Raw genomic sequence first — 143110 nt, forward strand, 5'->3', positions numbered from 1 at the left:
TTACACAGCTGTTTGGTGGTAGATGGAGTCTTTAATTACGGGCAATGCCATGGGATTAATGTTTCTAATTTCAGCTGCTGGGTGGGGTTTCACTAGACTCAAGAACCATGTTTTTTCACTGGTGCTTCAGGTTGAAAGCATTGCTGCTTCATGTGTTGTATTTATAGGTATGGCTGCTATATACATTTGCTTTCAAATGCCATCTTTAGAAAGTTGTGTCACAGGTGCTGATACTCTGCTCTCCCCACCTGTTTATCCCACAGCAGGTGTGTCTGTCTGTCTGCAATGCTCTCCAGTTTACAGTTTCCCCTGAAGGATCCTGCCTCTGAATAAGCACCTGGTGCCTTAGAAACTTTTAGACCACTGAAGTTGGCTAGTGTGACTCCCTTCAGTGAGCACATTGGGATCAGATCTGACTGTATCTGTGATGTGCTCCACTTTCCAAGTGCTGTGTGGATGAGTTTGGAGAAACCAGGGGAATGTTTCAAAATAGTTTTGGCCTTAATGTAAAGGAAAGCATTAGTTTCTTTGCAAGGGTTAATCACTCTCCACTGCTACCCAAGAAGATATTACACATGATTTGCATCCTCAGGAAAGGATTATGATCTCTCAAACACCTGTTATCAAAACCTTACCTGACTTTTTATGTAAGAACAGGACATTAGGTTACCCCTTCTCTCTGACCATGAGGACAATGTTGGCCCCACAATGCTAACCCTTCATCCTTGCCAGTCATAGCCCCTGTAGCATCATTTGAGCCACTACAGAAGCATTGCAAGCACTTGATTACAGAACAGGCAGTCCTGTTTCACCAAGGGCTGAGATAATAAAGCTGTGCATAGGGAAACTAAGGGGTCAGGGCTTACTGAGCCAGGAAGGACAACCATAATCATCTAGTCTGAAACCAGGCCAAAAGTGTGTCTTCAGAGCTATCTGTCTTTGTTTAAAAGGTTTGCAAGTGATGGTGGTTTCACTAGTTCCCCTGAAAAGCTGTTTCTGTCTTTCATTACTTTGTTGCTGGGAAATTTCCCCTTATTTCAAGGCTGAATTTTTCTGACTTCAACTTTTATTCATTGGGTCTTTGTCAGCCAGATTGGAAAGCTCCTCATGTATGTCTTCCCCAAGAGCAATTACCTATGCAGTGTGATGAAGGTAAGTCTACACTTTCTCTTCAGTGAGCTGAATATGCTGAGCTTCCTACCCATCATGTCAGAAGGCATGGGCTTTTTTTTAAAGCAGAGAATTCATTTGTGATACTCACTTGAACTCTGTCCAATGTCTTCAAATCCTCTTAAAATGCAGACACTAGGACAGCATTCAGTAATGGTCTTGGCAGGGCTGCCAAATGATGCTGAAATCCTTCATTATTTCTGCTTCATATTATTCTCCCCCACCCATATTCAAGAATCTCATTAGTCCTTTTTGCAACAGCATTGCCCAGACAGCTTACATTGAGGCGATTATCTAAAATGACCCCTAAATCCTTTTCTGAGCTCTGTTTTTCAAAGTAAAGCATTCTATCATGTAAATATAAGCAACTTCCATTCTTGGATCTCAAACATTTGATCTTATCAAAATGCATTTTTGCAGGTTACAGCTGTTTACCCTGATGGCTCACTTACCCATCTATCAGTTAGTTACTACTCCACACAGTTTTATGCCACCTGAAGATGAGACTATAGCATGGAGAAGCAAAACCAAAGAGTCAGTAAAAAAAAAAGTCTCTGGTTTTAAAATGTCCCCATTCAGTGGTATCTACCTATGAACTTTATCTACATATGTATTTTAAGAGCTGCCAGTAGCCTAATATTCAGTTCATAGAATATGTTATGTGGTAATTCCATAAAAGGTCTGATTAGCTGTATTTCACTTATCCTTACAAGTATCCTGGAGAAATTCAAGTTTTCATTAGGAACACATGAGTCTTTGCATTTTATCCTGGAAAAAATATCATGATCTAAATTCCTTCAAATCTAGTGAAGTCAAATAAATTCCAAATTACTTCTTCTCAAAGTAAGTTGGCAAAACCCAAATTCACTTGGCAAAACCAGGTCCAACCACTAATTAAAAATAATTATTCCTAATTGGTAGTACAAGAATGTGATTCTAGGAGGGTCTTTTCTGGCTTAAATAATTCAATGATGCTAAGTTGCCTAGCCCCAGGTTTTGAAACTGTGCTGAAAACAGGCTGCAGTGAAGTGGCTCAATGTGCTGACAAAGGACATGAAACAAAAATTCCCCCTCTTTTCAGATCTATAGTCTGTTTAAGGTGCTTTTCCTTACTTTCTGTGTGGATTCCACTTTTGCTGAGATCTTGTGTACCAAACTCAGGCTTGGGGACCATCCTCCAGGGGCTGATGTGTCACGTGGCGATGCCAACAATCTCAATACAGAGATTCTTTGTAGATAAAGGACTAACAGTGAATCAGCCCACTGTCTTGTTTCTGTTAAGATTTTTGTTTGCTATCTATTTCAAGAAAGCTGAACCTTCCTAGTAGAGGAAAGGCTTCAGAGTTCTCTGGGAAATGCAGTATTTAATCCATGCCTCAGAGGCACCATCCCATGTGATACCCAGGACATGCTGCCACTCAATGAGCTGCTGAGACAGAAGCACAACTGCAGGGTGTAGATCAGCTTTAAAGTTTGAACTGGCTCTGGTTCAGTAGTGAAAGAGCTGACAAATATTGCCACCACAGCAGTGTGTTTGCCTTCCTTCTGTTAGTTTGATGGCATTTTCCCTGCCCCATCTGTAGTTAATAGCATCCTTAACCTACTGCTTCTACAGCTGATTTCAGCACAATGGTTTCTCATCCAATGTGATATTCTTTGCTTGCAAACTGATTGTCTTTGAATTATGGGTCAGCTTATTGATAGAGAAATCAAGAATGTTGCTGTAGCACCTCATGGTGTAGTTCAGTGGAAGAAATATTGGGACAGTGGACACGAATCAATGAACACCATGAAAAAATCTGTTTTCTCACTGTTCACCAAGAAGATTAAAAGAGTGGCTTCTCCAGCAATTCAAGCCTCCAACTGTCACCTGTCAAAGTACAGTTTGTTTTCACTGTCAGGCTCTAAAGCACATTGAAACTTAGCACTCTTGCTGTAGCTCTTGCAAGCTTGCTCTCTGTTTCCACTTACATAATATTCTTTGCTGGTTTTTATAACATAGAATCATAGAATGGCTTGATTTGGTTTGGAAAGGATCTTAAAGACTACCTAGTTCCAGCCCCTCTGCCTTAAGCAATCACACCTTTAACTAGACCAGGTTATTCAGAACCCCATCCAACTTGGCCTATATGTAAGTGAATTGCTGCTGCCTCCATTAAAAAAAAAAAGATATATGTTTGTAGGATACAAATTTTTGTCTTCCTGGTGGCATATTTTTGTACTACAGTAATTAGAATTATTTTTCAAGCTTGACTTTTGACAGAATTGTAAAAAAGTATTAGGCCTTGATTTATAGCTACACAATTATTTTTCTAAATCTCAAGAACAAATTGTTGGTAAAGAAAACATATTTTCAATCATTAGAGACCTACTGAACCAGGTATTCTCTTCTGAAACATAGTTCTAAACAATGTTTAATTAGTTTACATTAATTTGAGACCTGGGTTAATTAAAATTAGTTTCCTTTAAAACAGGTAATTGAATTTGCATCTGAAATACATTAAATTGGCATTTAGTCAAAAATGCCAAATCTGCAAATGTCAAAATGCCAAAAGTGCAAAATCTTAATTGTCTTGGCCATTTCTGTGGGTCAGAGTCTCAAGGGAGGTATCAGCTCTCTGCAGCTCCCTATGCTTCACCTCTCTGGCACTGCTTGGGATATTATTCCTAACCAGTGAGCCCTGTGCTTGTAAGTCCAAGGGTCTCACAGTGTTAAAAACAAAAAATTCTTAAATCTCGCCTGTACAATTTCAATTGTATTAAATCACTCAGCCTTGCATCTCATTGAGAAGCATTTTTGTGCTTCTCAGTGCTGTTACTGCATCCTTTTGTCTTTTAATGATATACACAAAAGATTACTTTACATTAGTAAGCTTCCAAACAACACCTAATATAGATGTGTAGGCATACGTGTTCACCATTTGAAAACTCTTATTATTTTACATCATAATAATGCACTAGGCCCACCCTCCTTTTTTCTCTGCAGAGAGTGGAATGCCTGTTTTCATAACAAAGTCTTGTGAGTAGTTACAGTGTTAGCCTGGCCAGGGTAGCTCATACAGACCATTGACTGTAATCCTCTGATGAACAATCTCAAATGTGAGTACGTATAAAAAGGCAGATGGTACCAAGTATTTTTGCAGTTTAACTCAAACATGCAAACTCTCAGTATCATGGGCTGGGGTGTGAGCCTCTACTTTGTCATCCTTGCAGGTGGAACAAGAACAGAAATTTAAGTGAGACATAACAAGGAAGGATGAGTACTTGTGACTAACACTTGCCATTCATCATGCTATAAGGATCTTATATTTCACTTTTTGCCTTTGTATCCCACCCTGTTGAACCAAACCAATCACTAGCACTTGAGTCCATGTTTGAGATTTTGGCAGTCCTTTTTTTCTCTGTGATGACAAAACCAGCTCACTGACCTGTTTTACAGTAATGCAGTTCCAAGAGGCATGATGAAAGACTGGGAACAGTGTAGATTCCTCCCCTGACCCTATTGCTGAATTGTGTAATGCTCCCATCAGCTGTACTGCAGGTGCTGGGAAAAACACATCACAATGTGTGTGAGGCACATGAGGAATGTGTGCTGCAGAAAAGCCTGACTCCCTTTTATTGAACTCTAGGGTGTTTGTAAGTGCGGGCAGTGCAGGAAAGCTGAGTCAGCCAGATCTGGATTTGCAGCGTTATTGAGGACACAGTAACTTCATTTGGAGTTGTGGGCGTTTAATAACCTTGAAAATAGAACTGCATGAAGTGCTATTTGAGGTGTGAGGCTTTTATGTCTGCTGAAAGAAAACCTGAAGAAATTACACTTTGTATCTAGAGATAAGGAGGAAAAATTGCCTTCTGTTTTTTCTTTGCAAGTCTGTTTTTCATCAGTGTGTCAGAATGCTCACCCTGAGCAGAATTAGTTTGCCTGTGAGAGGGATGGGAGGGTGTTTAAGTGATATTGGATATAATGCTGCAGATCACTGGGCATTAAGAGGGGTTGGATACTGAATCTAATAATTGAAGCCAGAGGAGAGGCCCACCTTCCACTTCTATTTGTGGTTGTGTTCAAAATCTCCGCCACAAAGGGTTGCAGTAGCTAATGTGACATAACCTAAGGTGTCATTTAATTATTTTTAACAGTGGGCACACAGTTGTTGTAGTCATTCTCATTGTTAGTGACAGGACAGGTATTAATCACTGCTGTTCATATTGGCTGTACTGGCTTAAGCTGAGTCTCTATTTTTTTGTTCTTATGTCATTTTCTTTAGGGAATAGGTGACATACTACGTGTACAGGAGTGTCTTGCATCCCCTGTATAACCCCCTGGCCTGTACTTTGGTTGGGGTAATGTAAATCCTGTTTCTGGCCATCTGTGACTCTCCAGAGTGCAAAAACATGATGGGATTTTGTATGCTTCAGCCTAAACTCCTCAAGATAACACCTTGTTGTGACAGGTGTCATCAGAATGGTAAGAGATATCCATTGGCAAGACCTGGACAACCCCCAATGCCATGGGGCGCTGGGCCAGCACATTGTGGTGAGGGCTGACTGTGCTAAGGGTAAACTGTGTAAATTAACTGGAAGTATGTGTTGGGCTTCTTGATGCACAGCAGTTTACTTTCAGACATTTTCCTGAAGCACAGCACACTTGTTTGGGCCATTGTTAGTGGTCATCAGCCACTTCTTGATGTGGATAAACCCATGGTGAGAACTAGTCATAGCCAGAAGACTGACCAGTTATCAGGTACTGCTACATCTTGGTGACCAGTCCCTGGAAACTCTCATGTTTATTTCCATGTTCTCTTTTTGTTTCAACTTATTTTGCTGAAAGTATCCATAATGAAATAAAAGAGCCATGAGCAACCTCAATTCCCCCCGTCTTTGGCAGGAAGTCAGCAGCCAAGGCTATAAACTAGAGTTAGAACAGTTTGTTCAAACGCTTTGTTTACCTCTCTTCACTCAGTCAGGAGCTTTTGTAACTTGTATGAAGGATCCTTCAGGCTGGGACAGCTGTGGGCCTGAATGGCTGAGCAGCATTTGTTGAAGATGTTTAGGGGGGAGATAAATGACAGGAGGAATGACTCAGGTTTTTTGTACATCTTTAGGTTTAGAGGTGCAGAGTGAAACCAGGAGGGATTTCTGACCCAATGGGAGAACACAGGAAACCATCTGAAGTGAGTGTCTCTCTCCCTTGGGTGGGACAGGCTGTTCTCAACTCACACTAATGCACTCTACTGCCTCGGCTTAGTCCCAGGCTTATAGCACTATGCTGGGCCATATGAACACACCTCGTGTTCTTTGCAGTCCATCTGTAAGTTTTGCATTGTCTGAAAGGCTTCAGTGACTTTGTTACCTTGCATTTCTTCAGTGGGGCTCCAGAGGACAGCTTTGGCTGCTGCTTGGGACAGAGGCCCCATTTGTCTCAAGGCCTGACCACCATTTACCAATGTTATGCTCTCTAAGTGATGATATTCAGCTTTACCCATCACTACTTCTCAGTAATCAGTATGAAAAAGCATGCACAAACCTAAGCAGAGGCATATTTAGATTTGTAGCTGTCAAACAGAATGAAGAAACAGCTCTGCTGCTTTCTACTCCCACATTAGAAAGTTTGTAGTAAGAGCAAGTCAAAAGTCAGTCTGCAAATGGACTAAGAGCCAAAGTCTGAGATGAGTTCCTGATGTATGTTTCCTTTAAGCCAAAGGGACTCAGTCCCCAACCAAATGTCTTAAGCTGTTATTTATTAGGTTATTACAGCCTTTTTATGTAAGCCATAATGTGTTTTGGTAGGCAGACATGAAGAACACTCCTCAAACCATGAACTTCAGAAAATGCACATCTCAAACTAATTTTACTGTGTGCCAAATCATTCTTCTGCTACTGGGAGCAGCAAACAATCATTCCATCTCTCATGCCCTGTGTCCCTGGTTCAATAGGGCTGTCTCTGCTCTCCTCACCAGCCATCTCTTCTGAGCCAACTGTGCCTTCATTTCCTCTCTACTGTGTTCAAGCTTCTCCCTGTGTTTGATCATCTCTGTGGCCCTTTTCTAGTTTGTCCTTTCTGAGTTGGAATGACCCAAACTATGTGCCCTGTTCACTAAATCTGACTAAATGGTTTTCAAATGGTGTGGCTGTGTCTTGTTTTGTTACCTACTCCTTTTTTAGTGCTTTTTTAGCATTCTGCTGGGATTTGCCTTTGTGACCCCGCTGACAATGGAGCTGGTGATTGCAAGACCTACCCAAGACTCTTTCCTGATAAAGAGATAATTGCACATTCAGAGCCTGTCACTGTAGATACATATTTAGAGGTAATTTTGTGCCCAGACACATTATTTTACACTTATCAGTGCAAATATTTTGTCATCTTCTCACTTTATATTATGTGTACCTAAGATGTAAGTCTGAGCTGTCAGCATTAGATGTTATTATTCTGCATAATTTTGTCATGGCATTATTTAGTGCTCTGTCAGGTAGTTTGTGACCAGGTTGAACCTCATGAAGTCCCAAAGCACATCTCTGAATGGGATCCTGCTGGTTAACTGCTGACAAAATGACATTTATTCCCTGTCTCTAGACATAAGAGGAATGTTCCTTCTACCCACTGATTGTTTAGCTTGCAGGATTGTACCATTTACCCTTTTGTATCTCATAAACAACTGCTTTCCCTTTAAGTATGTTGGAAGGCATCACAAGGATCAATCAGCTTTTTCTTTGGTTAGTTTCAAAAACACTTTCACTGTCAGTGCTTGGAAATAAACCATACCATCCCTGTAAGTATCAATTAGGTTTGCTTTTTTTTTGTGCACAAAATTTATCCTAATCTGTGTCGTGCGCATATTTTTTTACAAATGGGCAATTCTGAGACACATCTTGTAATAACAGGCAATATCAACTGACAGTTTTTCATCCCATAGGCAATATGAGCAACACAAGCAAATACAAATGTTTAAAATGGACATTTCTGAGAGTTTAAAATACATTTAAATTCTGATAATTATGAAAGTGACTTTTTAATTGCTCAGACTCTTTAATCACCACTGATTCAGGGATTGCTCTCTTATGTAGAACATAGGGGAATTAATTGGAAGATGTGAAGTTAATTTTTATTCTTATGACATTTTTGAGCAGAATCTGACTCATACCTCCCTTTAGTTTTTGCTCAATGTTCAACAAAAAGATGAATGTTTTTTATGAGGGACTATAAGATTTTGATTGTCCTGCTAAGCAGCAGCTGCAAAATCCAATGCAGTTTAGTGTGTGACAAAGCTGAATGTCATGCAGTAACTCATTTGAATAGGAGCCAAGCCAATATTCCTTACTGGGCTAACATGCTCACTAAAATGTTTTTATGGAACTAGGATGTCAGATTCATGATGGAAATTTGGAAATGCCTGTTTTGGGTGCACTGAAAATGAGTTGTTCAGATGAACAAGCTATTTATGCAGACATGTGGTCAATACTGGATACTGGTTTAATCTTCTAGTAATCCAGACATTACCATATGGACAACCTGCACAGATTGATCTGATGGGGCCTCACTGGGTAAATGAATATCCTGCTCCAGTTAACTTGCTGAGCTTTTATGTTAGCTTTTATCAGGAGAAAAAAAAATGCTTTCCAGCACATAGTTTATTCACAGTGACATATAAAATGAGACTGATGACAATGGACACAGGTTTAAGGCAGCTTGTTTGACAAGCAGCTCATGATGGTTTGGGCAGTTATCTGGAGGGCTTTGTTTCCATACTTCATTGTTTGCAGCCAATGCACAGCCTTTCCAATGTGGAACCACCTTTGCACATACATATCAGAGAATGCACTCAGTTTTCTCTTGAATTTTGCTTTCAGTGATGTACCTGCAGTAATTTTGTTTAATACCATAATGGGTTATTTAGTTTTGTTATCAACCTCTGCTTTCTCAATCTTCTGTCCTGTGAGGAACTGCCATATTCCTCCTCTGTAGTTCTCATTTCCCAGGGCATATACAAAGGCATCCACCGTTGGCACAGTCTTGGCCATAAGAGCAGGAATCTGTCATGAGACACAACATTTATTACTAGGAAAACACCGAGAAGCCAGTGGGCTGATGTCAGCCTATGTTTAGTTTCCCTTTACCAAAAAAAAAGCCTGTCTCCAAAAGCATTAGCTTGCTACTCTCAGAGAGGGGAGAAGTAAAAGCAATTTGGCTGGTGGGAAGTCCTACTCAGGAAATTATAGTTTCCAGGAGAAAGAGTTTAGGCTGGCATTTCCTGAAACAGGCATAATTTCCATAAACAGGCAAAAAAAATTCAGTTGAAAGTGAATACAAACACTCAGGAGGAGTGAAAGGTGTGCCATGGACACCTTTGGATGGATAAACAGACTGATGTTGCTAATACATTTAATGTGGGATACTGAATACAGTAATGCATTTGGTGACCTGAAACTGGGCTGATTTTGGGGCATGGAATGAAAGCTGAAAGGTTTGATGTGATACTACTGAGTCCCAGCAGTCTCTGAGCCAAGTCTCATAGAAGAAAAGGGGAAAAGGAGGCAGCATAGCCTTAGGAGTGATCAATTACAGCTTCCCTGAGGAGACAGAAATATTAGAAATATGAATGAGATAACCTGTCTCTTTAAAACTGAAAATTCTGAGCTAGTACCTCACTCTGGGAAGGACACAAAAAACTCCTACATGGCACAGAACAGTACAGGTTCAGTACAGGTTACACACCCCTAACTGCTGAAGAAAAATACCCCTGACTTCCTAAATTTTTGCTTGATCAAAGCAGTAATGCAATGCCTCTTATATCACTGTGCTTGCCTGTTTTCACTAAAAATGGTAGATGAACAGAATGCTTTGAGGAAAGGGACTACTTCTTATATATGTTTTTACAAATAAATCCAGTAGTGAGTAAATTGGCAGTGCTCCACAGAGACAGAGAGAGGGGAGGGAGGAAATGTCACTTTGGGGTCTGGGGTAGCACCCACGTACCATGCGGTATTTTGGTGGAATGAACATCACATTTTCCACTGCTGCATAGGAGCACAGGAGGCAATAGGGACCCCAGCAAATGACCAGTGTCTTCAGTGGCAAGCCAGTATTAAACTGGAAAACAAGAGCAATAGGTTTGTGTTTCACAATCACACACTGCAACAAATGGATGGGAGAGGTCCTGTGGTTTGTGTTCAGTAGCAGGAGAGGATCAGCCAACAGGATATGGGATAGAACAGCAGCGGCACCAAAGCCCTGATCCTGGCCATGGGTGGGGAGTGACAGAGGTGATAAAACACCTTATGGTAGATCAGATAAATCTCTGTGTGCTAGATATAGAAGCCATAGCTAGTAGCTTCTCCTGAGGGGAGAGAGCAGTTGAAAATTTAAGTGAAATTAAAGCTACTGAAAATTAAGTGAAAATTTAAAAGCAGATTAAAAGGAATGATATTTTGCTGACTTCCTAGATGGTCTTGCAGACAAACTGTGTGAAGCCACTGCTACGCTGGTACAGATGGAGTAGCTGTGTTGTGATAGGAGCATTTCTCTGTCCTTTATGCTAGGGCATATCCATGGTGTTCATGGCCAGCTGCTCCCAAGTATCTTATAAATATTAATGACTAAGGAAGTTATAATTTCACCCTTAAATATTCTGCATTGTAACTTGTCTGCACAGCTACAGAGAATTGTGAGAAAGAAATCACATGCTAGTGCATACCCACTCACCGGAAAAAAGTAATAGACATAATAAACACTGAGAGTTGTTCAAGAAATGTATAGAGGACACAAGTATTTATTCCAGTCTGCTACAAACAAGTCTGCCTGACTGTCAATATAACATTTCTCTTGAGATCTGAGTGTCTTTACTGAGTGCAGGGGTTGGGCTGTGCCCACCAGCCATGCATAGTGCCACAGACTACAGCCTGCACCTCAGCAAACAACTCATAATCACCACATTAGATTCCCATAAACCTGCCACACTGGAGCAATTCCTTTGTTTCCAGCTCATAAAGATTTCTGACTTTCCTCACCCAAATGTTAACACAATGTGTATGGGAAGGCCCTTCTTCCCCCATGGGGTGCCTGTGTGTTTCCTTGCAGAGCTGTAGTTCTGTCTGACTTCCTCAGCCTGTAGCAAAGCAGGAAATAACAATCCTTTCTGAGATAAATTTCCCTGCATAAAAATTGATATGCTATTGGCAAATATTCTGTATGCTCTGTGTTTGTTTTATGAGGAGAGTTGGACCAGTGTTGATGGAGTGAAATCTTCAGGATCACTGGTCCAACTTCCTCTTTGATGGGGAAATGTGGCCATCTGGTAAAATGCTGACATTTTCAAGGATGGTGTTTCCATGAACGTTCTGAAAGGCCCCGTCCTGTGTTGCATTTCCCTCCAACTCAAATAGCACTGGGGAGTGAGGACAGAAGGAGCTGAGTCAAAGTCTTTGTCAAAGAAATTTGGTTTTTTTCAAGGCCTTTGTCTCTGCTGAATACAGCCCTATTTTGTCATGGTGATTGCAGGGGTTCAGGGAGATTTCTTACCTTAAAGTGCCCAGTTTTCCTGAACTTTTGGTGTATGGACTGATAGGCTGTCAGCATGATGAAGCCTGGGATCATGAAATTGAAAGTGGACAGAGCAAAAAGGAATGTGACATAGTTTCTGGGAAAGGTGAGGAGGGAAAAAAAAAAAGAGGGTGTTAATTCAAGTCTAGTGCATCTATGTAAGCTTGCTGTAAGTATTTACCAAATTGTAATTTTAAAATTGCTGAAACCACTTTTGTCACCATGCTTCAGGTGCAGCATTTGCTGAAGGCAAAATGGCACAGTTAAGCTGTGCCATGCTATTGTGTGTGGGATGGATAGTCTTGTAGAAAATCACAACAGGTATTTGTATTCTAAACCCAAACATCACTACACAGACCTCTGTGCTGGTCTGCATAAAGCCAAAAGCATTCTGAAAGCATTTCAAGCCCTAAACCCAGAAAAGATGCAGTGTATAAATGAGTGAGGGAGTGGCAGAAAGCTGAGCACCAGGCTCTTCCACAGAAGAAGCTGACTTTGGCTGTTCCATGTGCCACCATACGAGTTGAGGCAGCCTGGGGTGGTGCCTGCCTTGCCCCAGCTGCTGGGGAGGGACATGTGCTCCAGGAACAGTGCTGGGCACAGCAGGAGGGATTTGTGTGCCACCAAGGCCATCCTAGGGGATGGCAGCCTCCACTCTGCTCCTGTGGGAGCTGGCCCTGGCCCTCACCTGTCCCCTTTGCTGTAGTCCAGTGTGCAGCAGGTTCGCAGGGGTTCGTAGTCGTATTCTCCCCACCCCAGTAAGGGCATCACAGACCAGAAGGCAGCAAACAGCCATGCAAACACCATCATGGAAGCAGCTGTGCTCCACTGCAGCCTGCTCCCTGTGGGAAGAGGAAAGGGGGTCTCCATGCCCCGAACAAAACCACTGGAAACAGCTGTCAGGCCCTTGGGCAGAAACAAGCAGTTCATGCCTTGTATCCTGAAGCTGACCTGAGTCTAGAGGAACCAGTCTTCCATAAAATATGGAGGAAGCTTTTACGAAACAGCAAACTGTACTTCCCTTTTGTGTGTTTTACTTAGACAAATGCTGTATTGCTGCTCAGCTTTGTACCACACTGGAGATACAGCTGCTGTTACAAACATTATATTCTTGTGTTTTGGGAATGTGCTTAAGGACATAGATAAGGCAGCGAGTACAATGAACAGGATGACACAATAAACAGTGTTTGAAGAAGCTGAGTCCCATTGCAGAGTGTGGGTTAGGTCAGAAATGTGACTCTGCACACACTCCTCAGCCCCTGCCCTCTTCCTTCCTGACAGGCCAGGAGGGTGTGCATATCTCGTATACCCTGCTCTAGAATTACTGGTCATCAATATAAGTGTGTGAATATGTATATACAACCTGAGAACAGAGCTTGTTCTAAAAATACTACTGGACAAGTAATTTTGCCCTGAAGATCATCACTTAGCCTATAACAGGAAATGTGAAGCTCAGCATTAGTAATTTCAAAATAATTTTATAATAAAGTGTTCCCTTGTGCCTATCTCATCCAGTTCCCATAAAATACTATAGGAATGTAATGGAAGATTGGAGACTTGAGAAGACAATGGAAGTATTTCTTCATGGAGAAGGCAGGCAGACTTCCTTGCTGCTGCAGGATATTGTGCTAGCCTCATTGCTTGCATGAAAAAAGACCTGGATAATTTTGTTACTGAGGCCAGTGTCTGTCATCATGCCCATGCTGGGCAGCCCATGCCGCCAGCAGCACCAGCAAGGAGAACAGTGACTTTCCCCAGCACTCCTTCCTAATCCAATCTCCCATTAGGGACAAGTAATGATGTAATTTTCACTGAGGTTGGGAAGCAATCTTTTTGTCTGCCCTTGGACAGCAGCATCATGACAGCAGGCAGGAAGATTCAGGCCAATTCTGATCTGTCCCTCAGAAGTGAAGGATTGGGGATGAGGTGCATTTATTTTTAGACCTGGTGAAATCAGCTGCTGGTTGACCCTTCAGAAATATTTACACACACATCAGAAGTAGCTAAATATGTACAAATGTAAAATTAAACAAGCTTGAGGTTATTTTAGTTTTACTCAGAAAAAAACATTTTCAGTACAGGAACAGTGAAAAAACTGTGCTGTCCTCACGTGGCAAAAATATGCTCCTCTGAGAAGGCTGAAAGCAAGGGCACAAGTTGAGAGCAGTTCAGTTGTTTTTGTGCACAGCAGGCCCTTGCTTTACCTTAAATGCCTTTTCTTGGCCTGATAAAATTTGATGTAATAGCCGTGTAGGTCCTAATTCAATTAAATGCATGTGTATGGGGTTGAGCATATGCTTAGAGATATAATTCTTAATTAGGGCCCCTTGCTGGCAGTTTGGTCCTATTAAGTCAAATCACTCTTGTGCTTTGGTTTTCTGTCTTTGAAAAGCAAAAGGAAAGCCTCTCTTTTCCACACCGTGAAATTGTAATACAGGGAATTTTAAACTATTTCTCTAATTGCTTTGGAACAGAAAGATTGCTCCCTCATCATTCAAAGATTACTAAAATTGTGATGCCAAAAGATGAACTTTTAGCAAGTGCTGGAACCTTAATCCTTTTGATCATGAGAGCCAGTTTTTAGTGATATAATCATAACTATATCTCAGGGTTTAGTTTTTGGAAACATTTATGAATGTATTTTTGTAAGATTTATGATTTATTCAAACATTTAGCTGATTTTCACAGACTGAAAAATACATCTCTGACACTGGGCTACCTTTCAGCTAGATTTCAGTCTGCTGTTCAAAAGGAGTGTCTGAAATAAAAGGTCAACAGGATTTTCTATGATGGAGGGGAAAAATAGTCCCTTTTTCTCATTCTTGCAAATGGTTAAGTTATAATAGCTGTATAATATTAGGTTATAATTTATACCAGGACAGTATATGACTTGTACCAAACTTAATGGCATGTATATTTTAAAATTAGCTAAGTTTGGCAAAGACAGAAAAATCTGAAAATCTGACAAGGAAAAACATATATCAGTTGTAAATAAAATAGGTGTTAGCACCTACTTCATCTTCAGTGCAAAAAGCACCAGTCACTGGTGCTCACAAGTATTCAATTTTTGTAGGAATAAGAAAGCTGTAATGTGTTATATTTTATTTTGTGCATATTATTAAAAAAGCTCTTTAAAATAATCTAATTAAGGGATTTTTAAACTCAGGTTTTTTTAAATTTTGCTGTGGTTCACCATAATCTTAGACTGTCTTGGTGATTACCTCCTGTTTCAGTGAAAAACACAAGATGTGTAAAAACATCAACATTTTGTCAGGGAAAACTGATAGAGGTGCAAAGCTAGATGAAGGGAATGCAGTCAGTGTGACAGGAGTTTAGGACTTCCTCCTAATTTGACAGAGCTGACAGCTGCGATTTTAGCAAATGGTAGTTTGGTAATCTTTGAATGCTGATATAACAACCCAGGTTACCTTGGTTGTTAAGGATTAGATAAAAGTCACTGTAATTCTACTTTTAGAAATTGAATGCTGCTGTGAAATCCTTGCTGGTTTTGTTTGTCTTCTCTTTTATAATATTGAGAGAAGTACTGATATAAATCACTTCAGATTTTCTGTTTCCCCCTGATCCTGAAATGCAAGTTTAAAATTTATATTTTTTTATTTACTTTTAAATCTATAACTTTATGCTCCCCACTTTCCAAACTTCTAATGGCAATGTGAATGGCCAGAGAGGAACTGACAATGTCTGCCTTGATCTAAACTGTCACCTTCTGTCCTGAATAGCTGGCTGCTGAGAGACAGCTTCCTCAGAATCTGCCCTTTTCTTCTTCACTGTCAGGCACTAACATATAACTACTTCTGCTTTCTCCTTTTCCCCCTAATGATCAAATTTTAAAATCTTTTTTTCCCATCTTGCAAGGGATTGACATTGATACCCTTCAGACTCCCCAGCTATCTCTCCTCTTATTGCATACTTTTAAGTTATTTGTCTAGTTCTCTCCTCTTTGCTGTGAAAGTAGCATCTCATAGACCCCAGAGCCACAGCTAGGGGATGAAAAGAGAGTTGCCCAGTGTGCTTGCCTAATAGTGAAAAAAAACAAGAGAGGGGAGAGTAAAATATCCTGGCCTTCTCTGTCACGTGGGGTGATAATGTTATTTTCTTCCATATGCCAAGCAATATCAACTTGATTTCTGCTGAGTGACTTGTCTAGTTACCAATACACTTTAAAGGCAGTGCTCTGTCACTTCAGGCTGTGCTGACTTCCAAATCTAAAAACCTGGCCAATTTTCAGAATGTTGGTGAACAAATTTGTGATATTAGCATCCATACCATCGTAGTAATCTCTTACATTCTTATCAGCTCTTTCTTCCCAGAAATAGGGATAGTGAATGCCAGATAGCTGAGGAATGCCACAGTGAAGGTTTTCTTGGGAAACTGTTAGGATGTAACAAAAAACTGGGGATGATGTAATTGAGCTTGGAAGGAGTACCAGATCCTGGGGAATGAAGATAAAAGGCTGATAGCTTTGTATTTTGGGTAAAGGTATTTTGTATCTTCTGTACAGGCATGCAACACGCCCCAGTGTCAACAGGAGTTTAATGTATGGATTGAGAACACAGTATTGCCTGTGGGCTTGCTGTAGCACATCTATGAAATATGACTTAATCTACCTTGCAATCAGCATGTGAAGAATTGAACTAGAAGGGGCTGGTTTTCCTGGAATAACCACAGGGCATGAGCACCTTCTGGGTTTTTAGTTTTGTTGTTCAAAATGTTTGCTTTAGGAGCCATGTTTGGCCATCACTAAGTAACAATTTGAGCAAAGTAAAGAAGCTTGTGCCCTTGGGGTCTTTCTGTCCTCTTAATGTAGTGTATGTTCTTGACTGGAGGAGTGCATGACATGAAAGCATTAAAGTCAATGTGGCAGAGAGTAAAATGTCTTTCCCAGAGATGCTTATTTTCAGGCTCTCTCTTGTAAAATACAGATGCTCCTCTTCCAGCTCCAAAAGCATTTCAGTGTCCAAGGGGTGTTAGTATGGATTTAGCTCACAGCCTGCATTATAAGGGGCCTTTGTCTAGACATGAAAAAATACATTTCTTTGCCTGAGCTGGATTACTGCAAAAATTGCAGAACAAAAACATTGGCAGCCTTTTCTCAACAGGATCATCAGACTGACCATATTCCCTGTGTGCTTTGGGTGTGTTTTGCCATTTGCTGCTGGACTCATTTGGAGGCTCTGTGGGCAAAAAAAAAAGTCTCTTGCCCCCCAAAATGCCTGTGTGTTGCACAAAGGGGGTGCTGAGCTCTGTCTGCCCAGTCATGCCTCTGCACAGGCTCTGTTTCAGCCACCGTCTCTGCAGAGGCAGCTCTCCGCTTACACCAAATTTATCTGTCATTAGTAAACTCTGCATGGACATGATGATCTCTTTGGTACACAGCAGGGTGTTGGATGAAAGCCCAAGGTGAACAGATTTTTCTTCAATATGAGGAATTGGATTTTATTTGGGATTTTGTTTTAAAGTTTACTTATGGATTTAAAGAAAGCATGGCAAGAGGGTCACAAATTGGATGTGATCAGGACAAGGAAATATCTCCTGAAGGTTGTTGCTAATTTCACCGGTATGGGAAGAGGTCCTTTGGAGAAACTGTTTATATTTGCTGTATCTAGTGTAACTTATATATAAGATACACAAATAATAAGTATGTGATTGCTTTGATTCTCAGAAACCTGAGCCAGCTGCCTTTTGCAGTGCGTGGGTAAGGTTGTGAGCCCTTACTTGTACAGTAGTGATGGTATCGGTCCCAGGCGACGGCTGCGCTGGAGCTGATGCTGGCCAGGGCTGTCAGGAAGCCATGGAATCCATGGATTTGACAGCCATCAGAGCCATAGGGCCAGTATCTGTCAACAAACAAGGAATATGTTAAGGAAATGATAGAGAAAGGTGAAGACATGTCTGGAAATTGCATTAACAGAGGAGGTAAAATGATAGCCTGTGCATGTCCTGAGAATCTGTCTGAGAAAGACTGAGAAAAATGTTACTGTGCTTGCTTTTAGGCATTTGCCAGCATTTTTCCTGCTGTGGTGTCTCTTACAGTACAACAGCAATTTGTACTCTTAATACTGAGAAGAAAACATAACCCTTCATCTGTGTATTGAAAAGTTGGGGTTTTTAAATTTCAAATCTACATTTCATCCAGTTATCCAGATCTTCAAGATTTGCCTCCTTTGTGAGGAGCCAATTTGTCAGTGTGCAAGTCAGTGCAACACAACAAACAGATAAAGACTTGCAGACAAATTTAGGGTCAATCTAGAGGTTTAGTGAAGTGATATTTTGATATTCAAGTAGCTTCTATTGGTAAAGCTGTCTGGCTAAATGTCTTCTCTACTCAGTCTTATAATCTGTTAGTGATGATTTCCAGTAAAATCTGCTTTTGTACTTGCCCAGTAGAACCATGTAGGGTTTTGTTTTGTTGTTTCAGATTGAGGGAATGAGAAGTTTGGCTATGACTTATGGTAAAAAGAGAACCATTTAATTAGACCTCTTAGAACTTAAGGTGCTAATTTTCATGTGGCTCTCCCAAGCATGCTTTAGGAAACCCTTTGTGCCATACCTGAGGAAGCTGGAGAAGGCAGCGATGAAGGCGTTGATGCAAATCCCGCAGTCGGCCAGGGCGATGCTGAGAACCAGCAGATTGCTGGGCGTCCGCAGCTCTTTGATTTTGCGGAAAGAAATAATTGTCAAGCCATTCAGACAGAAACCAAGCAGGGCTGAAAGACAGAATTGTTTGGTGTGATTCAACTGGAAATGGAAAATAACTGCAATGATACTGCTGTTTTCTTTGATGAAGAACAATAATTACAGTGGAATCTTATGCACAGGGAATAGATCTGTAGTGGTCAGTCTGCACACAAGTTACAAAGGCTTTCAGAAGAGAAGTCAAAGGTGACAGCTCAAACCAGTGTTTCAGACTTCTTCAGTCATATGGAGCAAAAGCAGTTTGATCTTATTTGTAATTCTGCCTTTTGTTATAATAAGAGAAACTGGATTGTCAGGCTCCATGCAGGGACACATGGTTCAGGGTTGAGAGCAAGTGAGATGCAGAGGAGGCAGTTTCAAGAGAGCTGACAGCCTGCACATGCTGCTGGGGTACACATGTCCAGGCCTGACTTTGCTAGAAAAATGGTTTGTATTTAATATCCATTGTAACATTCCTTTTTGTTTAAGGACAGAAATCCCTCAGCCATGTTTCAGTCAGCCTGCCTCCCTTTGGGCTTCTGTCTCAGGGTAGCCTACACAGTGCTTGAATTACACCAGCTCAATCTTATTACTGTCCCTCGTCAACAGACTATACATGGAAAGGAATAATCTAATTATGAAAAGCAGTCACTGATAGATTTAAAAAAATAAGTTTGTGTTGTTCTTCAGGGAGCGATCCAAACAACCTGAGCTATTCACCCAGCACAGAGCTGTACCACTCTGAAGCCCATTCTTCACTAGTTTAAACTCAAGCTTTGTCCTTTAATGCCCTTTTCAAGGCGACCTGAATTATTTTAGCTCTGACGAGGATCTGACTCAACATCCAGTCTCTAAGTCTCAGTTAGATGAGAGGCACTATGTCTTTGTGTTCTTCTTGGAAAAAGAAATGCTGCAGCACAGAAAAAATCCATATCCCCTAATTCTGTAAAGTAGTGTAGTTACTTATGCTTATTGTCTTAATTCTGCAGTTACATAAGATGGATGATTTTTTTCTAGTCAGAAATCCTGCTTCTACCTTAATTGCAATAATGGCTGATGGCATAACCATAGTAACAGCTGATGTGTGTCTATCATTGCACAACATATAACAAAATATTTCCAGGAGAAATATTTGGAGTCATTTGAGATCTGCTGTTTTTATTTCCTCCCAACCAGATTACCTCCCACCCACAGGGTAAAACTGCTGTCAACTCTCTCAAATGTAGAGAAGCCTTTAGGAGAGATATGTTCTGAGCATATTTAGAGGAGAGCTGAAGAGTTATTACTATATCAGATTTTTTCTATCTTTTCCCTCTTTTTGGAAGCCTCAGGCTTTACCAGATTCTACTTTCTTGAAGGTCAGCATGAGTGTACAAATAGAGAACTTACTAATTTTTTTAAAAAGCATTGAATTTTCATTTTTAGATCAGCAAATATGTTCACTTAATAAAGTGAATGCAACTCTTTACCACAACTTTTCTTTGCAAACTGCACTTAGAAGCTGCCATAACAGAAGGAGAGATCTTCATCACCTTTGTCTCAGAGTGTTTCAGAAAGGGAATTAATCCCTGATTGTTTAGCTTGGTCTTCTAACCCAGATGACAATAACAAAGTTTTACTGCCAATCTACTGGGCACATTCTGCCTAAAACCCTATGGAAAATACTTATGTTTAGTAAACCATAAACGTATTAGACTACACCTGGTTTTGACTGAAGGTTGCCCTGGGGCTCTTTGCTGGAACTTCCACAGCTGCAGGACCCTGGCAGGCTGCAGCCCCTGGTACAGGTCAGGGCTGGTAGGGCCGTGGTGCCACAAGCAGGTCCCCAGCAGGACCCAGCTCTGGGGCTCTGCCAGCCCCCAGCACTGTCCCTGTCCTGCTGCTGCTTCCCACCCCTCAGGATGGGAGTGCAGGACCTGCCAGGCTGTGCACATGGCTCAGGGACTGTCAACCAGGCTTAGCCCTGTTTAGGCAGCAGCCTGCCCTGGGCAAGAGTTAGAAGCCTTTTCCCCTCTATTCCAAGGAAGAGTGTCTGACAGCATTTCCAGCTTTCCTTTGCAGCCAGATATGAGCTCAGGTGCAAGGCAAAGGTGAGCTCCCTGTTCATGGGGTGAGCTAAGGAGCATTTATTCCACTCTGAGGGTGCTCACAGCTTCTCCTCCTCTGCTGCGGAGCCCCACGATTCCCACATCCCCCTCTGATCAGCACAGTGCAGGAATGGCATCCCAGGCCCTGGGACTGACACCAACATTATCCTAGCTACGAGCCTTTGTTAGCTGCCAGGTAGATATAAATTCTCAGTTTTGTTGCAATCTCTCAATAAGTGGAATATGCCTTAAGAAAAGATCACATTGGCTAAATTAAATTGATATGGTTTGTTACTTTTACCCAGCAGCCATTAATTGCAGTGCTACCAATGCAGTCTGGATGTATGCTAACAGTTTACAGGGTTTTTTTGAGTAATCATGTTTGATTGTAAGACAGCCATCACAACCCACAAGACAAGCAGTCCAGTTTTATTGAGAGATTATCAGTCATTTCAACTTCTTTCCCCAGAGGAAGATAAAATTGCCTTTAAAGGTCAACAGCAAAATATTACATCCCAAATTCCTGGAAGAGAGCTGAGAAGCAAGTACTTCACTGCCACAGCTATGCATAGAGTGCAGACCTTCAAAGCAAAGAGCTTGCGGCCCACCCTGATTTACTCACCAGAAGAACTGGTGATGTAGCCACAGTGATCAGGGTCAGCATACCACAAATGCTGCTGCTCACTTCAATTTTTCTTCCCCCCTCTTACCAGAAATAATAGGAGGAAAAAAAATCTTCTTGCTGCTGAGGTCCCACACCAAACTTACCTTCTACCAGAAGAGCAGTGCCAATGGCAAACACTTCTATTTCAGTGAAGCCTTCAGGGAGAGGGTGTGCAGTGACCATTCTTATGGTAAATATGCCAAAAGATTTAACCTCTGCCCTCTGTTATAGCTGGGGGGCTGCCTTTTCTCTGGATCTCTCTACTTCCAGTAGCCCAAGGCTTCTTAAAGGAGCAGCTCACGTGCAAACACATGCTGTTATTATATAAAAGCTTTGGGGTTTTTACTCCCACCACTACAATCCCTGCAGGAATGTTATTAATGATGGGACTAGCATCAGCCTGCACTCCCCCTTCCCCTGCAAATCGTATTTCAGACACCAGCAAAATGAAAGCATTCATGGCAATTACAACAAGTTCTTTGTAGACACAAGATTAAGAAAGCTGTCCAGTTAATTTTGCAACACTGGAAAAGAATTAAATGTTGTGGAACAAAGGAAACATGTAATTGGGGAGTGACCTGAAAAACAAAGGGGCACTCATTGAGTTGATAATTAGAGGAAAAGTATGAACCAATAATTTCTGCAGCTTGTAGATCTTCCCCTCACCCATTTTTTTAGAAACTGGCCAGTGTATTTTTCTGGCAATGACTGTTCTCTATATTAACATATTTCCTTTTTGTAACTGAGGCTTAAATTAATATGCACACCGGCACAGCTTGATTAAAGACAAACACAAATTACTGATTTGGGACCCTAAACATAAAAGGATGTGAGTGAGTTGCTCAGTGGTGAGCTCTCACAGGAATCACCTTACTGTCCTTTTGGAGATGTTTGGGGGCTGGAGTCTGGGTGCACAGTGCCTCTGGAGCATGTGCAGCCTGCAGCTTGTCCAACCTCCAGCTCATTGCCTTAACAAGGTGCCCCTAGCATGACAGTTGCTTCTTTGATATATAACTTTCTTCATCCTGATAATCCTACTGCAAAATGGGAGCAGAAAGGGATATGAGCACAGGGGATATGAGCTTCCCTCAGCTCAGGCCCCCCACACTGTGCTGACCTGGCTCCCTGTTGACGGAGGTCTCAGGCAGAATGAATTCACTCCAGATGCCACCAGAGCTTGCTCAGCTCTCCTGACTACATGGTGAAGTTTACATTTAAGGGGTGCATTTACAATCAGGGGTGTTGGTTGAAGATGGTGGATTTTTTGCAGTTTTCCTGAAATCTGTGCTGAAAGGCTGTGCTTAATCCAGAACTGATTAGAGCTTCAAGGCTGTTGTGAAACCATCTTGCTGAGTTTTTTTGATCTCTGGTATTCAATTTACAGCTCTTTTTGATGTAGGTAATTGCCTTGATGGATATGCTCTTAGATTTTGAAGTAGAATTCAGGAGGGTATGATATTTGTTAGGCTATACAGATATTTGGTTTAAGCAGAGTAAAATTACATTGCACCACATAAATCCATTGTTATGTTTGCCTTTCACTCACCTACATGTCTTGATTATAAAGACGGTGACAGTCCTGCTTCCTAGCATGGGAAATGAATTATATAAACCTGTGTTTTAATAGTGATCCATTGTACGTTCTTGCAAAAAAAATTAGTGCTAGATCTTGTAAATGGGCTGTAAATCTTCCTAGCATGATAGTCCTGAAAATGGATGGCTCATTGTAATGCTTGTCAACATAAAGCTGCACAGCTCTTCTAGACTGGGGATAAAGGACACAGATATTTGAACTGCCCTCCTGAGGACTGTCAGGTAGTTTAGGTAGCCTGCCACTGTACTTCACCTTGGCTCTCAAGCAAATCTCCCAGATGTGTTACACTGCTGGGAGTTTTTGCAGAGCGTATCAAAGTCTGTGGGGCAAACTTTGCTCATTCCAATACTATTTCTTCTGTGAAAGTAGGCTACTACCCCAGTCCCCTTGGATTTAGCAGACCTTTATTAGAATGATTATTATTTTGTTGTCTGCTTTTCTTTAAGTATCTTAACAATTTCCATGTCTAAATCTCATTTAATTTATCAGTGCAGAGTCTAATTACATAAGTCAGTCATAGGCAAACTTTCTAGTGCCAGTTCAGCATCTGACTCAAGCCAAATTCATGTCAACAGAAACTTCCTGCATCAGTCTCTTAACTCCTTTGCTGATGCTGTGTTAAGCTTTCTGAGGGTATGTTGAGATAGTGTGGAATGATATATAGTCCAATATGGCTGCTAACTTCAATTATAAGTTCAGGTTGTAAATGGTTTTCTTCAAGCAAAGAGGAGGTGCAAATAAGGAATAAATTACTGACTTTGATAGAATCTTCTAATGATAGTTCTTTTTCCAGTTGGTAAAACAAAGATGCATTCATTTCCTTTCTGTCCTTTTTATGTAAGAGGTAACCTCACATCGTGTATTCCTGTGAAGTCAGGGAAAACATGCGAATGATAACAGGTTTGCCAAAGACACTCATTAACTCCGTAGTGATGAGGTTTTTTGTGATGCCTTGCTATTTTATGCACTCTTTCAATAGCTACTTGCTCTTTCTAAATTGAGGGGGAAAGGTCTTTAGCTCAACCTGGTATTATCCTAGAACTTCATAATTTGAATTCCACTGATCTCCTTTCTGCATCAATAACAGATACATTTCCTTTTACCCTCTCACTGAAGAATATTTCACTGGTTACTAATCTGTTTGCAAGGAATACACAGAAAAAAATATATGATAGGTTGTTGCCAGATGTCCCTGTGGATTTCATAGAACTGTATATATTTGGTGGGAGCATATTAATCTTTGTAAAATATGCATTGGTACAAGCACAACAAAAAAAAAGGTGCAGTGCAAAGATAACAGAGTGCTCATGCACTCAGAATTTTCTTCAAGCAATCAATGCAGATTACTGACATGGTATTTTATATTCAAAGCAAGAACTTTGCTAAATTGATGTGTTATTATTCCTCTGCCTTCCTAATCCTTTCTTCTGATTCAGGTTTAGCCAAATTTGACTTTTTATGTTGAACTATGCCTTTAAATAAAAAATGGCAGCATTTCAGCAGAAGCGGGCTGGGAATGCAGTCACCCAGAACTGCAGTTTGGTATCACTGAAATGAGAGGTAATCTTGGTCCTCATGGGAAAGGCTTCTTGCCAAAGTGGAAACAAAAAGTGTATTGTCTGGAGACTTTCTAGTTGCAGTTGTGTAAATTTGTTTCAGTTTGTAGGGGTGGTAGGGAATATGACCCAGATTGCAAACAGGCACCTGGTGCTGGCCCTAGGAGGGATGATGCAGGGAAAAAGTCATCACACCAGTGTGTGGATGGGCATCAGCCCTCTGGAAATGCCTGCAGCCCCATAATAACCCTTCTCCTCAACAGTCTGCATAACACAGTATAGCACTCTGCTCATTCGATTTTCTCTGCAGCTGTCTCAGAGCTGTTGGAAGAAGATGCAGAGGTGAAGGCCTGAGCAGGACCAAGGGTGCTGGGGGCAAGCAGGAGCCAGTGGCTGTGCTTTGGGGAGCGAGTGTGGCAGCCCCAGGTGTGGTGGGGAGGGTGTGAGGGACCCAGGGCAGAATGGGGTCAAGGGGTGGAGGTGCTGTCTGTGCAGAGGAAGGTGGAGGAAAGGGCTCACTTGCAAGTACAGAGAAAGCATCAAGGTCAGGGATAATATCTGGGGAAAGCTCCTTGGCCATGCTCAGCAAAAATGAAGGAGCTGTAAACTTGGTGGGAAGTAAGAAAGCCAGGAGGGGCAACTTCAGAGTCAGAGCCAGAGCAGTGCTGTGTGAAAGTCTCTTCAAAAAAGGACACAGATCCATCACCTGCTCCCCAAATATCACACATTAGCCCTGTGATTGGCTCCATGAGGATGCAACACCTGGGATGAGGCAGCACTGGGACTGGCTTTCCTGCCTGCTGCTGCACCTCAGTCTTTCTGAGAGTCAGAAAGCTTCCTGTAGAGCTGGGAAGCATTGCCTCTACTGTTTGAGTTACCTCTCCAGAGACACATACTTAATTCACCGTAAATGGAATATATAATTCATAAATACATGTATCTCCACTCAGGCTAGAAAATTAATAAAATTACTAGAACATTGCAGCTTCCAAGAGTTTACTAGAACTGCCAGAAAGGTACTCAGCCTGCAAAATCTCAGGGTTGTATTCAGGTAAATCAGAGTCAGAAAGGCGGTGACTGTCAGACTGGGGGCAGAGGGTGACTCTGTAAAACACTGTACTCCATCTGCATTCAGGAGCAAGATAAACAATGCTGGAAGTTCTTGCATGCCTAAAGAAGCGAAATAAAACAGCCACTGTTTCCTAAGCAGAGGTGACTCTGCTGGGCTTAGACTAATACTATTAAGGTCCAAATCAGAAAAGGTGGTTGCAGTCAGCAATATTACTGCATGGGCCCCTCTGTCATGCAGCTGAGGATGCTAAGCCCAAAGTTAGCTGATTTTGTGGAACTGAGGGAACTGCAGTGAATTTTAGGCAATAAAGGTACAATAGAGATATGGGACCAGGAATATAAACCTAAAAAAGCATCACTCATTTAAAATACATCAGATATGACCATGGTATGTTCAGTAATTAAATTGGACTATTGTGGATGCATATGTGGCTGAGGCATCTCAGAGAATAGTACTTTTTTTAGTGAGAATGATGCTGCTGGACAGACATTTATGCTGTTCTAGGTGTATGTTTTGGCTGACAATTAGTTCCTCTGCTGCCTTCCCTCAGTAAAGGAGTTCCCAAAGGGTTTGTCCCAGAGAATTTTGCTCTGGGGCCCTGAATGTCCAATCCTGGAGGAATTTTCCTGTTGCTATGGAGCCTTTGTAGAAGAGTAGAACTATGGCCATGGTGGCTGGCCCACTTCTCCCCTAAGGTGAGGCAAGTGTTTGCTTCCAGCTTATCTCACTGGTTGTTGAGGGGCTCATTCTCCGTTGGACCTGGAGGCTCTGCCCAGCCCTGCACATCTGCCTCAGCCAGGGTGAGGCCTCTGTGGGTGCCCGAGTGCAGAGGAAGCAGACAGGGAGACACTGGGGAGGTTGGGTTACACCCCTCCATCCTCTGCCAGGCTTTGCCCTGCTGGGCACTGCTGGCCACAGTGGAGCCTCGTGGTGGCTTCTGCTGCATGGACAGAAATGGGTGCAGTGAGGAAGGTGTGTGAGTTTATCTCCCCACAGGCCAGAAGTCTGCCCTCACGTCTGCTCTTCTGCACTGGCTGTAACAACCACAGTAAATATGCACAAAACAACTACCACTGGTAGGCTTCTAATGTGCCAAAAGCTGTGTGGGTTTGTTTTATTTCTTCAGCATGCCCAGAGCTCTGTTAATGACTTTGGTCCTACAGGTCTGGAGGAGCTGCCTTCATCAGCATTAAGTGCAAGATCCAATTTACAATGACGTCATGCATTAGCGTGCGCTCGGCTTGCATCAGTGGCAAGGATTTTCCACTTTACATGTGCCCTGCCAGAAGCTTCTTGGAGGTGCATTTACCTAATGAAATTGATTTAGTGTCTGGCCTGTGTTGCTTGCTAATAAAATCTTTCGTACAAAATCATGATAAGGTATTTTGTGGCTTTCATTTATGCTAATATATGCTGTTTGATTTGCTTTATGCCATATTTTTGTAAGTATATGGAGAAAAGAAATAAATTCTGTCCAATTGCCATATTAAAAATGAGCGACTTAGTGGAGCTTGCTGTGTTTGTCACTCAGGTTTAGCCATAGAGTTTGTGAGGAGAATCCTCTGATTAAAACATTTCTGGCTTTTCTGGGAAAAAAAATATAAACTATGATGTCCAATAATTAACTTAATCTTATTAAATACAAAGCAAATTTTTCTCTGAATTATAACCCCACCTAAGAAAGATAAGAAAGACTGCCATGGCTGAACACAGCTGAACTTTGCTGACAGTAGACTTTGACCTCATTTGCTTTGTATTTATTTACACCAAAAATATAAACGAGAGATCTCGTTCTTCTCAGAGAATGCAAAACAAATTCTTACACTTCAGATGAATGACACTTGCTGACTGCTTCTTTGTATGTTTTTTCCTACAACTGATATTTTTAGTTTGGTGCAGAGAAGAAACTGTTTACTTCCCTTCCTAAGTAAACAGCAAGGAGCACAATTTTTATGATTGGGAGTGCAGAACTGTAAGTAAAGTAAAAACTGTAAGTAAAGAGCCTAACTCCCACTAGTTTATTATGGAATGGAATTGTCTGTCATGAAAAAAAATGTTTTTACTCTGCACTGCAAATTGTGGTATTGATTTTAAAGTCTCAAATTAATATTACCTGCACTTACAGGGAAATTATCTAATGAGTGTTCATTTTACATTAGATAGCATAATGAGTGAATAACTGTTCAGTAGTTGGGAGGAGGTAATACTCTTAAGCCTTAAAAATACCATGAAAATCTAGAAAGCTGTTGTACTGCAAACAGTGCTTCAGGATAAACCAGAATTTTGTGTAGAAGCAAATTCATAGTCTGTTGAACACAGCAATCAGATTTTGCTTCCAGTTTTATTTCTTCCATCTGCCTGAATTAGGGAGAGAGCATGAATGTAAGCAGAAGCAGCATCTTATTGCAGCTCACTCATCAATGCTGCCTCATGCAGTCTTTGAAGTGCAGGTACTGGCATCTACTTTTACAGTTTTAAGGATCTCTTTTCATTGTCTTTGTTTCACTGATTCTCTCTGTTCTCTTCTGCTTGCTCCAGTCTGAGACTTCATCTCGAGTACTGCATCCAGTTCACAGAACCCCAACAAAAGAAGGACCTGGACCTGCTGGAACAAATCCAGAGGAGGGTCATGAAGATAATCAGAGGCTGGAGCATGTCTCCTCTGAAGACAAGCTGAGAAAATTGGTGTTGTTCAGCCTGGAGAACAGAAGGTTCTGGGGAGGCCTTGGAGCAGCCTTCCAGTACCTAAAAGGAGCTTAGAGGAAATCTGTAGAGACTTTTTGCACAAGGGCATGTAGTGAAAAGAGGGAATCACTTTAAATTGGCAGAGGACAGGTTCAGATTATATATTAGGAAGAAATTGTTTACTGTTTATGTAGCAGTGAAGCACTGGAACAGAATGGCCACAGAAAGTATGGATGCCCCATTCCTGCAAGTGTTCAAGACCGGGTTGGATGGGGTTTTTGAGCAACTGGTTGTGTCTGGAAGGTGTCCCTGCCCACTACAGCAAGTTTGGGACTAGGTGATCTTTAAGGTCCCAAAACCAAAACAAACCATTGTGTGATGCTATGATCTATACAGCCTGTGAACCAGGGGAATATATCTGCTCCCTGTGCACCAAAGCCCTCCTCCTCCTCCACTTCTTTCTCTTCCAGTTCCTTATGTCCAAAGCCCACTTGAGCTGGTTTTCACCCCTCCTGATGAACCTCTTATTGAGTTTCTGCAGGGTGAGGGCAGACTCACTTTCTTGACCATTCAGATCAATGAAACATAGTATCTGTGCCTTGATGGTTAACCCATCATTTGGTGCAATGATGCATATGAAAGATTATAAAATAATCCAGTCAACAGGGAGGGAAAACTCCAACATGCTGATAAAACATAACTGGGTTAATAGTTGACTAGTCCTTCTCCCTTCCTTTTCCTCCTTCCAGAGACACGCTTGTGAGTACACTCCAAGATGTGAAACCTGTTAATGTTACCTCTTTTATTTATCTGGTTTTATTAATCTCTCAGCCTACCTCCAGGTCTTTCTCTTTCTTGCTCAGAAGTGACTCTGTCATGTTAAGTAAATAGCAGCTTTCTTGACAAAGTGCAGAGCATTAGCTGCTGCTAAGGTATGCTTTATTGATTGCTGTTGATTTTTACAAATTAAGTTTACTTCTACTGCTCCTGAAATTTAGTGATAACGTAGATGTTTCATTAGTGAGGCAAAATTGAGGTTCATGAAAGCAAACCTTATAATACAGTTCTGCTTTCAACAAGTTTATTATCCAAGAGCTCCAATGGAGGGAAACTACTTTATCAGATGCATTGAAAAGAAAACAGATGCAAGAGGTTAATTATGTTGCATTGCCTTTTGAAGTAGAATTTAACTTCAGATGTTTCAGTCAATGTTGTAATATTGAGCTGAGGCAGAGTCTGGGCAGCAAGGCAAGCTGACCAATGAGTACACTAAAAAACCCAATAAACTTGGTCTTAGCTTGGAGATCATTAAGGGAACTGAGAAATCATTAAATCTAGAAATGGGACCTAATGGAAATCAATGAGAGAACAACTATGGACAGTTAATGAGCAGCACTGCATTATGTTCTCATCTCTTCAGAAATAAATAATAAGATACTTGAATTTCTCTTTGAACAACAGTAAACGTAGAATGTGAAAACAGCAGGGGGAAAAGTAATCCTTTGGGCCATCCTCTCAATAAATGATTTCTGCAAGCCTTAATTAATTATCAGAGTAACTTGGGAAACAAGCTCATGTGAAAAAAGCTTACGTGAAACTATGGCACCATAAAATATCTGTTTAATAATTAGCCCCGAACCACCTCTAGATTACCTTGAAAGTTCATTACCCAAAATTACTGAAAAATCAGCAGCATAATTTCATTGTGAAGAACACAGGTTGAATTCTGCATGAGAAGAGCTCCACTCCAGAAATCCTGGTGAGCAATCTTCGTTAGGAACAACACTGATGTAAGCACAGTCATTAACCTTCAGGCAGTTTGTACACAGGTGTGTTATTGCTGCACTTCTGAGTGGTAACTTTTCATTATGTATTCCAAAAGGAAAACAACAGGACCACAACAGGGAGGAATGTTGGAAAAGTGAGTTGTCTTTGGCTGACCATAAGAGAGAGCTGAGCTTTTCTTAGCATTCCTGAATTCCTGCCACTCAGCCCTGCAGCAGGTGGCACTCCCCAAAAGGGTCCCTTACCTGAGCTTAGCTGTGTCAGCAAGTCAGAGCACAGTGGTCAGTCCTGCAGGTGTGTGCTAGCGCTGGTAAAAAATGAAATATGTACATATTTACTGGGTTATTAACTGTTTATCAGTAACAGGCTTGTCACCAACAGTTCAATAATTGCTTTATCAAACTAGGAGTCTTTAAAAGAAAATAAAGCCTTTTAATTGCACGACTAAATATATATTTTAGTGTTCTTAGATAGAAGGCTTACATTCCATTAGCACAAATTACTGTTTTAAATCTTCCCAATACCTCTGTGAGGAAGTAAATTATTGCTAATTCCTGGTCAGATTACAGTTATCTTGCCTGTGATGTACGTCCCCCAAAAATACAATTGCTTTTTTCTTGCATGAGAGCCCCAGGCTGCCAGAGGAGGGTGTTTTGAAGGGGCTGCTGAAGGAAGAAATGCCGTTAGTGGTTCCGGGAAGCAATAAGCACCTTCATGAAAATAACTCAAGTCCCCATCCTTAATCCCTGCCTATCCTTTTTTATCTGATGGACTCAGCGAGGGCTGGAAGATCACAGTGTGGCTGAAAACAAAAGGGAGTTAACAAGATGTGACCGGCCGATGGATAAAACAATAGGCGAAGCCCTCCACGCTGCCTAGAGCCAGGTGTGCCCATGCCCAGGTGGCCATGTGGCTGGCGGTGACTCTGCTGTGCTGCTGGGCGCTGGCGGGGCTGCCCCGGGCCGGCGCCTCCTGCCCCTCGCAGTGCAGCTGCGCCTTCCACAGCCTCAGCGAGGGGACCAAGGCCAGGTACGCCGGGCGCTCTCGCGGCGGGGTCGGGGGTGGTTCTGCTCCTCTCGAAGGATGCTCGCAGGAGAAAATATTGTCTCTGCACTTTGTGGCCATTATTTTTCCAGTTGCTCCATGCTCTAGCTATATTTGCAGAGGATTAGCTTCTGAAAACACAGTAAGCTGATTTCAGAGAAAGCGTTTGGGCATCTCCTCTCTGAGAACAGAAATGACATAATTATTGCTGGTGTAATGGCAAAAAGGGAATAAAATTTAAACAATATATATATTTTTTACCTTTCTGCTGAAAATTCTGGTTCTAAAAGGTTTTATTCTGCTCTGCTGGTTTGTTGCTAAAGTGTGACTAGATTTGATTCATGTTGTGGTACAAACCCAACAATTTACCTTAATAATCCTTCAGCTGGTGATTTTAGGCATAGCAATAGACTTTAGACTTAAAAAAATAAATGAAGTTAATTCTCAGACTGGAAACTTTCCGTTAAAAAAGAAGGCAAGACCAGAAGGACACCCATCTTTGAATGCAAAGCCATTGAACATACATTTCTCTGGAGGACTATTATAAAAGAGTCCTTCTGAAGGGTAAGCACAAAGCATCTGACTTAAAGAAAATAGAGTCCATATTTTCATAAGGTGTGGTTCACAGGAGAGGAGGTCTTGTGACAGAGATACAGGATTTGCAAAATCCTTTGTAATAAACTTTTTCTAGATTGAAATATTTTTTCATTACCGAAATGAGATATTTTGGAACCCCATGAAATAGCTCTTTCTTATCTCTTTTATGGTGCTATAGATTTAATACTAGAAACTTTCACAGTAAGAAGAAGCATGGTATAGCAATTGCTAAAAGGAAGTGCAACAGCATGAGAGCCAATTATTTTTCCATAAATGTCACAGTTCCCAGGGGAATTTCCTCTCAGTGACTGGAAAAAGCTGTTGTACATTTTAGTAAGATACATAATGAAGCAAATATCCATTAGTCCCTTGAGGAGCATAATGCCACCCTTTTTTTCTGCATTATGATTCATATTTCTCACTAGAAGGAGATTATCCCATAGACTAAATGTTTAATACTCACTGACATAATTTAGGGACACTATGAGAAGCATTCTGCTTTATTGCCATTGTCTTTCTATTAGTAACATTTATGACATGACTACACAAAGTGTTTTAAGTGGATTTCTTGTTTTTTCTTATTTGGTAGATTTTTATCCTCCTCAAAATCTCAACTTTCAGCAGAGGGTAAGCAGGATTTAATGCCACAATAAAAGTGTTGGGTGACAGCAATGTACTGTGTTTTGATTATAAATTAACAATTTAACTGTAGGCTCAAATAGCATTTAAATCTGGGAAGTCTGCCTGAGCAGTTCAGCAATGTTATATATTTTTGTTGATAGTAGAGGAATAATTGCTTTCAGCCAAAACTAGCCTGGTTTTGACAGCTTTGTAATATTCTGTTTATAGAGGCAGTGTGATAGGAAAATGTTACTTGACTGATCACATTACATTTCTTGTGGTGTCTTGTTCAGTGAGTGGACTGGAACATATCCATCCAACTTCTCACCTTTTGCAGGTGGCTTGGTGTTTTGTTAAGCACTTGCCTTCCCCTACTTGCTGACAGGCAAATTAAAATTCAGTCTGAGAGACCTGTTTTGTCTCTGTTTATTTCTCATGGCTCTCTACAATCCCAAGTCACAATTTTTTGTACGAAGGCTGCAAAATGCAGCACAGGCTTTTCATGCTTTGACCTTTAGAGATTAGAAATGGGGAGGAATTATTAAAACACATAAATCTGCCTTGCTTTCAGTATAGCATTTTCCAAAGAGTTGATTTTCTGTGCTTTCACTCTCAGGACTAGATGTGCCTGCAGTGCAGTGACTGCTACCATCTTTACACACCCTCCATAGTAATGCAGAGCTTACTCCAGAGTACTTCCAAGGAATTGTTAGATGGCTTTCTTATCCTCATTTCTCAAACCAGAGTTCCTCTGTCATATATAATCTATATAACTTCTTGCCCTCCCACATATCAATAAGGCTTTCTGTAGAGCTTTTGTAGTTCAATTAATGGATCGTTTTGTTTTAACTTGCCCTAGAATCTTCTGTTGTGCATGAATGTTGTCACCGCTATCATAAGTACTCTAAAAACACTGATAGCAAAACCCAACAGGAACACTAAATGGGCCAGATTCAGACTCACACCTCTCCAGGAGAGGCACAACACTGTGATCTCTGCAGTCAGAAGGCACATATGAATTACTGCAGGTTGATGTATTTATGGTGACGATGCAGAGATCAGCAGCAAGAAAGAAATGACAAGAAGAAATCTCGTGAAAATACAAAGGCAGATAAAAATCTTGCATTAAAATAAGGTTTCAAATAGTTTCAAAATGAAAGAAAGTCACATCTTTGCTTGTCCTTGTCTTTCCCCACCAGGACAGTGCTGTGTAATGACCCAGAGATGACCCTCCCTCCTGTGAACATCCCTGTTGATACAAGCAAGCTTCGGATAGAAAAGACAGCCATACGCAGGGTGCCAGGAGAGGCTTTCCACCTGCTTCACAACCTGGAGTACCTCTGGATGCCCTATAACTCCCTGGCCAGCCTCAGCAGCATCACCTTCAAGGGCCTTCGTCGTCTGCAGGAGCTGAGGCTGGATGGGAACAACCTAATATCATTCCCCTGGGAGAGCCTGGCTGGCATGCCCCAGCTGAGGCTCCTGGATTTGCACAACAATGAACTCACTTCAATCCCTCCAGATGCTGCTCGTTATGTCAAGAATCTCACATACCTGGATCTGTCTAGCAATAAGCTGATGACTCTTCCTCAGGCTCTCATTGCCACCTGGGCCAACCTCCAGGCTGTTCCTTACTTCCCCAATGATAACTCCAAGATCATTCTAGGTAAGAGAAGTGCCTGCAGAGGACACAAATGTCAAGAGTTCCTCATCTCCTTGCAGCATTTTCACCCACTGTGGTTACCATAGCAAGTACCCTGCTATTATATGTATACAATTTAATACCTTAAATAATATGTGTACATTCATTTGCATATTAACGAACTCACCTCAGGCTTATCACACCATCCTATTATGCCATAAATTTGATTACTTGCTTGGAGCTTTGCAGCACAAAATTGGTGACTCTTGCTCAAGGCTTTTTTAGTTATTGTCACTGCCATTTTGGATAGAAATACAAGTAAGTTTACAGCTCTTCATCATTTGTGTGCTCTTTTCTAATAGCACTGTGTTTGGAATTGACCCATTTTAAGCAGAACTAAATAAAAGAATGGATAATTTATTATCCCTAAATTAAAGAGGAATAATGCCACGACTGAGCATAAAATCTGGGTCAGAGCTGCCAATTTGTCTCTTCCCAGAGCCTTGTTTATCTGTTCATACAGAATTAAACCCTAGTCTACCCAAACACACCAAGACAGTGCTGCCTTGAAGGACAACTATGAAGCTCCTTTCTGGTGGAAGCTCGAGGTTCCCCAGAGGTATGGCTTTGGGGCAATTATCCATTTCTGTGTCAGGGTGTCTCACAGCTGACTCTCAGTTGCAGAATGCCCAGGTGAGGTTTTGAGCACATTTCCTAGTTCAGGGGACTGTTACATGGTCTTTTAGCCCTTGTTCACTGTTTAAATCCACGGCAGGTTGATGATGGCTCAGAGTTGTTGCCATCTGCATGTACAGCCTCTGCAGCCAGGGACGTGGGTTTAGGCACCTGCTGATCATCTCAGCAGAGGCACTGCAAGTTTCCTCTCACTCTGGCAAATACCTGCTGCACTTTGTTCCCTTGATAAATTTAGGGAGGTGAAGTTTTTAAAACAGGATTGCAGTGGAAAGAGACACAAGACTTTAAAAACATACAAAATACCACCTACAAAGCTTTCAGTGTCCTTAGCAGATGTTGCTGAAGGTTTCGCTAGCATCAGGAGAGGAGCAGGTGTTTTCATGATCTTGTTTTGCCAGATGCAGTAACAAGTTCTTTAAGCCAAAATTGGCAGTTTGGGATTGCCCATTTCATTCATGGCAAGACTGCTGAGATCATACTTTTCCCTTTTTATTTTTAGAGTCAAGTTATGTGTAAAAATGTTATTCCATTCAATATAGATTAGGAGAGTGTTTTGTCAAGAACAGATCATGCCTTATGCACGTAGCCTGAGCAGTATCCAGCTATGCACAGGTTGATTGTGCCAGAATCCTAAAAAATTCATGTAGCCATATGAGTACAATGCTAAAATTAATGCAGTGATGTACAGACACTCCAGCTTCTAGGTCCTATCTTGTGGACATCCATAGGAACCATGTTGATAAAATGTATGTCCCTCACAGGAGCAGGCTGGGAAAACACAGCTGCATGTTTCTGTTTCACTCTGCTTATGACTGCTTCTCATGGAGGCATAAAAAATCATGAATAATAAAGAGAGTCAGCCCAATCCATTCCTTGTCTGCTGTGCATCACTGTGACTCCAGAGCCTCTGCTTGCAGACTCCTTCAAGAAGAAGTAATTCCTCTGCTAAGTTGCTGGCTAATAGTCTGTGCCAAGGGTGCAAGCTTTTCCACATGAGGCCTGCCCACGTGAGCCCATGGAACTCTGCTGTGCAGGGCTGCAAAGGCCTCACTGGGCTTTGTGGGGCTGCTGCTCCAGCTGGAGCTGGGGCACCTGCCAGGGAACCTGGGATCAATTGGTATGTAGTGCATGAACTAGAAACTGCTAGCAAAAATGCCACAAAACAACAAAGCCAAGCTGAATGTTCATTATTTACTTAGTTCCCCTTCACTTTAACATATTAATTTATAAGAACTGACCTCCTGCCAAAACCATCACCTCCAGATCCTCTTCTAAGCCCAGGGAAGAAGATATGGAATGCACTCAGAAGAATTTTTCCGCAGCATCCTTAAAACAGTTTGAGGGAGTATCAGTACTGTTTCCTTTCAGGCAGGTGCCAGCCCCCAGGCATGTCCTCGGGCTGTGCATGGAGGAGAGGAGTGCAGCCCCCTCAGAGGGAGCAGAGCTCACTCCTGGGGCAGGCAGGAGGCCTGGGAGCCATGCTCCTGGTTTAGGCTTCAAATGTGTGCCTGAGGTTAGATGGCATTAATATCCCTAGTGCCAATTCTGCTAGCTAAAATCATTAGAGACCACAACCTGTCCACAGCACAGCTGGATGTGAACATTTGGAAATGGGACGACACAGATTTAATCAGAATGCAGCAACTTCTGTTCATGGATATGCATTGCTCCAGTTCCAAATTTGCTTTTTCAGTACTATTTTCACAGGTCTATTTTTAATAATGCATAATTTTTTCAGAATTGGAATTCAGTATGTGGAAACTAGGAGAGCAGAATAAAGAAGAGAAACATTCCAAGAGTCTGAAACAGGACTGCATTTTTTCAATATATCTCTTTCTGTGTGTATAGCTTAAATAGTTATGGTCTATCTACATTTGTTATGTACCATAACAGGCATACTCTTCAATTTAATCCTTAAAACATTTCTTTCATATTATCCAGTATAAATTAGCATTTCAGGAAAAGCAACTGATTACCAAAATACTGAAAATATCTTAAGAGTAACAGGGCTGGAAGAGAACTATAACAGGCAAGTAGGATCAGCCACAGCTATTGCAGGTGTGAAAAGTGGCATGACAATCTGGCTAGTATTTTAAGAATGTCCAGTGAGAATTTTCTGGCCTGTCAGAGACTCCATAGTCTCTTCATACCAAAAGAATCCACAACCCTTCTCCCAGGAGTACTTGTTTTTTTCATCCTGGAACAAAATGTGTTTATAATAAATTCTTGTTTTGCTTCTTTATGTGCACGAATCAGAATGTTTTCATGATATGAATAATCATGCTTTGAACTTAAAGAATATGATTCCAGATCCAGATTTGGAGATACTTTAGCAAGTCACATTTATTCCATTCTGATCCATCAGTCTCAGCCAGCAGCAGTGGGGGACACACCCCTCCCCACCCCACATACTCCTGCACAGGCAGTTCTTGTAGAGCAGACTGGGACTCTATCACAGTGTTCTGCTGAAAAATAGAAACAAAAGTGGCAGAAACAACAGGTGCTGTTGGAGTGACTTAGCGCCCTAATTTCTTTTTGACAGGTTTGCAAGACAATCCTTGGGTGTGTGACTGCAGTCTGTACGAAATGGTGCATTTCCTAAATTTCCAGTCTCCTAACATAGCCTTCATTGAGCCCAGGCTGAAATGCTTCACTCCCAGGAGCCTTGCAGGAGTCTTCTTCAGCCAGGTGGAGCTGAGGAAGTGCCAGAGCCCCGTGGTGCACACGTCTGTAGCCAAGGTGAAGACCATCCTGGGCAGCACGGTGCTGCTGCGCTGCGGCACCACGGGCGTGCCCATCCCTGAGCTCAGCTGGAGGAGAGCTGATGGGGCTCAGCTGAATGGCACAGGTGGGTTTGGTTTATGCTTTTCTGCACACATGGAATGAGTGAGACAGACCTGTACTAGGTGCAATCCCCTCTTGCATTGTGATTTTCTATAGACTATAAAATTACTTATATATTGATCTTAATATTATCAGATAAATGTGTGTTATCATGTGTAGAAAGTTGGTTTTGCTTTGTTTCATAGCAATTGTGGTGGTGAGACAAGTCAAGGGATTTTCTGGAAATCTGTTGGAGCTAAAGAAATGAAATATTTCCAACAGTAGCAATTAGCTGTTTTCAGTTAGTTATTCAGTGACTGAAAAGGCTTCCCACTGAATTATTCTGTATTCTATTAATCTATTGTATTGCTAATCCATTAGCAAACATCTCTGGCAGAGAGATGTCTGATGTGAATTCAACTGGGATTCAGATCAGCTGTAGAAGAAAGAAAAGGTTGCAAACATACAGCAGTACTAATATATTAAAAGACAAAAAACCCCACTAAAGTACTGAAGGATACAATACTTCAGTGGGAATGTCCCCAAGGAATCATTCCCTCTGAAAAGACTGACAAGCTCTCCTGGGGATAAAGGTCTGTGGAAGAAACCCTGACCAGCTGGTCTGAGCACCTCTGCTGGGGGAAGCCTTCAGACAGATGCTGGCTTTGTGACTGATCGTGATTTCACTTCCACTCACAAGGAAGTCTGGAGCTGTAATTGCAACACTGGTGCTTTAATTTGTGGTGAATTTAGGGAAGAAACCTTTGCTCTGCTGAAGACAGTTGTCCTTAACTTTTTGTCCTAGAAGTTTTCAGTCAGGACCTGAACATTCCTGCCTCCAATCTGCACCGAATACTCCTGTATCCTAGTCCTGCCCTGAGTTTCATAGAGGATGTAAACCCAGCAGATAAATTGCTAAGTATTTGGTCTGATCTTCAAAGGGTTACAGAGCTCCTTGGTGCACAGAACAGGGAAGAGAGCAATTCTCTTTCACAGCAGTAGAACCATTTGTAATAAGTATCATTTCCTGGGACCTGCACAAGTCATTGCTCTGTTGTGCACGATGTGCAGGATGTAGCAGAGCTGCTCCTCATAATGGTAATGTGTACCCATCAGGCTGCAAACATCCCTCGTACACTTGAAAGAGAGCCACCACAAGAAATAGAATGGGATGATTTCCTGAAAGCCTGTGTTGAGTTTACTTTGAGCTACAATTGAGAATGATGTATTTTGTGCCTCATTAAATCAGGTGCTAGCACCTTTCAATAGAAAGCTGTCTGGAAAGATAGGTTACTTCTCAGCAATGGCAGCTTCTGTGCCAATGCTATAATGTAACTATTTGAAATGCTGGTGTTCTGAGCAGAAAGGAGTGAGAAACAGCCCACAGTCTGTATGCACAGGTAATTGCCATAGGTAGACCCACAGCTTTATGTTTTTTAAAATACTCAGTCAGTAAATAATTAAACTGAAAAAGTAATTTCTGTTACCTTGTACTTTGCTGCCACTGGAAGGGACCCTGGTTGCCAAGGCTGGATCCTGACCCCAAGAGGCCTTGGGAGAAATTTGCATTCTCTTACCTTTGCCTTTCACACATCTCCCTGGTTTACCTTTCAGCAGCAAAGGGCTGAAATAGCACATGCCCATCCTAAAGAGGCTGGTTAATTAATGAAGAGGGTGCTTTACCCTTCCACAAGATCCCAACACTTTTTTTTCTCTGCACCAATAGAAAAAGGAAAAGAAAGCTAGTTTTAGTTTTCTGCAAGTAAATCACATTAGCAAATTAACACTCAGTATGTACATATCATTTGGTGGTAACCAAATGTACACCTGTGTAAGGATAAACACCTGCAATAATTGAGCAGTAGAAGAGATATTATCTTTCAACTATTTTCCATATACTCCAGGCTAGTTCATGTGTGTTTATTACAATAAAATCTCCACTGTTTGTATTTTCTTTGCCTCCACAGTCTACATCTAATGCTCAAATATATCATGTTGCTGCCTGATCCTTCCACTCTTTTAAGTATTGTACCTACATAAGAATTTTCAAGCTTTTATTTATAATGGAAGAACTTTTTCTGCTATGTTTTCAAGCTGTACATCAGTTTGGAGGAAATAGCATCAACTTTTTCACATATATTCATTTTAAAGCAGTTCAAATACTGACATAATGTAATTATAGTCCTTTTCTTAGGTTTACTTTGATTTTGTAATGTTCTCGGTGGCAAGCAGAAATGATGATTCTTTATCATATACTTTGTCAAGCAGATATTTGGTGATGGAGTCTTAATATTTTACAAACATGGAATTAATTCCATTTATTATTGCCTGTTTATTTAACATTTTTCCTGCCTTGCAGTTCACCAAGAGATTTCCAGTGATGGGATGAGCTGGTCTATCCTGGGCCTGCCTGTAGTCTCTTACCTTGACTCTGGGGAGTACATCTGTAAAGCAAAGAATTTCCTGGGGGCAACAGAGGCGTTCATCTCGCTCATCATCACAGACTCAGAAAGCACGGATGACCCTAACTCTAGTGCCAAAGGCACATGGAATGGCAAGGCCAGTGGGATGGAGGCAGCTGCCTACAATGACAAACTGGTGGCCAGGTACGTTATCACCACCTCCACCGTCCCCACGCTGGGGGCTGGGGTGGGCACCGGAGACAGCGTCCTCCTCCCGGACGTGGCACAAGACAGCAACCCCCAGAACCTGCTGGTGAGCCCCACCACGGGCCAGCAGGAGCCAGAGAGGATGGTGAGGTCTGTCAGGGTCATAGGGGACACCGACCAGAGCATCACCCTGGCCTGGAAGGCGCCTATGGCAAAGAACACCACAGTGTTCAGTGTCCTTTATGCTGTCTTTGGGGAGAGGGACATGCGGCGGATCAATGTGGAGCCAGGGAAGACCAAGGTCACTCTTTATGGCCTGCTGCCAAAGACCAAATACATCGTGTGCGTCTGTGTGAAAGGGCTGATCCCCAGGAAGGAGCAGTGCATCATATTTTCCACAGATGAAGTTGTCAGTGCAGGAGGGACGCAGAAGCTCATCAACGTGGTTGTCATCAGCGTGGCCTGTGTCATTGCTGTTCCTCTGACCCTGGTGGTCTGCTGTGGAGCGCTGAAACGGCGCTGCAAAAAATGCTTTGTGCGCAAGCCCAAGGATGTGCAGGAATCGTATGTCACCTTCGAAAGCCTGTCCCCTGGGGCCAAGGCCAAAGGTGTGGAAGGAGAATACCTGACCAGGCACACCCCTGACGAGTCCAACAGGCTGCTGTCCGCCCGCTCCAGCGTGGACTCGGAAGCCATACCAAAGATAGAGGGACAGCCTAATGAATACTTCTGCTGACAGTACCTAGGCTGACTGTCAGCTCGCCCAGGGGGAAGTGGGTGGCTGTATCTGTGACTGTGCTCCAGCACTGTCTGCCACCCTGTTCATGCTTCTGTCTCTGACGTGTTCTGGAAGAGGATACAAGAGGGTAGATGGTGCCCAAGCTTAACAGACACGTTACCCACACCACTTGGTGGGTTGGCTGCTTCGTAACCAGTCAAAAGCTTCTCTGATAATGGCCTCGTTCTCCTGGACCACTTCGTTTTAGGGTTTTTGGTTTTTTTTCCTGTCAAATGAAGTGTGCACACTAAGTGTAAGGACATTAAGGAACATTTCTGAGTGTGCTCTGCTTGGTATTGTTTAGAACCTGCTCTGCAATATGCTATGTATTTTATTCTCAGCTCTTTTGATGTTCTTTTGGTTGACAAGTCAGGGGAGTATTTAGTAATTCTAATAAAAACGCTTATGGAGGTGAAGGTTGAGAGTCTCCCTTTTACATCCCCCATGTTTGCATGACACATGCAGCTTGATGCTTAACAGATCACTAAATAGGGATGTACAGTAACCCTTTCTAATATGTCAAACATAATTACAACTCTGTGTTGTGAATTCAGAGAAATGTGCAAAGGAGATAGAAATGAAGAGACAAAACCCAATCCACTCCAAAGAATGCATAAGAGAGAGCATCTGCTGATTGCATTTTGGCCTTCAACTCTGTTCTAAAGATATGGAACAACAGCAAAGGTCTTTCAGTATCAGTCCTAGCTGGCATTTTGTATCTGTATTGTTATTAGTAGAATATGTTTTATACCAGCTGTGCTAGATTACAATCATACAATAGCCTACTTTGCACATTGTGTGTGATGGTGTAATGCTTTGCAATCATACTGGAAAACCTACATTAGACAGTTTTGCAGAAATCTCCCAAACCAGCTCTGTCACTGCTGCTTGTGCTCCTGGCAAAACTGATGGTGCAGGCCCACATGATCAGCCAGGTACTTGTGACATGGTCATGGAAAGAAGTTGCTCTGTGCAGAGCAGGAGAAAGTGAAGCGGTGTCAAACCACTTGCCATGCATACATCAGCCATTCCTGACTATGGTCTCAGTGGTAGCAGAGGCTCAATGCAATCTTTTTGGGTTTCAAACCTTTTACAATTTCAAGGACCCTGAAAAAAGCTGTCTAACATTAATCTAAATGAACTTTCATAGTCAGGGTGAACTGATCAGTCATTTAAGTTCTGCAGCTTCACTGGAATTTGAATCTGAGTGCTTATCACAAACTAATTCCCAGATGTTTAATTTTCAACTCAAGTCCCTCATGTAGTAATACTGTATGTAACATTTTTCTCTTTGAAATAAATATTATCCATGAAGAAAATTATATATGTTCTGCCAAATGTTGAATGGGAAAGATCCAGCCAAGTTGAAATGCTAATGGATAAAGCTTGCTGAATTGTTCTGAAATGTGTTTGTAAATTTATTGGAAGGACTTCCACTCACATTCTGGATGTGTATGTACAGTGTGGTTTTAGAAAATTCACTGGTTGGAATGGAGCCCTGTATGGATTTTGCAAGTCCTCCTTGTAGAGAAGGGTTTCACTTATGTTAGATTACTTGGCCTGATGGAAAAAGCAAGCCATTTGATCTCAACATAAATACCAGCAACAGGGACACATCACAAGAGTTTCTGATAGGACTCCCTGTATTACCTGCATTAATGATAAGGAACTTCTCTTGTATTGGAAGAATTTGTCAATCCCTGTATAAAATAATTCATGCTACTTCTATCACTGGACTGTGCAGATTTTTAGGTTCACAAGTAAAGTTTCCTAAAATTATATATTTTAATGCAATAGATATATTCCCTATTTATAAAGTTTAATAAAAAGTTTTTAAGTTTTGCTCCAGACTGATTATATTAGAGTCAGGAAAAAAATGTAGCAGTTTTTGTGCTCAGTTGCAAAGATGGCTGTATGTAAGCCTGGGTCCTGCCCCCATATGCAGCAGGAGCACTGGGCTGTTCAGAACTCTCCCTACCATGGCCCTGGATGGGTAAGCTCCTGAAGAACCAAGGCTGTCCTGAAGGTTTACTGTGTTGAACAGAGTGCACCTACTGCCCAAGGACTTTGCTGTAAGACAGGAGCTGACTGGGAACCAGAAGAATTCACTTTTCAGCTGACTGAAGACATGAGATGGGCCATTTGCTGCACCAGCCCCGGTGAGGAGCAGCCCTCACCTGCTGCAAGCCTCGGTCTGTGGGCTGGCTGTGCAGGAGGCACCAGCTGGGCCAGCGCTGCCCTCTCTGCTTGTGGTCCATTGAGGGATGATCCTGGGACATTCACTATGGATGTGCTCAATTTTACAGACTCTACTGGATATTTTTTGTACTTTGAATAAATAGTGATCTCCAATAGAATAAACGTGACTTCTCTCATTCCTGTGCACTCTGTCTCATAGCTGAGGCATTGCAGTTTATCATCTCAGCTGCTGCTGTTCAAGACAAGCCTTTCTCTCCTGCACTGGTGGTTCTGACAAAAAGGCAATAGGTACAAACTTACACAAACTCTGTCTTGCCTGGCATTGGTCAGAGGAGAAACCCTGTACTTGCTAAATTATGAGGGAAATTTCAAGCCATTAAGGAAGCTGATGTGACTTCAATGCTCTGGGTCAGCTCTTCAGAGGTATCAGACATGTAAAGATGTACCTCACTGGATTTTCTGTTTGTCATGGAAGGGCTGTTAGGCACCTAGTTTCATCCTTACCTCCAGGTAAGGAGGAAACCATTTCCTTCTTGATTAAAATCAATTTTGAAGATGTGCTCTAAGAACCAAAGCAAACATCTGCTATCGCACTCCCTCTTAACAAGCTTGGACAGGATATCACCATGCCCACTAAACCGTATTACATCAACTCATTTTTTAAACACTTTGATACAAGCACTGTCTGAAACACCCAACTGTAGTCTTCAATGCTTATGTCCTGCCCAGCAGTGATTTCTAACACCATGGCAGAGGGACTAACTGGAAAGCACCAGCCCAGACTTGATTTCTTACAAGAAGAAATGTCATTTCAAGATGGAGTTTGACTCCCTGGCCATAGCTGGCAGCACACAGTGGGTGATTTCTTGGCATTTGCTTTGGCAATCAGCTCAGTCTCCTAAATTCCACTTCCCACAGACACTGTCTCTGTGGAGATTTATTTTGACAGCTTGAGTTTTAGACAGCTTGTTCTGCATTTTGGCTTCAGCCAGGATGCCACATGATGTTAAAGAGCAGCTGAACTGAGTGGACATCTGCTGTCACAATAGTGACCATTACATTTACAAGCAGGCATAAACTGGGCTGAATTAAAAAGGCAGCAAAATCCCAGTCCAGAAGGGAACACAAGCATAATGACTGTAGCTAACACTGGGGGATTTATTTCCCTTACTTCCCCCTCCCCCTGTTCTCTTCCCCTTTCTCTCTACCCTAATTCATCCAACTTTGGTAAGTCATTCACCACTGGACTCTCAGGTTAATACTGAATCTTCTGAGTACACTTGGGATTGGGATATATTTAGATAAATGGCCTCTCAAGGAGCAAATAAATATCAGCCTGAACACAGCCAGCAGTGGCCCGTGGTACTAACACCAATCTTTGAAAGGCCATTTTCCAGCCCTGTAGAAGACAGGTTGGACTGGCAGGAATTCTCATGGGGGAAAAGGAAAACAACTGCAATTCTTCTTTATTGTTTTTTCTGTTAAGCAATTCATTTATTTAAAATAAGGTGTTTCTAACAGAGAACCCTGGATATCGTTTTGCTTCCTGCATCCCTGGACACTGGCCATTGTGCACATTTGGTGCCTGAAGAGGTACCTGGAGGGAAATTCCAGTAGTTTATAAACCTGTAAATAACACTTCACTTTTCATGGAAGATTTTTTGAAGATGTGACTTAGCTGCCACAAACTGTAAGACCCTCCCCACGGGCCATGGAGGAGGGGTGGGAAGGTGGCAAGGAAGGGCTCTTCCTTTCAAGCAAAGGAGGTTTTGGGCCTTAAAAGTGGTGAATCCCTGCAGCTGTCCCTCCTGGTGCCACTGGCACAGCCAAAGCGTCCCACCCCAGAGCCTCCCTGGTGCCACGGGTGCTGCGTCTATCCCACCTGCCTGCAATCCCAGGCACGGATGGCTGTCTCCATCCCTCATGGCTCCCGCCTGTCCAGCCTGACTGAGCATGCCACAGGGAGGTGTCCCATCCCCTCTAGAGCTGAACACGTCCAGGCACTGATTTTTTCCTGCCTCTGCTGAAAGCTTTTTGTTCCCAGGCCCTGCAGCTCACACATGGGCAAACTCCAGGGTTTGCTCCTGTCACCCAGGAGTTTTCTAACTAACTACATCATAAATAGTTTGTTACTGTTACTGCCTGTTGTAAAGGGTAAAATAGTGTCATTTTATTATAGTAAAATTATATTATTATGACATCATTATATTATGTTATATGTTATGTTATATGTTATATTCTATTATATATTCTATTCTATTCTATTCTATTATTCAATATAGTATAATATAACAGAAGAGGGAGATGTTGGAATGCAAGTCCCTCCAGGCACAGGCCCAGAGGGAAATCCGGGCACAGGGACTGAACAGAAACCCCTGGAGAAACTGAGATATATGAAGCCACAAAGTGACATAAAAATATAGATTTAGAATATAGATTTTAGCTTTTAGCAGAAACTTAGTATAAGTGCCTTGAGTATATAAAAAGCTAATAGAATAGAATAGAATAGAATAGATTTACTATATTTAATATTTTATGTATTATTTTATTTCCTAGTTTGTATTGTTTTATTATTGTGAAATTATATTTATTGTTATTATGAAGTGTAAATATATAAAACTATTATTATAATAGAAATTATAATTGTTTTATTAGAGAATATTTTCATGGCAGACCACAGAAAGAGACCAAAGGCACCGGTGACTGTGGCATTTGCTGGGTAGGAGTGGGGGTCCCTGAGTCCCTCTGCTTCAGTGGCTGATGGAGGATGGGGAAGGACACACCCTCCCACGGCTGCCGCCACTGTTGCTCCTGCAACATCCTCAGTTTAGTCAGCCAGCCCTGCTGATGGGTGTACCCTCTATTTGGTTACATGGAAAGTGCACAAGGAGTCTGTGCCTCAGGTGACAGGGGCTGTAGTGGTGCCACCCACACTGCAACCGCAGCAGCTTCACCAAGAAACTCCTCAGCAGCCACCACCACCCAGTGGGGGATTTTCAGCTGCGGCACCTGCTGTGCTACAGACCAGCAGCCTTTCCCCTTCCCAGCTCACTGACAGGTTTGAATACAGGACAGTTGTTGAAAAATCAAATAATGCACCATGGACAAATACGGAAGATTTCAGCTAGAAAACCCAAACCATAAAAATAAATCCCCTCTGCTTGTGGTTAAATGTGAGGCACTACCAGCAACAGCATCCCCACAAGCCCATTCCTTGTGGCCTGTTCCCTGTACATGGGGGACAGAAACAGAGCATCAGTCCCCTGAGGTTTTCCCACCAGTTCATTTTGCTGATTTGTCATGAAATAAAAGCTCCTGTTGATTTAAACACAGTAGAATCAAGACTGTGTCTTCTGTAGGCTGAAAGCAGCACAACCCTGAGAGCCACATATAGCTCTAAGCTGCCACACTTTAAATACTTTTCTATCCTGGTCCCATAGGTTAGAGGTTAAGCAGGTTCAGGCTAATCTTGCTTTGAGACCCAGCGGCACACACAAGGGCAGTGAGGCGCAGCCCTTTTCCCAGGCGTGCTCTCGTGCAGGCTGTAGTGAAGCCCATCCACACTAGATGGCCCCAGGAGAACGCAGAACTCCTTGGAAAGCACAACTGAAACCTGCTATTTTGGCTTAAAAGAGATCAATAAATTTGGTTACTCAAAATCCCTTCTCAGAATGGCTTAGTTTTTCAAGATGACTGAAAGGTACTCAGCATGTGTCTTATAGGGGAAGCCAGAGAACAGCACTGAACATTTGTATTTATACAAAAGAAATTGACTTCCTAGAGACTCTTGTCAGAGAAACCCCCCATGGACTGGCCACAGCTATGTGGCCACCAGGAAAATGATGCCATGCTTATGCTTCCATGCTGTAAGATCCTAGTTTGGGGAGCAGGCTTCATGCTCACCATGAGCAGAACACACCCTGCACAGGCTGCAGGCAGGGTTTGGGGGAGGATGGACTGTGAAATGGGGCACCATGGAAATTACAGCTGAAATCTGGCCCTTACTGTGGCTTTCTGCCTCAATAAAAGCCATTAAAATATAGGAGACAGAGACAGACCCTATGAAATTAAAAAAAAATTAAAAAGAAAAAAAATTGGCCTGGTTAATTACTTGCAAGGGCTTGGCAAAAGAAGTGATTTTGGCTCCATCTTCCTATTCCCAACCAAATAAACATGTCTGCCAGAATCCCCTCGGCTGGAGGAGAAATGCCAAGAGTGATCCTGGGGGTGGTTTTTAGCACTTGGACACGGACTGAGAACCACACTACATGTCTTCCTTAGGGCTGGGTCCCCAGCAGGATTTATTTCTGCGTCAAGGAAGATTACAGCTAATAGGATTTGCTTCTTGGAGGCTGTTGGCGTGTTTGGTGCAAACCCCTGCACAGTCCTTTCTTAAAGGAGAATATGGACCCTGTCTGTCATATTTTTCTTCTTCTTCTGGCCTTCCACAAGATAAACCCATCTGTTTCATCTTGCATCACAGGATGCTCTTGTTCTCAGGACAGCTTTGGAAGGTAAGAACACTGTTACCCTGTTGTAGCGCCAGTGAAGAGGCTCAGACAGCCCCAGCAGGAACTTGCTGATGATGTGAGCATGAAAACCAAACAGATTGATGCATGGAGTGCCACCTCTAATACTTGAATTGTGCTGTCTTGAGCATAGAATGAGATTTCTCTTATTTCCCTGAGATATGTAGCTACAAACATAGTCATTTTTATAACTTAATTGCATCCTTTATGGCAAAATTGGTGTAAACCCTAGGGATGGATGGATGGATGGATGGATGGATGGATGGCTTATGCATGCCCTATATACAACACCTTATAATTATTCAAGTGCTTATAGACCTGCATAGGGAACTGGTTTATTGGCCTCAAATGTAGTTTGTGACCTGGAAAATTTTCTGGTTTCCTCCCTAGGAGTTTGCTCTGCATGTCTGCACTGCTGAGGCAGATCCCTGCAAACATCCCTCAGGACATCCGGAAAATTAGAATAGAAAATTCTCACCTAACAGAATTGCCTCGTGGGTCTTTTGAGAACGTTAGTGCCTTGGAGTATCTGTGGCTCAATTTTAACAACATCACAGTGATGCACATCAAGAGCCTGGAATATCTGCCAGCTCTGAAGGAGCTGCGCTTGCAAGGGAACAAATTAAGTTCGGTGCCATGGACAGCATTTCAAGACACCCCGACTCTGAAGATCTTGGATCTGAAGCACAACCGGCTGGATGTCCTTCCAGAACACGCGCTCCGCTATCTGCCCAACCTGACCTACTTAGATCTATCCTCCAATCAGCTTACCATCATATCCAGGGATGTCTTCTACAACTGGCCCGTGTACCAGAGAAGCCAGAGCACGGAGGGGCCGCTGGAAGCTATTTCCAACGCCGTGCTGGCCCTCCATGACAACCCCTGGATTTGCGACTGCCGCCTGCGGGGATTTGTCCAGTTTATCAAGTCTGTGGGCCCACCTATTATTCTGATGAATTCCTATTTAACTTGCTCAGGCCCAAAATTCAGGACAGGGAAGTTTTTTCACGAAGTGGAGCTTAACAGCTGCACGAAACCCCTGACCTCAGCCCTCGACACCAACCTGACAGTCCCGGCAGGGTTAAACATCACCCTGACCTGCTTTGTGCAAGCCAGCCCTTCCCCAGCTGTCTGGTGGACCTATGCACTCAAACTTTTAAGGGCATTTAATGGTAAGCAAAGCTTTTCCTTCTTCTTCTTTTTTTTTAAATTAAAAATTTATGCTGTACTATTCTACTTACATACGTCTGCAGGCCATCACAGTCACCACAGCAACCCAGCCCCTTTAGAGCACCACAGTTACTGTGGTGGCTGTAATCCAAATGATCTCAATCATCCTGTGCACCTAAGCACATCTGACCAGCATAAGAAGAGTTGCTTCATGCAGGATATCAGTCAAAGATAAAAGGAGCATGGCCTCATTTTTATACTACTATCATACTTCTGGATTTTAAGAAGCAGCTCTTTCCTCATGATACATGATTGTAGGAGTTACTAATCTTTTATTAGTTGTACATATTTAATAAAAATGTAGTTATCTAAATATACATGTATATTTACAAAATATTATATGCATGTATATTTACTCAATATTATATATTACATAATTTACTATGTCATATACTACAAATACATGTGCACACATTCTGTGTAATTATACGTGCATGTTGATGTGTTTGTATGAGCCCACACCCATATACACAGACTTGTATATTCCTACATTATTCCCATGTATTCCCTTAAGAAATACTACACACACCACAAAACTGTGCAGCCCTGTTTCCTGTCTGTGTCTATTCATGTTCTGAATGAACTGAATCAGAAGTTGTTGTTTACCTAAAGTCTGGCTTATTTATATTCTTTAGGAAAGGTGTTGTAATATGAGACCTTTTCCTCTTCCTCCCAATCCATCCTCCCTCATGTTTATTTTTACTAAGAGCCTTCAATAGGACAAGCTGCTATTTCCATCAGGTGAAGTAAGACATACAGGCAGCCAGCACACAGGTTCTGTGTCCCTAATAAGCCAGCTAACTAAATAGGATAGCATTAGCCCTTAATCCTGGGCTGATATTTGCTTCAATTGCAGTGCTGTAGCAGCACTTGTGTGTCTTTCCACAAGCACATGCTGATTAATTACATACAGTTTCTTCTCAACCACAGCCACACACCTCTGTTTGTGCAGATGACAGGGTTTCACACTGTTCTTAAAACTGCATTTCACTTCCAGACCAACACTTTCTAGCATCATACACCTATTTTGGTCTGAGCTTCTTGAGACTGACAATTTAATCCTAACAGAAGATGGAGCATGTGTCCAAAATGTAGGTGTGCCTCCTCAGTGCCTCTCCTGGTTTGCCCTGACCTAAGAGTGCTGATAGCGATGGGCAGCTCGGCCTCTGCCCACAGCAGCTCCTCCAGCCGCTTGTACTGGGTCAGGAGTCGGACACCCCCCATGTCTCCTACACCTGGGTGCCCCAATGCGTTTATTGCTGTCAGCTCTGTGGGGTTTGGCACATTCCTGCGCCCCTCGTCCTTCGTCCCTGGGCGGGCGGGTCCCGTCCCACACCGGCCTTTGTGCCCAAGGGCGGGTGGCTCGCTGCTGACCCACTCAGCTCTGCCCGCAGTGTCCACGGAGCCCATCAGCGAGGACACCGTCCGCTCGGAGCTGCTGATCCCGGCCGCACGGCCAGCAGACGCCGGCAACTACACCTGCACAGCCGCAAACTTCTTGGGCAACACCTCGGTGGCCATCAACCTCCGCGTGGTGGCCCCGTGGGCGAGCACCACGCCCCGCGGCTGGGCCCCCATGGAGCCGGGCACTCACGTGGAGGTGCGCATCGCCAAGCAGACGGTCTACGGCATCACCCTGGAGTGGTTCGCGGCGGCCGCGGCGGCCGCGGAGCCGGGGGAGACCTGGTACACCCTCCTCGTGGGCCGCTACGACGCCGCCCAGAAGGACACCATCTACATCGGGCCCGGGGTCAACACGTACTCGGTGACCGACCTGCTGCCCGCCACCAAGTACGAGGTGTGCGTGGCCGTGCGCAACCAGGCTCCACGCAAGGGCCAGTGCGTGGTCTTCGTCACGGGCAGCGACGTCAGCCAGATGGAGCAGCGCGAGAAGCTCATCCACATCGTGGTCATCGTGTGCGCCATGGTGCTGGCCGTGCCGGCCGGCATGTACGCCTGCACGGCCGAGGCGCTGCCCGGCTGCCTGGCCCGCTGCCCCAGCGCCTGCCCGCGCCGCCGCCGCGGGAGCCCGGCGCAGGCCGCGGGCAGCAAGGAGAGCACGCTGGACAGCCTGCCCGCCGGCAGCGAGGACGGGCTCTGCCGCCCCGACGGCGGCGCACGGCGGCCTCCGGACCGCCCGGAGCCCGGCAAGGCCCGGCCGCCCCACAGGAACAGCGCCGACCTCTACTAGCCGGGCCCTGCCGCGCTGCGGCTCCTTCACACGCCGCCTCGGGCCGCAGCCGGCGCTGGCTTTATCGAAGGGCAGCGCCGGGCCGGCTCCGCGCTGCGAGGCCCGGGCGCGGCGGGCGCACCGCCACTGCTTGAGGCAGGCTTGGGGAGCCCTGGGAATGGAGGTGCCCGGGCAGCCCGGCCACAGGTGTGGGTGGAGCTGCGCCTCCGTAGCCCCGGGCTGTCCCTGCAGCACTGTCGTGGAGCAACGCACACTGACACGCCAAGAAAACCAACGCTAACAAAAAACAACCCCCGAACCAACAGTAATGCTTGTGGCCAAAGGCCAGAAGTGTCCCCTCACTCACCCACACAGGTGCGTCTTTATTTCTGTGTGCCCGCAGCTCTGTCCAGTGCCAGGTGCCAGCTTCTCCTGTGTGCCAGCTCCTGGGAAAGGACAGGGGAGCTGGGCACGCCTGCCATCACAGCCCAGCAACAACAAACGGTGGGGAGGATTGGGTCAACATAATGAAGAGATTTTCAGAGGTGTTAGGTTTGGGGGTGGGTTTTGTTTTTCTTATTTCCTTTTTTTTTTCTTAATCCTCTTAAGGTTTACGCAGCCCTAAGAGATTCACAGCTTTGGTTGTGCCACAAACAGGAAAAGTGCAAGTGCTTGAACCTGGCTAGTGGGACAAGTGGACGGGGGCAGAGAATATAGTGAATGATGGGGTTGGGAGCTGAAGATGCAAGCCAGGCACATTCCCTAAATGCAGACAGGTGCCTGCCTATCCTGCTGCTTTGAAACCAAAGCTTGCCTCTTTGCTAGAGGCAGAAAAGCCCAAAGATGCTTGTAAAAGCAACTGCCTCCCGCTTGTGAAGCAGCTCACTGCTGTGATTCTCGGAGGTCTGAGGACATGTGACTTACAATTTTTCTTTTTTTGACCTCCTGCTTTCCAGCACAACCAAAGCATGTGGCCCATAGACCCACAGCACTTGTTATATGCGTTATAGATCGTCTCAAAAAGAAAAATCTAGAGTAGACACCCCAGATGTTGTGAGCTTCATGCTGTGGTAGCTTGGCTTTCTAATTGTATTTTGGTTTTTGGTTTGTGTTTTCCATGCTGTCTCTCCTCAGGCCCTATGATTCCTTCCCCAGCACCTCCTCCTGCTGTACCGTACTGCACAGCTTTTGAACAGAGCTTTGTTTTGTCATTGCTGACTCTCGTTGTTAATATTTCACAGGACTTCCTAGTCTTGTCAGTCTTTTAGTGTCAAAGCAATAAACACGACCGGTTTTCAGAACACACAGAGGTCCTCTGCTTCATCTCTGGCCTTTTACAGTTACAAATAGCAAAGAAACCTGGATTCCAAGGAGCTCTGGGGTTTGGCTGCAGGGATGGAGGAGGCCAGGCAGCTTCAGTACAAGTCACAGGGGTCTGGAGCAGTGAGCAAGGGGCAGCAGCAGTTGGCCAAGCAGGAAAACCTTGTCCTGGGAAAGCCACCCACAGACACAGCTAGTACAGAGCCAGCCATGAGCTGATGCTGGTTGAAGACCAGTGTGGGGCTGTGGGTGAGGGGGAGTAAATAATGAAACACCACCAGTAATGACCGGCCTTCTTCCACCCCAGTCAGCAGGGAGGGACAACAGCACACTGTAGAGACTGGAGAGAGCTGCTGAATCACTGAGGAAACAGCCAAGGAAAGAAAACACATCCCCTGACCATGTGGATTTGTTCATAACAAATTGCAGACCCTGGGCACTGGCACAGACTGAATGTGCTGCCTCCCTGCCCCTGGGACCATGCTGCAGTGCTCTGTACCACGGGAGCTCAGCCAGGGCTCTCTGGGACCCTGCCCATGGCCTTTGCCAATGGCATCCTGCTTCTCACCTCCCCTCCTTCCAGCCTGGTGTTGTCCAAAAACCACACAGCCCCTCTCCTGACTCACAGCCCACAGAAGGGTCCATTTGGTCATCCTAAAAAGTGGCCTGGCTGCCAGTGGCTGTCTGGTAATGTAACAGGTGAGCACAAGGCATCGTTGCCAGCAGAAGCACACCAAGCACAGAAGCACCTTTTGCAGATTTTTTAAAAATTTGTTTATTAAAAAAAACTCTTGAAGTTGAAATACAGAGTAACTGGGAAAGAGTCTCACAACATGGTAATCAAACATCTTTATTGCCTCTTAAATATAATCTCTAAGACTATAAGCCTGTAATTCCTGTTAAATCTGACTTAATTGAATGGTCTTTATAGGCTTTCCTCATTAGAGAATGAACACTGAGTACTGGCAATAACACAACACTGGGAAGACAGTGGAATGGGGAATAAATCAGGAACTTGGGGAAACATTGCAGAACCTGCGACACCCAGCCAGCAGAAGGCAGGTGCTTGCAGGAGTGGGGTCAGAGGCTGCATGTCCCCTCCCTCTGGCCTATTTATGGCCAGGGGACAAGGACAAGATGATTGGACTGGTGAGAACTTGGCCTCACATCACAGTGCCCCAGGAGGAGGGATAAGCAAGAAAACAGTAGAGAAAAGGAGAGATGTGACAGGAGAGGCTCTGGGAGCAGCGCTCCTGCCATGGCCCCCAGCTGGGACTCTCCTGGATCTCTTGGCTACAGCTGCTGGCTCAGCTCATGGGTGACATGAGCCATGAGCACTATGGCTTCTAGGCAGATTGAATTGAAGTTAAAAAAATACAAGATTTTCCTTGTAAGTGCATAATTTCATATTCAACCAGCTATCTCCTAAACTGATGAAGTCCTGGTGCAAAAAGGGGAATTATTTCAGCTGCTGGAGTGAGAGGAGATCCTGAGGGCCTTGGAGGTCCAGGAGGTCTGCTGGTTCAACTGAAATGACAGCTGGAGAACTCTCATGAACCCCTTGAATTAACACGGTGTGCTCCCCACCTTGATGTTCCTGGTACCATGACAGCACAGCTTCTCTGCAGGGCTGGGTCTCAGAGAGAGGGTGCAGGGTGCTGCTCCCCAGCCAGCTTGGTCAGTCGGTGCTGTCTTCTCCCCAGGGGATGGTAAACAGCCAGGCCCAGCTGAAAAACATCTCCTCAGAAACAAACCTCAGGGGGAGTCTGTGGGGAGATCCAGTGAAAAAAGTGCTTTGCTCTTGGTGCCTTTCTACTGTCACGTAACAGGAAAAAAACCCCTGTCAGCTGCCCTGCCAATCCCCTCCCATTAAATGTTGTTTAATTCACTCAAAAATACTGAGAAGAAAACTTGAATATTTTATGGAAACCTCATGTTGCACACACCAGTCCCTGCAACAAGCCAGGAGAGGTGATGAAATATATTCCTTGACACCTTCTGCTAGCAGTGTACGACACCACATGATCTTTCCAGACACTTCCCTGACCAACATATGCAACTTTGCAGCACTTATTTCTGTCTTCCACTTATCACTTGCCTCGCAGTTTTACCTTGTCTTCCCAGTGATTTTATTCATGTCCTTCTCCTGCTGGGCTCCTGCTCTTTTGGGGCGCAGTGTCAGAAGGAGGCAGTGCTGATTGAGTGCTGCTATTGAACTTCCATGCTCAAATCTTGCCCCTGCTGGTCCAGGGAAGGCTGAGGTGACCCTCCCATCTCTCCCCAGCAGGCAAGTCCAGGGCAGAAGCATCATGTCAATGTGCTCTGGCAAAACCCAGAGTAAGCTGCAGGAAAAGGAAGAACTTCTCCAAGCCTGCCCGCTTACCTTCTGGGAATGAAGGTACTCAGGCCAGGAGCACATCGCTCTGCCAGCTGCTGCAAAGCATATTGTGCACAGGACAGAGGAGTGCCACTGCTGTAGGAGACCTGCACCTCGACTCAGTGCTGCTGCCATAGCCAGGCCAACATCTTCAAAAGCGGGTCTGGGATTTGAATTGATGGATTTTCAGACACCTCAAACTCACCTGCCAGACCAGGTCAGAAGAAGCATCCATCAGGGCCTTGGCTGCAGAGCATCTTGTTTGAAAACCCAAGCTCGGGGTAGAAAACTCCAAACCAGGGGCAACCTGAGTCCCTGGTCACCTGGGGAGACTGTGGCTGGCACACTCAGCACTGTGGTCAGACACAGCTGCAAGGAGGGCCCGTGGGACACGGCTGAGGGAACAGCAGTCACGATGGTGCTTGCAGAAGGTGAGGGGTGGCTATGACAGCGAGAAGCTGCTCTGGTTCACAGGGTGCTGACAGACACAGGGAAGAGACAGCAAATAAAAACATCCATGCCCAGCCACAGTCTGCAGTCTCTGGGGCTGCTGAGAGCACCTAGATATGGGGCTCCCCGAAAGCTGCGTTCCTCTTCTCAAATCTCATTTTGAGCTCTGACACGAGGGCGTTGTGGGTGCTGCTGTGACCTTTCTTCTTTGGTGGCTTGATGACATGCTTGGGAGTGAGGGAGCCGGACACGGTTGGCACCCGCCACCCCGGGCCATCGCCTCGGGGAGCCAGGGCAGGGGGTGGCGGGGGCAGGGGGGCTGCCGGCGGCACGGGGACAACCTGGACGTTATTGTTGCTGTTCTCATTGTGCAGGCTCTTCACGTCCTCCTCAACCACAAACTTCTCTGCAGCGTTGCTGGGCCTCTTGAACTTCAGCCACTCCATCCTGACTGTCCGGGATGGCGGCACCTGTCTCTTTTTTATGATCCTTCTCACCGGCATGACTTTGTTGGACCGCTTGTTGCGCCAGAACATGGCAGTAGAGATCATGATAGTTATCAGCACCATTATGCCCATGACACCAGCTAGCACTCCTAAGGCTTTCATGGGGTTATCTTTAGTTTGCATCAAAAAGGCGGCCATAGGCCCTTTGTGAAGAGTCTGTAAAGGAGTACAAAGAAAACACATGACTTACTCCAGGGGACAGACAGTGACCCAGAAATTTCATTTGTCCAAAATATGTTACAAGTAGAGCTGATTGATGGAAGTTGTCTCTAAAAAAAAAGTATGAGAGTCACACAGCCAGTCCAGTCCAGGGGTGGAGAATTGAGATGGGGCTGGAGACTGGGTAAACATTATAGTACTGTGAGGTAGATGACTTCAACACAAAAGCTTACAGAAGTACTGCCACCAAATTAGGGGAAATTCCCACATGTCACCATAGTGTTTAACTTGCAAGAATGGAGCAAGAAAATAATTGGCTCAATTACTGAGCATGGCATTGTAAAGGATTAGGAGAAAGCTTCTGCTTATAAAATGTCAGTGTACAAATGAGTAGTTAGCAGATATGTGCTGCATTCTGTTTTCAAGTACTCTTTTACAGACATAACAAAACTCTTTGAGGTAGGGGAGATAAGTGGAGCTAAAGAGCTTTGTTTATAGAAAGAAAAGAAATCGGCAATGACATAAGCTACATATGGCATATTAAGGACAAATGAATGGCCAGTTCACTTTCCAGCTCAGCACACTGTGCGTCTTGGAGGTCCCCGTATAATTTTGCGGATTTTGCCCTGCGGGTGGAGCTTGGATCTTTTCACACTTTTCCAGTACATGATGGTGGAGATCACCATTGTAACAGAAATGGTGGAAAGGACGCCACTCATGCATATTCCATAAATTGTCCATGGACGCTTCTTGAGGCCTAAAATATAGGATTTTACCCTGGACTTGATCTGGAAATATCAAAAATAAGAGAAATGGTCAACCCTCATATGGTTATATTTGAAAGAGGCCAGTATCTATTATAAATACAGCTGGGGAACTAGGCTGAAATGTGCACAGGATAGAGAGCCTATAAAATAAAGGGAGCTAAGTGTTGAACTAGGCACAGGAGAGGAGGCAGTTGCAATGGTGTCGAATTGAATCCAGAAACAGTAAAAGAAGTTAGGAAGCACTTAAAAACACCTGGCTGATTGGGGAATAAAGGCTTAGAGGCATGGCACATAGATCACCCTTATTCAGGGCGTGGTAGCCTATCCTTGAACTGCATTTCCAAGAGAAGTTCATAGTGAATACAGGTTGGTTCTGAACAGACAGTGGTGGTATGTAAGGCCAGGAGAGCCTTCAGAAATGGCACATTCACATGCAGGTTTGGTCACTGAGAGCTGGTCATAAAGTGATGTGTGGTTGCAGAAAGACAGGGCTGTCCACTGTGTTCTAGTCCCCTGTCTTTGACCACATGAGGGAATCCTCACCCAAACTTTGCATGCCTAGTGAGCTGTGTTTTAGTTAGAGGGCTAAGCTCCCAGCTTTTGGCCAATGGGGAGAAAAGGACCCCTGTGGAGCAGTGTCACCATATGCTAAAATAGGTATCCAAGACAGTGTGTATAAGGAGAGCCTTGTCAGTAGCTTGGACTTGAACCTCTGACTTGCAGATCAGATGGATTTCCCTGTGTGACTGTAGTCTAGGATGGCCATCTCTTTGCCCTCCCCAGTCTGTGGGGGAAGATGACTAAGAGTATCCCAGAGTGTGCTTCAGAATACCTCTTGTCATTGATGTCACATCCATAAACTTGAGGCACATAAATCAGCTAATAAACACCTCCTTGTCTTAATTTCTGTTTTTTCACAACCTATCTCAAACACATTATCAAGCCTTCTCTTCTCCTACCCTGAATGTGTCCCATTGCCAACAAGAAAGTAGCAAAGAAATGCTAGTGAAACTCACAGACCATGTCACTGGGCAGGTAGGGACAAATTTTCATCATTTTGCTGTACAGAGAATTCTTCCAGTGCTTAATTAGGAGTGGACCTGAACTAGAAACTAAAAGCAAAGCCCCCATGACTTTGGTGGAGCTTAGATTCACATCAGCTTTGCTGTTCTGCATTACATAGATTTTTTTGTACTTAAATCCCATCAGATAGAAATTCTACCCTGGCTTACTTAACTTCATGTGAAAGTCAGATAAATTAAGTGTCAGATAAACCCTGCTAAGTAGTATGTGACCTGAGTCCACCTGTTACGAGTTTTGTCAAGATCTATTTTATAGGAAGGTGCTGATGGCTGAGAAGAATTTGACTAGGTATTTGAAAACCTTGAATAAATGAGATTAGACAGTACATGGGCAACATGTACTACAGCTGCAGAGGTAAGAACAGATAAAAAATTGTAGAGAGTGGAGAATTTTGACATTTGGCTTCATTTAGTTGCCTGGTCTCAGAAAATCTGACATCTGTTCAGAGCTTCCAGTGATGAAGAGATGATTAATACCAAAACTAAACCCATTAACAGCTAGCTGGTTCAGCCTCTATTTTAGTTACTTGACCTCTACGATACAAAGCTTTGCCTGGAATTAGCCTTGAACAACAACTGTTCTGCATAAAAACATCAGACATTTTGTAAGCACACAGTGGGAGAGTTTCTGTTTGTCATGGCCATGACACTGGCAGGATAAATAGAAAAAATAACTTGCAATACAGGCCAGGAATGTTGTAATCTTAGCCAGGCTGCAGAGAGACTTATGGGAAGCTTACATTTAAAACATCAAGTCCTTGTGTTGATTACCAGCAGTGCCATGTAGCCAGCTCATTTGTTGCCACTATTCATTGAATTGCTGGAGCTGCTGTTTTTTTCTAAAAGGCATGCTGCACTTTGAAGGATACTGGTTTTTCTGGTGCACATAAAATAAAAGCAGATACATGATTAAATGAAATATCTCTGTGGGCCAGGATGTGGAAGAAACACTCCTTAACAGTCACCAAGGGAGTTAAAATACCCAAATGCCACTGCTCACAGAAGACAATGCTCTGCTGGCTTTTTGGGGTTTTTTGGCTGTGGCAACTTCTCAAGAGCCTTTCCTAATGCATGGGTTGCAGTGAGCAGAGTACATGGGCCAAGTATCCAGAAGCTGGACCCAGAAGGAATGGGGTTGAGCTCTTCAATCACAAGAGCAGCTCAGGCTAACCAGCTATATTTAGGAGTCTAAGTAAATAGGCAAACCTGTTAAGAGCCCAAGCTATTGCAGATTATTTGTAGATGTGGCACTTAAGGGACATGGTTTTGTGATGGACTTGGCAGTGCTGGAGTAGGACTCGATTGTAAATGCTTGGTTCAATGATTGTGTTACAGACAACTTGGGCTGTGTTGACTTGAGCAAGTGGATCTGTACAATCTGTGCAATGAACCAGCTGCTTCTGAGGAGCCCACTTCCATACATTCAGTATTTCTGGGGTTTTGTTCTAGCCTGGTTGCAGGCAAGGACTGCCTGTTGGTGCCTAGGCACACTAGGTGTGCTCCCAAAACCTTGTGTGCTTGGAGCTATGTGAGGCACAGGCCATCCCACAGCATGTGGGGATGATCAGGAGATTTGCTTCAGAAGTGACTCCTGATCTGAGGTAGAACCCCCTGCAGAGATAGATCCCCTGCAGTGCTTATCCCAAAGCTCAGTGCTATCACTATATATGAAGGCTGTGTTTGCATCACTTTGCAATACACACACCAGCATGAAGCAAGGCTTCTCAAATCAAACCAATATTTTTTTCAAGTCCATGAAACTGTGGAAAGAAGAGGCTAACTGCTCTGCAAATGTGGCAAGGGCTGTTCAGTGCCAGCAACCACAGCTCCCATGGTTGCCCTTAGTATGAGAGAGAAGATCTCCATTTTACTTCAAAGATTTTTGTTGAACCTTTCAGTTAAGAGAATCTAAAACAGAGACTCACCAGCTATATTTAGAAGTCTAAATGAGTGGTCAAAGCTATTAAGAACTACAGATTATGCTGTCTAAATATGGACTTAAGCCTCAGTCTTTGAGGAGGTGTAAATAAACACCTCCTCTACATTTGCAGAACCTCGGTGGAGTCATCAAGAGGCCAAGGGATGCCCCCATCAGGCCAACTTTCAGGAACAGGAGTGGGAATCAGCCTTCTCTGAAAATATCAGGCAGGAACAGATTTCTGAATGAGACATATGGATGGAAAAAGACTGGCTTTTCCAGCATATGTTTTTTATTCTGTGAAAGGGTATTTTTTATTTATTGTGAAAGGATAGGATATTAACGGATGCCCCTCAATACCGATTTCCTTAAAATCAGACTCAGTTAAATTAAAAGGCCTTTGGATTCTTTTAGCACTGTATTATTCCAAGAGAAGGTCCTTTTGATGTGCAATACTGCTGAACTTAGCCACAAGGCATCCATCTCGAAGGGCACAGACTTGTGCTAATTGCAATGGTAAACGTTAATCAGAAAATATGCCTGTTTAATTACTTACTGTGATTAACACTGCAGGAAACCTCTAGAGGATGCATTCAAAAATATCCTCCTTATCCAAAATCAGTAATACATAAATGCCCACCAAACAGTGAAATAAGAGCCTTTGTACAGCAGGAGCACAGAGGGATGAAATGCACATTTGTATAAGAGCCTCAGAGAAAGAGAGAGAGTGTGTGTGTATGCAATATGCCTACACCAAGAGATTGTTTTCTTCACAGAGTGTTAGCAGAGAGTGTGCTGTCCCTGGGACGCAGGCAGTGACCAAGGGTTTTGGACACTAGCACTGCATCTCATGTACCTGCACACTGGAATCTGTTTCTGCAAAAAAGATGGGATGCTATGGGGTAAAAAATCCCCCAACTCAACCAACCCAAATCATTACAAGCCATGGAAGAAGTAATAGAGACACGTACAAAAGGTTATGGAGGGTGTGACACTAGATTAGTAGCCCAGATCCTGCTGAAGAAACCTACTCAAAGAAAGAAGATTCTGTTGCTATCTCAGACTCTCTGTTGGGACTTGGCATCAAGAAGAGCATGAGAAGAAGGAAAAGAACTGTGTGTGAGGAAGTTCATGTCATCACATGCTCTCTGCTTCCCCTTTAGACTTTATGAGGAGGGCTCTCCCTCATTTTGTGCCAAATATGTACCCCTGGAGGGGGACAAAAGGGAGCAGCCAGGGGACTTCATACAAGACACCATCTTTCATCAGGTACTGCTATTGCTTCAAGCACTAGAGGGAAATTCAGGAAACTCCTTATCCCAAAGTATCAGCTACTTTTGTTTTCCTTCCAGTTGTCCTTCTTCAGCTGGTTCAGGAACATGTTGTCCCCCAGCAGGGAGGTGTGGGACACCTTCCCTCTACTCACACCCATCAGCCCCACATGCTGACAGAGAGGTTTCCAGCTCACCCAGGAGGGAAGGGGAGGCTGGTGGCCATCAACAGGCACATGGCTGAGGACTGGGCTTGGGTCTGCCTGCTGCCATGCACTCCTGAAATGTGCAGCCTGTGAGGAGCCTGGAAGCAAGGCAGGGAGTGCAAGTACTCCCACTCTTGGCTGTGGGTAGCAATTCTTGTTTGTTGTATAAAAACCATGACAACTTAATTTCCATGAGAAATCCAAGTGTTAAACAGTGCATTTCCTTTGTATCTGTAAGAACAGCTAAATCTCTAGACTTACCACAGACACCCTGCATGCAGAGTGCCCCAGCTCCACATGGCAGAGCCTTGCAGCAGAAAGCCCAGCCCATGCTCACAAGGCTGGCTGGCCCCAAAAGGCAGCCCCATGCCAGGCACTGCCCTGCTAGGGGAGACCCAAGTCCCCTGGCAGTCCAGCAGGCTCTGAACTGTGTACACAAACTATCACATGAATGTGCCTCATATGGAGTATCAGTGGAATAAGAGGAGATGGAGTAAACAGAGAGAGATTATAACAGACCTAAGAAGCAGTGGGAGCATTGTGACCAAACAAAGAGAAGGCCAGCTGCTGTCTGTAGGATGAGATTTGCATCTTTGCCCAGTTTATGTGTGTGGTCCAGAGACTGTCAGGCTAATGATGTGCTTCTCATCTAGTTTAAAGCCCATTTCCTCCCTGCTGGTACCTAGTTAAAGGCATGGCAAGGAAGTGACAATAAATAAGAATTGTGCAAGCGCGTGCTGCACACCATAAATCGCTGTTTGTTCTTCACCTGACTTAAAAGCTGGACTAAGGGAAATCTCAACCTACATGTGCAAGACTGTTTTAGAGTCTTCTTGTTTCATCTGCCAATAATACTGCAATTATTGAACTCCCATCCAAAGTTCTATGTACTTTAAAGCATTTCTGTAAAGTTTTTTCTCACTTTTCCTATGTCACTTAGATTGATTTCTCTGATTTATTTCAATCTGACCTGAGCTGTTTTCCACTCACTTTTTGTAAGGGAAAAAGTTTTTTTTTCTTCTCCTGGATGCAAATAAAAAAGCAGAGCTTTAGCAGTTGTAAAGTTTAGCAGTGTAGTTTAGCAGTATAAAGTTTAGTAGTAAAGTTTAGCAGAACTTTACTCTCAGAAGTCTATAGGCCTTAACTCATATCTAACAACATCTAACAAAAAATTCATCTCCCAATTACATTATGCTCCTACCTTTGTACCTTTGCAATATTTCTGATCAAAATATCTTTCACATTTGTGGCTGTAGAATCCAACTTCACCACAAGGCTACAGAAATACTCTGCAAAACAGAGCTGGCAAGAAAGTCTCAGAAATGGAGCAAGCAATGTCTACTGTTTGGTGCCTTTCAGGGATTGCCTCCCATAAGGATTTTTCTAAAACATTTGCTTACCTCTTCTGTGATATCAATCTTCAGAACTGCTGTGGTACTGAAGGACGGGGAGCCTCGGTCTTTGGCCTGGACCACCAATGACCATATGCAGTCTTTGTTGTTTGTGATGTTGTGGATGATGTCCAGAGATCGGATGTAGGATTTCAGCTTGATCTCCCCAGTGCTTTGGTCTATGTCAAACACATTGGCTGGATCTGCTTGCATGATGGAATAATCCACAATGTTGTTGGGTTCTTCTGCATCTTGGTCTATGGCCTGGTAGGGGAAGTGTGAAAAACAAAGGTGTTAGTGTTTGTATCTTTGCCTGAGGACAAACATCTTCTGAGCATTCACTTCTGATATTATCTGTGCCATGACTGGGCTGCTTTCATTTCATCTTGGAAGCTAGGCTACATTTTCTAGTCAAAAACAGCAGGACTAGGCTCCTTTATTTATAAATCACTTCTATTTGAGATGAAATAAAATCAGTGGAAAAACTGAACTGTAACCTATCCGTAGAATGCAAATGATCCTCAGCTGGGAGCTTCTCACACAGTGTGGGGGGCAAATGTGAAGTGATAAAGAACAATGGGATTAGCTCCATGCCATAAACTATAGCTGCCTTAATTTTTGTGCTGTGATATTTTTTCTACTAACATTAGGTGTTGTGTGATCAGGCTTCACGATGTGCATTTAAATGTGTGTAACATAGGATGTTCTGCCTGGGAATTGTTATTGCATTTTTTCACCTTCTGTTCTGCACCGGATTATTGGATACGGTTCTTCGAAACGAAGGGAACTAAGTTGTGTGGTTGAACACAAAGGGGTGTCAGGAAGGTTGTGTGTTCAAAACCCTGTACTTTCATTCACTGATCTTGTTTGGGCTTCTTGTGATCACAGTATAATCCAGGACTGTTCCCCAGCTGATTGTTCAAATACTGTAGCAGGAATTTATATTCTGCCTATAGAATTTATTTCTCCTTCTCAGCAGTCAGTAAATACTATAATTCTACACTTTAATCCATTTGTTACATCCAAATGGATGTCCAAAATAAAGCTGCAAGAAAAGGCAACTTTCAGACATTCATCATGACCCCTGAGAGTAAACAGCAGAGCCAGGGCTTTTCCAAAGCACTCTGCTTTGTGACACACGGTGCCATCTCTCACCTCTATCTTCACCGGTGACCCAATGATCATTGTCTTCTCCTGGATGTTTTCATTGAACTCTGGAGAGTGGTCATTGACATCTAGCACGGTGATAAACACTTCAGCCAAGCTGTATTTCCCATCTGTGTCCTCTGCTTTCACATAGAAATTGTACTTTGAGTTCACTTCAGCATCTAGCACAGCCCAGGGCTGGGTGTAAATTATACCTGTTGATGGGTGGATTAGAAACCTGGAAAAGAAGCAAGAAAAGACTTTTGGTCACTTAATGTGTGTTTAGATCCCACCTTTGCTCCAAGCTGTAAAGACTGAAATGCTGTGCCCAGACACTGTTACTCTTCACCTAATTCTTCTCCGGGTGATGATTCCAAATCTTTCACTCTACCTGGTTTTTGTCTAGTTCCTTTAGGTTTGAAAACCAGAGAACTATCAGTGTCTCATAGTTTTCTCTATCTTGTGCCATTTTAGCTGCATTTTCCATTAAAAGTCTTTGTCCTCAGTAAATGCTCAGTGTGATGGCCTCCTCCCAGAGTGATTTTCTTGCATTAAAAGGAAAAACATTAAGCCTATTTTTTTACTTTTTTTTTTTTTTAGTTTAAAAGTACAGCATAATAGATTATGTCCTGCATAAATTGAGATTGATTTATGTCACCAAAATATCTAAAAGAAGTGTGAGGCATATCATATTTAAGGTCTTCACTTCTCAGAATGGGTTGGAAAAAAATCTGCTCTTAAATCTCCCAAACTACAGGGCAAATTATCTTTTCCAAAAATAACCATTTTTCCATAGACTGACACCGGGATGGAGTGGGTGTTCAGATTTATCTGTTGCATGTTCAGTTTTACACATTTGTAATTACAGAGACACTGTCAAAAGTGTCAGCCCAAAGTTTGGATTTATAGAGAAGATACCAAAAAAGTGTCTTTTTAAAATGGACTGCCACTGTAGGCTCCAAGCAGTAGTGCTTTTAACAGATGGAAGTTTTTCTATTTCCTCTGATCAATGTACAGGGTAGCAAAATATTTTCTGTATTCCAACTGTGAATGCAATTGCGAGTGATTATAAAAGGGGCATTTAGCAATCTAGAATCTTCAATTGTTCTCATAACCCTGTTAAATACAAATACAAGCTTTGATGAAATCCAAGAAGTGGGAATAGCTGTGTAGGAGACAGTGCCTGTGCTGCCTCCTCAGCACCCAGCCCAGCTTAATCATGCAGACAGGACTCTCATCATTCCCATTTTAGGGGAAGAATAGAAGTGCTCCCACTGGCAGCTTGGATTACCAAAGTAGGATTGCCATCAGATTGGTTTCATCTTCAACAGTTAACACTATTTCTCTTACTCCAGTACAACTCATCTTTCTGTCTTTTTGCCCACGCAACTGCACACCCACTGATGTAATATCCAAGACAGAAACATTGTGCCTCTGGCTGAAATTCTCCTGTCTGCATCAAACTGTGTGTTCAGCACATCTAGAGGCGCCAGGGCTAGAAAATCAATCCAGCCTTGCAGAGTGATGCCATTCTGGCAGGAGGAAAACAAACAAAAATACTTAAGAAGGAAAAGTCCACATCGTAATTTCTTCATTCAACAGCATAAGAACAGTGAATCTGAGCAGCCCCATAATGCCAATCAGAATAAAGTTGTGCTTACATTTTTTTCCCCCTAAATCCTTTGTCAACAACCTTCTCAAGCTTCTTTCCACCAGCTGCTACATTCTAAACCTAAGAGGTCTGCCTGCATGACATGACCTTTTCTTGCTTCTCTCTGTGCAGTTAGCAGCTAGCTTAAAGACTTAGTGAAGAGCTCAAAATAATCCATCGTGGAAATGCTCCCAAATGTGTATCCTTCTGGCTACAGAAGAGGTTCACCCTTAACATCTTGGATTTTGGACTTTGATTGTGCCTCCTAAATGGCTTTCACCTAAACAAGAAGAGTTCAGCTTTAGCTCCAGGTGGATAACGTACAGAGGAAAAAAGATTCTTGAGATGAGTGCCTGAAAAGCTCATTCATGTCCAGCATTCTGCTCTGCAGAATGCAGGCTCCAGCAGGAATATCTGTGACAGCCATGTCACTGATCCCAGCCATGTCTGGGAGCTGGGATGCACATGGTGTGAAGGAACCAGTGTTTCAAGATGTTCTACCCCAGCACTGTCCCCAAATACAGGGAGAGGGAGGCATTATTACCAAATCAAGTAAGCATCAGGTTCCCTTTTTCCTGATGCAGAACTATTATGTTTAGATGAAAGGCTTTTAACACCCAGTGCAGCTGACCTCCAAAGCTGAAGTGTATATCCTTGAATATCTTGTCTTACTTGATTTATCTTGACAATAGGTATTTGTAAAGCCATATGGAAAGGGAAGGGGAAAAAACCCAAGAAATCATTTTTCTGTAGAACTGACTTTTCACAACTAGACCAAAACCTCTCTTTCTCTTACAAGTGTTTTTGAAATGGTGATTGAACAAATCCTCTGTATTGATACTTTATCTGCCCTGTATCTTTTTGGGTGTTTGTGGGTAGAATTCCTTGCGTTCATGAAGTAGATGTTTAATGATCACAGTAGCTTCACAGTAATAGTTCACAGAATTCACAAAGAACATGGCATAAATGTCCTTGGAAATGAGCAGACCAAGAATGAGCTTGCTAGCTTTCTTTTAAAATTATTTTAGAACTCTGCTTAGAGCTTATGTAGTTTTATTTATTTACTTGTTACTTACAGATCTGCTCCTGTTCCATAGATAGAGTATTTGATTTCTCCCCAAAGTCCTGAATCTGGATCTGTAGCCTTAAGAAAAGGAAAAAAGAGAGTTTTACTTTACTAAAATGGAAAAAGAACATTCATTTTTCTTTTAACAACAGGCCCAAATGCTTTTCACTCTCTTTGCCATCACATTTTTAGTGTGAAACCGCATGAGCAAATATGCACCTAGAAAGTGCACAACCTAAACGTCCCTGCCAGCCCCAGCAACGCTGTCTCTGTGCCTGGGGGCTCTGGCACAGAGAGTGACACTAGATGGCCCCATCCATCCACAGTTACCTCCTCCTCCTTTGATAGAGATGGAGATAATCTCAATGACATGAACACACTGCCAGCTCTCAGACCTTCCTAATTATCAGTTAAACATTAATGAATATTCCCTAGACAAAATTATTTACTTTATATATTGTATTTTTAAGCTTCTGCTTGTTTAATTAAGTCAATTTATAGTAATGAATAACAAATGTTTCAATCTATACATTGTATTTCAGCTTTGTTTGTTTTTTAATCACTCTTGTGCCTGTGTGACTTTTAATAATGCAAATACTACTACCAGATGATATCTTTGTTTCATGCTCTTGTTGGCTTCCTTTCTTAGCTCAGGCTTAGGAAAGCTATTGATTTGGTAGCAGCTATTTCCATAAGCTCCTGCTTCTCTGACAGCTCTGAGGAGGTGTTATACCATTGTATCTGGCCATCAAAATTCGTGGTGGTGCTGGTTGATTCATTCATCTTCCTGTTCAAATATTTGAGAACTGGAACAACGTCTTTGATTCCTGCATGATTAACACGACGGACCTGCAGCCGTACTGCAGGTATGAGCAGTCAGATTGGCATGAGCTCTTACCCCATGATTTTGACCACATGATTTTGACCACAGCCTAGTTTAGTACTGTGTAACTTCACTTAAAACATCTGCATACCTGGGACTTTTTCCAGAATTGCCATTCTGAGTACTTGAAACATCTTAGTTTTTCACATATAGTTGTGAATCTGGGTCAAGTACTGAGTTGACAGCACATGACTAAATTTTACATGGGCTCCTTCAGCTATACGTTCCTGTGCACTTTAGCTCAGAAGTTTTATTGCTTCTGCAAACATTTTTTAAATCACTTTTTTTTGCTGTCCACATCCTAGATTTCTTTTATTCCTCTTACCTCAAAGATAGTTATGTTTAAGAGTCTCTAATAGATTTCCTATTAGTTTCATGCAATAACCTTTTCTCTGTTGTTTATATTTCAGTTCTTTGATTCTTCCATTGCTAAAATTTGCCTTCAGCACTTTATTATTCTGATTATTTAATCATCTTTCTTACGTGTTGCCAGCTTCTGCTGGAGATCTCTGGCAACCTGCCTCCACCATCCTTACCTGTGTGGCCTCTGCAAGGTGACTTGCATCCCCCACCAAGGCCCAGGTGGCCAGAAGCTTTCTTGGCTTTGTGACATGAGAGCTGTTTCCAGTCTCAGCAGTTGCATTAGAGAGGCAGCTGGAAATGCTCCTCCAGCACTCAGGGCCCAGGTAACAACCCTGACTTTCTTTGTATGAAAATGCAAGATACTGGAAAATTTATAGGCATATTTTTCCCACTGTGAGAAGATGCATACATAGGGATTTTTTTTTTTTTCCAGTCCTAAGCAATTTAATTTTATAATCTTGCCCTCATTAACTGTTTAATTATTCCTTTAGCAGCCAGGCTCCTCCCAAGAGGAGGAGACTGATACCTACTAAGCAGCCATCATGCTTTCTTTTTACTCATACTTAAGCAAGCAAATCCATTAAATCCAATTCCACTTAGCCATAACTGAATCTTCCCACTGGACACTGATTTGGCTGAGGCTTTCTTAATACTCAAAGGCCATGTGATCTGTCTTAAAAGCAGATGGCCCTTGTTGTTCTAAATAATGCTTGTCTAAAACTTTATTTTTTCCCTAAGTAGGTTTTTTTTTTTCAGTTGATTCTGGAAAGGAATTGGAGTTTGGTCCAGAAATCAAATGTTGAGTAAGATTTGCTATTTGCCCTGTCCACTATTTTTAAGGTACTTTAACTGTTTCCACAGACACCCAGAAAAAAGAACATTTCTTTGGAGGTGAATGAAACTTACTGTAACAGCAACTACATTGGAGCCCCCTGGGGAGTTCTCAGGGATCCTGGCAATGTAGTAGTCAGAGGAGAACTTGGGGACATTGTCATTGGTGTCCAGCAAGCGAATCACCACGTCAGCCGTCGAGCTGAACTTCTCTGGTGTGTTCACCTCTATTGCAAGAAGCTAAGAAGAGGAAAAACCAGAAATCACTACAAAGCATCTATTAGTTCTCTTAAAGGAGCTTCCTCCACCACCCATGGCACACTGGTGCATTTTAGGCTGCTTGGAGCAGACAGCTCAGAACCAGGGAGATGATGAGCCAGGTCAGCATGCAGCCTCAGCTTGTTTGTATGTGCTTGCTTGAGATGGGCAGTCAAGCTGTGGGGAGAGGCCTTCAAACCTGTGTATTCATATTAGACTTCATGTGACAGATGTGACTAGTCATAACTAACCAACACACATCCAAAAACCATTACAGAAGTTGTCAGTCATCCCTGGGAAGCTCCTAGAACTTTGGGAAACAGAAACACTGAATTATTTTGAATAACCACATAAACTTACTTGTGATCTTTTGTAGAGGAAGCTCTTCATCAAGAAAGAAGTCAGGAACAATAAACTGCACCAAACAGTGAAAAAACCCAGTTGTTTTGAAGCAGCATTGCTCCCACCCCAAATGCTGGATGGTCAGGCATGTACAGCAGAATCCCATTCCCCAAAGATTGTGAGGACTTCTACTACCAACTTCATGGCACTTCTACCCTCATTGCCTCATGCTGATTAGGACTTTATCAGATCAAATGAGGGTTTTTGAATTGCTTCACTATCTCTGAGGAGAACAGAGCACTCTGACATCACTCATTTTATGACTGCTCATCTGAAAGGACAGGCAATCACATAGAGTACACTGAGTATTTACTGTATCTATCTGCTCCTTACTGAGCAAAATCTGCTGGATTTGGGGAGCATCAGTAGGATGGCTCAACTGGTAGAGCAGCAAGCTCAGGTGGTCCGTGGTGGTTCTGTAAGCAAGAAAGAGAAGTTTGAACAATGGGTACTGAGAGCCACTGGGACCTTCACAGGGTCTGTCCTGGGTGTCTGCATCACACAGGATCAGCCCTAGGCCATCAGACTTGGGCTCTGTGGGGGCTGAGCCCAAATGGCTAACACCAAAAACAATGGTCTAATGTTTGTTTTTCATGCTTGGGCTTTGTTTTTCATGCTTGGGCAGAGACATAGTTAAGACAAACCAGGAGGGCTCTAAGAAGACAGCACACCACTAATAGGCTACTGAGCAGGACATGAACTGAGATCTAAGAGGCTCAGCTGAGAAATCTGGCTGCAGGGGTTTTAATTGCTAGGAGACGTGTCCCAGGAGCTCCCACAAAGAGGGAGTGCCTAAGGGAGCTTTGGCAGGAGCAGCAGGGCTGGCACAGCATCCCCTGCTCCCCTGGTGCTGTGGGAGCTCATCCTTCCCTGGACAGGGCCTGCAGGGCAGGCGAGTGATGCTCCCCAGCAGTGGCACCCCCGACTGCCTGGGGACCCGCTGGGCTCAAGGCTCTGCTCTGCCAGATTTGGACAATTTGTATCACCTCGAGGTGAAAGCAGAGGGGGGAGGTGTTCAAGTAGACAGGGAAAAGGCAATCTCAGTGTCACCTCCTAGAGCTGTGCCTGCTGTGTGGACATTTATAATGCTTGGAAATAAAGAGAAGAAATGAATCTCGAAGGATTGCTTGCAATTACTGCAGGACACTGCTGCTGCAAAAGGGGAGCCTGGTCACTCCATTGCTGTGCTAACTTTTGTGTTTGGGAGTCTCAGGTGGTTTTACAGCAAAAGAAATTTTTGAAGGAACAGCCATGCAGACATCAGCAAAAACCTCCTCATGAGAAATCTCAGCTCCTAAAGCAGTACAGAGGTAAAATCTTAGTGCTGATTGTGCACATGGAGCTATTAGTAAATGATAACATCTGCAGTTAAATCATCTTTGCTGCTGCAATCGCCCATCTTAGTACACCTTATGAAAGCTCAGTATTTTTTCTTTGTTTTCTACACTCATTTTTTATTCCCTCTCCTTTAAGCAGCCATGGTCCTGCTATGTCAACATGCTGACAACATCTTCCTTCAGGGAGGAAATGTCAGCTTACTTGCCTACAGTGTCTTATGCAGACCTGTATTGTTTGTTTCATGCAGAGAGAAAAAAAATAGTGTAAAACTATTATTTCACAGGACTACATATCAACAATTCATACTTGGGTGTCAGAAGAGCAAACTGACATGCAGTCTTAAAAGTGGTAGGTAAATTTATAAAATAGAGTTTGATTTTGGCAGCTGAAGACAATTTCAGCCTCACCTGGTCCCAGTCTGTAGATGTGAGTGTCTGCAACACGTCCAGGCTCCTGCCCAGGCAGGATGTGCTCTAAGCTGAAGGAGATGGAGGCAGGAGGTTTGCCCCCAAAGCATGGCAGCCCCTAACAAGGTGGGACAGCAATATCTGGCCTCTGTGGCAGAGGGACTGCACAGATGTGTGAATTACCACTGCTGACATACTCTGGGAAACCCATTTGAGCTCTTAGACAGCTGAAAATGAAGGAACTCCTGACTACCACCTACATTTAAGAGCCAGCACTAAATGGAAGATAGGTTTCTCTAGCAGCCTTTGCTTCAGAAAGTTTTTCAGTGCATCTCCTAGACAAATTAGCTTTAATTACTCTCTGGCATTTTATTCTTCAAAAATGAACTAGAGGAGAGGGATCATTGCTTACAGAAAAAACCCAAAACCCTGAAGATAACCTCTCAAAGCTGTTGTGAGATACACATTAAATAGAAATATATTTAATTCAAAATTCTAACCAGATTGACTACACTGACAACTAAAATTGGGTAGGAAGTGATTTGAACTTTGCAGGAAAGTGAGGGCAGCAATGAGGTCTTTATAAAGTATTTGCTGCCATATATTGCTACCATATCATCCATCTGCACCTTCTCCATTTGGAATCCAGAAAAAGGCTGCACTTTTTAAGCCAAATCTTATATCTCCAGTGGAAATAATTTTGGAAAGTCTTTCTCCAGTAGAAATAATTAAAAAAAAATAAAGAATAACTTCTTAAGCTATAAAAATATATATCCTTTTTCCTGGTAATTAATTCTTTTGGTGTTCATGGAAATCACATTAACTACTTTGATTTCTATTGGCATTCATGAGGAGGCCATGTGTAACTCCTTTACTGGTCTTTTGGTAGTTTAACCTGAATAAATGAGTGCTTGTTATAATTAGTTTCAGTAGCACTTTATGGCCCTTTCAGAATCTTCCACTTTAATGCAGTAATGATGCCTCATATTTGTGTAGCATCTATAACCTATAAAGCTCAAAATGGCTTAGGAACATTACAAGAAGAGGCCTGAAACATACTGAAGTGAAACTTGCTAAGGACACAAAGCAAACCATACAGCAAGGGGGAGAACAAAATTGTGGAATTTTGGATTTTGGATTGTGCAAAAAATGCCCCTCTCTGTCCGTTACAAAACTAGCATATGTTAATACTCAGCTAGATTGTTTTGGCATTTTTTCAAAATGATTACAGGGAATGTCTATGCAGTTCTTTGCACTCAGAACTGAAACATCTACACTCAAGTTCAGAGGTAGCTGACAGAAAACGAGACTACTTAATTATCTTGTTGATGAGCCAAAGAATCCATCAGGGAAGGTGATATGCAAGGTTCCAGCTTTTGGATTAAAATGGTTCTTGCAGGGCTGGTTTAGAGTGTGGGTGAGCCTCAGGTCAGCCTGCAAATGACCACATAGATAGATAGACTCTGACAAAGGCAGTGAGCAATTTTGGGGAATTATCTTCCAGTCAGCTGGGGTCTTCAGGCTGCCAACATCCAAAAGCATGATCATGAATCAAATTACTTAGCACTAAGTAGGTAAAGTTCTTGCTGCAAAGAAATTAGGATTTCATCCTGTGAATGTATCATTGTGAGTGCAGAAATAACATCCTGAGGGTTCAGTCTGGAATGATTCAGAGCCACCAACATGTGCAGTTTCCAGAGAGACATAAAAATCAACATTTTGCATTGACTGGACTAAATCAGTCCACAGATGCATTCATTAAACCTTGTGAAGGTGGTGAACACCAGAGGCAGAAATGAGTTTCCCTTACATGGACTATCATGTCTCTGATAATGCATCAGACAGCTCTGGGTGGATTAAGAAGCTAAATCACACCAGATACAAAAGCCATCATACTCATACTGCGTACACTGAAAAAGAGGACCTGGAAAGCACAAGTACCTTGAAGGTTAACACCTTGAAGCTTTCGTAGTCAATGGCAGCAGAATTTTCCACTATTATTGTAACCTGAGCCTCATTCAGGACAGTTTGAGGAACCACTCGAAAGATGCCACCAGGTCCAACAAGACGGAGGTTGAATTTAGCATTGGCTCCCTGTTGATAAAAGCAGATATGACATTGATTGTTTTCAGTAATGTCACATTTCTTACAGCCTAGATTGCTCTGTTTCTTTGAACTACATAAAATGAGAACGAGCCTTATTGCTGAGAGCCCTCTGCTGTCCATCCCCTGGGCAGGAGATCACTAAGAAGCTTAGTTGTATAATCCCTCCAGCCCTAGTCACAAGACAGACACAGCTTTTCTTAAAATAGATTGACAAGCTTGGTTATTCTTTCAGTCATAATGGAAAAACCCTGCAGCAGGCCTGGCTAAGAGAAGAATCTTGTGGCAAGCAGCCTTGGATTTTGTGCCACACACTGGGAGATAGACAGAGATGACACCATGTGCATATTGGCAGAGAAGTCCTGCCTCCTCCTGCTTCCTACCAAGGAAAGACAACTGAACTGCTCCAGTAAGGACAACACAACCCTCACAAAGCCAGCCTCACAGAATGGTTTGGAAGGGACATTTGACATCACCACATTTCAACCCCCTTGCCACAGGGGGATGCAAACACCAAATCTTTTTGAAGTTGATGGACTTGTGGGGAGAGAAGAGCTCCACTTGTGCAGGACAAAATCTGACACACACTTGACAGCTCCAGGTGAAGAGAGAAGGCAAATCCCCTTACACAGATAAACCTTCTAGCCAGAGAGAACATGGGAAGCAGCAATATCTAAAAGGTTGTCATCACTTGTATGCAAGTTGGGAAGAGTGAACCAGAGCCAGCTGGCCAGGCTAATTCTTTTAAACCAAACTGGAGCATGTAAGAGAAAAGATGAAAGGGGGGTCCTCATATTTCTGTCTTACAGGGAAGATGTGAAAATGAGCTGAGCCTACCTCACCAAACTCTCTGGGTTCACCAATTTCTCAGTGTCATGTTTACACTGTGACAAACAGCCACATTCACTGCCTGCCTGGTGCCATGCTCTGCCTGTAGCATGAATCTTGAGATGATGAATTTCTAATAATTACTTTCAAACAGGACAACTTTACTTTCAGCTGTATCCCTGGAGAGCTTGTTATGAGCAGTTCTTGAGCAGCCCTAGCTCATGTCAAGAGAAAAAGTATTCAGCAGTAGTGCCTTAAAGGAAACAGAATGATTTTGGATCCAAACTCAGTGGTCTGTGTTGTTTGGTCACACAAACCCACTCCCCAACTACAAAGGTGATAATGGGCTCTCTTTTGCTGGGTGGTAAAGCCAAACACACAAAGCCAGAGCTGCTGGGCTATGGAAAATAGTGCTGATAGGATGAGTGGACAGTCTGACAATACAAAGTCAGACAAAGTCATACAAATGGTGTGGCACATGGGACTGTATATGACTAGAAGGGTGGCATGGGACAGGGAGAGAACTGCCTCCCTCCAACAGCTGAGTGATTTCTGCCACTGATGCCCACGGAACCCCGATCTGCTCAGAGCCAGCCATGCTGCTGCATGTCATCAAGCAGCCAGCCATGGAACTGGAATGGGAAGGAATAACTGAGGGAACAGCAGCACTGAGTCCTAAGCCACTCTGAAAAGGTCTGGGAGAGAAATTTCTGTATAATTTTCTTGCAAGTAAGCATGGCACTTCCATCAATCTATAAGCCTAAACCAGACCTTATCCACAGCTTCCTCCTCCTCACTTGTATCATCCACTCCCCCAAAACAGTCTCTAGCAGCTGTAACAGAGACAGACACATATTTAATTTTCTTCTCTACAGAATCATCTTGGATGGAAGGGAAAACATTCCATTCTCTGCCTTAGAAGAAAAGCAACCCATCCCCCACCAGAGTGATGCCTTACACTGTATGAGGAAGCTTCTTGAGAAATCTATACAGTGTATTTATCAGTGTTTTCTGCTTATTTTGTAGCCTAACTTGCAGCCTGAATATTTTGTCAGCCTAGATATATATTTTGTCTCTAAAGAGAAGAGATGGGTTTTGTTTCTCCCCTTCTGCAGCACCATCCCCCATGACAATAGCAGAAGAGACATAGAGCTGCTTTGAAAGCAGTCATTTATCTGCTCGCTGCAGAGCAGCGGGAGGGAGGGGGAAGAAGCCAGTGGGTTTGATAAAGTACAATACCATCAAACCAGCACAATACTGAGCACAGTTACAGAAGAGAGTTCTTTCCAATAGTAATACAATTGTCAGATGCATTAAGCTTTCTTCTTGTCACTACCTAACCTGAGGCTAACTCAGATGGATGCCATTCATACAGTATTTAGCTTAGGGGTCCCTATAGCAACCACTGCCATAGTACCTAGAGGTATCCCAGGTCAGTTAGACAGCAGGCTGAGATGGATGGAATCTTCTTTCCTTTTCCTTGATCTGGTAAGAGTTTGGCTCAGGCATAATTTTTAAGACTACCTAAAAATATCATTCCAGTGGGAATGATTAATCAAAGCATGCACTTCAGACCTTGACTGTAACATAAGGGCCAGAAGAAGATACAGACAGTAATTGCACCTGAAGTTACTAAAGGGCTTGGAACCTCCAAGAAAATCTTCAAAGGGAGTATGTTCTCAGACAATACACTGGCAACTATGAACACAACCAGCAGTTAGGGAAGTTCATGAGGAATCTTCAACTTCTGTTGCCACAAGACCTGCACTGCAGGCTTAGGACCACCCTGCCCATTGGCATAACAGTATATGACAGACTAACTGAACTCCTGGGTCCAGTCTCTCTGTGTTACCACTACTACCTACCACTACTTTGTCTGTCCTAGGCTTTTAGGAAATGCAGGTGAAACAGCTGAGTTTCTAAAATGACATTTCTCCATCCGAGAGCTCTTTCTAGTCTTTAGGAAAATAGGACAGGAAAACTGAAAATTTCCATTTACCTGATCTGAATCATTGACTGTAATCTTCAATCCCCGTAAGATTTCACCCTCTGGGGGATGCTCATACATGGTCAGCTCAAACCTGTTCTGGGGACCATTTTCTCCATAGAATGTTGGTGGATGGTTGTTGAGGTCCACCACCCGTATGGTCACCATGGCAAATGTGTGCTCAGAGATGTCTCCTTCTTGACTGACTTCTGATGCCTGCAGCAGGCAAGAGGAAGAAAAGAATGATGAAACAGTTTTCTCCTTCTTCAGATTCATGTTCAGGTATTATTCCACAGGTACAAAGCACTCTAACTTGTAGGAAGATTCATAGACTTTTATTTCTCTAAACCTCAGTCCATTTCACACTGAAGTTTATGATGATTAGAAGATTATGGTAATAAACCAGTCCCAGTAGAGCCCCAGTTGATTCTTCCTCTAATTTTGTCATCTTAGTAGCTCACTCTGGGTGAAAACAGTTCTCTAAAAGCAATCCAATAAAGGCAAGGTAATTGCTTGCCTTAAGTGTTGCTAGAATAGAAAAGGAAGACAATGTTTAAATTTGCTGTGGTACCACAGACAGTTCATTGTCTCATTGCTGCAAGGACTTCAGCCTTTAATACTGTGAGAAAAAACTGTACTTGTGGCATTTAGGTAAAAATTTGAAAAAGTGCATTTTTTTTTTTTTTTTTTTTGTTGAGATTCAGTCTCCAATTCAAAATTCTGCTGTGGTGTTTAGATGAGCTTAATTTAAGGTGGATATAATTTAGGCAGACAAGCAAACCTGGGTATTTTTCTGAACCATAAGATCAAATCTGTCTGGGTTTCAACCACTGCAACATTCATTGAATTTAACCTAAGACATTTCTTCTGCCAGGACAGAAACTGGCTGGTATTTTTGGCCCAACAGCTATATCTAACATGCCTTTTTGCTCAAAGGGCTCAAGACCAAAGGCACTTTCTCCAAAGACACTAGTCTGGCAACTGAGGAGCCTGTCACTGTATATGCTGGGTAATAAACCACCCTTTTGGTTCCTCTAGAAGCTTTTGCAGCCTGCATGAGCTCTGGGTCACCACACACATAATTAGGAGATCAGAAAAGCTTGGAAGGCTTTAACCCATTCTGCATCTGGGGAATGGTAGCAGAATGCAGTGAAGCAGAGCTGAGAGAGGAAGAAATGGTGCCTGAGTTTAACTGAGCCCATGAGAACTCTGTGTTCTCCCAGGCAGCTGTTAGCTGTACCTGCCCTGCTTGAGCCCAGGAGCAAGCAAGTGCCTTTGGGGGTGCTACACACTGGTTCTGGCAGGGTGCAATTCCTCAAAGATGCCTTTAAGCCAGTATTGTCCATATCACAACAATAATGTGCAGTTCCAATGTGCTGGAGAAAACTGATACAGTCTTCACAATTTAATTCTGCATTTTTAAACAGTTTTTCTTTAGAAACTGCTTAAAATAACACAGCCTGTCATATGAGTAGTGGCTCATCGAGGTGTTAGCTCATCAAGGTGTGAGCATGTATTTGTGTGTGGCTGAAGAGTGCCTCAGGAGTGGATGCTGACATAGCACTGCATGATCTGGCCCTCTCCTATTACTAATCATAGATTTGACTGTTACCTATCTCATAACATGGAAGTTTCAAGACATTAATTCCCAGTTTAGCAATAAAATCTGGTAACACAGAGAACAGGTATCTATGGACTGTAAAGGACATTGATTCTCTAGCCTCAGAGATGAAATTAGGACAAGATGATTTCATTTGAAATAAATAATTTGAGATACTAAATATCTCAACAATAATATCATAACATCAGCAATTAGTGCTGCTTTATACTATCTGGCACTCTGCTCAAATATGGTAGGTAATTTCTGAAACAGTTAAAGTTAGCTATAAATTGAACAATTTTGGACAATCATGCCTACTCATGGCATTTTAGACCAATAGTCTAAAAGTGGCCACAGTACCTACCTTAACTTTTAGTTCATACACTTCTTTCTTGAGCTGATTTGGGCTTTTTATCACAGAAATGGCTCCAGTTGTGTTGCTGATCTCAAATGAACCTTCACTTCCTGCAATGAAACCAAGATGCTCTGGTTACATGCCACACTTTCTTTCTTTGAACAAGCATGGGCAAATCAACTATACACTTCAGTAAGCACATCTTTGTCCATATGTGTAACCATATATATCAGTAGATCTGAAGCCAATCTTCAAAAATGAAGCATTTCTATCACTGGTCTGAGATGAAAACACAGATGAGGGCGTAAAAGGGCTTCCTCTCCTAGGAACAGCTCAGTGGAGTCCTTCCCTTATGGGCAACTGTCAGCATTTTCCTCTTCTCATCCTGCTTGGGCTCCCCTCAAACCTCAGCATCCAGACATGCAAATTTGGTATTAGTTTTTATTATGCTGCCTTCTTTATATGCTGGTTTAGACAAAAATAGACATTTGTCATTGTAATTAGCAAATGCTTAATTAAGTCTCTGAGAAAGAAGAATATTTCTCTCACTAATATCAGCTAAGGTGAGAAGTCTGACAATCTGCCAAAAAGAAAAACAGTCACTTCCCTCAGACAGCATCTCTGGAGTAGTGTCTTCTGGTCTTAAACACTGAGTTGTCAAAAAAACGCTTTCAGCCTGTTGCAAGGCTACCCTGAGCAAAAAGGGGTTTTTGGAGTATCTGGGGTAAACCCCAAGGTTTCTGAACTGAGGCAGAGTCTGACAGAGGCAGGACAGGGCTGCAGGCTGACTTTGCTACTGCTACACAAGTTCCATTGGTCTGGAGAGAGTAGATAGCAGCTCCAGGCAGCAGTTAATTGAGATTTCTGTATTTGTGCTGAAGCAAAAGCCAGCTTGCAGAGGGGCAGCAGTGTCTCACCAGGATGTCAGGAACCATCTCACATCACAGCCAAGGGCAGGCCGGTGCCCAGGAAGGGCAGCCCTGATGCTGCCTCATGTACAGTATTGGCCACATCCTGTGCTTTGTGGCAGCCTACCATTGAAAGGAAAAGAGAGGAAATCCCTTTAAATGTAGGAGATCAAGCCTTCAGAAATAAAGGATGATGACCCCAAAGCCCAGTCATTTTTCTTTTCCTCAAACTCATTTCAAATGCTGATTTTTAAACCATCTGATAGTATCCTCTTCTGCTAGTACCTACAATAACTGCAACTTCATTACAGCACTCGAGACACAACATTGAACAGATATTGACTCACAATACCCAATTATTAAGATACATTGGCCTGCAAAAAACATTCTGATTGAGAAGAAGCTTAAGTCAATAGTGGTTTCAAACCACCATACTTTATGTTATTGTCTAGTTATCCCAGGGAAACTGGTAACCTGCAGTACAGGTATGTGTGTTCCTCCAGATATTTAGAAGATTGGAGCATTTCCTGTCATTATTCCACACTTCTGGGATTAGACAGGCTTTTTAAGAGCAAACAACTTCCTGTTTGCTCTTAGTGTTTTCTTATCCTTTAACATCCCAGCCTGCAGTTATTGGAATAATGGCTCGTCAAAAATAATGCCAGCATCTGAGGTGCAGGAGTAGAAACCTGTTGCAATCTTCTGTTCTCTGTTTTTCAACTTTCTATGCACTAAAAACATATTCCCTTCCCCTCTTTTCCATTTCACAAAAAAAAAAAGCCCTTTGTTAATGGGCATGAAAATAGTTTGCTCTCCATTATTTTGTTCTGCTTATCTGTTATCCCCTTCCATCTTCCTTTCCCACTCTTTCCTAAACACTTACCGTTTATTTTTATCCCAGAGAACCCTTTTGGTCCTTGTCTACTTTCTTTGGCAATCCAGTATCTTTTCTCATTAATCTTACTTCCCTTTGACATTTTCCCTGCTTCTGCCTTCACTTGTTCTCCTTATTTAATTTCTCCCTTGTTTAGCATATTTTCATCCCACTTACTTGTTCTTGCTCCTCATTTTGCACCTTTCTTTTTACCTTTTCTCATTTTCTATCCATTGTCTTCTGCGACTCTCCTTTCCTCGATGTTTCTACCTTTCTTTTACCTGTTTATTTCCTCACATTAAGAAGGAACCTCAGCATGGGTCTCTCCCAACACAAAACACAAAAACTCTCAATACCAACACAAAAACTCAGCTGTATCTCTCTGTTCTGGCAGCTTAGATCACTTAACACAATGAAGCACTTACTCCATAGCTCTTCAACTACACCTCAGATTTCTCTTAGGAAGTTTTGGGATCTTTCACACCTGTGAGTTGAGGTGCCCAGTTGCTACAGCAGCCTTGTTTTGGAAGGGAGAGTGTATAAAACTCAAAATCCCCAAAGTTGGAGCCTGGAGTTTAGTTGCTCTAAGCTGTTGCCTTCACCACTTAATGAATCACCAATTCCACTAAGTTTCACATTCATGCTATTAAAAGATGTGTGACAGACACTCTCAGAATAGCTCATGGAAAGCATTAATCTTCAGATAACATCTGTTTTCTTCCACTTCAGTGTAAAACCAAGGTCTCTTCACTGGTAAATATAATTTCTTCCAAGAAATTAGAGGTTTAACTGTTTAGCCACTTTCATCACTGTATTAATAAAAATATCCCTCCAAATGCCATGTCTGGGTCTCCCAATGAATTCTCTCACCTCCCAGATTAAGTGATAGAGATGCTCAGAAGAGTGAATGCATCTCCCTTCACACTTTCTGAAGTGACAAGCTACTGATGCCTAACAAATCAGCAACATTAACAGCTCCAAACATAGTTCTGTGAAGAAGATGCTAAAACTCACTGAATTGAATCTTGGCTATTCTCTGCTAGACAGGGTGCTGAAGTTCTCTGAGGTACCTAACATTATTTCCTGAGATTTTGTCTCAGGTTTATTAAACTCTAGCATATTCTGTTCTAATTTAATGCCAGATGGAGTTTTGAGTACCCTTCAAATTTCATCTAAGACACGCCTACTCACCATTCACGATGCAGTAATGAATACTGTTAGGCTTTCCTCTGTCTCCATCAAGAGCAACAACAGTAAGGACCTCAGAGCCCTGGGGAGAAATGAGAAATCACAGTCTGTGTGCCGAGATCAGAGCAGTGAAATTGCAACTGCACATTAATAAACTGAACTCTTTTTCTGCAGTGAAGTGCTGAGGGCAGAGTGGGCACTTGTGCCATACTGGGAGCACAAAAAGGGCCAGTGCCCACTGCTCTGGGTGTGAAATGGCTGCAGACCCTGCATGGCCATGGGTGCCTCAGCCCTGGGGGCTGTCTGGTCACAGGAATGGTTGGAAGCTGTGACCAAGGACACCTGCCTGGAGCCACAGATGTGGAGAGAGGATTTGGAGCAGCCAATCTGAAAACCAAAGTTTAGTTTGAGGCACTACCAAGATTCCCTCTGGCTGCTTCTGTGTAGGCTTCTGTGTCCCACGGCCACACAGTGTGCTGAGACACAGAGGCAGCTGCCAAGAAGTCATTGGGTCACTTTGGTCCTTCCTAATTAAGTTCAGACAGGCAGTAGAAGCAAACAGAGATCACAGAGCAACTTGGCCCACAGAACATCTAGGGCATAAAATTGTGATGAAAATGATGGCGATTTAACTGCCCTTAAACCTTCACTGTCTGTCTTTCTGCACAAGTAACGTGGCCGTGGGCCATACGTATGGAATTTGTGTACTGAGGACCATTTGCTCATGTGACTGCTCCTATCAGCTCAGAGGGATGATGAGTGTCACATTAAAATGCTCACCCAAGTGGCAATGAGCTGTACAATTCGGGCCTCTGAACTAAAGGTCTACTGTTTGAGGCTGCAGAACCGGAGAACATTGAAGTAACTGTCAGTGAATCACAAATGGCAACAAGGAACATTTTCATGACAACCCTTGAGTGAATTTTTCAAACAAGAGCAAGGCTCTGTTAAAGCAACTGGAAATACAGAACTGTGTTTATTATCGTTTATGCTGGAAGCAGCAATAAAATCTGCCTACTGGGCAAAATGCAGTGCAGTCCCTTTGAGGGTGACAGAGTACTTGTAAATCCTGACAACTCCACCAAGGAGAAACGAAGCAAGTTTACAAAATTAACACCAAATGTACAAACACCACTAAAATCAGCTATTGCCTCTTTCTCTGTGGAGCTCGTTCTAATGGCAAAGCCCACACAGGGAAGAACTGATTCGTGCTTCCATCATTATATCATAATGGTAAGTTATGAGCTCAAGCTGGATGTAATTAACATTTATTGATTCTCATTTCCATAGTAAACACTAACTCCTGTGTGCACCTGATAGTTATTTCAAGATCTATATGTAACCATGCAGAATAAATCAATATACATAATATCATTCATTTTAAACACCTGCAAAGTACATGAGCATCACTTCTCTGCCCTGCTGAAATGTAACAGCCTCTGCAGTGAACTGCAGTATATAGTCATGCACGGGCTGCAGTGCACATTTCTGGACAGAAAGGTAAGACACAATCTTTCCTGCAGCTCAAGGGAAGGTCAAATGAACACAGTGCAATCACACTGCTAAAGTGATCAATAGCCTAATGCTGGATAATTTCATGGGTAGATACCATTTCTTGCCCTATATATGAAGAAAATTTTAATTAAATCTTATGGATCAGGGTGAAAGCTGATCCATACATAATCATGTCACTACTAAGATATAGAGAAAATTCATTAGTTTGCAGCTTCAAGAATATGTGGCTGAAAATGACTGGTTCTCCTAATTATGTCCCTGCTTGACTGATAATCTGGTTAAGTTTAGACCTAGGAGGCTTTTTTGGCCCATCCTGCCTAACCAGCCATCACTGTAGAAAGCATCCTACATTTTGGGGATGTCAAGGTTGCTTATCCCCAGGGGATGCCCATGGGACAACACAGAGAGTCTGGAGTATTTGGGCATTAATTCTGTCTGCACCTTGTACAACCAGCTGTTGGTAGCAGACTGATCTGAGTGAGAAAATGAAAGCACTGTGGGACCACAGAGCAAACAGACACACAAAAGCTTTTAAGCATGATGTGTTCAGGTGAGGTGACTGGCAGCCTGCTTAAGCCTTCAGCCAAGTGCCTCTGGAGGTCTGAGCTACACAAGAGCTATTAGTCACAGTCTGGGTTTAGACCAATGTAAATGGGCAGAATCTTTTTTGACTTCAATGAAAAAACCAGGAAGCTTTGCATGGCAAATTGGCAGTAGACATAAGGAAGAGTAAGTGTGAGATTTGGTCAGCTGAGTTCACCTAGGAGTCAAATCAGAGTTTAGGTCCCATTTCCAGTAAAGCCTATGCCAGAAACCTTAGGGCCATTTTGAGCAAGATGGGAAAGGCTGTACTTGTTCTCCCATGTATGAAACCAGAACTTACTGCGACTGTGTCCTCATAGACATATCCATAGTAGGGAGTCCCGATGAACATAGGAGGGGTGTCCTGAACATCCTCCACATTGATAGTAACTGTTGTTGTGGCTGAGAAGACTTTGTTGTCTCCCCTGAGCTTCCCACCACCATCCTAGAAAAGAAGTCATTGTCAGATGCCTCTGCTGAAGCATGCCTGCAAATCAGCTGAGGCATTGCATGGACCTCATGAGCCTTCAGAAGCAAAGTTCCAGGAATCCTTTCCCTCTCTGAACATATAGATTTAATCTGTGCTGCCCTATTCCCTTCTCTTTTCCATTTGTCCTGCTCTCCCTCTGATTAGGAAGACAGCTTGCAGTGCCTCATGAGTAATTTTTTATATTAAAAGGGATTGAGCCAAGACAGTCATAAATGGTCTCTAGAAAAGGGACAGGAAATTCAAGGGCTTTTTCAGGAAAAAAGAATGCTAGAAACTGATGCAAAAGTTAGTGACCAAGGTCTACAACTTTTCATCCCTCATATAGTCTTGTCATGAACACAAGACAGTGCACAGTAGCAAGGTAGTGCATCTCTGGAGGGAAATAAACAGTGTACATGCTCAAAGTCTCCTAGGAACTCCAATGTGATAAAGTGCAAGCACAGAGGAGCTGTGCAGCCAAAACCTGCGAGACAGCTACACTGTGTAAGCAGTCTCTGGGGACTTGGTACAACCAGCTCTGCACCACTGATACAGCAGAGCCAATTAGAAAGACAACTTGCTATTTCAGAAGCTTTTAACACCCTCAGTCTCAGAGCACCAACTGTAGGTCAGTAGTCATGCTGGTGTGTAAGAGTGTGAATTGTTCAACATGTCTGCAGTACCAATTCTAAAAATTCCAATTTTTTTTGAAAAGACACACTGATTTTTTTTCTTCCTTAGTGCCCCAAAGGTAGAATTTAGGCCAAATTTTTTTACTCCTCCTCAAATGAGCCTTGGCTAAAAATACATTAAAATGTCCATACATTTTTTTAAAAAAATATGAGCAACTCCAAGTCCCCATAAATTACAGCAAAATTGCCCTCTTTTCACCCATGTAAGTCTGTCTGTGTGAAAGGTCCCCACAGGATGGTGAGAGACTTCAGAATCTATAAACTTTTAATGCCTGTTGGCATGTGCAGTCACAGGCACAGTACTGCTGGGAAAGACAGTGGCAAAAAGGGATGTACAGCAATATTTGCAGGATTTAAATAAGCTCCTGCCACAAGGCAGCCGGGAAGTGAAAAAAGAAACATTCACAGATATTTCCAGAAAAGAAATCCATCACTTGTGCTGTGCTGGGTCTAGCTGTGCCCTGTGTCTTACTGTGGGTAGTGGCTGTGGCCCGTCTGCCTGCCAGGGGTCTGTCCTTGTGGTGGTAGGGCTGTGCCCTGGGCAGCATTAGGAGCCCTGAGCTCACAGGCTGATGCTTCTTGAAGCCAGGGCTGGATACACCAACCTTTCACTTCTAGGTGAATCCCATGGCACAGGGGACATAAAGGAAATGTGGGAAACCCCCTCCCAAATCCTCCAGATGTTGATCAGCAGCAGACACCTGCTACCTTTCCTCCCTCATCTTTCCACGTTACCCCCTACACCTCCAGATGTTACAGCAGGAGTAACTCTGCTGCCTCCACGTTTCAGCAGCACTTGCATTCAAACTAATTGGTCCCACTCAAACACAACACCCCACCTCCTCTAGTCTCACATAAAAGCCTTTTACCTTGGCTACAACCACAACAAAATGTGTTCTTGATTTCTCGTAGTCCAGGGTGACCCCTGGTTTGATGCGCAGGACGCCGCTGTGACGGTCTATCGTAAACTTATTAGCATGGATGTTCTAGAAGGAAAGAAAAGAAGAAACAGCCAGAGATTACACATATGGAGATAGGTTTGCCATAGGGATTCATCTTTTATTTCACCTGCTAAGGGAGAAGACTAGAATAATGATATGGTTTGGGTGAATAATGCATTTGATGAATTTCACCTCTGTGTTTATGAACAATTCATGAACCAACCACACGTCTCTCATTATTCAGAATAAAACAGTTACTTGTAATGTAGATTTTTAGAATCTTTTAGTATTTAATTGTGAAAACTTACATTTTTGGTTAACTCAGTTAATTGCATGGAAAGAGATAGGGAGACTTAACAGAAAAAAAGATGAAGGGAAAAGGAACAAAAAAAGAAATGGTGTTACCCCTTAGTGTTTCGAAGTTCTACTGGTTTCAAAAAAAAGCAGGAAGGTTGCATGCATAGATTATTGTCAAACACAGTGGTGGTCTGGTGATTTTTGTGATGTACAAACAAAATCTAAAGGACACCTGATTTTAAAAAAGGCATAAAAAATGCCTCCCTCCATTCTTCTGAACTGGAGATATCTGTGCAAACACCTCTGTTCCTGTATCCAGGCACAATGGCCACTGTCAGATAATCTTGGCCATTTCAGCAGACATCACCACCTGCCTTTATCATACCTACAGAGAGCTTTTCTCTGTGCAGCTTGAGGATTCTGAGACTGTGCCCAAAGACATGGCAAGATTTTTTCAACAAATACACATATTTATTATCCTTTTTGTCACACAAATATATTACAAACTAGACAGAGTTTTGAAATTCCTGCCTCTTGGTCCATAGACTATCAGCTCTCTGGAAAAAGCCCTGTGCCAAATTGAATCCTACACATGGATCATAATTTGTGAAATCAAAGCTAAATTTCAACAAGGCACTCAAGGTGTTCTTTCACAGTATGCCCAAGCTCTTAACAGGATTAGCTTTAGTGCTATGTAAATATCTTCTAACTTGTCTTCATATTCTTATCCAAAATTAAATATTGCAACAAATTTGCTTTGTTTATTGTTTGCTTTTTTTCATGTTTCCTCTTGAATAAAGGGAACTGCAGGGAACCTGATGAAACTGCCTGTAGGAAGAGGGAATTTGAAGGACGTAATGCAAAAAATTGCCCTTGTGGCATACAGAAGATCTGTAATACAGAAGTTTAGCTTTAAATCTGGTGCCCTTTCAGTTATTCACCAGTGAGCAACAACTGAAAGGGTGGTTTCAGGCAGTCACTGCTTTGTCAGGGAGAAGATTTAGTACCTCTCATTTCACACTGTGATCCAGGTATCAATTATGCACCAGCCTGCTACACTAAAGGGCACATTTATGTTTCCAGTGTGTTTTGCTCCCTAAGAAAGCTATTTCATGCTTTAGAAATCCCATAAGCATACAAGATTACCAGCTAATCTTGCTCTCCCTGTCACTCCAAAAGAAGGGCCAGTAAGAGCCCTGCCATGAGGGGTCCTGCTGGCAAGCACAGGAGTGGAGTGTCAGTGGCAACTCCAACTCCCCTTGCTGCCTGCTGGGTCACCCTTGGCTGCTTGCAATCAAACAACATCCCTTCTGCCAATGCTTCTTTTCTAGTGCATGGTACAAAATTGGTCCTATAGGCGTTGGCAGTGCATTCAACCCCCAAAATCTTTTTAAAATCTGCTTTCTGAAATCTCAGTAAATGAGAGACGAGTTGTGAGGGTACTGACAATACTTTACCTGCAAGAAGTAGGTGATGCTTCCTCCAGAACCCGTGTCTTTGTCTATTGCCTCAATCTTAAAGATGCTGCTGCTGGAGGGAGTGTTCTGTGACCAGAAAGAGTTAGCAGAGTCACACAGAAACAGAAAACCAGGTGAGGTAAAAGAAATGAAAAATGAACATGCAGGGAGGCAGAAAAAGAGAGTGATGGTGGAAAGAATGTAAAAGCACTGAGGGAACCAAAGAGCAGAAGGGAAAGAGGGAAGAGATTAAAACTGGAAAACAAGAAGAAACATCTTGTGAAATAAAAATAACAGAACATTTTAGCTAAGACTGGGTATATCCTATTCCCACTGTATTCAATTCTAAAAACTCACATTGACTCACATCTAGGAACTTACCCCAAAAACAGCACACCTTAAGTACCTACAGACTTACTCCCCAAGTTTGCAGTGAATATTAAATATCTACCCAAACCCTAAACAAAAACAATGCAAGTCTGTCCTGCACAACTTGTTATTTTACTGAAAACATATTAGCCCCTGTTTACATCCTAGAGAAGTATATTTCCAGCATGCAAAGGAACTTCACCAACCTCTGGGACTTGGACTATGTAAGGTGTGTTGATGAACTCTGGGCTCTCATCATTGGCATCCATTACAAGGATCCTGACTTTTTCAGAAACCTGGAGTAGAATATGAACAGCATATTATGACTCCCATTATTTATGAATCCCATTATTTCCTTTTTACAGAGATTTCCAGGGCAGTTGTGCCTGTAGGAGGCTCAAACATCCCAAATATTTCTTGTAATAATCTCAATTAATTTCTTTGAGATGAGGAAGAGCTCTAGATTCATCCAGTCTTGTAGATAAGAAGAGGGTCCCGCTTTTGTGGAACCTCTAGTGATGAAGCCCACATCCTCCTACTGGCAGACTGCCATCCTGGCCCTGACAGCATCAGTTCATAAATTAAAAATGCCAAGAAAATCTGTGGAAATAGGACTGGATTCTCAGTGCCTCAAATAAGTCCTTAATGATTAGACATGAACAAAGCTTTATCTAGCAGCAGACAAGAAACCCCCCGCCACCTTAGCCCAAGCAAATCTTCTTAACATCATGCTAGAGAAACACTGTGGGGGTGGGGACAGGCAGCTCTTGGGCACCCAACACTAGTTCCTATAATGTCACACGTTTCTCCAAAAAGCCTCCAGATCTTAGGCACAAATCCGACTGTGCTGGCAGTGAAATTTCATAGGAAGCTGCTGTAATTCTGCAGGCTGCTAAGTCAGTATTTCAGCTCACACTTCATTGTAATTATCCTCAAATAGCTGAGCAAGGAGATGAAATGAGACTTGAGTAACTGTGAGTTCAGTGGCTCTTGGAACAGGAGGTAAGGCTCTAATGAGATTATGTTTTCTGATCAAATGAGATGGTTCCTTTAAGGTAATTTAATAGGAGTAGGTTTATGAGGACAGACAGTTTGACAAGCTACATCATAATTAAATACTTACTGTACTCAGGCCATCTGAAATACTGACAATAACTTCAATCTCATCTTCCCTCTGTAAATAAAGAAAATTCTTTTGTAAGAGAGAGGGTGTTTGTCCTGATTGGAAAAGGGACTGCAGATTTAAACCTGTCTAGGTAGGCAGATGAAAGTAACAACTAATATCACAGAGCAATCCCAGCACAGGCCAGGAAGATTCCTTGGAAACTCCAGCTCCTTGAACCTTCTGTGGCTACTGTCAGGAGATGGTTGCTCTGGTAATCCCTCTTGCTTCCTAAAGTGCTCATAAAAATCAGTCACCTTTCTCAAGAAATGTTCCCTAAAATGGCACTTTGGTTAAAATTGTTCTGTATTAGCGTACAGATTTTTAAAGTGCTTACCAAATATTGCATAAGCTTCTCAGTGAGGAGATATGAAGAGTTCAACGCCTTATTCCCAGAATAAGGCTGGCTTTAGGCATCTTTAACCTTTGGCTAAAGGGCTATGATGTACTAGAGGAGTGTCCTGAAACACTGCTTATACAAATCTCAATGCTTCTTCCTAATGACAGGAGAGACCTCTGTCTGAGGATTTGATGACAGTAGCTGCCCCAAAGCTCTTGATGGGGTGTGGGTCAGGGAAGATAAGAAATAAAGAATATACTTCTCTTTTGAAAAAAGCTGGACAGACAGCTGCTGAAAAATTTGATAGCAATGTTGGTGGCACAAGTCAACTGGAATGCATCATGATGGGTGAAGTATAATGTCTTAGAATTGCAACATACATGCTTCAGGGGCTAATAAACTGGCCTTGTCCCTCAAAGCCTCAGATCAAATTAAACTGAAAAATTCCACAAACACCTGGAGTGGTGCCATTTGATTGTACCTCTCTGTCAAGCTCCTCGATCAAAGTAACATTTCCAAGATTCTTGTCAACAGAAAAGTAACGCCTTGATCCAGCTTCATAGGTCAGGCCATATGTCACAGGATCTCCTTCTGGGTCAGTTCCATTCAGAGTGTACACGTGGCTACCTGAAAAATTGATATTCAACAGCATTTCCCTGTGGTTATTTCAATCAGTGAGTGTTTCACTGGTCTGTTCCTTAAGAACCTGGACTACCCTGCAGCAGGAAAAGGTTTTGTCAATCAAGCCCATTTCCTGGGAAATATGGATAAGCAGATAGTTCAATAGTCCTGATGGCAACTGTTTAGCCAGCTGGTTAAATTGAGTTCATCAGTGCTGGTTTCTGTCACTTTAGGCCCTTTCCTGTGGAGCTGCATCCAGGTCAATACTGTTCATACCCAAGGGTTTCCATAGGTGACAAGCTCTTTGCCAGCTCTCAGCCCAGGGGAGCCAGAAGTGATGCTGTTGTACAAGTGGGTGACAATCTCAGCAGCACCAAAAGGCCCTCAAAGATCTTTTCTTTGTAGGAGCAACAGAACTGCAAACTAGCATGCAGAGAATCTGGCAATCTCCCTTCAGGGAGAGCTCCCTCAGGATTAGATCTGAGCTCTGGAACTTGGGAGGTGCAAGGACATTTCATACTTTCCCACTTTCAGAATTAATTGATGCAAAAGTCTTCTTTCCTATTTCACTCCCACTCATTAGCTCTCTCTCATTAGATTCTTTACTTGACAAACCCACTCATGCTCATATAAATTATTACATTTTTCAAACTCATCAATGTATTTCCTTCAGGAGCTGGAGAAAGATTGTTATTTGTATTTTTATACATTGAGAAGTTGGTGCCAGTTTTTCCACCAAACTGACTTTGTGTATTATCAATGATAATTCCTGGGGGAGTTATAACACTCATATTTTCAAAGCATGGTGAGTTAGCATTATTTTTTTGACTTACATATCTGTCATTATATTATGCTTTAACACCTTCATCTAAATAACTTCAAGCCGTTTACAAACACCAGTGAACTGAGCCTGAAATATAAAGCACTGTTGTTTCCTTCCTATCTGCTGTGCCTTGGGTAAGTTACCTGAGACATTCAGGTGTGAGAGGTTAAGCACAGAAACTGCTTTACATCTAACAAAGCCCTCTGCACTGGAAATACTGCAGCAAGTGACTCACTGGTTACCAGTGAGTTTTGCTCATGCATGTAACCCAAACACAGGATGGAAGGATCCCTGCTAAGAAAGTCAGCATAAAGTTAAGGAAGAACACTAAGGCTCAGTTTTGAACTACTCTGGCCCTGAGTTTGACAGATGTTTAATTCAGTACTCAAAAGTAATAATTTTTTCTTCTCTCCTCTCTTCATAGATCACTGACCAGATCTGTAAGTTTGTGTTTAATTCTAGACCATTGCCCACACCACTCACAGGTCAGCTTCTCAAAGGTTTCCTCCATTTTGCAAGGCAACCTTTTGGACCTCATTTGCTTCTTTCTTGGCATTCAAGTAGTGAAGCTGGTCAGGGGCCTTTGTGGCCATAGGACACGCAGCCAGTGGTGATATTTGCAAAGCAAGGCTGTCTTCTTGTCATAGCAAGAGATCATACTAAACCATATGTGCTCACTTAGGAGTAAGCTCTGTTATGATAATTATCAGGGCAATATTTGGGCACCTTTGTACAGAAAAATGTTATATTGCAAAAACCAATGCACCCACAAGAGCACTAACAAGAGATCCTTGTTATGAGCTGGTTCAGCCAGCCAACAAATAATCAAGACTTGCAAAAGAGTTCACAAAACTACAAAACATTTTTCCACATTTTTCTTGTACTTTTTCTTCAAAACATAATGGAAAATAACAGCACATCTGTAACTGTGATCACTGAAAATTATTAGGGAAAGACAATGAGCGGTATGATGAGACACTTCTGACTGTAACAACTCTCTAAACACAAGGAAACACAAGGAAGTAACTGGGACTGATATAAAATAGTATTCTGAAAAAGACATCTGCTTCCTAATACAACTATCTATAGATGAGACAGAAATTTGAGAACTGTGGAGGATTCTGCAGCACCAGCACTGACTCATTTATTCTTGTTTTTCAAAATCTTTTCAAAGTCTTAATATCACAGCTGGGCCCAGTTGGAGATTTAAGGTGTCAGTTGTCATCATCTCACTGATATCCTTATAAATATAGTGCTTTTCTGCAGCCTTTTTTTGGTCATTAGTTGTCTCTACTTCCCAGTTGTTTTCTGCTCTTCTTACTACCTTTTCCTGTCCCTTGCACTTGACACAATGCTGGCTGTCCTGCCTGTTTCTAGCTTGTGTGGATGTCTGCAGCAGCTGCTGAGCAGTGCTCTCTGGGCTGTGGAGAAGCAGGATGGACACCACATCTGGGCTCTCAGAGTCTGAGAGCAACCACCAGGCACAAGGTCTCTGCTGTGGCTGCCCTGAAATACCAATACCAGCAGTACACAAATGCAAACCACTCCTCAGGGGGCACAGGGCTGGAGAACAACAGACTGAAAGTTTATGTGAACCCATTTAAACCCAGGCTGGTTCTTTAAATCGGTTTTCTTTCCTACACTTCTTAGAATTTTCTTATAAGTAAGGCAGGAACTTTCTTGCTGCTAAATGGGAGTAGAAACATTGATATTGGTACAGACTGAGATTACTGAGCTTTATGAGCAAGTAATGATGGACTTCATTGATCCTTACACTGGACTCTGTTTTTTAGCTAAAGCTGATACTTCATTTTTCATAATACAAAACACTTGCATGCCTTTTAAATTAGATTGTGGATCCAAATTTACTTTCTAACTCATTATAATTCCTTATTTTTTCCAAATTGTAATTTCACTGCACAGTACCCTCCATATCATTAACACCCCCAGGAACACTTCTCACCACAGCGTTAATGCCAATTAAAAATCTGTTCTCAGTGTGCTGCCTCTACTTGCTGAAAAGAAAATAAATGAAAAAGACAGATAAAACCTTACCAGAGGATACCAAGTAAATACCCTCTCCCTGTCATAAAAATATGGGAATAGAAGAGTCTTTACTTGAGGATATGGCAAATGCCACAGTTAGAAGAGCTGGAGACTCTGAGTACCCAGAGGATCATGCAGCAGGCTGGGACAGGGGAGTCCTGGGGTGCTACTTGCTGCTTCCTGCTGTGGCTTCCTCCCACAAGCCATGCCAGGCTTTTTCTCTCTGTTTTTCCTATTCCACCTCAAAAGTCATTTGCTCTCTGCTCTGCCACTTGGGCTGAATGGCTGGCTCGTGATGTCATTGCCCCATTTTAATTCATTTTTGACTCAAATTTAATCACAATTTCTGCCCTAGGCTCTGGGATTGGTTTTGCTTTCTCACAGAAGACACACTCTCCCTCTCTGTTGTGCAACACTCAGCAGTCAGATCCCTTCCCTGTCAGTTAAACAAGCCAAGCACATTTTGGATTCATGCTCAGTCCTGCCACTGTCCTTGGCCAGCACAGCTGACAACTGTTAAGAAGATGCTGAGAGGGACATGCATGGCCATGCTCCCAGGACAGGACATCTCTGTTCCTAATGTCACAGCAAATACCACCTTGCCCGGGGTCACATGTCTGCTCTCTGCCTGTCTCAGACTAGGGCCCACTTCCCCAGCAGAAGAGGAGATGGACAGTTAAAGCTACAGAGAGCTGTTTTCACACCAAGCTCACCCCAAGCACAGGCTCATGGAGGCCATGTACACACACCATGACTACCCCAAAGCCCCTTCCCCATTCACCCTCTGCTACTGCTCCTTCCAGACCATGCTCAGGGGACTCCTGCTCCCTCCCTCCCTGCAGCAGCTGATGCAGCAGCCAGCTGGCAAAGCAGAGACATGGCAGCATCAGCAGCAGCCAAAACACACCCTGCAGCTGCCAGTGCCTCTCCTGGGGAGATGGGATATGGCAGCCAGGGCTCAGCACGGGGCTCAGACCATCACCCCACAGACAGCAGCAATATGTCCCTGCAGCACCCATGGCAACCAACTCCAAGGAGAAACCATCTGAGTGCAATTTTCTGATGTATCTGCAGTTTCTGTCAGAAGAATCTAAATAAAATTGAAGGCTGTAACACCTGTGAGTCCTCAGAGCATCTCTGTGCAGTGCTCAGCTCTGCCGGGGGCTTTGCTCTGTGCACACTGGCACTGCCGCAGGGGTGCAGAAGGCAGGCTGTGCTTAACACTGCTGTTCTGGCAGCTCCCAGCTTGCCTAGAGGTGGACCAGGGTGGCAGAAGCAAGGGAAGAATGATAGGTACCACAGGGGACAAGAAGGCTCTCCTCAGTCAGCTGCGAATGATGGGAGGAAAGGAGACCAGCAGCATGTAGGAATAGGGCAAGCTTGAAGGATGGAGGGATCTGAAGGGGTCAGTCACCCAGTGGTGAGTAGGTGGCAGCTGTAGCTTTGATCAAAGAACTGCCACTGCAAATTGGCTTTTAATGGAAGAAGTGCCTTCTTGGGGACAAGGGAAAAAACAGAAAGGGAAATTCAAGGAGATCATGCAGAGATCTACAATGCACTGATGATGGTTGGGCTTTGAGAGAGTAATCAACTTAGGCCTTCTGAGTATGCTTCAATCCCCTGCTCTGCAGCTGTTCCCAGCCCCACCCTGTCCCCACCATGAGGCTTACAGGGATTATGAGGTAAGATGAAACAAACAACCTGAAATAGCATCCCACTCCTGCCTTAAGACCTTGATTAGGAGCACATGCACATTTTGTATGTACACATGCAAAGAGCAAATTACCCACCCGCCCCACCGAACTACAAACACCAAGTGCTATTTCCGTTCATAACTCCTCCCATTCTTCTTAAATCTGGCACTGAAAGGGGCTGCTGCTGTTCTGGACCCTCTAACCCTGAGGGCTTTCAAGCCCTGCAGCAATAAATAGGATCTGGGAATCTGCAGGTAGTTTCAAGCATTCATGCAGAAATTGTACTTGCTGTTTTTATGATAGCCTGGTACACAAGTTACAACTATCTGTAAATAAGCAAAAGTGGACAAAGGAAAAGAAGGTAAAGTTAAGGAGGTACAAGAATGGTAATGTGTTCACACAGCTGCAGAGCTGCAATGTCTCTTTCTACAGCCACACATAGACTCCATCATGTCCTTTCAGTGCTCCCAAATGTTCCATGTCCCTTGCCTACAGATGTCTGGAAATAAAACTAACACATACTACTTTGCCAACCACTTGCAATCTCAGCAGGGTCAAAGACTGTAAAATTTTTGGAGGTTTATTAAAGTTGCTGTCTGTGGCACTGCACAGATCAGACACCAGCTGCTGCCAAGGAAAGCATCCTGCCCATGACTCCAAACTCTATGTAAGGACAGGGGATATCTAATAGCAACCTGTCCATTTTTGCAGCACATAAACCTGAGTGAAGCCATCCAGAATCAAACATATGGAAGTTTTAGTTCCCCTGTTTTGTCACCAATCATCCTGCTCAACCTGAGAGACAACTGTGGGAGTGTGGATGCTTGGGACTGCACATGAACATGGGAGACCAGATGCCTTCTCCTGCTTCTGGAGCAGAACATAGGAGGTGATGAAGAACAATATTCTCCTCTGCAGTGCCACAGAAAAGGGCCAGCCTGGTAGCCATTTAGCACTGAGCTCTGGCACAAAGATCTGGCTGTGGTCTGATGCGAACTCTGCTCCTCTTGCCCTGTACAAAGCTGACAGCACACCCAGCACTGCAGCACTGAAGTGTCAGTGCTGTTTGTGCCCTTCTCTGTGAATGTCTCTGCCAAAGCCTCCCTGAGGAGTGGCTATGCTGACACGGGCAGCAGCAGTTTGCATTAAGCAAATCCCAAGCAACCATGTTCCAATGGAACTTCTGAAAGTGCTTTCAGAAGAGAGGACCTTGCAGTACTTAGGGCTGTTTGTCAAGGTGTTCTGAGAATTAGCCCAAAGAAGCACTGGAAGCTGTATGACAAAGCAAAGCAATCACATTTGGTCTTCTCAAAAGTAAGGTCTTATCTCTCTTTCCCAAGGGTTTCTACAGGTCTTTTGGAGCTTTCAGAGAGAAGCTGTTTCTCTCTTGTCTTTTAAAGCACATTTACACATCCAATTAGAAGTAAAGCCAGCCAATTTAAACACATGTAAGCACATTCCGGATGAAGCTAGTAGGCAGGAAGCACGGCAGCTCTCAAGAAAGAGCAGCCTGAGCTTTATCACTGCTGCAAGCAAAGCACAAGCTCTCCAGAGACCTCTATGTTCCTAGTCTGGTTGCTAATGTTACAAAAGCACATATAGAAGCCCATTACATATATCTCATTATTCTTACTCAGGCTAATTAGGAGAGCACTAACACAGGCTCTGATCCCTCACACTGCTGTTTTGCTGTTTGTCAAGGCACAAGTCCTGTTTTTGGCTGCTAGAGCACCAGGTCAGATGCAGTGGAAATTACTGCTGTACTTCACTGCTGCAGGGAGTGCTGTCATCTGAGAGACCATGTGGTGCTGCAGTCCTGATAGGAGGGACATTTTTCTCATGCTGTGGCTCTGTGCCATCTTTATCTCCTCATCCCCCACACAGGTGCCTGGAGGCTCCCAGTGGTGGCAGGCAGAGGCTGGCACCACACCAGGGACTTGGATGGCAAGTGAGCCTGAGCCAGCTCTGCCTGAGGTTTCAGTGGCAGAGCTGGCAAGCAGCACCCCAAACAAACAGAGTTGGGGGTCCCATTTTGTGGCTGTCTGGCATTACAGCCTTATCTACAGTTGGACAAGTGATTCCACTGGCTAATCTAACTCCAGCTATCAGCAGAACCGTAGGGATTGCCAAGATTGAGCTAAGTGTGGTTTCCATGAGAATCCAGGCAGAAGTATAGCAAAGCAGCTCCTTGGTCTGCCTCTGGCTTTTGCAAGTGCCATTACATAACTACATTACTGTTGGCCTTCAAGCTGGGGTTTCCACTTAAGCTTGACCAAGCTTATAGCAAATTCCTGCTGCATCATCAGCAAGCTCCTTTTAAGTTCATTGTCAAGATGTGTCACTTCTACACTATGTGCTGCTTCCCCCCTCCTTTCTCAAGCTGAGCAGGTAAAGGAGAATTTGCTGCTTCCAAATACCCTCCTCCTTACCCTCTAGCAGGCCCAGTGTGGGTCTTAGACAGCATTAACACCACCAGGTCAGAAATGGAGACTTTGAGCAAACCCAGGCAGCTGCTTCCCAGCGCTGAGTGACCTTGGTCTGCTTTAAGAAGGTGTGGGTGGCAGTGTCAGGCTGGCAGAGCAGGCTGTGCCCTCTGATCCCTCCCTCCCCCTGGCCTTCCCCAGCTGCCTAAGCCCTGGGAGGGGGTGTTTGGCTGCACCCCCTGTGCAGCCATATCTCTGCTCTCTGCATGAGGCACGAGTAAAGGGGTGTTTTGGTACCCAGCTGGCATTAACTAAATATTTTTCTGATTTAGCCTGTGAAAGCTAAAGATGAACAGAAGAAAATCCTAAATAAAATTTCAGTGCAAAGTTTGAAGTAAAGGTGATGTACATCACTTAATATATATATATATTTATGTCATTGTTTAGGTCTTAGGAGATTATTTTCCCCCCACAGAACATATTGATTATAAATCACCTTTTGTTCTTATTTAACTTTTCTTAGTGCAACTACAGGTAAAAGAAACATAAATAGACTTGCCTCAGAGTGCTGAAATCTGAAAACTGTTTTTGAATTTTCAATTAAAAAAAACCTTTTTAAAAAACATCAGTTATTTAGACAAAACAATTTTCACTGCAAGTGGAAACATTTTCTACCTTTTGTTCATACATATTAAAAATGTGTTTAGAAAAAAATCAAGTCCCTTAGTTTTTCAATGTACAGCTTGCTTTTATCAAGGCTGATAGCCTAATTTCTAGTAATTTTTTCTTCTCATAAGCATTTATAGAATTGGTAAGAAGCCTCCCACCATGAATTTATTTCTGACCCCAAAGGTCTGTGCTCTGAAGCTGTGAATAGATTGGCAGACAAAAAAAGAGGGAGCTAGAATTCATGTTTTAAATCGCAGCTACAATTCAAACATGTCACTTTAAATTGAAGCCAATTAAAAGCTTGAGAGAAAAACATGTAAGATCACATCAAATAACAACAACCTACAAGAAAAAAATATATGTTAATCATAAGAGCAAGCAATTCCAGTTTCACAGTTTAAACAGACAAATTTTAATACTGACCAACAGGCGTGTCCTCCGAAAGGCTGAGAAGTGCCATGTTCCCATTTGTGCTTCTGGCTCCATTATCAAAAAAATAGGGGGCATAATTTGCCTGAACTGCAATTAAAACAAAACAGAAGCCAAACAAAAGCATTTTGTAGGTGACAGTTATTTGGCAGTCTCAGTTACCTGACTCTCAGTAAACAGGAGCTGTTTAGGGAATACTAGGAGTGCATAACACACCCAGTTGCTGCAGTGGACTTTCAGAACTGTATCTGTGTAGATATTTTTAATAAAATTACTTCTACATGCCACTGTGCCAGTATTTACACAGCAGGAGATAGAGTATATAAAAAACCTCCCAGCCAACAGAAACAAAACAAATAGCAGGATCTCCCTTAAAAAAACTCAACCAGTTCCAGACAGCTTCAATGAAAAATGAACTTTTCCAGCTTGTAATGATGGAACACCTCTCCTCTACACATACAAGCCTGAAACTTTCCCAGTGCCTCGGTACCTTACCCAGTATTCTTACCCAGTGTTCTAAGCAAATCCTGCCTTAAAATTATGCCTACTACATGAGCAATTAGCCATAATTAAATACTTACTTGCTGCCAGACAACAGCAAAGTTTAAAAAAAAACAAAACAAAAAACAACAAATTAGTTGTCATTCTACCAACTGACTGTTAAGAGATTCAAAATAGCCCATTTGAAACAAAACTGCAAGTATATAAACAGAGAGGGTAACATTTGCACAAGGACCAGTTGCCATGGAAAATATTTCAGAACAACATCACCACATCAGTAAGGATAACTACAGGATTTAAAGTTCTGCTTGTATTCTCCTATACTTTTACTTAACAAAGTGATTATTGTACTCACCCAGGCAAACATGCACCAAACTGAGAAATAAGGAGGGGATGAAATGCCTTACATGCTTCATCCCACTGAAGAAAGAGCCAACTTCTTCTGTGTTATAAGGGCTTGGGTTTTGTTGGTTTTATTTATTTTTATTTTTTTTATCTCTCTGAAACATCCAGGAAAGTGCCCTTCAGACTGATGGAGCAGAGAAATGTGGAAGAGGCAGTAACAGATGCTAAGATGTTAAGCGGATGACACGTCTTAATTTCTGAGGAATTTAAAGAAGCTCCTTCCTACCACCTAATTAGACCAATTACTTTGCAGGGAGCTGTGGGACTCATCTCTGAGACAAGATTTGGAGGAATCAGTGTAATTCTCATGTTTTCCTTTCGGTACTGTATTTGTGCTGTACAAACATACAAGTCAGGGAGAAGGTAACGTAGAAATTTGTTTTCTTTCTGAACTCTATCTTTAATTCTCTAAGGCAGTTATCTGTTTTTAAGAGCTAAAAGAAGCTTATTTTCATTTTAGCTCTGGTAATCTTGAGAAACTACAAAAGAAGAAAATCTAGTATTAGCAAAAACAATAGAAATGATTGTTACAATTTAAAATAAAGCACTTATGATAGCAAAAAAATACAAAACATTGCGCATTAAAAATGCAGAATGTTCTTTTTATGAGTTGGCCTGATCATTTAATTCTTAAACAGCATCTTTTACTTTCAGCAGGAAATTTTCAGCATACTAAAAAGTGTGTTTAACCATCAACACATTGAAAAAGTTACCAGAATGGCTTTTTTAAATTGCTTGGTTTGACATATAGAAGGCGTTTTCACTAACTAAAAGTATATATATTCCAATACACTGTATGGTTCAAAAATCAGCCACACAGAGGATGCTCACAGAGAAACCTGCTTGAAAGGAGCTCCCCATCAGTGTCAGTACTTGACTCAATGACCCTTGTGGTCCCTTCCAGCTCAGATGATTCTGTGGCTGTGATCCTGCAGCACCTGGCTGCCAAGCACTGAGATGTTTACATTGGAGCTGAGCTGTTTAAACCTGACCTTTGGCAAAGCACTTACTCTTTAAGGGTGTGTTAATGGAGTTCTCTGGGTTAATTAAGAGTCAGAGTGAAGGACATGTCCAAGGAATTCATCAGTCAAAGAGCTCCCCATCACAGTGCTTTAAAAAATGGCAGAAGCTGCAGATGCTGGGTGCCTGCAGCGGCACAGGTGAGGTGGGCACACGCAGTGCAAACACTGAAAGCAGGCGCAGAGCCAGGAGGCAGCTGCACACAGGGCAGCAGTGGAAGCTTTGGCTCCCTCAGTCACCCACACATTTTATCATTGTTTGCTTGTTCCCCAGGCATGACCCCACAGACAGAGTCTCCCCTCCCAGGCCTGGCCTGTGGGGTGCAGAGCTGAAGATGGGCAGGGCTCCAGGGACAGCTTTCATCACTCAGGGAGGGGAGGGACAGGCTGGGCAGCTCCAGTATAGTTTTCCTACAGAAAGAGCTGACAGTTGGATCCTGTCACACACTTATGGTATACCTTACCCTGACAAATGCTGGAGGGAGCCATAGGAGAGGCCTTTGCTGCAGACACAGTGCTATGCTGCTCCCATGCTGGGGACAGGGCTTGTGAGTACCTGCAGATCCCCTGGGATCCACAGTGCTGCTGGCAGGACACCTCTGCTTGCAGAACAGGTCAGCTGTAAGGCTTTCCAAAGGAAAAAAGCAAAACTCTTGGGCCTGTATTAACAAAACTCATCACCCATAATGGAATTTACCAGAAAATGGTACAGAGAGCAAATGAAAGCTGCAAATGGATGAAACAAATTAATGAAGACTGGGTTCACTGATGACTAACAAATGTGATGACACAGATGCAAACCCTGGCTCAGTACAGCACTACATTATCACCTGCCAGAAGCTTGGAAGTTCAACCAGGGGAAGGCTCTTTGACATCTTGATCTCTTTCTGACCATCTCCTATGGGATCAGACCTTTGTTCTGGCTCTGTATGATTATATTTGTAGAGCACTATTTACAAAAGCTCCATGTTGAACCAATTTATGACTGCAGCAGTAGCCTTTAAAGCCCAGGGAAACCTGCAGCAGGCAACCATGGAAGACAAATGTATTTTTAGTTAATTTAAATTCAGGATATGGTGATCCAAAGCTGAAAACTGTGTGGGAGCAGATACACATATAGAAGATAGATATAAATTTAGTCCCTGTTGTAGATTTAATCATCCCACCTCTGTCAAAAATAGTATCAAACCACTGACAAAATCACAGAAATAGATCTGCATGGTGCCCAAAAAAAAATATAAATAGCACCTAAATGTCTTCTCATCTGCCTCCTCAACCCAGAACTAACAACATGCTTTTTTTTCTACAGAGAATTTTCCTAGAACAAGTGATGGAGAGCTCTTGTCAAAGTTAATAGCTGTCTGTTCCCCTGGTTTCATCCCCTGGGGATCTGAATCTCTAGGGCCTGCATCTCCGAGGAAGCAAAATGCCTCCCTCCTGAATTTCAATGCGTTTGAGCTCTTAATCCCCTTACAGTTTGAAAATCTAGCTAATGTGTGTCTATGCACAGTCAGAGCCATACCTAACACAGCAACATTTGACAGAGTTGGTTTTTTTCTGTCAGAAAATATACTTTGATCAAAACCAACACAGCTCGTGGATCCAGGCTTATTTTGATGAATTTTCTCCTTTGGAAGAAAAGGGGCAGGAGAGAGTTTCAGAAAGCAGTATCTTCTGTCCCTACATTTTTGGGAATGGTATGATCCCTATCTCTATGTAGAAGAAACTTGCTATTTTGTACATCATTAGCATATCAAGTAGCAAGAAATGTGAAAGAAAAATGAAATATGCCCATCTGATCTCAAATATACCCAGCCGATCTGGATCAACTGGTTTCCCAGGGTTTTGTTTACTATTCAGTATGAAAAACATCCAGAAAATATTCCAATATCCTCAGAAAAGAAGTCTGGGTGACTGATTAGCAATATCTACAGGACCTTGTTAGACAACCTGAATCTTTATACAATTTAAGTTTAAATGTTGAAGGATGCTGCAATCATGCAGTGAATATCTTTCAGACTTCCCCACCTCTGAGCAAAGGTGGGGTGTACAGGGGTGTCCAACTGCATGGCTGTAGAATGGCTGGATTGTGCACTGAGAAGCCCCTGGGATGCCCTGACCCATGGGTGCTTTTCTTCCCTTGAGACAAAGCTACCTCCCAACATGAAACCAGATCATTGCTAGGCACAGGGGCCAGACACAAAACCAGCCACACACAAGGCCAGCTCCTTCCCTGTTAACTCTCAGGTCTTTGAGCCTTTGAGAATCTTGGAGAATCCTGGGCCCCACCATATTCACATTTTTAGCCCTAAAACTTAAGCCTAAGACTAGTAATCCTCCTTAATCAAATATGGCTGACAAGAAAGGGACTTTTCACCACTATTAAGAGCTGCACTTTTTATGTTTACACAACCCTGAATGGGGGAATTGTGGGTCCCACAAAGACAGCTGCTCTTGATCCCAGGCCAGACTAGAACTGGCAGCAGATGCCAACATAAAATGGCACCTAAACTTCCCCAAGAGCACAGCCCCTCCCACTGCACAGCAATGCCACCAGGAGCTCGGGGTGGGGGCCCTGGAAGGCCTGTTCACAGCTGAGGGAGGCAGTGCCCTGTTGTGCCACTGGAATCCCAGCTGGCACCGGCTGCCACCTGTGCTGGCAGGCTGAGCCAAGGGCTCTGACTGAGCTGGCACAGAGGGAAATTACTCTTTCCACATTGTGGGTGGCCCTTCCACCTCAGGGCAATCACATTAGAGCTGCCCACCTGGGGAATGCCTGCTTGGCATATAAATGGCAGGCTTTCATGAGTTGCATTTCAATCAGCTTTTGGATTCAAATGCTTCCATGCATTTGCAATTTAGAAATCATGAGAAAAATAAAATAAAAGAAAAAACAGATATTATTTTCCACTGACCTGCTTTTAGCTACTATGTACTGTCTTCACATTTTGTGTTTCCATTTTCCTCTGTTCTATGCTCTGGACAAGTATTGATAAGTAATAAAGTTCACACTCATAAAACAATAGTTTAAGCTACTTTTTAAATATACTTATCCTTGAATTTGGGATCTGTATGACATTAGGCATTAACCTGGAGAGGAGTACTCAGCATTTTTTGTGTGCACATTTGGGCATGCACATTCAACATAGAAAGTGCCTCACCCTTTAACCTCAGCATGTGCAGAAAGACACCAAATCACACTGTGGCCTTCTCTTTGTAAATCACAGGCTAAAAGGGGCTGTGGGACTTAGCATTGATACCTGGAGGCATTATGCACAGCACAGTTCACTCAGAATTCCTCATGCAATTCTGCTAAGGAGAGAAGTGGAGCCTCAGCCAAATTTTCTCAAAACTCTCACTATTCTCACATCTTTGAAAGTGATTGGGAAGTTCTTTTTTAGCTTGAAAACAAAGGAAGGATCTATGACATAAACCATAAGTAAGACAGACACCCTAACAACCCTGACCCCAGCTGGGCTGTCCCTTGCACACCAAAGGGTCAGCTCAGTAGCAAGTCCCACAGCATGGTGTGAGCAAGAATTGTCTCAGCTGATCTCCCAACACCCTAGGAGCAGCAGGACATGCTGAGGTAAGGTAATTGTAATGGTCACACTTGTTGCCTGGTGTTTGCTGCCTGGCTGGCACCTGGAAGGGCTCAGAGCACTCTTGTTTCACCAGAGCTGAGACACAGTTAAACACACAGCTCCCACCACAAACCAAACAAAACACTCTTGCCTGCCCAAACAACATTATTCCTCCTCCTCCTAAAAATCTCCCTGCAAAGGACTGAGAGATGACTTGAACTGGGACATATCACTCTCCACCAAGTTCCATTACTACAGAATACAGATGATGCTGGACATCCAGGAACAGCTATTGATTATATTTTAGATGACTAGTTTTGGTGGTGAAGAATTTTACACGACTCAGATTTTACATTTTCACAGCATAGCACCATACCTTCTGTCTGATTGCTGGGAGAAACTGTAGGAACTGGGGAATCTGCCAGTTTGGGGCCAATTTTTTGGCAGGAGAGGAAAGACTAAAGTCCCTCAGAAGTCTTCAAAGTCCATCTCTACATTTTGAATTACCAGCTGTGAGAGAGAAACAGACTTGCAATAGGCCAAACATTGCTCAGTAGGAACTACAAAAGAGAATCAGTCCTATGTCTTGGTGATTAAATCTAATCAGAGATGTGTGCTTGAGTCCTTGGCCATTATCACTAAACTCTGATCCTCCCTGTTGCCAGAACAAATATGCCACCTCCTAAATGAGAGTTTATGCATCTCTCCACAGCTCACTCTCATCACTTAGGATAGGCAAATTTGTTAAAATGACGTGGAAGTTTTAGTAGTCGTGACACATTAAAATGCAAACAAATAAGCACCTCTTTCTTCCTCTCACTTCTATTTTCTTGGTACAAATTGAATGAATTTAACATTCTAAAAGTAAAATGAGCTCATTGTTACAGTTCTGACACATGAGGGTTTTCATGTCTAGAACAGACAGTCTATAAATAATCAGCCCAAGATCATTAAATTCACATAAAAGTAATCAAAAGATACTGATGTGATCATGAGTGACCTTGGTTAAATTTGTAAACCTCTCTTAGTTCAGTAATTCCAGGCTGAAAATGACACTGTACTGCTTGGTTTAAGGAATTTAATGAACAACATGAGTTGTAACTCAGTTGTATACAGATCCTTTTTTATATTGCAGCTCCACTAAGCAGCTATGCTAAACCACAGCAGAGTGCAGGAAAATGGGGACACCTGGGTAGTACCACAGAATGGTTTGTGTTGGAAGGAACCTTTAAAGCTCATCTAGTCCAAAGCCCTGCAATGAGAAAGGATATCTTCAACTAGATCAGGTTGTTCCTGAATGTTTCCAGGGACAGGCATCTACAGCTTCTCAGGGCACCCTGTACCGGTATTTCACCACCCTCATCAGAAAAAAAAAAAATCTGATAAAACACACAGCATGAAAAAGACTTTGTAACTCAACTGATTGAGGAAGATACACCCACAGAGCAGAAGGAGGAAAACATTCCCAATTTATGGAAAGAAAAAACAAGATTTAGAGACGTGACTATAAGCATTATATCAACTTGAGCCTCTTGGGTTTGAAACCCCCCCCCCCCCCCCCCCCATTTTGGATAACAAGAAGAGGAACACTCAGCTATTCTTTCTCTAAAGGAATGAAGAAATTACAATGTCAGGAAAAAGAGGGAGAGCAAACACCAAATATCTACCAGTTTTAGCATTTCCACAGTGGCTTTAAAACAGACAACAAAGTGCTTTGCCAAAAAAATGTGGTGGGCATTTTTTCCACACAGGTAAAGAGATGGTACTTTCATCCCATCAGAAAAAAAATGCTAGCCTACACACCAAAAATCTCAGAGCATTTGCCTGCATGGTTTATTTATTTATGAGTTATTGTCATTCACTGTGGGTGGCAGCAGAGGTTTGGGGAATTCCTGGGAAAAAGAAGCCACTTCATCTCAGCTACAGCTTCTCCTGGCTTTAGTCTGCCAAAAAGTGTTTTATAGCATTTGCAAAAAAGGTGCTGCAGGTAACTGAGAAAAGGGGAACATTTTCTGCAGCTGCTAAGTAATTAAAGTTTCTGCTATCCATTTTGCTAGCTTAGAGGCTTTTAAAGACCACTGCAAAATCCATTTACAATTCAGTAACCTTGCTTCTTTGGAGCTACGAATCACTCTCCTCATTTTCTTTTGACAGGGATGGAAAATGAACAAATAGTCCCTAGAATATCCAGGTATATTTAGATAGCCTACATTCCCTCCAGCAGCATGATCTGTGATGGATGTGGTGCTGTGGAGCATGACACAGATCTGTGTGAAGGATGCCATTTAGCAGCAGATAGGCAGTCCAAGTTATTTATGAAAGAACTAGTATTGTTCATTGTTTTGCCTGTAAAAATTATACATATAACTCAGAGTTGGGGTGTGAATAATGAATAAATCAAAATTTTATAGTTTACTCAGTGTGGCTGAGAAAAATAACAAGACTTGTTTAGGCAGAGCTAAGAAGCACTTGTGTTCTCCCCATAAATCTCCTGGCTGGTGTGCATGCCATGGGCATCCCTGAGTGGATGTCCTGCTTACAAGACTGTAACAGGACTTGTTGAAGCAGGGGATGTATGAAAATGAAACATGCTCCTTTCACTGCCATGTGTGACCAGACTCAGCTGTTCAGTACAGGAATGGCACGAATGCAAAGACTGCAGGTGAACCAAAGCCCTCACTAGAGATCAGCTTTGAGCCACACCAGCACTTGGGCCACAGGGGTGAGCAGCCCTTGCATTTTACTCAGGTAAATAAATGTATGACACTGTGACTGCAGGGGGCTCTTCTTGTGATCTCTCTTGGCAATGCAGAGGTGTGCCTTGGACCATTCTCAAAAGGGAATCCCACAAGTCAGCAACTCTCACACTGGACTAAGTGACAAGGTACTTACCTTGTTAGGGTATGGAGATCCCACTGGCCAGGGCATCCACCAGCCTTTGCCTTGGATTGCTGTGTCCAGAGGAAACCTGAGTATCCAGGCAGTCATACCAAAGCAGTGGTTGTCCTTAACCTAGAAAACAAATATGTGTCAACAGATTTTCTAATACAAGAATATGAAATACTCAGCTTTGAAGTAATTTACCTCCAAACCACATGGGACTATTGCTCTATTCTCACTTACATTTTCCATCAACTATCTACTCTTTGCCTGGAGAAATTTATACAATCTGTGTTGTGTATATGGTTCTCAAATCAAATAGTTTAACCTGGTGTGAGCCCAAAGATTGTCTCTTCATTCCTACTAGCTCCACCTATGAACACTGTGCTCTTACCATCTCCTCCCACAATTTCTAGTACTTCATCTCAAAAATGCTGTACTTGGCTTTTTTTTTTTAAACAATCTATCAATAAGATAAATCGAGAGAACTACATAGCAAGAATCTCAGTAAGAGATGTTAAGTTGAGGAATAAATAAAATATCTGAGAAAAAACTTTCACATCTGCTAACAAAGATTACACAGTCCAAAGTTACTGCAGTGAATGCTGAAATACAAATTAAATGACAAAAAAATCCCTTCTCATACTGTGGCTTTAAGATGATTACATGGGGCCTTGAAACAGAGATGTTCAAATCCTGTAAGTGTCCTTGGTACAAAATTAGTGCCTGAAAGCAAAAAAAGTAATGCAGCCCCATTTTACAACATATTTTTTGAAAATATACACTCCAGTCAGTCTCATGGACAGAATTTCATGGAGACAAATTAGTGTAGTCCAGCACTTGAGGAAATTCAGACCACAGAATTTGAGATCCCACATAGACAAAGAAGAGGTGAGGGACAATCATGCCAAGAGGCAAAATATTAATTTTCTATTCAATGAGAACTGACAAGGAGGAAGACTTGACATGTTTAGGAACAAAAGAAAGCATGGAAAGAATGTTGAGGAAGGAAATAGAAAGTTCTGCTCAAAAGACAGGAAAAAGTGCAAAGCATATTTTATAATAAAATTATGAAGAGTAGATTGACTTTACTGCTCAGACTCAAGGATCTGTTTTAAAAACTACTGAGTCCTGACTTTAATGGAAATTTAAGAGGAGTTCCTTTCAAAGACTATCAAAGGTGGAGTTATGAGGTTAAGGTCAAGACACGTAGAGTGCTTTCTCTCTTTTCATCAACCATGCTCCTGAAGATGTGTGCAGAATAAAGCAGCAGTATTGGTACATATTTAACTAAGTAAAAGGAAAATGCTGAATTGTTTAACCTTGGTACACTCAAACAACATCAAGATAAGAGCTTAGTGACAAATGCCACCATTTATGGCTTCCCAAGTAATGGAAGTTAGCAACTGGAAAGCCACTGAGTCAAAAAGAACGCTTTAAAGAGGGACTTGAAGACATTGCTGCATTATCTCAGTTTGTACAGAATCTTGTTTTTAACCATCTCACTGTTTCTCTGATAGCATTCATAAACAGATGGACTTCTTCACACTTTTTTTTTTTTCCCCTGATGAAAACATCTTCCTATACAGGCATATTGATCCCTTGGGGAGAAATCTGTGATGCAAATAGGTTTTAGCAGTGCTCAGTGAACAGCCCACACAACTAGCACTGACTGGGACACAGGGTTCTGGGACAATGCAAACAGGAAGCTTTGTGTGGAGGACCCACTTAGGAAAGACAGCATTTTCCAGTGCACTTCAGTTTTGGGAGACAATTTGAAGCATGAGCTACAGAGATGTGCTTTTCAGAGACCAGGCAAGCCCCTAAGGATGCCTCAGGAATGTGTCTTTTGCCCCCTGAGGTTGGCATCAGTGCTGAAGAGCAAACATGACAAAACCCAGCAGAAAAGCACTCTGCTTCACTGACCTAATGCAACCTAATCGCTGTGACTGCACCACACATCACAAACGGAGCGCACAGCAATGCAGTTAAACGATTCTATGTGTCACAGCACACATTGCAGTTGAGACAGCCACAATACACAGGGTGTCACCACACAATTTCAGAAAGCTTCAACCCATACAGAGTAACACCATGCCACTTCAGAAGGCTGCAAGCAGCTGCCCTCCTGGATTTTCAGCCCAGCCTTTTATACCCCTCATGTTGATGCATTGCACCTGTGTGCCCTCTGCTCCCTTTGGTGGTTGGTCAGTGCCCCTGGGCACTCCAGGGCTCATTGCTGTCAGTGCTGCTCACAGCTGTGCCCATTGGGGATGAGGCTCACACAGCCCCACTCCCAATCACCACAAACTGTGTGCCTACAAGTACAGGTGCCTGTGGGCAGTTGACAAACAGGCACTTCTGTGTGGTGGAACCTTTGAATGCTGGGGCTCCAATGCCTCTAGACCAGGTGTAGATCATCAGCCCTGAGTGCCTGTGCTGTATGAGCAGCTGGGAGCAATCAGCTCTTAAGGGAACATCCCAGATGCAGCCTGAGTGTCTGGCAGAAACTAGGCCTGGTGCAAGAGCTTCTTGGGAGAACTGTGATATGGAAAATATATATGTATATGAAAATTCAGAATTTTAGAAGCATATAATGTACTTAGGCAGGTAGAAGAAAACAGATATATATATATATATATATATATAGCTTATTCCACAAATTTGCCAAAGTACAGAACACAGTTTGTAACTGGGATGTAACCTGCTAAGTAGAGACAACTTGTAACAGAACACATAAGAATTTAGTTGCTAGGTAAAGGCCATAAAGATAAGAAAACTTAGTTAAGCAAGACTCAGGTATTGTTGAAATCCATAAAGCAGAACCTTAGGCTTAAGGATCCAGCAAGAACCTGGCTCCTGGTTTTTGCCAGGACAAACTGACATGAGAGAAAGCCAAACATCCACTGCACCTGCCCAGAAGAAAGGGTCAAGCAGTGAACATCAAGGAAGATGATGTTACTTCATCAAAGATGCCCACCCACAACCACCAAAGACTCTGGACAGGGAATGGGAAGGCAGGGAAGTATGAGCTTGGGGCATTAATGTGTATTTAAACCCGAAATTTGTCTGACCAGGTACACCTGTCTTTGGTGGAAATACCCCCCCCCCCCCCCCACCCCCATGCATCCCAGCTGGACTAAAGCACACCTGCACCATTATTCCTGTTGGAATAAAACACACCTGCTGGACAATTTTTAATTGTAAAGTCCTTATTCCACAAATCAGCTGAGTTGTGTCTGTGAGGCTGCAGAAGCCAGACCAGTCACGTTCACCTGAGGATTGCTCACAGGCACATAGTGACCTGATTTCTCTGATAACGTGTGCAGAGCTGACCAGATGGCATTGTAAGGTGCTTATCCTATAGGAAATCTGTCCTTAGCTCCCTTGTGGAGCATCAGCCTGGAAACGTGGGCTTAAATCCCTCACACTTAAAGATATTCCCAGTCAGTACATCCAAAACAAACAAACAGATGTTGGCAATGTGAACAAATCCATATCCTGAACTTTTCTAGCAGACATCCACTACTGAGACACTGAAAACAGGAATAATTCCTGGGAATTCCCTGTACCGAGAGCCCTGATCTAAGATCAGAAGACAAAGCATGATGGAACAGTTATGTGCTCAAAACCAAGGTAGATTACCCAATGGCTCCTGTCTTATAATACTGAAGGGTACTGGGAACTGCAGGCATTCATGGATTGGAGCCAACACCCTTACTCCTGCCATTAGGGAGCTCTCCTTGCTCCCCAACAGCAATTAAAAAAACATGAGTCCTGCAGAGCAATTAGCTATGGTAAAGATAACTGCTTATATATAATGACAACTGAAGTAAAAAAGACTGTATAAGTGGGTTTTCCTCTCAATCTGCAAGAAGGACAAAAGAGACAAGCTTTGGGTGAATTCTCACCAGAAAAAACTTTGGTAAAAAGTGCATATGCATCTGACCTGCCTCCACAGTCTGAAAACATTTTCCTAAAACTGGTTAGCGATAACTTCGGACAAAACAGAATCAGACAACAGATCCTCAGACTTGATCGAACGAATACTGAAGCCACCAGGAGTCCTCTACTCAGTCTTGGCAAGATTGGCCATGTGTCTACACAGGAAATAGCCTCCTGCTTTTATATTCCAGCTGAGTTTATCGTTTGAGATGACATTGTTCATGGAGGAGCGTAGTTTTCCTTGGCAAACGGGATCACAAGAAGTTGCCCCTGTAGTCCACATTTTGGATAAACAAAATTTCTCCAGAGCCAAAATCCTGAATTCTTTGAGAATACCTAGGCCCTTGCATTAGTTGTAAGCCAGTCTAGAGAGTTGAAAAGCCAATGTCAAGAGCCCCCATTACACCTTGTGGGATAAAATTTTGTATAAAAAATACATATTTTTATTTCTCCTACTACCCACTTAGAAAGAGAGATCCCAAAACTTGCCTCTAAACCAACAGTCCCTGTCAATAGGAATAATTTCTCCTGTGCTCCTGACAATTCAGTCACAGTGCCAAATAAAACAGACTGATTTGGTGTTAGCTGGTGGTATTAAGCTGTAAACAAAGTGAGGAGACACCTGGCTCACTTAATTGACAAGGTCAGACCAGGATTCAACATCTGTTCTGTCAGGCATAGAGACACTTCAGAAACATCTTTATTGCAACTTAAGGGCTGTGCAATTTTCTTGCTTGACAGCCAACTGCACACAAAAACACAAGACAAAAAAGAAAAGCATTTGTCAGCTTGGACAAGATAAATTTACTTTATATAAGCATACAGCTTGAGTATTTCGAAAAGCCACTGAGCAAATATGTTTCTCTTCTGGTAATGCCAGACAAATATATGTAGAAGTGAAAGGAAAATAAAAAGGAAGAGCAGATGCCTGTAAGTGAAACCATGATCAGATGGTAGCTCTGTTGCACCACATGGGGAAATGGCCTGGTACATAAGAGCCGAACTCAGCTGAGGAATTACTTTCAAGAGGACACACAATATTCTGATACCTCTGTATGAAGCAACTAAGCATTTGGGCAGCAGTCACAATCCATGCTGAAATTATTTGGAGGTTCCTGCTGTAGTCCTGCTCAGCCAAGGCTAGGACTTTAGACAAGTAGCATCTTCAGCTGGAATAGCCCCCAGCCAGGGATTGAGGCCAGCCTAGGAAACTTAGTGAGTAAAAATACTAAAGTGCATTAAATTATGTGTTGGGATCTCTCCAGAGATCCAGAGCTGTCACAGCACATGCTGCAGTTGAGGCAGCCACCATACACAGAGTGTCACCCTACAATTTCAGGCGGCTTTAGGCATTCACCCATACACAGTAACACCTTACCACATCAGGAGGCTTAAGGTGTCTGCTCACACAGATTAACACCATTCCACTTCAGAAGGCTGCAAGCAGCTGCCCTTCTGGTTCTTCAGCCCAGCCTTTTACACCCTCATGTTGATGCATTGCACCTGTGTGCCCTCTGCTCCCTTTGGTGGTTGGTCAGTGCCCTTGGGCACTCCAGGGCTCATTGCTGTCACTGCTGCTCACTGCTGCTCACAGCTGTGCCCACTGGGGATGAGGCTCACACAGCCCCACTCCCAGTCACCACAAACTGTGTGCCTACACAGAGTATTTCTGAAAGAATTGTGTTAATGGTCTCTGGGGCTTATGCTTTTCTTATCAGAGGGAACATTTTGCCTGGAGGAGGGTATGAGAGTTTGGAGCATGCTGTTTGGAGGGTGTAAGGCAAAGAGGAAAATCTTAGTACATTTTTTAGATATAAAAGAAAAGGGCTTAAACTCATTAGAGAACAGAATCTTGAAACCTGTTAGTGAAGCTTTATAGAGAGCTGTAAACACATGGCCATATTTTACAGAGAAAAACCCTGCTGCAAACAATACCAAAAATGCCTTTTACATTTACTTTTCATTTATATTCTACAGATTCTTTCTGCGAGCTCCACAAAACAATAGAAATAAAATATGTTGGCCCCCTGACCAGCAACCAAACAATGAAACACAGTTCCTTCACCAACCTCCTGTTTCAGAGGTCTTGCAAGGAGGACTGGCAGTTCCTTTATCCTTGATATAAAAATGCTATGCATGGTCAGGTCTTCAAAAATAGGAAGCTGAGTGTCAGATCTACCTACTCTCAAAACAAATATGAAAATAAAGTAATAGCAAGCACACAGAAGAGCCAGAAATAGGTTCAAGTGCTCAGTACAATAGAAACATTCTCAATAAGAGCAGGACCCTGAGCAAGTGCCCATAAACCTGACCTTTTGGAATTGCATTTGCCTGTGTGAGTTACAACAGACCTCTGACTGTTCCCATTCAACTCCCACAAATTGTGAAGGGCACTGAAACCATTTCTATCATACTGACAATTATGTTAAGAGAAAGAGTAGTACTATGAGTACTGACAGAAAAATTACTATTTGCAATCTGCAATTTACCCAGCAGCAGAAAAGGTTTCTACTCCTCCTCATATTCACTAGAAGGAGAACTGAATTTATGAACAAGCAAGTAATTCAGTTTTAAGAACTCTCCCCCAGGCAGAGAAACAGCAGCAATGCAGAGGACAGTTAGGAAAGGACAGAAGATACATGGCTAAAGTATCAGCGGGTGCTTTGGTTTCTCTGTTATTCAGCCCTTTGGTATTATTCTTAGCATTTATTTCATGCTCCAGTAAGCTTTGTTTATTGAGGTGATCACACAACTCCGCTGTCTTGAAAGAACAGCTGCCTTCTGGCTTCAGAGGAACAGATGAAATCTGATTAGGTTTAATATCTTTTCAGTATGCTCTTCAATAACCACCTGATGACACTCTTAAGGAAGTTAAAAGCAGGCCACTTTGATTTTAAAGTCAGATTTAGCCCCCTCAGAAGACATATTGAAAAGCTTACTTGAATCTGGCCCATCACCACTGTTTTAATAATCTGCTAATCTAGTTTCTCAGCCCTTTGTAAATGATGAGATTTTTATCATTTGTAGGAATTTACTTCCAAGTGGATTGCTAGCACTGACTACAAGGGCTGCAGGAAAAATCAATGATTGATGATCATACAAAGAAACACCTTTGTTAATATAAAATAAATGATTCAAGAAAAGGTTAAATATGCATGTATACTGATAACTAGAAACAAAAGCATCAGCCCTTCACCACCTTTTAGGCAACGGAATGCCTAAAAGGCATTTAGAAATGCAAACCAGTGCAATTCAGCTACCTCTTCAACCAGCCTTACTTGAGGAGCTAAATCCCTGCTTGGTGCAGAGGAATATTCCACTGACAAAAAGTCTGGTGGCAGCCAGACAACTTTGCCTTATTCCTTCTGCCAGGTTAATACTATCAAAAGTACCTGAGTGAAGGAATGAATAAACAGTAATGAAGCCTTTCCCCAAACAGAAAGCAATGTACACTCATGCCCTGTCTGTGAAAGGAGCGTCCTCAAGATAGTGAAGCACTGTTGGTTGTGCATGTAGGCAGATGCTTTTCACCCTCCTCTCAGTCTGCTTATTTTAGCTGTGGAAGTGGTCCAGAAAACACTCCAGGGACTCGCCGAGAACAAGGCTTGCAGGATCTCCTTGTTTCCACTGGAGTAGCTTTAAAACCTATACCTGTAAAACAAACATGAAAAACAAATCTCTCAATTTTCTCTGTTTAATTGGGAGTGTGGGGAATGGCACAAAACTTTAATATCTGAAATTCAGCCATGTTTGTGTGGGCAGGCTTAGATTAGCAGTGATCTGAAAATAAACAGGGATGTGATGGCAATTTTTTTTTTCTTTTCATTAGGTTGCTGGAGGTCACTGACTCCTAGCAGCCTATTTTCCCTTTAGTGAGGGTACTCAATCACTGCAAGTTTGCTGCTGCTGGAAGTTTCCATAGTTAGATGAAGGTCTTCATAGACACAGGATGTTGCTACTGTCTCTCCAGAGCTTGAATTCTGCAATTGATACATTAAACAGTATCTTCCCCTTACTATCATCTCCCTGTTTCTTGGTCAGAAGCCACAGATTGACATTGGCTTTAAGCATTTGCTTTCTGGGACAGCAATTGTTTCTGATGGAATGACAACATTCTAGGAAATCAGTGGTTTTGCTTCAAAAGAAGTAGCCAGTGTGGTTATATATGGTTATACATAACCCTCTCCTCAAGCCACACTGAGCTGGTCTCCAAGTGGCTTTGGAGCTTGCCCATGGCAATTGCCCAGCACAAAGAACAGTGCAGAGCAATGCTGCAAAACAGTCCCTGTGCTTTGCCTGCAAACTATAAAGCAAGTAATATCCCCCTAAAAAAGACAGCACAAGTCACCCAGAAATCTCACAGCAACAATACAAAACAAAGCCATCATTGTACAATTCCAGTCAAGAACCACACATTAAAACAGAAGAATTCAGCTTTGGGCAGTTGCTGCATTAGGCCCAGGATTTTACAACTGCCTCTCAATAAGAGTAGAAACCAATTCAGATCAAGCATTTTGATACAAGCAGATCTGAGGAAGTCATTTGCAGCAGAAAGATGCACCCTATAAGGAAGCAAATAAACAACAATCTCTGACCTAAAAAGGTTAGGCTGCAGGTAAGGACAGGAGATTACAGTAAGCATATTGGAATGCTCTGAGAACCAGGGCAGAGTGTAATGGGACAAGCAAAGATCATAAAGTATTACTGTGTTTGCAGCAGAGGAAAGCATTTCAGATTCCCTCAGTAGATCGTCATGGTGAATTTACAGGTTTTACTGGAGTGCTTCCTTTGTACCACTTTCTGCCCCTCAGCACATTACCTTCCATTGCTCTGTGAGACCAGCATCACTGGACTTATCCACAGGAAACAGCAGTCTGCTTTCAAAGGAACATTCTCTTTACAAGCACTTTTAGCAGAGAGTTTTCATGCCTGTTGCATGTAAAAAAGCCTGAAGCATCCCCAATTTTGTCAGATAGCAGAAAGTACTCAGATTGAATAGTAACAGCTGTGCTGATCACACGAAGTCTCAGTAATGTGGAAAAGGTGCAGGATCAGGCACATGCAATCCAGCTCAGGTCAGGAGTGACAGAAGCCACCTCTGTGCCTCTGGCATTGCACACCCCCCCAGGCCTTGTGGGCCAGCTGGGAACCTGCTATTGCCAAAGTCCCCAGTTGCTACTACACCTGCTGATTAAATGAGGAGCCCCAGATAGCTATAAACCCCTGACCCATAATAATTCTGCAATTTGTTCACTGCTCCTGGTACCAATGGGACTCTGCCTATAAAACAGAGCCCATGATTCAGCACTGGGAGACTGGACAGGAAGAAAAGGCTCCAGTTAAAGGAAAACTGTAGAGTAAGAAAGATTTTTAGTTAACCTAAGTTATCTAAATATAAAAAGTAATAAAGCATTTAAGATATTTTATCAGCTAGAATGAATTTTCTTGGAACTTCAAATTATTAATTTTATGATTAAAAGATTAGAAATAGGAAATAAACTATTTTAGATCAAATTCTTTATCTTTATAGTTTAACAGAAGTTATCAGTTAGACATTTTATTGAAATTGTAAGCATTAAGATTTAAGATGCTAAGATTCTAAGGAGCATACTAATCCTTTTAACCTAGACTTGTTCATGGTTTAGCTTTTTTTCCACTGGGGTCTCACTGAAACCACAGATTTTATGTAATTTCACTTGCACGGTCTTTAGATGCACATATTTAAAACAAATTCAATCTCAGCTAATTCTTGTTCCTGGTAGAGCTGTGGGTTCAAAAACTGGATTTTTGGGAATTTACAGAACCACACTTTGGTTGATCTCTCAAAAGATAAAGATGAATGTAGCCACAGATAAATGGTGATGGAATACAGCAGGGCAAAGCCAGGATTATATTTCACTTCTGTTCTTATCAATGAGGAACACTGACACTCCTTTAATCAGACTTGATCATATTTCTCTTCATTGTTTTATACTATGGGCATTAAATGGGTTCTAATCTCTTCTAATCTTATTTCTTCCCAATCCAAACACTCAGTAAGTTTCCTAAGAAAAAGAGAACAAGTTCTCAGTGATTCAACGAAGCTAATATTTACCTGCATGGAAAATTCTGTGAAGTTTGCAGATGGAAAAAACCCAGAGTGCTGTGATTTCTCTCTTATGATTACCTAATTCATCTAATGGAACAGTAAACCTTTTTACCTTTATGTCGATTTTTGTTGACTGAGGATGCTTTTGAGCAGCAGCGTCTTCTAACCCTCTGACCTGAGGCTGAAAAACAATACATTATCAGTGGGGACAGGTAATGCAAATAACTGTACACATACAGTAAATGTGTCAGAGCCCACAGACATTTTGCTTACTGTATTTACCACTGACGTCCTTGTGTAGAGGGATCTGTAAAACAAAGGATTATCATGACTGATTTTTAGATCTCTGCACAGCTTTGTCCCTAGTGTGGAACAGGAACTTATTTGCTCTTTTCTATCATTACTCATAGATGCATCAGATACACATTGTAAAGATTTCTTTATCCTTCAAAATGTCACACTGGCAGGCAATACAATAACAGTTACACCACTTTAAGAAAATATAAAAAATAACCAACAGGAAAAAAGAGCATCTCTGTGTCCAGATGCGCAGGAGTGTAGAATAAATTGCTTTGGATGGGCAAAGCCACTGAAATATTCCCTTCCATCACGCCTAAATAAGTGAGCTGTTGACTGCAGTTGACCACAGTGCTGGTCGCAATAAAGGGGGAAAAAAAGGTTTACTGTGGAGTTGGGGAGGAGCAGAAAGGACAGAGACAGATGATTTCTCACTAACAAAATCTAAGATATGGTCAATGCTTCTGGAAATCACTGAGGCACAGTTTACAGCCAAGGCTGCTGATGGAAGCTGAGTTATCACCATAATTTAGTTCTGATGTAACAGGTTTAACATGCAAAGTACAATTATCTTGCACACCCAGACACTTTCACTTTGACATCAGTGCTTACAGATAAGGAACAGTGTCCTTTGCACGTTTCCTCCCCACCTTCTGACTCATATTAGTCCCATGCACATCAACAAGAAGGAAACACTATTAAAGGAACAGGCAGGTATTTTGGCAGGTATTCATTTGTGTTTAACTGATATGGCCATCTCCTATCCTTCCTGGACAGGCTTCCTTTATGCTCCTGAAGACACTTCTAGAAAGTCTCCAACTGCCCTTGCACTATTCTTAAAGTTTTTCTGAAGGGTTATGGAAAAACCTGAATAAAAAGAAGTAGAAAAGGCAAAGAGAGCAGAAGGGCTTCAGCTACCACTGCTCTGGTAAATAGCTCTACCAGCACAGACACCAGTAAATGACAAAACTGAGCAGCTGACTTAACCAATTAGAAAAACAGCTTCCACATGTTTCTCCACGCTCATATTTACACATAAAGCAATTCTTAGAAGGTTTCTAGAACATATCAAGCATGGCAAGTCTGCTGTTCCTGACCTTTGGACACTTAGCTTATTTGTTTTTCTTTATCTCACATTTACTCTCTATATGTTGTGTAAAATACACACTGTGAAAAATCACGGTGAGTCTCAGAGATTCACAATATCAAACCTCAAATCTGCACAGGTAACTCTAGATTGCACCTCTCAATTTAAAAATGCTACTGAACTGTCCTTCTGCAAATGAACAATGATATCTGCAGAGATGTGGCTATAGACAGATGGAAAATCCTCTGTTTTCAGGATTTTAACTGCTCTGGGAATTTGGAATACTGCAAAATGGTAACTAAGTGCCTCAAGATACTGCAGATGAAGTGGGGATCACCAGTGGTAAAAACCCAACCAATCAACCAACCAACAAAAAAACAAAGGAAAACAAAGTTTAGACTGATTGAAGGTCAGAAGAGTTACTCTGATTTGTTTCACTGTTCTATAAAGAACTTATCATATCCTCTGTTAACCTGACTGATTCATGTTCCCTTATTTCATAATGGTAGAAGCTTCTTCCATTAACACATTTCCCACTACTGAGAAAATTGTACTATTTTTACATTGGTGGATGGTTGGTTATCTACTGGGAAAATATAACAGGAAGTATTTTCAGAAGAGCAGATTTCAGAACACAGATTAAGGTAAAAGTTAATCACGCTGTGCAACAGGCTATAGCAAGGAAACACTACTGTACAAACCAAAGCACTGATATGTTACCACATTCTGCAGTCTAAGACCTTTTCTAAGTTCAATCCTCCTTTTCATTGTCAAGCTCCGTTTGTTTCTTTTAATTAAAATCAACATAGTAAATAAGCATTTTATATCAAAAAAGGAAAGAAGAGGAAAAGAGAAACCTGTGCTAGAAGACTATAATACTGTACCTTCTGCAGCAAAGACATTGAGGCACAAAAGACAGACAAAAAAAAAGCCACAAAGTGCCAGGAGCTTCATTCTTCCAGCTAGTCACGAGACGTTTCCGAGGAGGCTGAAGGAGTGTCTTGGTCTCCTCCAGCACAACCTCAGCTTTTTATAAGATAGAGCCAAAGGAATGTTATGTTCAGAATGGGTGGAGAGTTGGCCTTTGTATTGCACCCCAACAGATGAAAAGAAACAGCACTTCCTATTTCAAGAAGCAATTTACTCAGAATGAGGCAGCATAGAGAGTTCCTTACTAGTTACACAGAAGCTTGAAGATTAAAGTACACAGGGATGTTCTGAGGCAGAAGACTTGTCCTTTGCTTCACAGCAGCCTCTCCAGAGGACCTGGTGTGCTCCTCTGCATGCTTGGAAAGGGAGAGAGCACAGCAAGACTGAATCTGTATGGACAGAGATTGGAGCTTGAAAAGACAAACCAAACCCAGGGTATTTTAATCAAAGCAATTGCCAGTCTGTTGTTACCATAATTAACAAGACAGCTGGTTTGCAGCAGATTTCTCAGTTTATCATTAACATCTCAGTTTTTATTATATCTGAATAATTAGGTTGTGAAGATTCCAGCTAACAGTTAAGATTAAGAAGTCATCAAATTCAACATAGTATCAAGGTTCACAAAGTGTACTAAAAAAAAAAAAAAAGTTCTTCAAGGAGGGATCAACTATAGAGGTGTGCTGCTTAATAAGGGCAAAAAGTTCAAGTTTGAGAGCATCCAATTCTTCCAGCTTAATCTGGTAAGATTTGGGTCTCTAACAACAGAATATGTTAAAAGCTATATAGCCTTTAAAGGTGGGAGCAATATCTGCAAGCCACCCAGACTTGGAATGGTTTCACTCTGGTGCACAAATATTGCTCCCAGCCCCCATTTTAAAGGTTTCCAATTTCAGGTTTAGGATTTGGCTTGTTTCTTGCATTCATCAGCAGCCTTCCAAATTGGGTCACCCCTTTATCTACCAAGCTTAGCCCCAAAAGCTTATTTCTGCAGTCCTACCTGGCAATACCCATCCATGGTGAAGATTGCTAATACCTGACAGCCTTTTTTGTTTGCCAAGGCTGGCTTTACCAAGGTTCAAGAATCAAATCACTAACAAAACTTGCTACAAGATAGAATTACCTTCAAAGTGCTTTATGAAAGCCCTGCACACCTTGTTCAGCCTGTAGTAAGGCCATTGGTTCACCTCCCTGCTAAGCATGTCAGGAGGAACTTCTACAGTTCAGTTGATGCAGAAAAAGATGAATGACAATGTTGTTGTTATGATCTCAGGCTTCTTTTGAATATTGAAATATATTGGTGTGAGTCCTCATTTTGTATATTTAAAGTCAACACTTTTGCTGGTTAAGACTGAATCAAATAACATAAATCCCAACATAAACCGAGCATGTAAAATGGAGCTGGTCAGCCTACTCACAAAGGTTTGCAGAAAATCTGAAATGTAAATAAGGCACAAGAAAGGGCTGGAAGGAGAGTAATTTTTCTGCAACTTTCAATCAGGCTGTCTGAGTAGTGGTAGCACTGAAGCAAGGATTTCACTTGGTGACTACAGTATTTTATCTCCATTACTCTTTCTGAGAAAGTTCCAGACAAGCTCATGTACTGAGGAAAGTGAGTGAATAGCTGTGGGGGGCTCAGTTGCCAGCTGGGGTTAAACCACAACAATACTCATATAATTTTTCATGTATTTTTAGCCTTAACTAGAACCATCACCTTCTCTTTTTGTGTGCATGATAAGAAATAAAAGATGAATACAGAAAAGTAAACAGGTAAGATGGGAGATAACTTGCAAAACAGAACCTGATCACATGATGGCTATTGAAATTTCCAACTTGCTCATTTAAACAAAAAGTGCTGCCAACAGCACTACCTCAAAACCCCCCATCTTTCTTTTGAAATATTTACAACATAATATTGGGCAATGGAAGTTATTTACAAAGACTTGTTTTTCTAGGTATACATCACTGCACTGTGACTTTACCAATCACCCCAAGCAAGAAAACAGCATGTGCTCCCTGAATGCCCCACTTGTTTTCTGCGTGGAAGAGGCAGGCTGCTACTTGGTCTCCTCTGTTACAATCCAAGCCTTCCAGCTACTATGAGGGGAAATGAGGCAAATCTGTACAGTCATCACTGCACACCCAAAAGCCCCAGAGAGGGGTTTGATAGGAACAAGTGCCCATTTTTTCAGGGACAGCATCTATTTGAGGAGATGCTGTCGTCAAATAGATGCTGTCCTGTCCTGTCTTACTGTCAGGCTGCTCTAGGAACACAGAAAACCTGAAACTTTCTAAAACTAAAATACTGCATAAATTTATCAACATAACTTATTGGGGTGAGGATATTGTACTTTATTTGCTTGTTTTCACCAGTTGAGAGGTCCAGTTGAGAGGTCTAGTTGTGAACCTTGAGAGATTCTTTTGAATAAGTGTTGGGGTCCATGCACTATATTTTGCTTAGCAGTTTTGTGAAGAAACATAGCGGAGGAAGACTTTTTTTCCTCCTAAACCAAATACTTTCAGAAGAAATTCCTGTGCTTTATATCTTAAATTTCAGGCTGTAAAAGCTGATCATTGCTGTGGTTAAACCCTGTAATTCTTAATGCCCTGTTTCATATGCTTCTATAAATGCTAATGTTACAGGAAATGTTAAGCAAACTGAAAATGGAAGACTAGAAGCAATGATCTAGCATAAGCTTTAGACTTGCCCTGAGATAAAAGTCTTTAACAAAGAAGGTTGCAGACTATACAATATAATGAGACAGAATTGTGTCAAGGGAGTGGCTGGAGACAGGAGATGGAATAAAAACAGAGATTACTAAATAGCCTGCTAACCTGTGTCCTTTGGGTCTGTCAGCTGGAAGTCTGAAGCATCTGTATGATAGTCTTCTATAGGACATTAACTTTATGAAGTGAGTAGCAGCTGCTGTACATATTTCCAGTTGAAAAAGAGATTGAAATCGAGTGCAGAGGTATTTCTGAATCATCCAGGGAAATAAGGGATGCATCCTGAGATTTGCATTATGTTCCCATTAATACCTGGTGTTCAAAAGCCACATAGGATGTCTCTCAAAATCTTAAAGAAAGTAGTTTGATTTCTTAATATTAAATTAAGGCATGATCCAGAGTCTCCTTTTGTGCTTGCCAAAACTCTTAAATTTGCAATCTTCATAGTCATTATTTCTGGAAGTGGTATGTTAATATAAGAGTCACTAATATTTTTTAAAGGTCATGCCATTCTAAGTATCTGCATTTTGTATATGAATTTTTCTTCTAACCAGGTTGAAACAGCTGTTTGTGACATAAGGAGAATAACACATTTGGAGCAAATGGTCTTGTTAAATTTAGAGCTAAATGAAACTATATTTTGAGCTGTGAGAAGGCAGGAAACATTAAGAACTTTAAGGATACAAAGTTAATTTAATTCAACGCCTACCACTTATGGTGAACCAACATAGTTATCCAGGAGCATGTGCTGGTCTGTTTTTGAAGGAGGGAACACAGTGTAGAAACTGAAGGCTGCACTAGCAGTCACTTTATGAGAAGCAGTAATGACAACATGTGGGACATACTAACTATACTAACTAACAAAGATCGGACTGAAGAGCGGAACTGAGGTTATAATTTCTCCTAGCAGTTTATGGTGAGCTGATAAACACTTTGAAGACTGTCCTGGAACAGGGTTTAAAGCATCTTTGACACAGCTTTTTCAGTGAGTGTCCTGCCACTCCTCACATTGTGCCTGTAAGTAAAGCCTCTGCAGCTTCCAGCTGGCGTGTCTGTGAATCTGTGTGCTGTTCAGGGCGTCCAGGCTCTGTTGTTCACTCCATTCTCTTCACAGGTCACTGTCCTAGATAGTTCTATTAAAATGGAACTTGCAGCTGTTTTTATTTTGCTTGGTTTTTACTTTCCTCTAGCTAGGAATGTGGCAAAACAGATGTTTTCCCTTTCCCCCTGCTTAGTTAATGTGTTCTCTCTAGTTTTTCAAGCCTTAGATGTGGTTTATCTGGTTGCTGTAGGCTTCTAAACAGCATAATGAAATGAGGCAAGGGTTCAGGCCAGAAAAATTTACAGTAGGTGCAGTGTTCAGCGTGCTGTGTGTGATGGAAACACTTCTCTGAGGTAGCCCCGTCTTCTAGTTCAGGCAAGACGTGATTTAAGAGACTGTTTTTGACAGGTAATCTGCCAAAGCTCACACTTCCATGACGGGGTGATGAGGGGAGCTGTGTAACCTTCTCATTATGGAGTGTAACCTTCTCACTATGGAGGCAGATCTGTAACTGCATGTTACTTCTCCCAAAGTAGGGAAAACCCAGACACTTAAGCAGGGAAGATTATCCCTCTTGCCACTTACCATGGCTCTAAAGGATTTGTCCTTGTTTCGCTCAGCACTTTGTTTTTCAGAAAGATGAAAGAAGAATATGAAGTCTATCTGGTCTTCTGTACAAAGTAACAAGTTCAGCTGCCCAATGCTTAATTCCAGAAAACTTAGAGAAAGTGAAGTGGTACAATGACAGATGTCTGGGCAGGCATCTCACTCTTCTTCCTCCTGAACAGATAAGATGTTTACTTCAGCTGGCAAGCCTCCAAAATATAAAGTACTGTGCAGATGTCAGCCCCTAGGCTTTTGGAAAGATTTTGAGATTGTTCTGCATATTAATCTCTTTCTTGAAGACATGAATAAGACCTGTCTCTGCTATCTGATAGGAGGTGGTTGCAGAGATAACAGCGTGTTTTGTCCTGATGCTGTTATTGGCTGCTGCCACCTCTTTCTGGTTATTCTGCACATTGTAGATATGCTAATCATTTAATACAAACAAAATTAGTTGGTTTTTATTAGACTTTATTAGTCCAGAACTTGAACTAAGGAATTTAGAGGCTATAGGTGTTTTCATTTCTAAAATGGTATGAATTTCAACTTTTTTCCTGCCACCTCCAACAGACAGACATTTGAGGAGAATGTTCCATTGTTGATTTACTGTCAGCTTGCTAAAATCCCATAATCCAGTTTACTGGGCAGCATTTCAATGCATTGAACACAGTCTGTCCACCAAAGCATTTATGGTCACCTCAGTTGTACTCAGTGTGACTAGGAAGCAGTAAAAGAAAAAAGACTTCAGCAGCAATGGCTTTATTTTCAGGTGAAAATTTGATGGGACAGGAGAACTCTGCTGAAGCTCTTAAGAGCCCAAGTTCTGTATGAATCCATCTGGGTATGAAACCTAAGAGAAGTGAGATTTTTGCATTTCAGCTTAGCTAGTAGTTCTTTTCATCCCCTTGGGACTCAAATATAATTTGTAAAACACATGTGGAATTTTCTTTTCTTAAATTGTCTTGGGCAGGAGGAAGAATCTGATCAGTGGCTCTTGCTCCTACAAGTTCTTCAGAAGTCCTTAAGGAATGTAGTGGTACAATGCATGCAATTTGTGTTTGGTTTTGCAGTTTGTGGTTTTTAACTTGTAGCATCATTTTTCTTAGAAAAGATGGTGATGGATGAGGATGTATTGCACTGCTTAGGAGGGAAAAAAAGAGATCTTTATCTCTGAGTGGACATTACAACAGTCAGGAATAAGGTGAGTTGGTAGGGTCTGTAGATGTGCAACATCTCATGTCCAATCTAGGTGGGAGGATGCAGTGATTTTACACTTGCAGGCAGTAAAGGAAAACCTGTAACTCCAAGGCCATTACCATGCCTCTGCTATCTCACCATTGCAGTGGTGCTGAGTTAGTAACCAGGAAGAAGTCTAGTACTTCCACAGATATGCAGACCACTATGCAATTTATAAAAATGTAAAGTTAGCCTTTTTCATGGGAGGTATATTTAATCTTGACCTTTCCTGTTAAAATTTAGAGTAATTTTTTTTCTCTGATAGTGGCTAGAAGCTTTTCATTTTCTTCCCTATCCCACTTTAACTTTTGTTGAACAACATTACCAGAAGGTGATGTTTTGCTTTTTCTTTAAAGGAAACTGTGATAATTAAAAAAACAGTTTCAGTAGTTCTTTTTGGGGTTCTTCACTAGCAAGAATACAAATTGTAATTATGTACTACATAATGTATTACAAGGTTGCTCATTCATAGAAGGAAAAACAAACACCAATATAGTGCAGCAAAGGTTTAGCTCCTGTGCATAAGCTCATAAAAGAAATGCCTTACAGCAGTACTAAAGATTTGTTCAGCTTAATGATGTCTGCAGGCACACACCAAATGGTGTCAGAACTGAGTGAAGGAATTAGCAAAGATGGTATTTTCTGGACCTACTCCTATTCACCACTGGCAAAGGGGAGAGGTGGTTAGATCTAAAAGCCATCACTCCAGACATGTCAGGTTTGAGCTTGCCATTTCTGTGCGGTATTTGGAAAAATGGGGTGGGTGAATGCTGGGCTAGTGCCTGATGTCACACCTTGTGCCACAAGGTCACGTGCCTTTGCAGCAGCTGCCCCTGCAGTGCCAGGTGACAGGTCTGAGCATCCACCCCCACCACGGCTGCCACAGACTGATGGATCATTTCCTGTGTTGCAAGAGCCTGTCTTGCTTTCCCCATCTCTCTTTCTTATGATGACTAAAGGTCACCAAGATGGTTGAATACTGAAATAAAAATCCAGTTCTTACTTAAATACTCTGTGGAGGGGTTATTTAAATGCATTTCCCTTTTTTATTTCCAGATGGTCTATTTCAAAATTTGAAGTGAACTTATGGCAACAATTTCTAAATTCCAAGTTTGCTATAAACTAAAGTTCAAGCAAAATTATCCTGTAATCATAAATTATTTTCAAATACTGTAGTTAAAAAAAATGTTCTATTCTTTAATGACAGCAGGAACAGTAAGGAATAATCTTTGTCTTGGGACCAATTCAAATGACAAAGACATCAGGTACACCCTGTTACTGCGTTACAGGGGAACTATTATAAAGGTTTTAAGAAGGTGTGTATTACCTGACAGCTTTTAGCAGCATTAGAGGTGGGGCAAGCTGGATGAAAGTTGCAAAGGTAATTACATTCAATAATTTAATTAGGTGAGATCTAAATTTCATGTTGCATTCTGCTACGCAAACTTAAAATGTGTCAGTTGAACCTGGCCTCCTTAATTATACTAGCTGACAGTGAAGAATACTTTCTTAGGAAAAGAATTGCTTTATGTTCTTGATAAAATTGAAGAAAATGATTAAATATTATATAGATGGTTATTAAGTTCATAATTTAAAAGGAGAATTACTTGAAACATCATGAAAATCTGTAGAAACCAGATATAATCAGTAGAAAAGATCAGAATATAATTAAATTGTGGACTAAACACAGTATTTCCGTCTTTAATGTCCTCTGGCACACATAATAAGGAATTACCAGAGAAGGTGGGGAATTTCAAGGCAAATTCAATTTACGTATTGATGAGTCACACCTGGACCTGAAAAACATCCCCCAGAGTTTCATGATCCTAAGTAGGTCTGCCAGGAGTCACTGACAGTAGTGCTGGCTGTAGATTTCCATCTCCCATCAAATCAGAGCCGTCTTAATTAAGACATAGCTTACTTTTTGACTTAAGACTTCAAATGTAAAGGAACCGCTCCATTTTATTTTTTTCTTCTTTTGGAGACAAACACTAGGAAAATACTGCCAGTGCTGTAATGTCATCCACAGAAGCCAAGTCACACCTTTCCACAAGACTGAGCACAAATGGCGCTCATGTTTCTTCAGGCACTATTTTTCAAAAGGTTATTAGATTTCCTCTCGGTCTCATTTTCATGCAAACACCTCCCGCAAGCAGTGTGTTGGTCTCTACACCTCACTATTCCAGACAGACCAGAATCCCTCCCTTGCGTTGTAGTCAAGCTCTAAAACTTTAGCTCAGAATCTAGAAAAAAGGTTCTTTTGCCTGAGTTTTCTTTTGTAACAAGCACTAATGTCAGAATTTTAAGGCAGCTCCCTGTACATTTCAGATTTTGAGGACAAACACAGTGCTGTTTTTGGCTACAGTAAAAGAAGAAATTAAGGGTATCAAATTGCTTAAAAAGATAAAACTCTCTGAACCGGCTACTTACAACTGACATGATCCAAAGATTTCTTCCTTTTAAGAACTACAGATGTCCCTCCAGCTGTAACAGTGCCAGGAACTAGATTGTGCCTTATAATCTTTGGGCACAAAGGAGCTGCAACAAGGTTCTTCACAATCCACTCTTTCTTCCTTCTGTTTGAAGAGTTAAAAAATACTACAGCGTGTGACAGACATAAAAGCACTGGCTGCAGTAAGTGGCCAATAGAAACACTTCAAATGTAGCCAATATCTTCCAACTGAGAAACACCACCAAAAAGGTGTTACCCAGTGAAACTGAGAATCATCATTGCAGATTTTTTTAGAGAGGAATATGTACTCTTCTTACAAAGGAAACTGTAACTATAACCAAAAAATATTTATAGTACTCTTCACCAAGCTGTTAGTGCAGAGGTACTATAATATTTCTATTAACATGGGGAAAAGTGAGAGTAGTCAACTTGTGAGGCTAGAATTTTATTGTTCATAGGTCAATACATAAACATAACATATTTGCCAGAAACTGAAAATACGACCTGCTGACATTAGGTCAAAATTTTCATGGCCCAAGAACTCCTCTTTTATTCCAACATACAGCAAACGAGTCTGGAAAGTATAAATTTCTTACTGTTAAATCAATTTCACTGTACGGGAACATTTATTTTAGACCACATTTAACAAATCAATTTGGAAAAGAGTTAAATAGACTAATAATGCACACAACAGTAGGATAAATTTATGATCTTGGGGTTTACAGCATGCCATCCTGAATTCCCAGTTTTTGTGCCAATTGTACAAGCTTCCAAGGGATGACCACTAGGAGCTCTTCTGGACAGACCTTCATCTGCAGTACAGGAATTTCACCACCAGAAGAAAGACACAGTTATACTGCCATTCAACAGTTTTATAAATCTAGTATCAAAATAAGCCAGCTATTATAGCCAGTCAACATTAAAGCAAGGAATTCTCATGTGCACTCCAGAAGGAGACTGAAGTTGGTATGGGACAAATGCTGCATAGTTCCCGTATCTTGTCTCCTTTACACTTTTTGGTCATCTAACCTGTCAAATCCTGCCTTAATCTTTTCTAAAACTTCTGCCCAGCTCAAAGTCATGATTGCATTTAGGGCCATATACAATTTACTCTGTTCTTCTGAAGATGCCACTAAAATAAAATTTATGAACCTTAACAGAAAATTGATGCATCTAAGCAGCACTTCATGAAATAGCTTGTATCCCTATCTGCTTATGGGATACCAGTTCAAAAATTACTTTCTTTACTATGCAACAACAGTTTAAAAAAAAAAAAAAAAAAGAGAAAGTAAGAGTTGAACTGCCATCCAACCCCTTAAAAAGCAGGTAGTACTATTTTATTCATATATTAAAAATAATTTACTTTCCCAAAATAATGTACAATTAGAAGAAGCAGTTCAGACTATTTTAAACAGAGCTGGAAAGTGTTTGAAGAAAAACTAAGACTGAATAACATTGCACTGAACCAATATGCTGAAATGCTTTAAAATTCTCACTTGGAGCATTACTGCTTTAACCATGAATGTTTATTTAATATGTGCACTAGGTAGGCTGTCAGACAGTTGCAAAGTTGAGTCTCTGTTTACTTTTTCCTGCCACCTCCACCCCCTGCAAGCATGGTGGCCACCCGAATGAAGATGTTCAGTGTATCAGTGTAGATACCCAGGCATCTAGGAAACAAGAAATTACAGTTACTGCTGTTGAACAGATACAGAAATATTTGCTGTTTCACACCATTATACTTCATTTTAAGAGCCTGCATGAACTATCTTTACAAAACCCAGCTATGTCTGCCCTCAGTGCTTTGTATGTCAAAGAACACCTGTGTTTTGTTCTACCCACCTCTCACAGCAAGAATTATTTATAGAAATCCTAACAGACCTGATCCTAAGTATCCTGCTCTCATACAGGAGCCTCTGCTTTTATATTGAACTTTGATCTATCTCCAAGAATTTTCAAGAAATTACTCTACTTTAATTAATACTTTCAAGTATTACTCTACTTTAATTAGAATCAAACAGAATCAAAGGAGCTAACAATTCACCTAGCATCAGACAGACATTCACAAGAAAGTCACTTGTTAGTCAGACTTGGTCTTACTGAAAAGTCAATCCTTCCTTCCCCATCACACCATTGCAGCTTTTTTATTTAGTGACAAAGACTAATAAATAATAAATGACTACGGGAAGATTAACTGTTTTTGTCTCAACTGATACAGTTATTTTCAGAAAGCAGGTACAAATTCTGCCAGGAATGCTTTAGAAAACAATTTACATTTTAGAACGTATTGCTGGAGGCATGTGACATCACATGCTCAATTCTGTTTCTCACAATGATTTCAGTTTTAATTTCAGTAGCTATTTTGTCACTGTTGTTTTCAAACCCTGTGATTCTTCACATTTAACAGCAATGCACTTTTAAAAGGCTATTTTCGAAGCATACTTCAGTGTAAGTTGAGGCAAATTCTCACCCAGACCCTGAGAGCAGCTGTGGTACCAGAGAACACTTACGCATTGATGGGGTCGTACTTGACCACGCCGTAGAGGGGCAGAGTTTCAGCCCGTTTGACCACCAGCTGTGTGTCATAGAGCAGGAACATGCCAAAGAGCACCAGGCCACCATACACTGCTACCGAATACAGGCCGGCGCCAAAAGCAGAGGTGGGAGGCAGGAACATGGATCCTGGAGAGGAATGGACAAAGATGCTAAAGATCATTATCTGCTACTCTGAGTTAGGTAGCACTCTAGTCACCAGAGCAGAAGTTTTCCAGTAAGCATTCAATTCTCAGTCTGTGGTGTGTGTTTGGTAACAAGAGCTTTAGCATGCACACTGCAGATGTCACATATACAACCTGACCTGTTCATTTTGAACACCCCAGGGAACTGCGCATTCTTCTTCAGGGGAAAGCACCTATGACTACAACAATGACTAAAACACATGAAAGGAAAACAAGTGGATTGACATTTACTGCCTTCCCTACTCATTGGCAGTATCTAAAATATAAGGCATCCCTATCAGCTGTTTGCCAGACTAACATCTGCCAGAACCATAACTTCAAATTCCTTTTCAAGAACAAATATGACAGAACATTTTCTGCTGTACTGGAGTTGCAAGGGCTATATTTAAGGCAAATCTTCACTGAGCAGACCAGCTTGCAACTGTGAGCTGCACAGCAGTAGCTAAAGTTCATAAACTACTTTATATGACAGAATTGTAACAGTATCTTACCGATTGAAGAAGCAATGACAAAACCTAAGCCTATGCCAAGTGGTGCTCCCATGTTCAGGAATTTTTCACTTGGAGCACACATGGCCACAGTTGAGAGCCCCCCAACAATTCCAGCAGTGTACCAGGCAGCTCTGATCAGCAGAGGACCACCAAGGAAGGCCAGAGGAGCCACCACTGCACCCATGACACCTAGGCAAAGCAAAACAACACACATGTAAGACTTGGAACACTACATGCCAAACCCACTTGATTTTCATCTCCAGCCACATGGCATGGCTCAAACGAATCTATACACTACAAAACACCAATGCACTTGATTGTGCTCTTATCTAGAAGGGAGCACAATAAATTAGCAACCTTAAATTTCATTATGCACTTTTTTTTACCACTAGAACACTTCAGGGAGCTCATCTTGGAGAGAAAAAAAGAATAACAAAAGTCAACATACTGATTGGTTCATAACAGAGAAAGTAAGAAGAGATATTTAGCATGGACATATCGACTACACAATAGCATTAGGAGCATGGAACACTGAAAAGCAGGACAGATTTCTGATACAACAATTAGTTAGGCAAGTAAGTCAGATTTTTTTGCTAGATGCTTGCAGGAAATGTATATCTAGCCCATTAGTATCTCATTAGGTTTTTTTCATTTAATAACAATCACTACAATAAACGTAATTTCTTCTTGGCAGACATGTTAGCTCTGGAGAGGCAAATACAAGTCCAGTGTCCAACATCCACATGTCTTTTCTGAACTTGGAAGTATTTCTACCAAAACAGTCAGTATCATTAGTGAGAAACTGAGATGCGTGTCCATCAGGTATTTTAGCTGTGAGTACAGATCAAAAGTAAACTAATACTAAAATATCTTTTTTTTCTAGTCAGGTTTCCAATACCTCCAATCCTGCACAGCTGAGGAATGGTTACTATAGGCAAGAGCACTTACAGAAGTGGTAGTGTTAGAAAGCAGCCACTAAACCAAAGCAGCCATGAAACCATCTAGTTCCATTTTCAGTGTGGAGTGTATGTACCTCAAGTTTAACTTGAGCATGACTTTCAGAAGACTATGAAAAAACCTAAACTTCTGTTAAGGACACTTAAAGACATCTTTCCCTGACATTCAGGAGTTCTCGCTGATCTCTGAAAAACCTCAACTCCCCTACAGCAGTACATAAAAATTTACTTTAAAGCTGGAGTTTTGTTAAAGTAAGCATTTGGTCACACTGAAGCACAGCCATCTCTACAACAAACACTAAAACCACATACCTGAATGCATCATCCACGCAGCATGTTTGGCTATGGGATTCTGTTCATAGGATATGGTCCTGACCAACATTCCAACACCAATCATGGCTGCAAAAGTTGCACCAATTGCCTGAAGAAACAGCATTACAGCGCTCAAGTTAGCATACGGACATACAGTCTCTGTTCTAATCTCCTAGTCTAAAAGTCAACACTTATTCTGAAAACAGCCACCTAATTCACAACTGGAGGGAGTATTCATCGATTCTACTCCTGTAAGGCTACAGTCAAATCTTTGCAGATCTTAGCTTGCAGTAATTTTCATTTATGTTTAATCACTTTTCTAGAAATCCAAATTTAATGATGAAGTTGGCAACTCTCTTGGCTGTGTAAAGTCAGAAAGGGAAAACTCACGGTTCTGCTCCTCACTCTCATTAAGGTACCTGAAATGTGCTAGCCTTCCTTCTTTTCTGGTACATTTCTTCACCCAAAACCAACACCTAGTTTACCAGCTTTTGCTACCAACGATTTTTTTAACCTCAGTGCCTCTTCTTACCCATGATTCCAAGCAGAATCATTCAACATCTACCAAACTGGTCAGAAGTATACAACTTTTATCACCACTGAAGCTTTATAAAATTAATCTCCCTAAGTTATGTAGGTGTTAGCATTTAACTGTTACTGTTTCACTCCATGTAACACACTTGATACATACTAAGCCTACCAGTACTGTTTCAGCCTTGGCAAACAGAGACAGCTTTAAAAGCGCCGCAGGGAAGAGTAAGAATGCACAGGGACCTCAGTTTCTGTTCACAGACAGCAATAGAAACTGTGCCATTACCTTTAGGTAGCTATTTCTAAGAGGTTCTTACTTGCATATGTACAGCTGGTAAGGCTAGCATAGTGGTTTTTGCTCATGCAGTTTATCTTTGACAAACCATCAAAACAGTATAGAAAACACAGGTCAGAATGTGACTAGAATCACCAAATCTTACATCATGATACTTCAGGATACCTGAACAGCCTTTATGGATAAGGACACTAACGTAGGTTAAGTTTTGCCTTACTTTCCACCAAGTAGTTACATTTCTCGGATTTTTTAATATCAACCATCATTTGGTGGCATTCCTCAGCAAACACTTTAATTTTTATAACAAAGCTTACCAGCCAGGAGCCCCTTGTCATGAGGTTCATGAGTGCAGGAGTTCTGCTCACTGCTGCAGCAGACAGAGCTGTCATGCCAATGCTGCCCGCAAAGTACATGTAGGTAGAGTGAATTCTGTCCTTCACATACTGTGGCCAAATACTGAAAAATAAGCAGTTATACAGAGCTGTGTAGTTACCAGGTTCACAACAGAGAGCAGCTAAAAACACAATCAAGCTGTTAAGTGCATTCATAGACATGGATGTAAGGGAGGTTTCATTATAATGATGAAGTCTAGCAACTTCTGCTAGACTTTACAATGGGGACTGAACTTGTCAGTCTTGCTGATTTAATCTAATATTAACTCAGCAGAAAAACTGAAAATTACAAATAATGCTAACTGTAATTCAATTTTAAGCAGGATGCATGCATGGAAAATAGAGTAATGAATACCTTTAACTGCAGAAAAAATAAAAGAATGGTATGTGTATATAACAAACTGCTTTCAGGTAAAAGGTCTACAGAATGTGTACTGGCACCAAGCAGCCTGCTGAGCAGCTCACAAATTGCTGAGTCACAGTGCACATGGTTATCTGACACCACAGGACACAAACGTCATTTTGAGAGCTCTAACAATAGCAACAGACCAAGACATAAGTGAGTTTCTGCAGTATCATTTGCTCACACCATAGAAAGAAGACTTTTCCTGCTAACACTTAATTTGAACACAGTCCGTATATTTTTCCCACTTCACTCTTTTGACCTGTTAATCAACACTTGTGCAGGAAAAAAAAACAGACATAGGTCTATCTATGACAAGCTTCTCATAGACACAAATGGCACATGTTCAGTATAAATGCAGACTGCAATATCCAAATACAAATGCAAAATTAGGCAAATGTCCCCAACACATTTCTCCCAAGCCTATACTTGTTACTACCCATCCTTCAAGTCTAACTATACAGTTTTGTCATCCGCCAGGGTTTTTTTTTTTTTTGACCAACAAGCAATTCAAAGTTTTAAGAACACATTTATTAGATCAAAGCTTATGCCTAGATACTGTGCTTAATGGAGACTTTCTTAACAGCTGTATTATAGTTGAATGAACAGTCTCATAAGAACACCAGGGAAACTGGTCTTAGCAATGCTTTTCAGAAGACCACACTTCTTAAGTTATCTGAGGCACACCTCATAAGACAAATTTATACACTCTTCACATTAGATTTAGCAAAACAAACTCACTCAGATTACTGCTATCCACTTAAGGCTGAATAATTCTAATTTTACTTTAAAAACCTGCAGAGACACAGGTGGGGGTTTACCCTTCAGAGCTTAGAAAAACCTAAGCTGAGTGAACACTGGGTGATAGCAGCTAAAGAGGACATTTGCTCCACTAAAGAGGTAAGCCATCTTACTTACGCAGCCCTTTCGATAGCCCCAATCTCACTGGACATGCCCATTCCATAGTAGCAGAGGGCTCCCAGGCCAACAGCAGCCCCTCCAGCAAGAATGAATTTCCCCAGGCGATCAGCTGTGTCAAGAAATAAACAACACACTCTCTCATTAATGCTTTTTCTTGGATAGTTAACAACATCCTCATGTGAATTTTGATCTATCTGCAATAGGTGCTCCACTTTACCCCTCCTTCTAAAAGCTTCATTTCAAGTCAATTCACTGCTTGTTTCAGTAGTGAAAAACATATTCCTTCGAGTAAGTTTTAAGTTCAGGTAGAAAGATCCTCAGTATTTAAAAAAGAGCTCCTCTACCTTTAAGTGCAGCATCTGCAGATGGCTCAAATGCTGCGTCTTTCAGATCCTGGCCAAGTTTTCCACGCCTTGCACCCATTCTTGCTCTGCTGGCATAACTCTGTTAAATTCAGAAATAACATAAGAAATATTTAATGAAACAAAATAGAAGATAGTCTTACCAACTTACTTGCCATGCTTAAAATTGTTAATTAATCTCTTATTAATCTATGTTTACCTTCATACATACAAAGCAACTGTGCCCAAGGAAAACAAGTGAACATTAATGTTTAAGAACCTTTGTGAAAAACACTGACATATTCTAGAAGTACAGAACCAACGCAGTGAATTCCAGATGCTGGAATATTCAGACTGTATTTCTTCTACTTTAGTCCCACTGTACTAAACACTGTCACAAGCCTCTCTGTTAAAAATAAAAACATAGTCATTACTTTTTTGTTTTGTAAAAAAGCTTTTTGCTTCCTATGCTACAACACTCTTTGTGCAAACACTTCAATGTAAAAAAAAAAACTCTGCACAATACTTTTGTGCTATTTTAGAGACACTAAAGTTGGAAAAGCAGCACAAATTCCTTGCTTTCAAGTCTAACCTTGATTTATAGAACAAACCTTGAATGAAGGCATAGAAACTCAAGATTTTTAAGGTCAACAAGCTAAAAGTAATTATAGTGCGCTGCTCAAAGTCTTAGTGAGTTGCAGGAGCAACACAGAATACACTTATATTTAAGTTCAAAAACAACTTTATGTTTTCTTACCAATTTTTACAGGAATTTTAAAATCAAAATTGCATCTGAGCAGTCAAGGACTCACATCAAGCTGTGAGTTTGTTTCAATACTAAAACACAAAACCTACAAGCATTACTCTCATCAAGCATTAGAGGACTATAATTCAAGGGGTTTACCAGAGCCCTTCAGTTTGGTTGTGCTTGGCAGCTAATGAAATCCAGCCCAATGCTAGAAAACTCACAAACAAAAAAGCCCACCATGTATCTACAAACTTAGAATGCTTAAGAGGAAAATACAAAAGAGGTGAAAAATTTGCCACTAGCACTTTCATCAAGATGGCAGAAGAGCAGCAACAGCCCCTAACAGTTGTGAGCTGCGGGCCTGAGACATCCTCTCTCAGGGAAGGATAAACAGTGTCTCAGGATAATAACAGTGTGGTTTTTAAAAATGCTGTTCAGATCTGTGACTGTCCTGCCATAGCTCAGAAATTGCTCTAACCTATACTACAGCTCTAAACACATATTGGGACTAAACAACTGAAAAGAAAGTTTGTTTTAATGTTATATTTAAGACTCTAACTTGAGAACAGGGAGACAGGACAAAGAACTTCTGTTCCTCCCACCTCACCTAGTAAGGCCTGTCCATCCCTAACTACCTCTTCTGCCCATTCATTTCAAGACACAAGTCAGTAATTGAAACAGGAGATTTCTGCTCTTATTGTCCAAACTTATTGCCCAACTTATTCTGCTCCAAAACCCCTGTGTTTTGACTGAAGAACATTTTTCCTTCAGCAAATTAGAGCAGGTGCCTCAAACAAGCAGAAGGCTCACACTCATCCACATCAGGTGCTCCATGCAAAGTGATTCGTTTAGCAATACACTGAACCCTTTAAAATATGTGCAGTCAGGGCCATCAGAAGGAGAATTACCTTACCTGGCTAGGCTGCCACAGCCTGTATGCTTTTATGCTGGAGTTCCTCAAGGCTGGGGAAGCCTGAGTGATGGTGGGGCGGATGGTCTGGCATGGCAGTGCCCTCAGGCACACCAGCCTGGCAGCCAGCATGGTTGCTGAGATAACTTAACACACTGTGTTCCTGCAAATGCACAAGAAAATGTATTTTGCTGTTTTGTTACATGGTTTTCAGACAAGGTACACTAACTACTGACTCTCAACTACAACAGAAATAATAAAAACCAACCAACCAGAGAAAATCTGTAGTAAAAACAGTATTATCACTGAAATACTGCAATAGGAGGTAAAATCTTCTTAAATACACAGTTTAACATTGCTTTACCTGTATAAGTCTTCCATCAGAGACTTCTTTCTCACAATTAACTCAAAAACAAGATCATATTCCACTTTTCATACGTACAAATTAAACCAAGACCCTTTATGTATTTACGTTTGAGTTACTTTGGCAACTAATCTTCGTTTTCAGACACAACACTGCTTGACTACTCTGCTTTCCAAATTTACTTAAAACTCCACAGAAGTATAAACCCAAATGAGCAAACAGTACAAGATGTATGGTGGAAAATAGTTAGAGAGAGATTTAAAGCCATCCTTTAAAGAACTAGTTAGCTTTATGGGGACAGCATTCAGTCAAGGTCACAGCCCAGAACACTGGTTCCGATCGTCCTAAGCAATTCTGACCAGCAATTCTGACCAGTGACACTCCTCACAGATAAATCCACAGCACCAGCAGAACCAGCCTGTGTGTCCCACTGGTAGCATGAAAACTGCCAGCTCACTGCCACAAATGGTGCACATCATACAAAAAAACCCAAGGCCTTGGAGTCACTTTAATGTCCTTTAATTGCAATTACACACAACCCGTGATATCACGGAACACCCCAACTACCAGTGCCCTTTTTCAAATGGCCCGTCTTATCTTATGGGTACAGTGATCAACATAAGCTAAGAGCATTCTAAAGAAAGGCACATTTAAATACGGGTGAGAAACAAGCCCGAACAGCACTGGACAGCTCGCATTAATCACAGAGGCGTGACTGAGAATATAATAGTCCTGCTGCTAGAAAGCCCCTTTGCTCCGCAGCAGTTATGAAATGCCGCTTTTGTAACGGGAAGTATTCACGAGGTACGTCGCGACTGTGGCACCAAAGGCAGATCTCCCACGGGGATGACACGGCCTGCGGGAACTGACAGGGCCAACTCGGAGATTTTAACTTTCCTTTTTGGAAACGGGCATTTAGAGCAAGGTAACTTCAAGTGCTTTATCAAAAGCAAGGAGGGCGGAGAGCCGAGAGCTAGGACCAGAACACTCTCACATATTAACTGGCAGTAGCGTAACGTAGCGCTGGGGAGTCACTGCCGCATCACAGCGCGCACAAACCCCTCCCAGCCTCGGCAGGGCGGCGCCCGGCGCCCGACTCAGCCCGGGCCGGGTCGGGCCCTCTCCGGCTTTTTTCTGCCCACGCCCGGCCCCCGCCCCGGCCCCCGCCCCGGCCCCCGCCCCGGCCCCGCACCTGCCCCGGCCCGGCGCGGTCTCGCCGCCTCCTGCGCGCCCGATCCCGCTCCGCCGCCGCACCAGGCCCGGCCGCCCCCCGGTAGCGGAAGTGACGCAAGTAGCCCCGCGCGCCCCCGGCGACTGGCTCGCTCCCGCCACGTGAGCCCGGGCCCGCGGCTGCCATTGGCCGGCGGGGCGGTGACGCGCGCGCGGCCGCCATCTTTGGCCGGGGTAGCGATGGTTCTGGAAGCGCGGGGGCAGCGCGCCGGCAGGGGGCGCGCGCGGGGCGGGCTCGGGCCGGGGTGTGCCCGCTCAGGGCGGCGGCAATGGCCGGGGGTTTGTGAGGGGGCAGTGCCGCAATGGAGCGGTGCCATGGCAGCCGTGAGTGCTCTGGGACTGCAGCGTTACACTGCCGGCCCGCTGACCGGGCCTACACCCAGCTCACGGCCTCTGCCGCCTGTGCAGTTCAGTCTCGTCCTTCCCAGCGTGTCAGACAGCTCAGGAGCTTTGCGTTTCCTCTCCTTACAGCAGAGCATTCCCCCTCTGTAACCCCTTTGGAGTTACATCTCTCTTGTAGATACAGTGCATGCTCTAAGGCTGGTGCTCACGCGCCGGATGAGCACAAAAAGCAGCGTTGTGTATGTAAATTACAAACATGGATGCTGCCCGCTCTAATCCCGGCCTCGCAGGGACGCTCCACAGCCCTTCCCGGGTTAAACGTTCCGTTTTGGGCGCAGCTGTCTCCACTGGCAGCTTCCTTCCAACCTCACTCCAAATGGAGCTCTGAGATTTTTTTCCAAGTTGAATCCTAAACTGAGCCTTAGAAAGGACAGAGCAGCACTTCCCTGGACTAGCAAATCCTCAAATTGATATCAAATTTTGCTTTGGGAGCCCCTTTCCAGCTCCAGTCTTCAGGCACACCTGTGTAGTTTCTTTCAACCTTAACACTACATATGGCCATGGTTCTTCGCTGCCAAGTAAAACAGACTGTGAAGGGTCTTGAGCAGGATCAAATACAAATATAATAAAAAAGATATGTTGAATATAGAATTAAGTCCAGAAACAGAAAGAGAGTTACAGATATGCTTTTGAGAATTGTGCAATTAGCCTTGCTGTATCTCAGTGTCTCTTTGTTTAAACTATAAGAAAGGAAATACAGTGACCTGCTAGTTCACAAAATGAATGTCAAGAGAGATCAGCTATGGAAACGGTCTGAAAGCACACCAGCTTGTAAGATCGTAAGGAAGAATTTGAATTTAGAAGAATGAAGCAGAAGAATACATGACAGAAGTGTGGAAATTCCATCAGAGGAGGCCAGACCTACTGGTTTGGGGTTTGAGATCTGATTCTTACTTACTCTGACACTTGTTTGCTTTCTGTTGGAGTAAGTGAAAATCCAGAACTTTGGTGTCTATTGTATTGAGGTCTCCTACAACACAAGAAAAAAAAAAGTCACTTTCAGGCCATGAATATGTTGTTTATTTAGAGACTTGTAGTGCTTATTTCAGAGTTTGTAACACTCTATAATTGTTAGGTACTAAAGGATTCATTATAATAATTAATATTTAAATTTATAATTAAGTTATTAATAGTAATAATTTATGCAAGGAATCAAATTTACTTATTTTGCTACAGCATATAATCATGTAAAGAACTCTCCTGAGACTTTTAAATAAGATACTCATCCCAGCTTTTCCCCAAACTGTTTCTTAAATAGATAATTTTGTCAGAAGCAACCAAAATCTACACAGGGCCCACCCTGCAGCGAAGTCAGCTGTAGAAGCCTTCTCACAGAATTTCCTTTGCTCCTCTATGGTGAACACCTGTAAAAGCTCCAGCTGGCCAAATCTGTGTGAGCAGGGCAGCAGCAGACTCTGAATCCTGAGGGTTTCTCGGTTGGAAGCAGCTGCTTGGGTCCTGCCTGGGGGTGTCCCTGCACCTCTCTCTGGGGCAGACCTCAGTCCCTGTGTCCCTGGTGATGCTGCACAGCTTCCAAGCTGTGCTCTGAGCACTGCAGCTCCTGCCTACAAGAGCAGTGTAGCAGCCGGACTGAGAGGCCTGGCAGGGAGATGAACACCCCTATCACAGAATCACAGAATAATGAGGTTGGAAGAGACCTCTAAGATCATAGATTCCAACACCTCAACTAGATTCCTCAACTAGATTATAGCACCAAGTGCCATGTCCAGTCTTTTTTAAAAAAACACATCCAGAGATGGTGATTCTACCACCTCCCTGGAAAGAGCATTCCAGTACTTTATTATTCTTTCGGTGAAAAATTTTTTCCTAATATCCAACCTGTCCCTTCCCTGACAGCTTGAGACTGTGTCCTCTGGTTCTGTCAGTTGCTGCCTGGTGGAAGAGACCGACCCCACCTGTCTCCAACCTCCCTTCAGGAAGCTGTAGAGAGCAATGAGGTCACCTCTAAGCCTCCTCTTCCCCAGGCTAAACAACCCCAGTTCCTTCAAATGTTCCTCACAGAGTTTGTGTTCCAAGCCCCTCACCAGCCTCGTTGCCTCCTCTGGATGCGCTCGAGCGTCTCAACATCTTTCCTAAACTGAGGGGCCAGAACTGGACACAGCACTCAAGGTGCAGCCTCACCAGCACCGAGTACAGGGGAAGGGTGACCTCCCTGCTCCTGCTGGCCACACTATTCCTGATACAGGCCAGGATGCCATTGGCCTGCTTGGCCACCAAGGCACGTTGCTGGCTTTTGAGCTCCAGAACACTGCTCTTCCCTAGGGCTGCGCTCAAATGCTCCATGCATCCAGCCCCTGCTCTGGTGCTGCTCAGCACCTCTGTTCACTGGCTGGGGGCACAGAGCTGCCCTCAGGGTTGCAGTGGCACAGGACTCGAAGGGTGGGTGCTGCACCGGGTGGTTGTGCTGCCATCCAGGGGAAAGACCTGCTGGAGAATTGGGCAAACAGGAATGTCGTGCACCTCAGCAAAAGGGGGTGCAAAGCCCTGCACCTGGGCAGGAGGAGCACATCCACCAGTGCAGGCTGGGGCTGTGCAGCTGGAGAGCAGAAGGATGCAGGCACACTGGAGAGAGTCCCCACAGGCCAGTGGCTGCCAAGGACAAAAGAGAGGGCTTAGGGCACTTTATCAGTGTGTGTAAATAGCTGATGGCAGGGAGCAAAGGAGCCAGACTCTTACCAGTGATTTCTGGTGACAATAGCCAATGGACATAAACTGAAATATGAGACATTTTTTTAAGTAAGATTTTTTTAGTGATTTTTTTTTCTTTTTTACTGTAAGGGTGGTTGAACAGTGGGATGGGTTGCTCAGAGCATTGTGGAATCCTATGGATATTTTCAAAAGCTGACTGGACATAGTCCTGAGTAACCTGCTTATGCAGGAGGGTTGGCCTAGATTATCTCCAGAGGTCCCTGCCAACCTCAGCTATTCTATGAGTCTACAAAGTGTTGATGATTCCTGAAGGATCTGAAGCACTTCTGGCTTTTTTAGGACTGATATGCACCAGTAAGAGGTGTTTGGAAAACAGTAAACAGTTGTAAAAAAAAGTTGTTTTCAAAGCAACAAAAATAACAGTAATAAAAAAGAAACTTCATGAAGATACTGTTTTTTGAAAGCAGGTGAACAATTCCTCAGTAATCAAAAGTCTAAATAGGAAAACTTGTACTGAAAATTTTTACTTGTATGTAAATATTTCTTACTTTTTTTTTCAATAGGCCATGTTTTTAACAACATGTTTTATATGTGTTGGAAATCATACATTTCTCTAGAGAAGGTCAATTAGATTTTGATATTAGAGGGTTATCTTCTAATTAGAAATTCTGCAAGATCAGAAAATGCCATTATGAGGGGACTTGAGTATCCTGAGGGAAGTGTGAAGTCAGGCTCCAAACGCTTTCTTCTAGGCAGGAACCAGGTGAGGAACAGCCCTTCTTCACCTGCTTCCCAGCCCTGCTAGTTCCCAGCAATGACATTCCCATAAATGGCTGATGCCAGGGCTTAAGGGATGTGGTCTCCAACAGCAGTGCCCTGGGGAAAGCTGGTCTGACTGCCTGACTCCAAAAGAGACTGGTCCAGTCTTTGTCCCCCAAGTCCTGTAGGAGAAACATCATGTGTTTTCAACAAATAAAGCTTCAGAGAGAAATAGTTTCTGAAGGAATTGTGTTGCCTTGCCCTGAAAGTGAGGATCCCAAGTAACACTGGCATCTTCCAGAAGACACCACGGGGTGTATGTTCAACCAAGCACCCTGCCTTGCCAGCCACCTGCACTGGGACAGCAAAAGCACACTTTAATTTAGCCGTCTGCAATCCTGGAAAGCCACGGGAGCCACAGCAAGCCCATTATTGTGCTAATCAATAGGGTCAAAGTCAGTTCTGAAGCTTACACTTTTAACTTGGCAGCTCTGCCACCCTCCTGCAAGAAAAAACATCTCAGTCATTCGCATGGCTATGTTCATCAGCAGGAAAGAAATAAATCTGTGCTTAGCACCATTTCTCCTTAGGGTAAACCTTGCCATTGAAGTTTTCAAATTAGCTCTAAAGAAAAATATTTTGAAGGTTTTCTGGCTGTGCTGACTCCAGCACTCCAGATATCTCTCCCAGCTGAGTACAGGAGACTTTTGGACTTAATCTGTTCCTGGTATTCATGTGACAAATGAATATTCATTAGGCACCATGTTCTTTAGATTAGATATCATTAAACACTGCAGTGGGGAGGGAATTTGGGGAGACAGTACTGATGACTTTCTTAAATCCCGGCAAGAAAAAAATGCCCTGAAATAGAGTATTGCTTTACCATGGGAAAATAAGTCCTTCTGTGCAGGAATTTGTGCACCAAGAGCAGTGCCAGGAGCGAAGCAGTGTCCATATTTTCTACAGGTGTGATAATTGTCAGGGTCTTGTATTATTTGGCCAGATCTGAAAACATCTCCAATAGACAGCAGCCTTGTTTCAGTGGTAGTGAACTGTGCTAGCTCTGAGGTGTCTTCCCTCCTTTCTGGTGTGAAGTTTTCACCTTGCTCATTTTAAAAAGTATTGCACTGAAATTTGTACTGCAGCTTGTATATTTTGAGGACTTTCATATTTATTTACATTTAGCAAAAGCAATTCCAGTCTGGAATTGGAGAAAGGTTGACTCCTATAAAGAATTTTACATGTTTTATCTGGTGCTAAAATAAAATGAATCCATCGTGGCAGACACTTGTGGTGTCAAATAGTGTCTTCTGGGCTATTTAAGGGATAGCTGGATGTTTTTGTGTGTAAAAATGCTGTTTTGAGCACAGGAAAAATATCCCTTAATTACCACAGACATTAAAAATATTATATATACATTTGTATAAAAAAAAGTAAGAATGGAAAACAAACTATCTGTTTGCAGTCTCTGCGTCAGACTGAAAAATCAAACAATACATCTCAAAAAGAGCAACTGTTTCAAATGTGTATTTTCATACTGCTAGGGTGTTTTGCTGTTGTCAGTACTTTTCATGACAAACAGTGCTCTGAGCACACACAAGTTTTCTTTGCAAGCACTCTGCAAACTTTAAACTTAGAATAGAAAAACTCTTTCAGGTAGAATGTGTGGAAATCTGCATGCCTAGGAGCTTTGTAAGAGAAACAGGTTCTGTTGCGAGTTTCTTCAGTCAATACAATGTTTTCCTTCTTGGGCATGCTAAAGAAAGGAGCATTGTATCAGGCTATGTTGATAAAGAAGCTTACGTTCTTCAAAGCCCTAAGGGGGATAAGAAGTCTAAACATCTATATCTCCTGAAAAATTCCTGCATTCAGTTTTTGATCATTCATATTTAGGCCATGTTTTTAGAAATTGCTTCTTTTTTCTATTTTCTGAGAGGAAACATCATCCACATTGTACTGAACATTCTTTTGTAGGTTTAATTCTCTATGGCCATATCAATAATCCTGATGAAGTTGTGCCTCTAATCTGCATCTGCTCCCTCTGCCTCATTAGCAGTACCCCTTGTTTGGCCTGGCACCCCCATTTCCTCTTACTCCCTTTCCCAGCACATGCCCACCTGGCCTTTTCTCACCTCTTGTGACATTCCCTTGGCCTCCCCTTGGTCACAGTTCCCCCACTCTTCTGCCCCCTGCCAAACCTGCCATGGTTTATCCTTGCTTTCACTCTGTCCTTCCTCAGTCCCTTCCCCCTTCTGCACTGCCCCTTGTGTCCCAAACCAGCTGGGATTCATTCTGGCCTCTGCAGTTTGTAGCCATTTAAACCAATACCTTTTGCCCTGTCAAATGTTAATGCTTTACTTTATCAACTACTAAAATAAACTTCCAAAATCAGAAGCTTGATATCAAGACCTGTCTTCTCCATTGATTATATATTTTGTGTCTCATTTGGAGTATGGGGGCTAGAGAATGCATTTCTGTTCTCAGATTTACCAAGGCTACAATACATGAAGGTAAATAATCTTGGATGTCAAATCACCAGTTCAGTAAACAGCTTAAGCTTGTCAGTAGCTATGTGAGTAACACTCCCATGTCTTAAACTTAGAGTAGATGCCCAGAACTTATTTCTTTAGTTACTCAGGAGAAAAGCTTTTGTTTCTCAAGTGCTCAGAGATAAATGAAGATGAGTGCTTTGGTGAACAAGGAGCTGACATTGTTTGGCTATAAATGAATACATGAGATAGAACATTTTGTTCACTCAAAATTCTGTTTGAATACATTGTACATAAAAGAACATTTCTTTTTATTGAACCCTATTTTAGAGGCTATACCATGAATTATTTATTTACGTCAGAAAATAAAAAAACACTATAACAGTTTAAAAATATTTTTCAATGAAAGGGTGAAATCTA

General features: G+C 42.4%; 5 protein-coding genes and 1 long non-coding RNA gene across 8 annotated transcripts; 2 read left to right on the forward strand and 4 right to left on the reverse strand.

The window, feature by feature from the left end:
• Positions 1-7998: 7998 nt before the first annotated feature.
• On the reverse strand, positions 7999-21484 carry RGR (retinal G protein coupled receptor). Its single transcript, XM_059850764.1, has 7 exons — positions 21256-21484; positions 18276-18432; positions 17441-17562; positions 12393-12546; positions 11684-11801; positions 10142-10255; positions 7999-9198 (listed from the first exon to the last, which is right to left on the reverse strand). Exons 1-7 carry the CDS (start codon positions 21332-21334, stop codon positions 9055-9057), a joined length of 888 nt encoding a protein of 295 aa, XP_059706747.1. The 5' UTR covers positions 21335-21484; the 3' UTR covers positions 7999-9054.
• Positions 21485-30657: 9173 nt separating this feature from the next.
• Positions 30658-41650, forward strand: LRIT1 (leucine rich repeat, Ig-like and transmembrane domains 1). The gene is made up of 4 exons (XM_059851230.1): positions 30658-30872; positions 33305-33771; positions 36986-37291; positions 39626-41650. The coding sequence occupies exons 1-4, from the start codon at positions 30751-30753 to the stop codon at positions 40609-40611; spliced, it is 1881 nt and encodes a 626-aa protein (XP_059707213.1). The 5' UTR covers positions 30658-30750; the 3' UTR covers positions 40612-41650.
• Positions 41651-47189: 5539 nt separating this feature from the next.
• LRIT2 (leucine rich repeat, Ig-like and transmembrane domains 2) lies at positions 47190-50802 on the forward strand. The gene is made up of 3 exons (XM_059850765.1): positions 47190-47366; positions 47772-48553; positions 50006-50802. The coding sequence occupies exons 1-3, from the start codon at positions 47257-47259 to the stop codon at positions 50800-50802; spliced, it is 1689 nt and encodes a 562-aa protein (XP_059706748.1). The 5' UTR covers positions 47190-47256.
• Positions 50803-52851: 2049 nt separating this feature from the next.
• CDHR1 (cadherin related family member 1) lies at positions 52852-108356 on the reverse strand. Of its 2 annotated transcripts, none has more exons than XM_059851232.1 (17): positions 105347-108356; positions 96940-97035; positions 88722-88867; positions 87862-87912; positions 86945-87034; positions 86370-86456; positions 84544-84660; positions 82815-82958; positions 80420-80498; positions 77456-77556; positions 75504-75707; positions 72515-72667; positions 68244-68408; positions 66102-66169; positions 63384-63612; positions 62238-62492; positions 52852-55590 (listed from the first exon to the last, which is right to left on the reverse strand). In XM_059851232.1, exons 2-17 carry the CDS (start codon positions 96974-96976, stop codon positions 55039-55041), a joined length of 2478 nt encoding a protein of 825 aa, XP_059707215.1. In that variant the 5' UTR covers positions 96977-97035; positions 105347-108356; the 3' UTR covers positions 52852-55038. The 2 variants fall into 2 exon arrangements, with proteins under 2 accessions (XP_059707215.1, XP_059707214.1); XM_059851231.1 differs by having other exon boundaries at positions 86370-86579.
• A 1605-nt stretch (positions 108357-109961) lies between these two features.
• Positions 109962-117790, reverse strand: LOC132329784 (uncharacterized). The gene is made up of 3 exons (XR_009487189.1): positions 117636-117790; positions 115480-115548; positions 109962-112930 (listed from the first exon to the last, which is right to left on the reverse strand). It is a non-coding gene; the product is annotated as an uncharacterized LOC132329784 (long non-coding RNA).
• A 9456-nt stretch (positions 117791-127246) lies between these two features.
• Positions 127247-136459, reverse strand: GHITM (growth hormone inducible transmembrane protein). Of its 2 annotated transcripts, none has more exons than XM_059851235.1 (9): positions 136333-136459; positions 134780-134939; positions 133122-133221; positions 132775-132886; positions 131376-131517; positions 130236-130344; positions 128968-129156; positions 128249-128420; positions 127247-127408 (listed from the first exon to the last, which is right to left on the reverse strand). In XM_059851235.1, the coding sequence occupies exons 2-9, from the start codon at positions 134906-134908 to the stop codon at positions 127321-127323; spliced, it is 1041 nt and encodes a 346-aa protein (XP_059707218.1). In that variant the 5' UTR covers positions 134909-134939; positions 136333-136459; the 3' UTR covers positions 127247-127320. The 2 variants fall into 2 exon arrangements, with proteins under 2 accessions (XP_059707218.1, XP_059707216.1); XM_059851233.1 differs by having other exon boundaries at positions 136337-136424.
• Between the last annotated feature and the right edge of the window lie 6651 nt (positions 136460-143110).

This window comes from Haemorhous mexicanus, chromosome 7, assembly GCF_027477595.1.
Source record: "Haemorhous mexicanus isolate bHaeMex1 chromosome 7, bHaeMex1.pri, whole genome shotgun sequence".
Lineage (NCBI taxonomy): Eukaryota > Metazoa > Chordata > Aves > Passeriformes > Fringillidae > Haemorhous > Haemorhous mexicanus.

What these genes read in the sequence shown, in the direction of transcription:
- RGR (XM_059850764.1), bottom strand. Translation starts at nt 21,334, where the DNA reads ATGGTCACTGCACACCCTCTCCCTGAAGGCTTCACTGAAATAGAAGTG. An exon ending in CACTGCTCTTCTGGTAGAAG is followed by an intron (nt 18,433 to 21,255) that starts GTAAGTTTGGTG and finishes TCTGTCTTTCAG; the next exon opens with CCCTGCTTGGTTTCTGTCTG. An exon ending in GCCTTCTCCAGCTTCCTCAG is followed by an intron (nt 17,563 to 18,275) that starts GTATGGCACAAA and finishes GTTTGTTGACAG; the next exon opens with ATACTGGCCCTATGGCTCTG.
- LRIT2 (XM_059850765.1), top strand. Translation starts at nt 47,257, where the DNA reads ATGGACCCTGTCTGTCATATTTTTCTTCTTCTTCTGGCCTTCCACAAG. An exon ending in TCTCAGGACAGCTTTGGAAG is followed by an intron (nt 47,367 to 47,771) that starts GTAAGAACACTG and finishes TTTCCTCCCTAG; the next exon opens with GAGTTTGCTCTGCATGTCTG. An exon ending in ACTTTTAAGGGCATTTAATG is followed by an intron (nt 48,554 to 50,005) that starts GTAAGCAAAGCT and finishes CTCTGCCCGCAG; the next exon opens with TGTCCACGGAGCCCATCAGC.
- LRIT1 (XM_059851230.1), top strand. Translation starts at nt 30,751, where the DNA reads ATGTGGCTGGCGGTGACTCTGCTGTGCTGCTGGGCGCTGGCGGGGCTG. An exon ending in AGCGAGGGGACCAAGGCCAG is followed by an intron (nt 30,873 to 33,304) that starts GTACGCCGGGCG and finishes TTTCCCCACCAG; the next exon opens with GACAGTGCTGTGTAATGACC. An exon ending in GGCTCAGCTGAATGGCACAG is followed by an intron (nt 37,292 to 39,625) that starts GTGGGTTTGGTT and finishes CCTGCCTTGCAG; the next exon opens with TTCACCAAGAGATTTCCAGT.
- GHITM (XM_059851235.1), bottom strand. Translation starts at nt 134,908, where the DNA reads ATGCTGGCTGCCAGGCTGGTGTGCCTGAGGGCACTGCCATGCCAGACC. An exon ending in TGTCATTGCTTCTTCAATCG is followed by an intron (nt 128,421 to 128,967) that starts GTAAGATACTGT and finishes ATTCCTCTCCAG; the next exon opens with GATCCATGTTCCTGCCTCCC. An exon ending in AAGTACGACCCCATCAATGC is followed by an intron (nt 127,409 to 128,248) that starts GTAAGTGTTCTC and finishes CTTGTTTCCTAG; the next exon opens with ATGCCTGGGTATCTACACTG.
- CDHR1 (XM_059851231.1), bottom strand. Translation starts at nt 96,976, where the DNA reads ATGGCACTTCTCAGCCTTTCGGAGGACACGCCTGTTG. An exon ending in TTGTTGTGGTTGTAGCCAAG is followed by an intron (nt 82,959 to 84,543) that starts GTAAAAGGCTTT and finishes CTTCTTTTCTAG; the next exon opens with GATGGTGGTGGGAAGCTCAG. An exon ending in CAGTCAATGATTCAGATCAG is followed by an intron (nt 72,668 to 75,503) that starts GTAAATGGAAAT and finishes TTTTATCAACAG; the next exon opens with GGAGCCAATGCTAAATTCAA.